General features: G+C 45.1%; 1 long non-coding RNA gene across 1 annotated transcript; it reads right to left on the bottom strand.

Moving 5' to 3' along the window:
- Positions 1 to 30768: 30768 nt before the first annotated feature.
- Positions 30769 to 142077, bottom strand: LOC146817137 (uncharacterized). The gene is made up of 3 exons (XR_014962493.1): positions 141989 to 142077; positions 32818 to 32877; positions 30769 to 31333 (listed from the first exon to the last, which is right to left on the bottom strand). It is a non-coding gene; the product is annotated as an uncharacterized LOC146817137 (long non-coding RNA).
- Between the last annotated feature and the right edge of the window lie 2102 nt (positions 142078 to 144179).

Below are 144179 nucleotides of genomic sequence, written 5' to 3'. Positions count from 1 at the left end.
AATTAATTAAGCGGGGTGGCTCCCGCTCGATCGGAAAAAACGGGGCAAACGCCGGGTGGGCACCGGCTTTCAGCGATACAGCGCTCCTGAGCGCTACAGGCAAATCCAAGCGCTTTGGGGGAAAGAAAAGCGCTTCCAGGCGCTTAGGGGTGCCAGTAAACACCTAAGTCCAGCAAAGTTCTTCCCTGCATGCAGCAGGGCAGGGGTGGGGGGCAAGGCTGGACCCAGAGCCAGCTCACTGGGCCTCCAGGCAGGGAGGTAGTCCAAGTGGCGGTCCTCTGGTCCAGCAGCAGCAGCAGCCCCCCTCAGGTAAGATCCTGGCAGAGAACAGTTTCTGTGGGGACACAGCCCCATTTTTATACAGGCAAACCCTTTGTTCTGGGTTCAGGGTGAGGGGGAAAACCAGTCGCAGCTGGTTGGGGAGCACCCTTGATGTGCTCAGCCCCTCACTCTATTCACTGGCAGGGCTAGGGTCGTCAGTCGCACCACAGGGGGCGGGGCAAGCATTGTGTGTGGAAAACCCTGTCCTATTCAGGACCCAGGTGTACTCCTCCCACCCATCTAGCTGCTGATCTCCCCATTCACCACTGGGTGACTCATCCTGACTCTGGGGAATCCCTAGCCCGTCACATGACATGACCAGCCAATCACGCGACAGACACACTGCACACAGAAGTGCCCACTTCTAGAAGTGGCACTTCCACACTAGGTACATGCACGCCGCACACATCATCGCGCAGCATTCACTCCCACGAGTCCGCACATACCAAACTCGGGCCTGCACACCCCACGCATCAGGAACTACTAGGGACACATACACTCCCCATGCATTCCTATGGGAGGGCAGGCCTATCTCACCACATGCACTCAGAGCACGCACGCACTTTACCCTGGGACACAGGGAAAGTGCGCAGAAACCAAAAAAATTACCACACCAAGTCACCAATAAAAAGCCAAAAAGTCCCGGGGTGAACCTGCCAGAAGGGCCAAGTCCAACACAACCCCCTTCCAGCCAAAACGCAGGGCAGACCAATCACCACCGTGATGGACTTCCCTGCTTGGGGCGATAGAACACGGACGCGGGCCCGCAACTGCAGGGGCACCCTCCGGCTCTACACCACGGTGAACCCATGGAATTCTTTCTAACACCACTGTCTGGACCAACTGGGCTATCCCACTGGTACTCCCAAGCTGTCCGTGGCCAAGACCAGGCCCTAGGCCACCCAGGTGCCACTGGTCTTTGCCTAACCATAGAGTGGGGGGTAGGAACCCCTGGCACATAGCTTCCATTCTCCACTCTTCCTGTCTGCAAGACAGGACTAGATTGCCACTGGTTCTCCAGCCTAGGGTCTACACCCTCAGGCGGACCAGGAGTCTCAGGGAAGGCTCTCCTCCCCCTACCTCTTCTCCTAGGGTTCCTCCTCCTCTGGCGAGGGGTACACCTAGAACGCCATTCCAACCCAGGGTTTAACCCCTCAGGTTGTACCGGGGACAGAGGTGGGCTCTCCCACCCTCTGCACCCCCTTCCAGAACCCTGCTCCCTACCAACTGGGGCGGTACCTCTGGAAGAAGAACTGGTCGGGACGCTGATTACAGACGTCCCACCCTTCAGGTCAGGCTGATCCTGAACCTGGCCTCCCAACCTCCGGCCTAGAACCTTTGGTGGAATAATTGCCTGGCACTCCAGGACTTCTGGGGATTTCCACTCCATCCCCCTGAGGCTATCAAATGACACATATGTCGAGCGACTGTCTGTCTGGCGCTGATCTCCCGTCCCCTGTCCACCTGACAGTGCGCGGAGATCCCCCAGAACAGAAGTGGTGCCACCCTGGTCACTACACGGGATCCTAGCCCAACTGGGTAGTCCCTGACCCACAGGCTCTTCCACTGGGAAACTCATCCCCCAATCACTCACGCTGGACTCCTGTACCCTCCCTACCGGAGCGGTACTGCCAGACTCCAGAACCACAGGAGCCCTGGTTACAGGTGCTCCAGGTCCTCTGCTCACTAAGAGATCTTCCTCAAGTGGAGTAACAGGACAGCCTAGGTCCCCAACTTGGTGTTCCCTCAAGAAACCATCCAAGTCCTGAGGCAGGGTTTCGTGCGTCTGGGGACCCTCGGTCACCCTCTCACTCCTGCTCCACTGAGCCAGGCAGTGAGCCCCTACACCCTCCTCGCTATCCTGGGACCTAGCTGGGCTACACTGAGCCTCTTCCACCACGCTGGGCTGGAAGATACCTGACCCACTACTTTTGGAGTTACTCCCTAGTGACTCTAGAGAACCTCTAGCCCTTTCCCAGCGCTCTGCTTCCTCCGCAAGCTCAAGGGGCTCAGACAATCCACACCCCAACAGGTGTTGGCGCAACCCTGGCACACAACAACTGAGCAGGTGTTCTTTGAGAACCAGATTACACAGTATGTCAAAATCACTGGCTGTGGAAATCCAATCAAACATTGCATCCTCACATCCATCCACAAACTCCTCCCAAGTCTGGTGAGACAGTTTCCTACTGCCCCTGAATTTCAACCTTAACTCCTCCTCCTGGGAAACAGGTACTAGACTGGGGGAACTGGGACTGGGATTTCCTACACTGGAATCTATCTGGCTGCTACCACTGGACTCAACCCTCCCTGGGGAGTCCAGAAAATTAAAACTGCGCGCAGGGGATAGTCTACCCTCCAGAGCTACTTTGCCTCTGGTGGAGGCCCTCTCAGCCTCCTCTACCCTCTCCCGCGCCAAGACCCACTCAGTCTCTCGCTGTTGCTTCCTGGCCTCCAGCTGCGCCATAGCCTGAGCATGCTCTAACCTGAGCTTCTCTAACGCCAGCTGGTGCTCCCTTTCTTTCCTCCTATCTTCCCACTCCTCTGGGGACAGGGAAAGGGATGAGGCGCTGCCTCCTACGCTGGACCCAGCAAGGGACGCCCTACCTATGGGGTCCTCACTCTCTACTGGCGTCCAGGTACTGTCATCTTCTTCCTCCTCTTCTGAATCTTCAGGGCTCCCCACAGACCCACCACCCTCCAGGTGTGAGGCCCGGGCCCTTTCCATACTGTGCTCAAGATCCCATGGACCCTTTTGCCATAGGACCAGGTGGTCCTGAAGTTCGTACAGGGTGTCGGACTCTCCCCCTGTACAGGACCTTTCTAACTCCTGCCTCTGGCGCCAAGCTAGCTCATAGGGATCACAAGCAGGCTCCATTCTGGCGGACGTTATGGTGAAAAGATTATACAGGGAACCTAGGGGTCTGAGCTTAACACAGGGTACACAATTCACAAAAAGATTCAGCAAGCTCTCTAACCCAGAGAACTCACACTCACTTGCCTAGTGCCACACACCATCCATCCACACACACAACCCTCCCCTCGGACTGGTAAGGCAGTTTCTACCACCCCTGATTCCTCAACCTGACCACCACGTGACACAGGTACCAACTCTGGGCGCAGGGCGGGGGACAAATGTACAGGACACTATTACGCTGCCACCACTGGATCCCACCCTCTGGTGAATCCAGAAACACAATGCACTAAGGGGGATGATCTACCCTCCCGAGCTAGGGACACCTAACTCACAGTGCACAAAACCACATTTCCAAAGAAATGACAATTAAAAACAAACTTAGAACAATAATCCCTATACCATGTGATTTATCTAAATGCAGAGTTTTGTAGTGCGGCCAGTTGCTGCTACGGTACAGCGCAAACGCAAGTCCAAATCCCACCGCTGATCACCAATGTTAGAAATGGCGATTTCTGGTTGGCTAGGGCTTGCGCCAAAGCCAGACAGAAACCACCACTCTAGTCAGGGCAAGGAAGTTACACGCCAAAGATAACCCCTGCTCACCCCCTTGGTAGCTTGGCACGAGCAGACAGGCTTATCCCTGAGGCGATGTGTAAAGCGTTTGCGCGCGCACCCAGCAACAACACCCAAGGCCCACCACAAAGGAAACTCCACACAAGGTATTCTATAAAAATAGCCTTTGTATTATACACAACACATTAGATAAAAACACACACTCTACAATGTGCCAACAGGCACGGGCAGAATTTACAAGGGATTATATATACAGGGGACAGGGCCACCTGGACCACTGTCAGGAATTTGCACTTTTTAGAACATAGGAATAATACTGTAGTACAAAATAACATATGTAGCACACAACCAGTAACTACTGGTATCAGGTAAGTACCACCTACGCAACCCTAACCACCTTAGGAAAATATTGCGCAGGGAATCAGGACCTCACTAGCACCACCTGTACTAGGAGAAAGCAAACAACCACCTAAGTATCACAATACCTGTAGGGGTAATAGCACGTTACACATGATGCATGAAAACATTCAGAGGTGTAGAGCAAAGGGAACACATGATGCATGAAAACACATTCAGCGGTGTAAAGCAAAGCACATGACGCATAAACACATTCAGAGGTGCAGGAAAGGAACACTAGCGCAAAACTCACATGAGCCACCACTGTGGCAGTCCCTAGGCCAACTGGCCTTGTCGGGGCTAGGACGCCCGGCGTCCAACAAAGTCAGGGGCGAGGCTGCGCAGGAGGCACAGTCCAAAACTCAGAGTCAGGGCAAGACTGCGCACGCAGTCAGGGCAAAGCGCCATGGGCCCCAACCTAAACGTTGCAGCTGCCCACTAAGTGCTGGGCAGCTGTGGAAAATGAGCGTGGGCACCACTGTGCCTTTTAAATCAATCTGTCGCCCTTGGAGCCTCTCTGGGCCCTAAACAAATGAAATGCCCCCTAGAGCCTGTCAGGGCTCTAAACAACTTTGTGGGGCAAGGGGGGAGCGGCCCGCTGCCACCGGGGGCCGCTCTACCATGGAAGAACTGGTGCCCCGTTCGTTGGAGTCCCGCTCGGGGGACTCGTTAACAAATAATGCCCCCACAAGCGTGGGGGCCTCGTGGGCTCTCAAAACAATGGGCCCCTTCGTTGGAGCCTCTCGAGGGCTCAAGGACTCTGCCCCCTTTGTTGGAGCCTCACTCGGCTCTAGAAGCACTGCCCCCAGACGTCGGAGTCCCACACGGGGGACTCTTTGGGATGCGGGCCTCGTCTTTGGAGCGCACTCGCGCTCCCAGCCAGTGCGCGCACGGAGTCCCACCCCAGCCCTTCCGCACTCACCGGGCTGGGACTTGGTGACTCCCGCGTCGCCTCTGTTCTCTTGGTGCCCTTCTCCTCAGGGCCCCGGGGTGCAGGGTAGGCTCCTGCCGACTCCGGGGCTTTCAATCAAAGCGCCAGTCTTCGGTGGGAGGCGGGGTAGGCTCCCGCCCTTCTACTTCCTGATCCGGTTGTCCCGGCGGCCCGCCTGACTTCCTGGATGTCCCGGGCTGCAGCGGTGATTTTTAAATCTTGGCAATGAGAGGGGTAGGCTCCCTCGTAGATGCGGTATACGGCGGGGTGGGCACCCACCGTAAGAATAAGCAAATAAGCGGGGTGGGCACCCGCAAGCACACCACTATGCGGGGTGGGCACCCGCCAATTAAATAATTAATTAAGCGGGGTGGCTCCCGCTCGATCGGAAAAAACGGGGCAAACGCCGGGTGGGCACCGGCTTTCAGCGATACAGCGCTCCTGAGCGCTACAGGCAAATCCAAGCGCTTTGGGGGAAAGAAAAGCGCTTCCAGGCGCTTAGGGGTGCCAGTAAACACCTAAGTCCAGCAAAGTTCTTCCCTGCATGCAGCAGGGCAGGGGTGGGGGGCAAGGCTGGACCCAGAGCCAGCTCACTGGGCCTCCAGGCAGGGAGGTAGTCCAAGTGGCGGTCCTCTGGTCCAGCAGCAGCAGCAGCCCCCCTCAGGTAAGATCCTGGCAGAGAACAGTTTCTGTGGGGACACAGCCCCATTTTTATACAGGCAAACCCTTTGTTCTGGGTTCAGGGTGAGGGGGAAAACCAGTCGCAGCTGGTTGGGGAGCACCCTTGATGTGCTCAGCCCCTCACTCTATTCACTGGCAGGGCTAGGGTCGTCAGTCGCACCACAGGGGGCGGGGCCAGCATTGTGTGTGGAAAACCCTGTCCTATTCAGGACCCAGGTGTACTCCTCCCACCCATCTAGCTGCTGATCTCCCCATTCACCACTGGGTGACTCATCCTGACTCTGGGGAATCCCTAGCCCGTCACATGACATGACCAGCCAATCACGCGACAGACACACTGCACACAGAAGTGCCCACTTCTAGAAGTGGCACTTCCACACTAGGTACATGCACGCCGCACACATCATCGCGCAGCATTCACTCCCACGAGTCCGCACATACCAAACTCGGGCCTGCACACCCCACGCATCAGGAACTACTAGGGACACATACACTCCCCATGCATTCCTATGGGAGGGCAGGCCTATCTCACCACATGCACTCAGAGCACGCACGCACTTTACCCTGGGACACAGGGAAAGTGCGCAGAAACCAAAAAAATTACCACACCAAGTCACCAATAAAAAGCCAAAAAGTCCCGGGGTGAACCTGCCAGAAGGGCCAAGTCCAACAGTGCTCTAATGCTTCTTTGTGTTGCAGACGGCTAGGTAATTACTTACACATAAGGGTATTAGTGGAGATTAACACTGTATAATCATTACGATGTGGTAACGTTGTTTTGTGTTTCTTTTAATTAAGATGGCCCGTTTTGGCCTAATCCAAGATGGCCACTATTTACAGCCTGCACTCGAGTGACTGAAATTTGACAAGAGGCCTTGCTGAACATGGTTGGAAGTCACCTGACCGCAGCCTCTGTCTGAATTAAAAGTTTCCGTGAGGATAGCAGCTCCAGGCCTGCTGCCAATTGCCCTTGGAAAAGAATAAAACCACAATGAACTCAGATAAATTTGCGGTGGCTTCACTATGGTTCCGAGGAAAAGCATTCATGAATGTATCGTTTTCCTAGCTTGAGTTTCCTTCTTCCGTGTTTTTATTTTTGTGATTTTTCTGAGCGGAGATTTTCTAAATGTTGCCAGTCAACATCCTTTCCTGCTCGCTCTGCTCAGCGGCTCAACGGACGTTTAGAGTTTGTTTGTTACTTTTATTTTGTAAGTTTCGTTATAAATAATGTTAGACTAGAGAGGGTCTAAGGCCACTTCTTCCTGAACCTATGCTCGAGAGGATCGACGCTGATCGAGAGGACGGCGACTCGGGAGACTTTACTGAGAGACCTGTCCTGACCCAAATGACACTTAGCTAGAATAGGTAACTATGAGAATAATGATTTCGCTATTGATTGACTTTCATTTGAACTAATTTAGATAAAAGAGGACTTTTGTTTGAATTTCAGTGTCGGGTGGTTATTTCTTTGTCATTTATTGAGTCTCAAATGTATTTCCTATGTTTTAAATCATGACTCAGGACAATTTCCTTAAGGTCGCATTGACCTCGCTCTAGATGCAGATTGGTTTAGAATCTCTCCTATATATTCAGTGTGGATAGAGTAATAGAATGAATGTTAGTGTAATGGGCCCTAGCGTATGAAGAGTGTATGTGTGTGCGACTGTGGATTTACTCTGTCCGTGGAAGTAGGGAGAATTTATATGCTCCGATCTTCAGCAGTTTCCTGGTAGCAGTATGATGGTTGAGATTATTGTCTTGATCTGATAGATTGCTTGTACATAGGCTTTTTGATTCATTGATTTATTGGTTGATGTTGATACATGTACTAATACTATATGTTGAAATCGTCGTATTGAGTTCTATGTAGTGTGTACGGCTTCTGGAACGTGGGGAGCTGGTGACGGTTTCGTAGTAGGGCAGAGGGAAGTGAGTGCTGCTCTTGGGAAAGACGGGATTGTTGACCCTGTACGTATGCAGGGAAAAACGTGTGACAATTGAAGTTGCGCGTCACATTGTCTGGGTTCGGAATAAGTGACATCGTCGTGTGTTACTACTAGAGACATATTTTCAGTATAAAAGGAGTGTGTATGGTAGCGAAGGTTATCTGTGAAACTCTGGTCTTAAGTCCCAGGGATCCGTAAGGTTTGCCGTTAAATCTTATCGCTGGAGAAGTAATAGGTATTCTCTGAACTTGTCTGAAGGACTGGGCAGAGGTAAGCGCTGCTTGGTTAACGTGTGTTATAATTCTGTAGTGGGACAGACTGTTTGCTGTTCTCGGGAAAGGCAGAATTCTGTGTGTATGTGCTACATTTTCTGGTGTGAAAGTGCGTGAATGTATGAGCATTTAGTTGATTGTGAGACTCTTTGGAGCAGTCCTAGAGGAAACAGTTAATGGATGCATGTTAGAAGGGCAGAGTAGAGGGATGTGCTACTGTGTCAACGAAAGTAATAATTCCGTGGTAGAGCAGAGGCAAGCGCTGTTCTAAAGAGAAGCGGGATTCTTGTGAGAAGAGAGTTTTCTTTACTGTTCTGTGGTTAGCGAAGCAGACAATGGAGATGTTTATATGTTGTAACTAATAGATTTGTAGAATCTGAAACGAAGTCTACTGAGAAGGCTTTGTAAAGGAGGGGTAGACGAGTGACAGGAGACAGAACAGAAGCGTCTGCAGCGACTACTGACGTCATACAGACCGCGCTGTCATTGGGCAGTGGATTGGAATAGTGCTCGCGCTAGGATTGGTGCGTTGGTGTGAGCCGCGCAGGGATTGGAAGGAGTACAGGGTGACGTATACGCTCCAGGATTGGTGCGTTGGTGTGAGTCGCGCTGTTATTGGACAAAAGATCGTACAGTTGCGGAAAGGACTAGAGGGTTGTAGTGAACGCGAAAATGTATGATCAACCGGAGGAAAAGAAAAAGAAATCCTTGTTCGGTAAAATTAAAAGGTGGTTCGACAAGGATAAAAACATAATAACTAGAGAAGGTGAATTGCTACCTCCGACAAGAACTCCTGCATCCTTCATGGTTGCGAAATATGGGTATCATACCTGTATATGGTTAGACAACTGGGCTAAGTACACTAAGGATGATGGTGTTTTAGCGTTGCCGGAACATGGTTCATTTAATTTGGCCGTGTTAAGAAATTTACGGGAAAAAGTGATGTGTCTAGAGCCTAGACCAAGGCCGACACAGTTCGAGGCGTTGGTGGAATGGGAAGATGAGGTGCATGAGCGAGAAAAGCAGAGGAGTGGAGGCAATTATAGGTATATGTTCGGGAGAAAATATGATCGTGAAACTCATCATGATCGAATGAGGAGATGGCGAGATGCTAGTATGTCAGAGGGATTATATCCTATGAGGACAGTTGACGGGAAGGAAGAGAGGAAGGGTACAGAAAGGGTGCCTGATGCAGAACTGAGAAGGTATGGGGCTAATGATTATGAGGATGAGGTCTTGGATGACATGATTTACAAGAGACCACCTCCATATAGACCAGAACCAGAAGAGAGCATGCCAGTTGCTACTCCAATAAGAGATACTTTACGAATTGTTAAAACTGAAGTTGTGACACCTGATCTGAAAAGTGGTAGCTCTTTCACGGAAAGGGAGAGAGAGAGAGAGCGAGAGAGAGAGAATCGAATCAGTGATGAGAAAACAAGAGAATTAGCCAGAACGACATCTGAGCTGACTGAGAAAATTAGAGAACTGATGAAAAATCTAGAAGCTGTTACAGTGCCTGTAACGATTGGTCCGGTCGTGCCTATTTTTGATAAACAAACAATGGGTGAAAATGGTTTGCCAGTTCCCTATGTAGGAAATGGTTTGGTTGGTTCTTGCACTTTGGAGGAATCAAGAATGAGGACGGGAGAAAATAATTTGAGACAGCGGAGACATGACACATGTAGTGGAGGATCAGATGTACAGCCTAATTCAGGATTGAATACTGGTTGTTTGGGAGGAACGATTTTGGAACCACAGAGGATGGCAGAACAAGTGGGTGCAGTGAAAAAGTCTACTGAAATAACAGCTAAAGATTTGAATGATTGGTTGAAAGTTCTTCAAAAGAAAGATAAAGATTCACAGGCCATTGATGTAGCCAGGTTGCGTATAGAATTGGAGGAGCTTATTGCAGGAACAATTCCTACAGAAATATTGAAAAACCATCATGATGGAGAGTTGTTATTTATGTGTAAGAGTATCACCTGGAGGGCTAAGAGTACACATGACAGGTTAAGAGCAATAGCGAGTGAACAAGGAGTTGACATGGATAAGGTAAAAGCTTTGCAGAAACCTTACAGGGTGGATTTCACCGACAAGGACATTGAGAATCTAAATGGTGTTGGTAGAACAGGGCAGATTAAGGAAATGATTGCCTTATTGCGAAAATGGGGTGATGTGGAAAAATGGAAGGATAGATGGTACAAGAAAAGGGAAGATTCAGTGGACAGGACTTACGCAGCTTTTCCTATGAGAGAAAAAGAGAAAACAGTGGATGCTTATCCTATGAGAGAGATTCCTGGAGGAGGATATGTACATGTCCCATGGACTAGACAGGATATTTTGTCATTTACGAATGATTTCCCTCGACTGAGAGAAAAGCCCGTCGAGTGGTATAGGCAGGTAGACAGGTTTGTGAAATTGTCAAAAGTGCTGTGGATTGACCTGAATAGTCTGTTTGATATAATTGTTCCAGCAGACTTGTGGGCAGAGTGTAAAATAGTTGTAGATTGGCCTGCTAAGGAGTATCCAAGAGATCCGAAAACAGGAGCACCAGATCCAGAGGTGATGAAAAAATATGACCAGGTAATTGTGTTCCTGAAAAATAAGGTACCCCCAAAAGAGACAGACTGGGTTAAGATAGATCGAACACATCAGGAAGCGAAAGAATCAGTTCATGCTTTTTACGAAAGGCTGATATTGGCTTTTAAACAGTTTAGTGGAGATGAACACCTGGGTGACAAGGATTTGAGTCATTTTGTATACAGATTTGTATATGGCTTGAGACCTGAAATTAGTGAAAGAATACGTGAGCACACAGTTGATTGGCAGAGTAAAAAGATTGATGAAATCTTGAGACATGCAAAGTACTTCAGTGATGAGATTGAGGCAAAACAGAGAAAGTTGAAAGAGAAAGCAATGTGGGCACAGGTGAAAGTTGCTGAAAGACAAGAAGCACAGATGGTGGAACAAGCGAATAATCCAGGAAATAGACCCAGATATGCAGGAAAAGGGAAGGGGAATCTAGAAGAAGCAAAGAAAAAGTTCCCTTGTCACAACTGTGGACAATTGGGGCATTGGAGATCCGAGTGTACCAATCCACCATTAGTGAGTAATGAGAATAAACCCTTGAATCAACAGGTGCAGAACGAGGGGTGTAATCATCAGCAACAACAGCAGAAGGTTGTCAGACAGCAGAGCCAAGAGCCAAAACCGCCCTTGCCGCAGAATAGAGGGTCCCAAAAGTATAACCAGGACTCAGGATTCTACAATGATGAGCAGGTAAACAAACCGAGACGTTCTAACCTGGTACAGCAGTACTGGTTAAAGAATGAGGGGAGTGAGTCTGAAGGGGACTATTGACGGTGCCGAAGAGAGGAGGAAGAGTGCATACTTGGTGCAACTCTAGAAATAGACCAGGCAGGACCATTTGAAAATGGGAAAATAAATGGGGAAAGTGTTACTTTTTTGGTAGACACAGGAGCGACGAGATCAACTGTCAGGTCAGCAGATATTAGAAATCTTCCTCTCTCGGATGAAGCAATCCAAGTGGTTGGTGTAGCCAATACACAGATTAAGACTCGTCTTACCGAACCAGTAAGGGTAAGAATAGGGAAATTTTCAGACATGCACAGGTTCGTAGTCTGTGACACAAGTCCAGTGAACTTGTTAGGTAGGGACCTATTGTGTAAGATGAATTGTACAATTTTTTGTACTCCAGATGGAATAGCTTTTGAGACACCAGATGAGGATGTCTTGTACAGGATGACTCTAGACAATAGAGAGAGTGAGATTGTTGGTACATATGCTGTGTTTAATCCAGATGATTTGCCTCAGGAGTTGAGACACACAGTAAAAACAGCAGTTTGGGATTTTACTGGAGAAGATGTGGGATTGATGAATAATGTAGATCCGGTGAAGATTTCAGTGAAAGAGGGGATTGTTTATCCTAATATCCCACAGTACAGATTGACACCAGAGATAATTGAGGGAATAACCCCTATAATTGATAAAATGATTCAACAGGGTGTTTTGAGAGAGTTACTGAGTAGCCCGTGTAATTCACCGATCATGGGGCTAAAGAAACCTAATGGAAAGTTCAGGATTGTACAAGATTTGAGAAAGGTTAACAAAATTGTGGTGGCATGTTGTCCCATTGTGCCAAATCCTTCAGTGATTTTGTATCAGATTCCTCATTATGCTGAGTGGTACACGGTAACTGATTTGTGTCATGCTTTCTTTTCAATTCCATTGCATCATGACAGCCAGCCGATTTTTGCATTTCGGTTTGGACAGCGTATTTTAGCATGGTGTCGTATCCCACAGGGGTATACAGAGAGTGCTTCGATATTCAATCAGTTATTGAAGAAATCATTGGAGAGTTTGATCATGCCTGAAAGCTCAGTACTAGTGCAGTACATCGATGACCTACTTGTGGCATCGAAGACACGTGAAGCTTGTGAAGTAGATACCATAGCTTTACTGAATCATCTGGCAGATGGAGGATTAAAGGTATCTCCAGCCAAATTGCAATTTTGCAAGAAAGAGGTGCATTATCTTGGACACAATATTGAAAAAGGTCTGAGAAAGGTGACCGATGACAGGATCAAAATTATCAGAGGAATGAGAGCCCCGATGACCCAGAGAGAGGTGAGGATGTTTCTGGGGATGGTGGGTTATTGTCGTCAGTGGATAAGTAATTTCTCCCTGATAGCAAAGCCACTGATTAAACTGACCAAAAGTGAAGTAAAAGACCCATTGGAATTGGATGCAGAACAAATGGCAGCATTTGAAGAGTTGAAGAGCAGAATGTGTGAAGCTCCTGCTTTGGGAATGCCAGACTATGAGAAGGAGTTTGAGTTGTATTGCAGTGAGAGAAATGGTTGTGCACTTTCAGTGTTAATTCAGAAACATGGACAACTGAGAAGGCCAATTGCGTACTTCTCATCAACACTTGACCCCGTAGCTGTGGGTTTGCCAGGTTGCCTGAAAGCAGTAGCTGCTACATGCAGAAGCTTGGAACAGAGTGAGGGTATAATAATGGGATATCCAGTACGGGTATTCGTACCTCATGATGTGGCAATTCTTTTGACAAGAAGCAGGACTCAATATATGTCACATAGTCGACTGACTAAATATGAGAAAATCATTCTGGGAGCATCAAATGTGACTCTTGAGAGATGTGTGAATGTGAATCCAGCAACTCTGTTGCCAGATGCTGACAATGTGAGTGTGGGAGATGATGTTGATCATGATTGTTTGGATGTGCTTGACTACTGTACAAAACCAAGACCAGACATAAGAGATTTGCCATTACCTGAGAGTGATCATGTGCTGTTTGTGGATGGATCATGTCTGAGAACTGATGATGGTGTGCTGAGTGCAGCATATGCAGTGTGCAAGGTTTCAGAAGTTATGGAAGCTTCGTCTTTGAAAGGAGTAAGATCTGCTCAAGTGGCTGAATTGGTGGCATTGACGAAAGCTTGCAAGATTGGGAAAAATCTGAGGGTGACTGTGATGACTGATAGTCAGTATGGATTTGGAGTGGTTCATGATTTTGGCCAGCTTTGGCTACAGAGAGGTTTCTTGACGTCGAGTGGGACTCCAATAAAGAATGCTGAAGTGATTGGAAAGTTGCTTGAGGCGATACAGCTGCCTACAGAATTAGCAGTTGTGAAGTGTGCTGCTCATGGACAAGGAGATGACTTTGTAACTCTTGGTAATCGTTTTGCCAATGACATAGCACAGTATTGTGCAAAGAACAATAATTCGATTAATCGGGGACGAGAAAGGGAGATGTCTTTTTGTTCTGTGATGTTTACTAATGTCCTAGAAACGTGGGATGAAGTGAAACAGTTGCAGGATGAAGCAGGAGATGAGGAAATGAGAGATTGATCAAGGCAGGTTGTGCCCCAAGAGAGACAGATCATGTTTGGATCTATAGAGATGGAAGACCAGTCATGCCTAATTCGATGCTATCAACAATGGCAAGAATGTATCATGGTCAGGGACATCTGGGGAGGGACACAATGATTAGGTCCTTCAAACAAACCTGGTACAATGCAAAGTTCAGGCTGATTGCAGAGAGCATCTGTCAAAGATGTTTGATTTGTCAGCAGTTCAATACTGGAAAGAAGACAGTGGTGAGCCTAGGAACAATAGGCAGAGAAGGAGGTCCTTTTACCAGAATGCAAATAGATTTCATTGAAATGCCCCAAGTGAATAAATTGAGGTATGTTCTAGTGGTAGTCTGTTTGTTCTCAAGATGGGTGGAGGCCTATCCGACTAGGAGGAATGATGGAATAACAGTGGCAAAGTTACTGTTAAGAGAGTTGATTCCTAGGTACGGGTTCCCAGTGACAATTGAGTCAGACAGAGGTGGACACTTCTACAATGAGCTCATGGGTTTAATTTGTGAAGCATTGAGCATACAGCAGAAGCTACATTGTGCATACAGACCAGAGGCTTCTGGTGTGGTTGAACAGATGAACGGCACAATCAAAAACCGAATTGGTAAGATGTGTTTAGCCACTGGAATGAAATGGCCTGATGTCTTGCCTCTAGTGCTAATGACTATTAGGTCTACTCCAGATAGAACAACAGGGTTGAGTCCACATGAAATATTGATGGAACGTGCGATGAGACATGCATTCGTGCCTGTCAACAAATTGATGACAATAACTGATGACATGATTTTGGATTACTGTAAAGGCCTGGCTGACGCAGTTCATTCTGTGTTTCACCAGGTTGGAGAAGACGCTACCACACTTGAGAAGAAGCAAGCTCATGATCTGAGTCCAGGGGACTGGGTGAGGATTAAGGTGCACAGAAGAAGAAATTGCTTGGTTCCAAGGTGGGGAAGGCCAAGACAAGTCATTCTGACTACGACAACTGCAGTGAAGTGTGCTGGTGTGAAGAACTGGGTTCATGCAAGTCATACTCTGAGAGTTCCAAATCCAAAAGAAGGGACTGGTAAAGAGTATTTTGAAGAGTCAGATTCCAGTGATGATGCGGAGACTGAACCAGTGAGAAGAAAAAAGAATCCTGAAAGGGGGGAAGGAGAAAGAGAGTCAGGTGATTCTTTTTTCTTTCCAAGAGAGGCTTCAAGGGAAACATTGAGAGTCTCAGAGGAGAGATCAGATTCTGTAAGAGTGTCTGAAGTTCCAACGAGCAGTGGAGAAGAAAGAGGAGAAGAGAGCAATTCCACAGAGACTACACCTGAATCAGATGAGGAGGTTGAAAATCCACTTGAGATTACACCTGAAGAAGCAGGGTCAGTAGAAGATAGAGAGGGACAGATTGCGGAAGACCCCCGAGGAGGTGTAGGGAACATTCCTGATAAGCTAGGTGAAGGGACAAGTAGACAGCAAGAAGATTGCGTGTCGGAGACCCGAGGAGGGAAAGAATTAGGGAAATCTCAATCGGTGGTGGAAAAGACTGTGGAGCAAAAGAGAATTGTTGAAGAACAAGAGGCAAATGAAACAGAATCAGATGAAAGTGAAAATGAGAAATCAGAGGGTCGAGTTCTGAGAAAGAGAACTTGGATCGGAGAGAGAAATAATAAAGAAGTGAGACCGAAGAGAAGTGTAAGAGGAGATCTTTGGCCTAACAGGATAAAGAGACTGAGGTACAGACTGACACGAGCAAATTCATCGAAAGCTGAACAGGTGAACGAGGTGTCGAGTCAGAATCAAGCAAAGGGTGATAAACAAAAGGTCTCAAAAGAACCAGAGGAGATCAAGAGAATCAGAAAACCTAACCAGAAGTATAGGTCACCGGAATGGACGTACGTGGCACTGTCTGAAGGTGAAGAGGCAGAGAGTCAAGGAAATCCAGAGGGGACCGTACGAGAAGTGGTTGAGGAGAAAACTGTTGGAATCCTGAAAGTTATCTTGACTGACATTGGAGAAGAGTCGGATGCTCAGGATGTTGTTGAAGATCTGATACAATTTGATGTTGCAGAAGAAGAAGTGAAAAGTGATGAAAATCCAAATTGAGTGAACTAAAGGAGTCACTTGGAGAAAAGTGAAAAGAAGAGAGTCTGAAATTAGCTGTCTGAAATAATCTAGAGTTCTAGAAATTCAGTAGTGGAGTAGTAGAGGCTAAGTCAAAAGACACTGCCAAAGTAGTAAATGGCTAACACAGAAAATAATCAAAGTAGATGTGCCTTCTTGAAAAGATGGTGTAGAATGTGCTGCTGCTGTACGGGATTATTAATGCTGTTATGGGGTGTACTAGCTTTACTAGTTACCTTTAGGGTTACAATAGACACTTTTGGAATACATGCTGATAATGTGACTAACATAGAGAAGAATTCACAGAAAGTAGTTCCGACTAGAATTAGTAACATTTACATACATAAAGATAGGTCAATTAATGATTTTTCTAGCAATGTTTTTCAAAGTTGTTGTACGAATACGTAAAGACAATGGAAGTTAGGGATTGCTACGTTTGTATGCAATTACCTGCATCCGTTTCAGAGGGTGTTACTTATCATCATTTACCAGCTACGTATGGGATTTCATGTAGTGTGCTAAGTAGTGTTTTTTATTTGTTAGGGAAAATAGATTATGAGATGTCTAACAAAGATAACATTTTTGGGCAATTATCTATGGATAAGAAGCTGAATCCAGCTAAAGAAGCTAACATTTTTGGTGAGATTTTTGTTGAGTCAGAAGAATTAACATTAGATTACATTTTTAGAAACAATTTAACTTGCAATTTGAAAGAAGAGGAAAAGGCTGTCCTAGACTTGGTAGAGAAAAGGAGAGTGAGCATGCATGAAAAGGCAGGGAAATATGAAGTGAGTGAGACAATATGGGATATTGAGATGGGAAAAGAGTTGAGGAATGGGGCCAGTCCAACTTTGGCTTTAGATGCACCACAGAAGGGTAAACTATGCATTACCAGAAAGAAATCCCAATATGATAGGTATTTTGTTGGGACTAGTGAGTGTCATGATACATACTTTATTGCAACAGGATGGGGTTTTAAAGGTGGTGAAGATCCAGTTTTCCCGGGAGTGTATTATATTTGTGGGAATAAGGCTTATTACAGGTTGCCTGACCATTGGTATGGCACGTGTTATGTTGGCCTGGTCTTTCCAAAGATTTTCCATATAGATAAGATAGAAGATGTAGAACACATTAATCTACTAACACGTTTTAAGAGAGAAACTTGGTCAGAAATTGTAGGTGATATTTTTGGAGCTTTAATTCCAGCAGTGGGAATTTCATTAAATGCATATGGATTTCGGAAACTGTCAACAGTGGTGGATCGCTTATCGACAAGTACCGCTGGAGGGTTTCTTTTGGTAAATACGGAAATGATTGCCGTACGTGCCATGTCTATGCAAAATCGACTTGCCCTTGATATTTTATTGGCCAAGGAGGGTGGAGTCTGTGGAATGCTAAAGGTTCAACATTGTTGCACTTACATTCCTGATGAAAGCAGAGATCTAAAGGTCTATATCAAACATATTACTGATTTGCATGAAGAATTAGTACCACTGGAAGCTGAAAGTATCTGGACTAAAATAGCTAATAAGCTACTAGCTGTTAAGAGTTTTATTGCTAAGATAGGTAGTACCATTATTGGTAAAATATTATTTCCTTTGACATGTGTAATTGTTGCTTTATTGTTGCTTAGATTAGGGTGTTTGTGTTGTAAAAACAGGGGAGGGAAAAAGAGAATAATTAGAGGAAATTCTGCAAAGAAACAAAAGAGGTCAAAGAGAGATCCACAAGAAATAGAATTAGAAGAATTGAGGGAGAGTGTTTACTTGGAGTCAAAGAGGGATGATGAAAGAGAGTCTGGTGTGTAGTGTCATAATGAAAAAAGACATTTCAATTTCTCCTAAAAATTGGGACTACATTTTTTTTTTTTGGGTTGGTTTTTGTGGTGATATATATCACCAAAGGGGGGATTGCTGGAGCAGAGTTTTCTATTGAAAATTTATTGAGATTTAAACTCCAGTTTATGTTATATGTCATGATTAAAATTACTGATTTATAATCATTAATTGCTAACTTTGTTAGAAGTCTTGACTAATCAACATTACTAATGAGAGAAATTACACGCGGGAATGCATATACGTTGCTTTATTAATACGTGAACTAAATTGGTGAGTAAATTAATAAAATAAGTGTCGCAGAAGTGTTATTTGTTTTGCGTTTGCGCTTTTAAATAACGTGCTCTAATGCTTCTTTGTGTTGCAGACGGCTAGGTAATTACATACACATAAGGGTATTAGTGGGGATTAACACTGTATAATCATTACGATGTGGTAACGTTGTTTTGTGTTTCTTTTAATTAAGATGGCCCGTTTTGGCCTAATCCAAGATGGCCGCTATTTACAGCCTGCACTCGAGTGACTGAAATTTGACAAGAGGCCTTGCAGAACATGGTTGAAAGTCACCTGACCGCAGCCTCTGTCTGAATTAAAAGTTTCCGTGAGGATAGCAGCTCCAGGCCTGCTGCCAATTGCCCTTGGAAAAGAATAAAACCACAATGAACTCAGATAAATTTGCGGTGGCTTCACTATGGTTCCGAGGAAAAGCATTCATGAATGTATCGTTTTCCTAGCTTGAGTTTCCTTCTTACGTGTTTTTATTTTAGTGATTTTTCTGAGCGGAGATTTTCTAAATGTTGCCAGTCAACATCCTTTCCTGCTCGCTCTGCTCAGCGGCTCAACGGACGTTTAGAGTTTGTTTGTTACTTTTATTTTGTAAGTTTCGTTATAAATAATGTTAGACTAGAGAGGGTCTAAGGCCACTTCTTCCTGAACCTATGCTCGAGAGGATCGACGCTGATCGAGAGGACGGCGACTCGGGAGACTTTACTGAGAGACCTGTCCTGACCCAAATGACACTTAGCTAGAATAGGTAACTATGAGAATAATGATTTCGCTATTAATTGACTTTCATTTGAACTAATTTAGATAAAAGATGACTTTTGTATGAATTTCAGTGTCGGGTGGTTATTTCTTTGTCATTTATTGAGTCTCAAATGTATTTCCTATGTTTTAAATCATGACTCAGGACAATTTCCTTAAGGTCGCATTGACCTCGCTCTAGATGCAGATTGGTTTAGAATCTCTCCTATATATTCAGTGTGGATAGAGTAATAGAATGAATGTTAGTGTAATGGGCCCTAGCGTATGAAGAGTGTATGTGCGTGCGACTGTGGAGTTACTCTGTCCGTGGAAGTAGGGAGAATTTATATGCTCCGTTCTGCAGCAGGGCACTAGGCCGACCCGCACAAGTGAGGTACCATTTTTCTCGTAGGACTTTGGGGAACGCGGGGTGGGTGGAAATTTGTGGATCCACGCAGATTCCAGAACTTTCCACCACAGAAATGTGGGGAAAATGTGTTTTTTTTGTCATTTTTTTACGTTTGCAAGGGATTCTGGGTGACAGACCATGGTGGGAGGCAGTCAAGTCACCCCATCCTGGATTCCCCTGGGTGTCTAGTTTTCAAAAATGTATAGGTTTGCTAGGTTTCCCTAGGTGTCGGCAGGGCTAGGGTTCAAAAACTACAGCTAGTCACTTTGCCAAAAAAGGGTCATTTTTCACTGCAAAATTGAGGTGTGACCACGTTGCGTTTTGCACCGTTTCCTGTCGCGGGCACTAGGCCGACCCGCACAAGTTAGGTACCATTTTTCTCGTAGGACTTTGGGGAACGCGGGGTGGGTGGAAATTTGTGGATCCACGCAGATTCCAGAACTTTCCACCACAGAAATGTGGGGAAAATGTGTTTTTTTTGTCATTTTTTTACGTTTGCAAGGGATTCTGGGTGACAGACCATGGTGGGAGGCAGTCAAGTCACCCCATCCTGGATTCCCCTGGGTGTCTAGTTTTCAAAAATGTATAGGTTTGCTAGGTTTCCCTAGGTGCCGGCAGGGCTAGGGTTAAAAAACTACAGCTAGTCACTTTGCCAAAAAGGGGTCATTTTTCACTGCAAAATTGAGGTGTGACCACGTTGCGTTTTGCGCCGTTTCCTGTCGCGGGCACTAGGCCGACCCACACAAGTGAGGTACCATTTTTCTCGTAGGACTTTGGGGAACGCGGGGTGGGTGGAAATTTGTGGATCCACGCAGATTCCAGAACTTTCCATCCCAGAAATGTGGGGAAAATGTGTTTTTTTTGTCATTTTTTTACGTTTGCAAGGGATTCTGGGTATCAGACCATGGTGGGAGGCAGTCAAGTCACCCCATCCTGGATTCCCCTGGGTGTCTAGTTTTTTAAAAAATGTATAGGTTTGCTAGGTTTCCCTAGGTGCCGGCAGGGCTAGGGTTCAAAAACTACAGCTAGTCACTTTGCCAAAAAAGGGTCATTTTTCACTGCAAAATTGAGGTGTGACCACGTTGCGTTTTGCACCGTTTCCTGTCGCGGGCACTAGGCCGACCCGCACAAGTTAGGTACCATTTTTCTCGTAGGACTTTGGGGAACGCGGGGTGGGTGGAAATTTGTGGATCGACGCAGATTCCAGAACTTTCCATCCCAGAAATGTGGGGAAAATGTGTTTTTTTGTCATTTTTTTACGTTTGCAAGGGATTCTGGGTAACAGACCATGGTGGGAGGCAGTCAAGTCACCCCATCCTGGATGCCCCTGGGTGTCTAGTTTTCAAAAATGTATAGGTTTGCTAGGTTTCCCTAGGTGCCGGCAGGGCTAGGGTTAAAAAACTACAGCTAGTCACTTTGCCAAAAAGGGGTCATTTTTCACTGCAAAATTGAGATGTGACCACGTTGCATTTTGCGCCGTTTCCTGTAGCGGGCACTAGGCTGACCCGCACAAGTGAGGTACCATTTTTCTCGTAGGACTTTGGGGAACGCGGGGTGAGTGGAAATTTGTGGATCCACGCAGATTCCAGAACTTTCCATCCCAGAAATGTGGGGAAAATGTGTTTTTTTTGTCATTTTTTTACGTTTGCAAGGGATTCTGGGTAACAGACCATGGTGGGAGGCAGTCAAGTCACCCCATCCTGGATTCCCCTGGGTGTCTAGTTTACAAAAATGTATAGGTTTTCTAGGTTTCCCTAGGTGCCGGCAGGGCTAGGGTTCAAAAACTACAGCTAGACTCTTCGCAAAAAAAGTTCAGTGTGAAAATGTGGTGCGTTCACCTTAGGTTTTGAGCCACTTCCTGTCGTGGGCACTATGCCTACCCACACAAGTGAGGTACCATTTTTATCGAGAGACTTAGGGTAGTTCAGATTTGTAAAGCAACTGTTATTACCTATTGATTTTTGATGCATTTCTCCCTTCCAAATGAAAGACATTGTGTAAAAAAAAAGTCATTTTGAAAAATGACCAATAATTGTCATGCAAGTATGAGTATTCCCAATTTCGAAAATGTGCAAATATGCACTGTTTCTAAACTCTGTAATTTGTTCCCATTTCAGAATTACATAGGTGTCTTTCATACCGATTTTTCCATGTATACATTTTCCCACAATAATTGCTATATACCCGGAACAAAAAAAAAAAACATTACAAAATGCTGGTCAGTTTTTTACTCTGGGTTCGTTGGGCTCTTGGTGAACCTACAAGTCCTATATATCCCCACAACCAGGAAGGTCCACCGGATGTAACGGTACATTGCTTTCAAAGAGATGTCATAATTCGAAGAAGTTACAGGTGAAAACGTTGACTCAAAAGGCTGCTTTTTTCAACAAATTTTTAATTTTTCCTATATTTACCTGTTAGTTTCTATAAAGAAACCTTGATGGATCTACACAAATGACCCCTTGATGAATTCTGAATTTTGTCTACTTTTCAAAAATGTATAGCTTTCCAGGATCCATTATTGCTTTTCTACCCATTTTTACCATTATCTGGAAGGAGGTTCAAAGCACAAAAAATAGCAAAAATAGGGTATGTCCCAGAAAAATGTCAAAACTGTGTAAAAAATGTTGGATTTCTGACAAAAAACTGTCATTCCCTAAAAGCTGGAGAAATTGTGATTTCAGCCCCACAAACCCTTTTTTGATATCATTTGCAGAGAAAAACCCAGACGCTTTCATTTGCAGCCACTTTTCCCCATTTTTCACAAAAAAACCAAAATTTTGCTGTATTTTGACTAATTTCTGGGAACCCTCTAGGAGAATCCACAAACTCTGGGTACCTTTAGAATCCCCATGATGTTGGAAGAAAAGGACGCAAATTTGGCGTGGATACCTAATGTGGTCAAAAAGTTACAGGGGCCTAAACGCGCACTACCCCAAATAGCCCAAAAAAGGCTTAGCACAGGAGGGGAAAAGGCCTAGCAGCGAAGGGGTTAAAGGCATTTTCCTGTTTCTATGGATGCTGAAGAAGTCAACACACATAGGGCCATATTATCAAGGAACGGAGATAACATTATCGCCGCTTTAGCAGCAGGAAACTGCTGCTAAAGCGGCGATAATGAGCTTGATAATATGCTGCAGAGAATTCCCATAGAAGCCCATGTTCTGGTGTCAACATGGGCTTCTATTGGAATTCTCTGCGGCATATTATCAAGCCCATTATCGCCGCTTTAGCAGCAGTTTCCTTCCGCTAAAGCGGCGATAATGTTATCGCCGTTCTTTATAATATGGCCCATAGAGAGAGGAAGTAATGAGGAGAAATATAGATATTTGCCCAGTTTATGGAGGCGCAGCATTTTGGCGCAATCTCATGTTTATTCAAATTAGTAAATGTGGAATTGTATCAAAATCCATGGGTTGATGTATGGGAATGTCCATGCTTCACCCTGACGCAAAGTAATGCAAGGCAATGCTATGCAAAGCATTAGGGGGCAGATTTATGTTCCCTGGCGCATCCCTGCAAATCATCATGGATGCGCCAGGGAAGATGCGTCACGCAATTTCGCCCTTGCGCCACCGTAGATGCGCCGCATCTATAATGCGGCGCATCGTGCCGCAAGGACAAGCAGATACGTGACGCATCTGCCGGCGTAAGGTTGGCGCAGTGCTGAAGTTGCGTCGCAAGCGCGACGCAACTCCAGCACTGTTCCAACCTACCCTGGGGCAGATTTATGAGGGACTTGCGCCCCTTTTACGCCGCCGTTGCATCACTTTTGTGACGCAGCGGCGGCGTAAATCCTGCGCCATGTTGCGCCCGATTTACATCGTGACGCATCTATGGAGATGCGTCACGGTGTAAAGCCCTGCGCCACATGAAACCTGCGTCAGGTTTCATGTGGGCGTTGCTACTCAGGGGGGGCGTTCCGTCGCAGGAACGCCCCTGAAAAGTGACTCAGTGAAATCTATAAGATTTCACTGAGTTACTTTCCCAACGCTGATGCGTCAAAACCCTGCGCCTGCTTGAAGCAGGCGTAAGGCTTGACGCACCATGTTAGGGATAGGGGGTAGGTTGGAACAGTGCTGGAGTTAGCACTGCGCCAACCTTACGCCGGCAGATGCGTCACGGATCTGCTTGTCCTTGCGCCACGATGCGCCGCATTGTAAATGCGCCGCATTGTAAATGCGGCGCATCTGCGGTGGCGCAAGGGCAAACTTGCGTGACGCATCTTCCTTGGCGCATCCATGCTGATTTGCAGGGATGCGCCAGGGAACATAAATCTGCCCCCTATCCCTAACATGGTGCGTCAAGCCTTACGCCTGCTTCAAGCAGGCGCAGGGTTTTGACGCATCAGCGTTGGGAAAGTGACTCTGTGAAATCTTATAGATTTCACTGAGTCACTTTTCAGGGGCGTTCCTGCGACGGAACGCCCCCCCTGAGTAGCAACGCCCACATAAACCCTGACGCAGGTTTCATGTGGCGCAGGGCTTTACACCGTGACGCATCTTCATAGATGCGTCACGATGTAAATGGGGCGCAACATGGCGCAGGGTTTACGCCGCCGCTGCGTCACAAAAGTGACGCAACGGCGGCGTAAAACGGGCGCAAGTCCCTCATAAATCTGCCCCTAGGTACTTTTTAATTACTTAATCACGCCAAGCCATGCAAAGTCGCTTTGCATGGGCTGGTAAATTTCTAAAATTACTTTGCGTCGGGGCTGCACCAGAAAAGTGAAACAACCCTAATGAAAAATCTTTGTAAATCTGCCCCAGAGGGTTTTTACAATTAGGGCTGGGGAGGAGTGAGATACAAATCAAGCACAAGCTTTAAACGTGACAACTCTGACAAAGTCCTACTTGCCTTTCAGAAGGACTGGCATGCAAGTAATTACATTAAATTGACTCCACAGCCTTGCCACCTACTGGCTCTGAGGAGAGGTGCATGCAGCTGACAAGGCCAAGGCACTGCAGGCTGGCACCCTAAACTCAGGCCGAGGCTTGTGATCCACAAAAACAACAGAAAAGCATATGCTGTAAATTTGTCAAGGCCATGATTGTCTGTTTATCATCTCTAGAATGAGCTCAATTACAGCTTCTACACAAACAGTGGTTAGATGCAAACTATGTATTGAAACAAGCATTGGCAAAGCCTTCAGGTCTTGACTGTGGGGAATACTGGCTTTGAAAATGTTTTTAGCAATCCTATACAACATACCCGAAGCTTGGTAACAAGGCTACAAAGGAAACAAAAAAATGCTTTTTTTGTTTCCTCGTTAGTCATGCTACGCAGCATTGGGGATGCCCTACATAATTGCTAAAATCACTGGCAAAGCCAATAAGTTCCAAAGTTACTTGTGGGAGAGAGTTTTTAGTCCAACAGAAGCAGCCTCTCCTGTGACTAACTATAGAAATCACTTAATATTATTAAGGTGTGTTTTTCAGGGTACTGGTGCTTTACAAAACAGGGACTTTCTCCCAGGCTACTGCAAAACAGGCAATGTCCCTAGAAGACTCTACTCACCGCAAAGAGCGCCTGCTGTAGGGTAACACAAGACAGTGGTGTAACACAAAATGTAAATTGCCCTCTACAGAATATTTTAGGAGGCCCTGAGGCTCCCATATGCCACCGATATTGTTTGTCCTAAGGCTTTTTGAAGACCCCCAGCAGGGTAGAGGTAGTGTACAACAGAGGCCGCTAAGGCCCCCATTATGCCCCTGGCACAAGAGGTAGCATAACCTGGTTAACTCCATCTACTTTTACTGCAGCAAATTTTGTAATGCTTGCCAAACACCTGCGTCGACTACAACGCATCCAAAACGCCTCCGCCCGACTGACCCTCAACATCCCCCGCCACAGCCACATCACCCCCCCACCTGGGAGACGTACACTGGCTCCCCGTCGACAAGAGGATCACCTTCAAGCTCCTCACCCACGCACACAAAGCACTCCACAACGTCGGAACAGCCTACCTGAACAGCAGACTCAGCTTCTAAACCCCCACCCGCCAGCTCCGCTCCGCCAGCCTCGCCCTCGCCGCTGTCCCCCGCATCCAACGAACGACCTTCGGCGGCAGATCTTTCTCCTACCTCGCCGCCAAGACCTGGAACACCCTCCCGACCCACCTACGGCAGACCCAAGACCTACTCACCTTCAGAAGACTCCTCAAGACCTGGCTCTTCGAGCAGTAGCGGCAACCCCCTCCCCTCAGCGCCTTGAGACCCTCACGGGTAAGTAGTGCGCTTTACAAGTTCTTTGATTGATTGATTGCCGGAATGCTGACAATTTGATCTAAAAGTTTGTCTGAAATTAAAAAATTCACACTTTGTCGTAATTCCTATCTTCCTTAAGCGATGCACAATTTTAAGAGAGCTTTACTTACAACCACCAGTTGACAATGATAATCAATCGCTGGCTTTCTTAAGACCAGCACATCACTAACCAGCATATCCGGTCAACCACAGGCAGACTTGAACATTTTTGGAGACATCACCACTCAATGACAAAACAAAAAAACAGCACTTGTATGGAAACAGTGATTTCCCTGAGCATTATTTTCATATGTGAGGAGGCAGGGCTTTTAAAGAAAATCTCCTCTGTCTTAATTGCAGGCAATGCAAACATTTGTCTTAATGGAGCATATTTGTTACACGCATGGAAACAATCTTTAAAGAGCACTATCACAAGTGATAACATTATCAAAAAGACACAGAGCTCATGGATTATGATACTCAAAATACGAAATCAACATAATTTGCAGCACAGGTCTTCAATCAGCACGCCCTGCAGTCATTTGAAAAAAAAGCACTGGTTGAGCCAATAGGTCTTGTCTATGCGAGATCTATTGTCTTTGTCAATGAGTTTTTAGACATGATGCACATTAGCGAGAGCTGCTATGCAACATAGCATATAGTCGAGGAAAAAAATTGCCATAACTAGGCCAGCAGTTTTTTTACCCATGATGCACAGCAGCCCGTGCTGCTCTGCCATATATAAAAAAAAGAAGGGTTACAGGTAAAGCACATGTGGATGGCGTGATGGAGGGGGAGAAAGCAGCAATAACGCATAGAGGGAGAAGGGGGGATAGGGAAAGCAAAGCGAGGGAGTTGCGTAGGAGGGAGGGAATACCAGACATTGGCAGGGGAAGTAGGAGGCTGAAAGAAATAGTTGTAGTGGTGTCATGGTTACATGCACGAGATGATCGCAGCGAATGGAGCCTTTAACGAGGCTCTTGCGCACGATCATCTCGTGTGTCAATATGTTGTTGATTAAAATGTGTTCCACGCTCCACGCCGTTCACTGCTTACCGGTTTTCCAAGCATTCTTTATTTCATACTTGCTTCCTGGATCTTCATTTAACAATAGTACCTCAATCACAGGTCGAGCAGTGGACAGGCACTAATTAAGTTGAATCAATCTGTGCTTGGTTCATGCTCCACTGAAAGGAACGGAACTGAAGCTTCGTCTGTGCTGGCCAATTAGAAGGCAGCAAAGAAGAGTGACACCGAAGCCGACTAATGTTAAGCAGTGAGCAGGCTCCAAGCTCTACATTGTAAACAATAGTCTCACAACCGAGAGCACATACAGCACATGCGCTGTCACAGGGTTGACATAAAAAAATTACATAAAAAATCACCCTGTCTCATGCCCATTAAAGCTAGGTGGGTTGTTAAAGTTTGACGATTATAAAAATTGGGTCATGGTTCTAAAAACACATAGAAGTAACAAATAACCATTATTGATTGTTTATGTGCAGGAAGGGACACCTTCCTGCACATAAACAATCACTCCCTGCAACTAAGCAGCTATTTTTAGCGCCAGCACTAGGGAAAACACAGGGGTGTACCGTATTGATGTAAATACAGCGCTTCCCTGTGTTTTGGAAATGGCGGAGCGCGGCGCTGCCTCATTAAGGTGAACAAACAGCTGTTCGCAAAGCCTGCTAGTCTACAATATTTTGTTTGCAAACTCTTACAAACAGTATTTGTGGAGTCTGGCTACTTGATTAAGTGCAGTGGGCTCAAACATGGCACATTGCCAAAGCAGATTAAAGGGAGATGTAAAAACAATTGGTGTTAACATTCATTAAAATGCTGATGGTTCTGGGGAAAGAAACCTAAGACAGAACAAAAAATAGAAACTCAGAAGTCTCTTATCTGAATCAAGAGGGCTAGTATATATTTAGCTGAACAGAAATGGAGCCAAAATAGAGGTGTTTTTCACGTGGTTAGCTTACTAACATCGGGGCATATTATCAAGCACGGCGTTAAAATTATCGCCACTTTAGCCACAGAAAACTGCCGCTAATGGGCTTTACACCAGATCATAGGCTTCTATGGGAATTCTTAAGGGAATATTATCAAGCCCATTATCGCCGCTTTAGCGGCAGTTTTCTGCCGCTAAAGCGGTGATACTTTTAACGCCATTTCTTGATAATAGGCCCAGAATTCCTCCTCCAAACTCCCTTGTCATTTGGAGCACTTTTAACTTCCTATCATCTTCATTATAACTCACCCGCATTTTGTAGGTGGCGCCCTCTTCTGACTTCTATTCATTCACCTGGCAACAAAATGCCTCAATAAACCTTAAGGGGTTTATCACCCTCTAAAGAGTGTTAATTTTCCATTCAACTTCATGAGATAACCCACATAAATGCCGTACTCCGCCTACATTATTGATTCCAGGGGATGATAAGAATTATTTTATTTTGACTCCTACATATAGTGGCAGTGGTCTTCTCTGTTTTTTCCAACTTCAGTACACAATGGCTAATGTTAGCAATGACAATTTCTGTCACAAGCAAAAGAACATCGGGGCATAGTATCAAGCACGGCCTTAAAATTATCTCCGCTTTAGCGGCAGAAAACTGCCGCTAAAGCGGCGATAATGGGCTTGATAATATGCCGCAGAGAATTCCCATAGAAGCCCATGTTGACACCAGAACATAGGCTTCTATTGGAATCCCCAAGGGGTTGTTGGTTGTCATTTTGAAAATAGCTCTGGTGTCAACTGCTACGCTAATGTAGTGCTGAATGTTGTATTTTATCTTGAAAGTTTGCAAGAGCAGATAATACTAAATCATGAAAAAAAGATTTTGTTCTCTGCTGAGTTTCCTTTATGAGAAGTTGAGTAATGATAAAACTAAAATAGAAAGTGCTTCTGATGTTAGAAATCTTTTAGATGTATGTTCTGGATGTACACAGTTTACACAAAATGTCCAGCAAGATGCACAGGAATTCTTAATGTATATGCTTATGGTACTGGAAGATGAAGGGGTAGAAATAGAAAATATGTTTTCGTCTCTCTTATAAATGGGAACATTGTTGTGAAAACTGTATGAACACATGCAGCACTAATGTTGATTCTGAAAGGTTCATACATTTAACATTACCAGAGAGTAAATCAGTGACTTTTAGTAAATTAGTTAAAGATGCAAATCACAACATGGAATGTTCTCAATGTAAATCAGAAATGTTATCAACGTTATTTTTAAAGAAATATGGGCAGTATATCATTTTAATGATGCAACGTTGTAGAGCTGATGGAACAAAATTGGACACTTTAATAAAGAAGTTTGTAGGAAATCAATTATCAATATCAGGAAAGACTTTAGTTGCAGTTGCAATAATTTTCCATGATGGACCTTCTATAAATTCTGGTCATTACACAGTTTATCTAAAATGTGAAAAAGGCTGGACACTGTGTAATGATTCTCAATTGATTTTCAAGCAACGTTTGCCTGCAGAATTACCAAATTCCTACTTAATTTTTCTAAAACCAAAACTTTAGATACAAATTACAGCATCTGAAGAAACCATTATTTCGATTTTATAGGATTACCATTGGATATTTCACCTATAAAGGATTTAAAAATTACCATTTGGCCTCATGGAAAGGTAAATGTTTCTATTGTGGACTTCTTTGACAGATATTATTTTGGTGTATGTGCTTAAGCAACAAGATTTACAGACGTTATTTATTGCAAATAGTTATTGTTATTAGAAGATATTTTTAATATATATGTTACATTTCTATCAAGGTATGTTTTACTGAGGATAGATTCAGGGCTTTTTTAAACGATCTTTCAGATTGTTTATTTTTTTGCCCGCTGTTAAGTGATGAATACAATTGATATCACTATTTTCAGTGAAATTCAATATATTCTGAAAACAGCAAAAAAAGGGCAAAAAATTACTTTGTTAAATATGAAAATATGTGTACTGTATTCTAAAATGTATTGTTAAATATTACTACTTTTTTTCTTTTTTTTCAGATCTAGAAAGAAAATTTGGGAAATTGAATCTATTTTTCTTGTAATTAAAAAAAACATTTATTTCTAATTAAGTTATTTTGTTGGTCAGGTAAGTTTAAAATATCTGTATTTCTCACCCCTTCACTTTCATGCTCCCTTTTCTTCACTTCTCCTCACTCTGCTTTTCTCATTCCCCTTCCCTCTCTCTTCTTCCTTTACCGTTCTTTCGTAACTCCCTCACTCCTTCTCTACTACTCCCCTAGGTTTACTGCCTCCATCACTATTTTTTCAACCATGTTTCTCTCCTTATCTCCATGTGTCTCAGTCATTCTAACTGCCTTACTCCTTCTCAGTTCCTTGCTCTCTGTCTCTGTTTCTGTCTCTCTCCCTTTGTCTGTCTTACCCTTAATTTCCTTAACATCTCTGTTTCTACCACTCCTCCTCTCTCCATCACTCATTTTCCATCTATGTTAATTTTTTTACCTTCTCCGTCATTCTCCTTCCCTCACCTTCCCTAACTGTCACTATCCTTTACTCATAGTCACTCCTATTCTCCTACTTCACTTCCTCCTGTCTGTGTCTCACACCCCTTCATCTTTTCGCATTCTTTCCTTCACTCTCCCTCACTCTCCTTTGCTCATTGAAATCCTGACTCCCTTTCTCTCACTCCAGTTTCCTAAATCCCTCCATTCCCTCACTCCCCATCTCTCACTTTCCCTTACCCCCTTTTCATCCGCTTCATCTGTTACTCCCTTTTCCTATCTCCGTCCCTTACTTCCCTTTTCTCACTCCCCCTCCATCACTCTCCATTACTCACTGCCATTCCCTTACTCATTCACTCTTCTTACCTGTATCCTCTACCCTTAGTCCTTTTGTTGCAGTCAGTCTTTCACTTCCCTTTCATGACTGATCATACTTTCCTTTTCTCACTCATTCTGTCTGTCCTTTCCTCCTCTTCACTCAGTCATTTCAATCATTTCAATCATTCATGTATACACTACACATTAATTCAATAAAATTAGAACACAGTATATTAGGAATATAGCTCTTCTTGGAAAAGTGAAGTGAGTTCTGAAAAGAACTTATTTTTTTGTCTTTTTTGTTTTGTATTTTTTTTTTAGTTTTTTAACAATTTTGTATTTTTTTTTATTTTTTTAGAGCACCAAAAAAAAACTGGTAATGAAAAACTGTTCAACAGGAACAAACACAATAAATGAAAAAAATTATGGGCTGGAGCATGTGTGCTGCTGTATTCTGTTTTCGATCAAGTTAATACTGCTCTCACCGTAGCAAAGAACAGCATTGCACACATTACAATGTATGTGCATCTTCTGGAAAAGTGGGGGGATGTCCAGTGGCCTGGTGCACGGAGAATCTGCGGCCGCAGATGATGTGCCCGGCTGAGCAAGTGGAGAGTTGTCCCTTAGGGCTCTAGTTGACTCTCGAGCATAAAGTACAGGATGCACTGTCTTGAAGTGTCTCAACATTGAATAAATACTAAACAAGTATTTCTTGGTGGGATCTCCTCTGGATAACACACTTCCACAAATAGTGCATGTGCAGGTGCAGGTTGAACTGGCACCTGAGGTCGAGGGCATGTTCTTGCTGCCGGTCAGATCACATTTCGGCAGCGACTTCCAGGTCCCTGCCTTTTTATTGTCCCGATACCTCCTTGCCATGAGACGATACCGCTTGTGGACCTTCTTCAAGTGGAGGTACCGGTCCTTGGCAACCTGGAATGTGTGTTGCTTCTCAGGTGTCATGTTGTCTGTAAAAACAAACTCAATGTCATTTTTCTGTCCCCTACACTATGTAAATGTCCAACATGATATCTGTATTACAAGTTCAAAACAACATTGGAGGCAACACACTCGCTTCACTCTATTAAGTCAAAGACTGCCCTGTTAAACCCAATGTCTAAGCTTGATTCAATGACTACATGCTGTGGAGACTGACATGACAGTGCATGGCATGGGACATGCACTGACACTACTAAAAGCTAATGACACGCTACAAACATGGCACCATTGGACAACCGGGCTGTGGTTGACATGTACAATTGACTTGAGTCGGGAGGCATAACCCCTACGTGCACAGCACCACCCTCTCCTATCCTGTGACCGACAGCTGCATCAAAAGTACATTGCACATGTGCAACCATGTGTGTCCCCCAGGAACTGTGTGCAGTACATCAAGTCAGTGCCAAGACAGGCACTTTTTCACAAGTGTGCAAGGGTGTATGTGTGCAGGTGTGAATATCAACCTATTGTAATATCACACTACATGCACAATAACCTGACTGGGACTGCCCTACTCACACTTTCAATCATGCTGCATCATGCCGCACACATGGAAACATGTTTGGTGTATGAATGCCGACTTAGGCACCTACTCACTCCACCATTACCATGCAATTGGTGATAGTTATCCCCTACGAGAGGGAGACATCATTGAACCACAACAGCCACTCATGCATGTCTTGTAACCACCTCTCCATAGTAGAGATGAACACGCATGCCTCAACTACGCAAACCGTTACAATGGATTACACATTGTAATGGCACCCTGGGGTCATGAGGATTGTGTAATTGTTATGGCTAATGCGTACTCACAGATATTGTTGGCGCAGGCAGGATTGTCAAATCTATGCTACATCAAATGATGCATAGCTAATGCATGCTAAATTAATGAACACATCTATTAAATGTGTTTGTGTAATATGCCATTGACAATTTTGGCTCTGAGCTACACACTGCCCCTTCTGGTTATCTGCTATGCAGCATACCTTAGAAATCACTGTGACAACATGTCTGACCTTGGACGGACATAAATGCACTGCCTCCTTGTGCAGAATGCAACACCCACTGCACGCCCCTTGGACGATGTACACAGCATGAAAGTGGGCCTTCTTGACTAGGCTGCGCAAATGAACATGGGATAAAATGCAAGTGGCCTATTGCCAACACTACTTCAGTGTAAATGTCTAGTTGGCAGCATTAGTTGCTCGAAAATAGGCACATAAATTGACATGTGTATCACTGACTGTTGATGGACAAAGTCACAACTCTGAAAAAGATGCATTATACCCCTTCAAACTACCATTTTGTACACAAATATGATTTGCAGAATATCGCTGCACATCGTAGGCAATTGACATGCGATACACACCCATACTGCTAATCAACAACGTGTTGCATTTGGCACAGACACTCATGACCCCACAACATGCCAATATTTGTTGTCACTACTCACCAGTGGCGTGTGGGTCCCGGAATCTGTCAATGTCCCCCTGGGTGATAGGTTGACGTCCATCTGTGAGAGGACAAATGTAAATATGTGTTGTTAGCAAACTTTAACAAACGTGGCATATTCACAATGTAAATTATTACAGTGACTGACAATGCTACATCCCTGTGGTGTTGACTTCATGTTGGCCACATGACTGGGACTACTTTGAAAGGCATTCACACACGACCTGTGGAAGCAGAGGCTGCCCAGCCAAAACATCACTGCTGGCAGACCTGCACATGAGTTGTGTTACGCAATCTTAAAGCACCTACTCCACACAGACAGAGAAAAAACTGTTGCACTCATCATCCTTGACTTATCGCTGCGGCGTTCACCACTGTCTCTCAAAGCACACCAATATGCAGACTCCATAACGCAGGGATCCAAGACAAGGCCCTCCACTGGATCTGCTCCTTCCTCAATGGACAAAGGCTGTGGGTTGGACTCCCCTCTTTTGTCTTGGAGCCTACAACAACCACCTGTGGAGTCCACCAGGGATCCTCACTAAGCCCTACACTCTTCAACATCTACATGGCTCTGCACGCCACAATCGTGATTAGCTATGGACTCAACATTGTATCATATGCATAGGACTGACAACTCCTCCTCGACACATCCAACTAACACAACTATTGAGAAGCCATGGAAGACCTTGCAAAATGGATGTCAAACAGCTGCATACAAGTAATCAACAACAAAACATAAGTACCCATCATGCTCCAAAACCTCCACGCATGGAATTACACAGGGTCCTCCCACGGCATAGGGAACTCACACCCCACCACGGACAAGGCAGGCAACCTGGAATCCATCTTGGACTCTGATGTCCAAAATAATCGCAAGTTCTAGCCGGTCTCATCATCCTGCTTCTACACACTCTGCCTCCTATTTCAGACCATCAAATGACTCCCACTCAAACACACATAGACAGTCAGTCATGCCCTGTGCGACAGCTCACCCTACTACGGAACTACAGTCCATGCCGGAATTTACATAAACCACATCCGCAAGCTGCAGGACATCTCAAATGCAACCGCAGGGCAAAAATCTGATCACAGCACAATAATACAATGTAAAAATAGGTTTGCACAATGAAGACAGACTACATTTTAGGGATAAATCTGTTTACTGAAAGGAAGAAATATTTGTCAAACACAGCTTGCTGCCTACATCCAGAGGCCGGCCGGGCGAACACTGTGAGCATTTACACAGCGTTTAAGCCACAACCCGGAGGCCGGCCGCATACTTGAAGAGTGAACAAGCCACTAAGAGCGTCTTCCATTTTCCAAAGAATAAACATGTAAAACAGACAAGTGAAACAATCAAGAACAAAGGAGAAAACAAACCCCTCCCCCAATACCCCTCCCACCACCCCACCTTCTGCACCGGTTACAGCCTCCCTAGATGATAGTAAGCATCCACAATATGCGTGGAAGAAAGCCCCCTCCTCACTCCACTGGGGGAGCGACGGCGGATGATTGCTCCATCGGTAGAAGGCGTAAGACCTGCAAGTACTTGGAGCATGTAACTTCCCTCATATCTCGGGGCAGTAAACTCACAAATGGGGCCCCACAGAGTTGCGAAATCTCTCACCCTTCCCTCCGCACCCAGAGACAGACGATCCATAGCTAATAGGTTCCTTAAACGTTGTAACCAGGACAGGAGTTCTGGAACTGCCACTGTACCCCACTGTTCTAGGATAACCTGATTGTCCGCCAGCAATGCTCTGGCTATTTGCCTACCCCTGAGGCATGTTAGTGGGAAAGCCTTAGGATGTGAGAGGCCAAGGAGAGTGTACTCCGGGGCGCGGGGCATTGCAATGTCGAACGCTGTATCTATGTTATCTAAGAACTCACCCCAATATCTTTGCAATTTCGGGCAATGTAAGTGCACGAGGGTACCAGTCATTCTACATCCCCGCCAGCAGCGATCTGGCTTGCTTTTATCCCAGCCATGAAGTCGCGCAGGTGTGCAACACCAATGAGAGCGAACCTTAAAGGAGATTTCAGCCCCTGCTACACTGTGCGCCGTGTGGTTTGCGCAATACAGGATACGTTCCCATTCCTTGGAGGAGAGCAGCCTCCCCAGCTCTATTTCCCACAAAACCTGCGCTTTTGTGCACTGACCACTCAGACTCCTCAAAAGCATGTTGTACAGCTCAGATGAGGGGACGTTTGTCCTCCTTACGCACTAACCACTTCTCATATGACGTAAACAACCTTGACATTCGCGCATAGTTAGTAGGCCCCGTCACTGGCGTAACGAACCTTGAGGGGCCCTGTAGGAGAGTAGGATCTGCACTTATGTTGCCCCCACTTTTCTGATGTATACACTGGTTTCTGACTAGTCTGGCTGGGTCCCTGCTAATCAGGGCCCCAGTCTCACTGATCTCTCTAAAATAACTTGGTGTGCATATTAGATGCACTAGTGATTGGATACTGTGGTACCTTATGAGCCCCTAGTATATGGTACCTTAGGGCATTGGTACTTCACAGGCCTAACAGGGGCTGCAGCATGTATTATGCCACCCCTGGGAAGCATTCACAATCTGACACCACAGGCCTGCTGCTGCAGGCTGTGTGAGGTAGTGTTAGCACTCCTCACTGAGATATAGGTTCCTATATCTCACCATACACACACATAAAAACCTATCAGTCACCCCTCTAGCAGGCCCTAACAATCCTGAAGGCAGGGTGCTTGGTTTACTATGTGAGGGGGTGCTTCTGCCTGAGCAGGACCCATCTGCAGCTAGCAGAGTCTATTCTCTACTGCTGTTTGTGGATGCGGTTAAACCATATACTCTTAAGTGCATTATAACCTCGCGGTAAATGCTAACTTTGGAATGACTGCATCAAAACATGTCGTGTTTGGTGTCAAACAACTTGGAATCATACATCCACACCAGTAACTGGTGTGGGAGTATGATCCCACCCTTCTAGAGGAGACGACATGTACCCACTGTACTAAACGGTAGAAATCTTCTAGAGCCCTGGCATCACAAAATGGATGCCACCGGCACAGACACCGGGCTGCCCTCCTGCTGCTGACCGAAACTCGCAGTGGAGGAAGCCCAACAAAGGGTATCCTGTCACAGGGAGGTGTTACCACCTCCCAGACAGGATTTAGTGTATTGGAGCTGGGTGGGTGCACTGTTAGAGTGCCTTTGAAGTCCTGCACTGTGGGAGCAGTAGGCTCCTCTGTGCATATGCCAGCTCAAACCGGTTCAGGGGCTACCTGCCCCTGCTCTGGCGCGCAACTGGACAAAGGGAAGTGGGTGTAACCATCCACTACCCTGACCCTCCTAGAGGAGTGGTCATAGAGCTAGTCCATCCCCTATCTTCACTATAAGATACCAAGCATTGCCAATGCAATTCAGATTACACCTGGACGACGCTCTACAAAGAAGAATCCTGGCCCTTCGATGTTCCACTATCTCTGGAAGACTGAAGAATCTCCCTTGGAGTCAAGGAGTGACTCCCCTGCTTGGCAGGCACCAGTAACTTGATCAACGGTTGCAAACTTCACCGCTCCCGCCGGAGTCCGAAGTCCCTGCATCCCCTGAAGCAGATTTCCTGACCTCTCGACAGCCATTTTGAGTCCCCAGCAAAGCTGTGGCGTCTGAACCCCACGAGTGACGAGGAGCAGCAATACCAGGGAACCAAGCACTGATTTCGAGTGCAAACCCTAAACAACGTTCTACGAACTTGTGCTTTGGACCATCTGTAGTCCAAGTCCATAGCAGGTCTGGTACTGAAAATCAGCGGCCTACCCCGTCCCGAGTGACCGTGGGTTCCTGTGGAACTTTTCCTACAAAGGCGTCTTCGCGGTTGCTTGCCCATTGGCTAGTGACTCACCCGAAGACTTTCTCATCAACTTCAAGGGCTCTCCTGGTTGCTCCGGGCCTGCCCTCACTTACCCTTGTGGGGTAAGTCCATCAGACCTTGCTGGTCTGCCCCATCTTCAATCTTCATTCCACACGAGACTTGCAGTTGCCAAGGCTTGTTGGCTCCAATCCGGTTGCCGACACCGTCATCAGCTGCAGACGTTGTGGGCCCCTCCGAATCCAGCTGCTGGTTACCATCGATCTCTCCTGGACCTCGTGAGCGAAGAGACAAATCACCATCGACGACCTGAAGCGACGCAACATCAGTGGTCATCCATCCTGCTGGCCACCGGTCACTGGCAAGTGACTTTGAACTCTGTCCCCTCAATTTTCAGGTCCTCTTCAACTTCAATCCATCTTCGGATTCCAGCGGACACCTCTCCAGTCGTCACAAGCAGCAAGTCTTCAGTGATCTCCATTGAAAACAGCATCGCGATCCGACACCAAAAGACACCTATGCACCCGGCTTCCGTGGGTGAGGTAACTCGTGCACTCTGGTGCCCAAGTGTGTGTTGGCCCTCGAAATACTTACCCTGTAAGTGGCTTGCTTGTTGACTTCTCCGAAGTGCCCTAAAACTTTAAATTACAAACCGCGACTTGTGCCATTGAAACCAATAGGAAACCCGCGGCTGTGTTTAGACACTGCACGCGTCTGCCGTGGGCTGATTACTTACCTGCTAACACTGCAGAAGTGCAGCCCCAGTGATTCCCAAGGCCCTAGGCCTTTTCATTTTGCAAGTCGAGTTTGTTAAACCATTTTCTTAGTATATGGCCTGGTACGCCCCTAGGGCTACAGCCATATTTGTGCTTAATTTATTGAGAAGTGTTGACATTTGAATGTGTATCTGGGTTCTAATCTCATAAAGAGATTAGTAGAGTGTATCTAAGAATAAATACATATATATTTGATATATATACCTGTGTGGTGTCCTTTTCATTTGGTAATTCAAGAGATTATAAGGTAAAACAAGCTGCTTTACATTCCTCAGAGACTTAGCCTGAAGGCTGCTCTCCACAGCTACCACTAGGATAGCTTTCTTTAAAAGGTTGTCTTAAACCTATCTACCAAGAGTCGAATTGGACTGGTGCAAGGTGGCCACTATAACTAGTGACCACCATATGCCAGGCCAACTTCTCACATTGGTGGGCAGCGTGTGGGATTCCAGCTTGCCATTGTTTTACCAGAAAATCTCTATTTGAATTACTAACTGAAAACCACTAAAGGTACTCAAAGTACATATAAAAGTCAAGCTAGCATCAATAAGTTCTACTGAACTTAGAGCTGTTTGTGAAGGGATAAGCACACCCTTGCCACAGCTCAAGCTAGGTCCAGTAGGCCTTAACTAGTGTAGGTAGTACAACACTGCACAACACTAGCATGTCTCACCAAGGTGGAGCCAGTGGGTCCACCCCATCTCAGTACAAAGATATAGCCTACACTGAACTGAAGGCCTTATGCTTTGAAAGACAACTGAGGGTGGGCAGGAGTCCCTCATCACAACACCTGATAGATCTGTTAGTAGCAGATGACCTGAAACAAGCTCTAGGAGCAAGTGGGTCTGCATCAGGGAGTGGGTCAGCCATAGGCTCTGGGTCTGATGGTGAAAATCAAGATGACCTGGAGTCTGTGATTGAAGGGCCAGGCCCAGAAGGGTCTGAAAAGAACAGAGGAATTCTCCCTAAGAGAACTGACAAAGTGGGAGAAAGGCCTAGGTCCCTCTCAAGGGACTCTGACCATTCATACCACTCTGGAAGAGAATCTGTTCACCAGAGGAACTCCACCTATCCCAGGGAGTCCTCCTCTGAAAGAAGGTTCAAGATGCTCCAGTATGAGGAAGCGAGGCTTGCCCTCAGAACCAAGCAATTGGCCTTAGATAGGGAAGCCTTCGAGCTCCAAAGAACTTCTAAGAAGGAGGGGTTAGATACCCCTGGTGGCAGCAACAGTGTACCTAGAGGCAGAGATTACATTCCAGACCATAGGAACCTGTCCAAGGTTGTTCCTCCCTACCAGAGTGGGGATGATATCCACAAATGGATAACTGCTATGGAGAGGGCCTGTAAATTTCAACAGGTCCCCCAGACACAGTGGGCAGCAATCTTGTGGCTCTCCTTTTCAGATAAAGGTAGAGACAAGCTCTTCACTGTTAGAGAAGAAGATGCTAATGATTATGAAGCCCTGAAGAGTGCTTTGATTAATGGGTTTGGCTTAACCACTGAACAGTACAGGTTGAAGTTCAGAGACACACAGAAAGCACAGACTCAGGATTGGACTGACTTTGTTGATTGTGCAACCAAGGCTCTAGAAGGTTGGCTGGTTGGTAGTAGAGTAACTGACTTTAAGGGATTGTATAATCTTATAATGTGAGAACAGATCCTTAATAATTGCCAGAACCAGTTGTTGCATCAGTACCTGGTGGACTCTGATCTGACCTCTCCCCAAGAATTGGGAAAGAAGGCAGACAAATGGGTCAGAACCAGGGTGAGGCAGAAAAACCAGAACCAAGGTGGTGACACTAAGAAGCAAGATCCTAAAGGCTCAGAGAAAGGTGGGGATAAATCTAAAGATCAGAAGTCTTCACAAGGGCCCCAAAAATCTGCAACTGGTGGGGAGTCACAATCTGCAAAGGGAAAAGGCCAAAAGAAGCCCTGGTGCAAATTCTGTAAACAGAAAGGGCACTGGACGTCTGACTGTACAAAGTCTAAAGACCAAACCACCACCACTCCAGCCCCTAAGGCAACTGTTCCCCCTAGTGCAGTCATTGGTGGAGGTAATACTCAGAATAAGGGTGTAGTAGGGTTGACCCTGGGTTCTGATGTGGACTCTGGCCTAGTCAGAGTACCAACACAGGCATTGCTAGTTTGTGAGGGAGACCTTGAGACCTTCCTAGTGAGCCCCAGTAATCTGGGCAAATACAAACAGCAGCCTATTATAAATGGCAAACAGGCTTTGGCATTTAGGGACACAGGTGCTAGTGTCACCATGGTGGCAGAGGACCTACTGGACCCTACACAGATCATCCTAGGTGAAATGTACCACGTAACCAATGCAAGAAACACCAGGACCAACCATAGCCTGGCAGTTGTGAATTTCTCCTGGGGAGGGGTAACTGGCCTCACAAAGGTAGTAGTCAGTGCAGACCTCCCTGTCAAATGTTTGTTGGGCAATGATCTGGAGACTTCAGCCTGGTCTGAAGTAGAATTATGGACTCATGCTGAGATGTTGGGCATACCTGCAGAGGTATTTGCTGTGACCAGGTCACAAGCCAAAATGCATAAAGCTGAACCAGCTCTGGATCCTGAAACTATGGACCAGGTGCTACCCAAGAGGAGGAGCAGTAGGGTTAAGGCTGGGCCTTCCCCTCTGTCTCAGTTCTCAGATTCCCCTCCTGAGGGAGGAGAAGCAGAGCCTGAAGAAGGAACTGCCCCAGAGGAACTTGAGCCTGGTCAGGTTGAGTTCTTGGGGGCAGGGGGACCTTCCAGGGAAGATCTGAGCAAAGAGCAACAGTGCTGCCCGGCTCTTGAACCCCTCAGACAGCTGGCTGCTGCTGAGGCTGCTGGGAGTGCTAGTGGGTCCCATAAGGTTTTTTTGGGATGAGGGGCTCCTATATGCTGAGGCTAGAGATCCTACCCCTGGAGCCACCAGGAGGTTGGTAATTCCTCAGAAGTTTAGGGGGTTCCTCTTGACCCTAGCACACAATATCCCATTGGCAGGACACTTGGGCCAAAACAAGACCTGGGACAGGCTTGTACCACATTTTCATTGGCCACACATGTCTGAAGACACAAAGGAGTTTTGTCGCTCCTGTGTCACTTGTCAAGCCAGTGGCAAGACAGGTGGCACCACAAAGGTCCCCCTGATACCACTACCTGTGGTGGGGGTAGGGATTGACATTTTTGGTCCCCTTGACCCACCAACAGCATCTGGGCACAGATTTATACTGGTGGTAGTGGATCATGCCACCAGGTATCCAGAAGCTATACCCCTATACCCCTAAGGACTACCACAGCTCCTGTGGTAGCAAGAGCCCTCATTGGAGTCTTCTCCAGAGTGGGTTTCCCTATGGAGGTCATCTCTGACAGAGGTTCTAACTTTATGTCAGGATATCTAACTGCAATGTGGAAGGAGTGTGGTGTAAACTACAAATTCACTACTCCCTATCACCCACAATGCAATGGGTTAGTTGAGAGATTCAACAAAACCCTAAAGGGAATGATTAAAGGACTCCCAGAGAAGCTTAGGCGAAAATGGGACATTTTACTTCCCTGCCTTCTGTTTGCATACAGGGAGGTTCCTCAGAAGGGGGTTGGCTACAGCCCTTTTGAACTTCTGTTTGGGCACCCTGTTAGAGGACCATTATGTCTGGTGAAGGAGGGATGGGAGTTACCTCTCAAACCTCCCAAACAAGATGTAGTGGACTATGTACTTGGTCTCCGCTCCAGGATGGCAGAGTATATGAAGAAGGCCACAATAAACCTTGAGGCAAGCCAATAACTCCAAAAAGCTTGGCATGACCAAAAGGCTGTCCTGACTGTTTACCAGTCAGGCCAGAAAGTGTGGGTGTTGGAGCCTGTGGCCCCAGCAGCTCTCCAGGACAAATGGAGTGGCCCCCATACAATTGTTGAAAAGAAGGGAGAGGTCACCTACTTGGTAGATCTTGGCACTCCCAGGAGCCCACTTAGGGTGCTCCATGTCAACAGACTTAAGGCATATGTGGACAGGGCTGACATGAGCTTGCTCATGGCAACTGATGAGGACCAGGAGGAGGAGAGTGACCCTCTCCCTGACCTGCTCTCACAGAACCCTGATGATGGGTCAGTTGATGGTGTTGCTTTGGCAAGCAGCCTCACTGAGCATCAACAAACTGAATGTAGACAAGTGCTACATCAGTTTAGTCATATGTTTAACCTGACCCCAAGTCAGACTTCCTGGTGCACCCATGAGGTGGACACTGGAGACAGTCTGTCTGTAAACAGTAAAATCTACAGGCAACCTGACCATGTCAGGGACTGTATCAGGACTGAAGTCGAGAAAATGTTGGAGCTAGGTGTTATTGAGCCCTCAGATAGCCCTTGGGCTAGCCCAGTAGTCCTTGTCCCAAAACCTCACACCCAGGGTGGTAAGAAAGAGATGAGGTTTTGTGTTGACTACAGGGGCCTCAATGCAGTCACCAGGACTGATGCCTACCCAATACCAAGGGCAGATGAACTAATAGACACTTTGGCCTCAGCCAAGTATCTCAGTACATTTGACCTTACAGCAGGCTATTGGCAAATCAAGTTAGCTGATGATGCCAAGGCTAAAACAGCATTTTCGACCCCTGGTGGGCACTATCACTTTGTGGTAATGCCCTTTGGTTTGAAGAATGCACCTGCCACATTTCAGAGGTTGGTGAATAAAGTTCTGGCTGGTATGGAAACCTATTTCTCAGCTTATCTTGATGATATTGCTGTCTTTAGTTCCACCTGGCAGGATCACCTGGTCCACCTCAGGAATGTACTGGAGGCCCTGCAGAAAGTAGGCCTCACTATCAAGGCCACTAAGTGCCAGATAGGGCAGAGCCAGGTTGTGTATCTGGGCCACCTTGTAGGTGGAGGCCAGGTTCAACCATTGCAGAGCAAGATCCAGACCATAATGGACTGGGTAGCTCCAACCACCCAGACACAGGTGAGAGCCTTCTTGGGCCTGACTGGGTATTACAGGAGGTTTGTTAAGGGATATGGATCTATAGTGACCCCCTTAAATGATCTGACCCCCAAGAAAATGCCAAAAAAGGTTCAGTGGACAGCTAGCTGTCAAAAGGCATTTGATGACCTCAAGCAGGCAATGTGCACTGCCCCCATCTTACAGAGTCCAGATTACAAAAAGAAGTTCATTGTCCAAACAGATGCTTCAGAGCTGGGTGTGGGAGCTGTAATGTCTCAACTTAATGATGAAGGTCAAGACCAGCCAGTAGCTTTCATAAGCAGAAGGCTGACCCCTAGAGAGAAACGTTGGTCAGCTATTGAGAGGGAGGCCTTTGCTGTGGTGTGGGCCCTGAAGAAGGTGAGCCCATAGTTGTTTGGCACTCACTTCATAGTTCAGACTGACCATAACCCCCTCCTATGTCTCAAACAGATGAAAGGTGAAAATCCTAAACTGCTCAGGTGGTCCATTTCCCTACAGGGGATGGACTATACAGTGGAACCTAGACCTGGGACCCAACATGCCAATGCAGATGGACTCTCGAGGTATTTCCACTTAGAACATGAAGACTCAACTGGTCAAGGTTAGTTTAATGTCCCTGCGTTTGGAGGGGGGCGTTGTGTAGAAGAGTAGGATCTGCACTTATGTTGCCCCCACTTTTTTTCTGATGTATACACTGGTTTCTGACTATAGTCTGGCTGGGTCCCTGCTAATCAGGGTCCCAGTCTCACTGATCTCTCTAAAACAACTTGGTGTGCATATTAGATGCACTAGTGATTGGATACTGTGGTACCTTATGAGCCCCTAGTATATGGTGCCTTAGGTACCTAGGGCATTGGTACTTCACAGGCCTACCAGGGGCTGCAGCATGTATTATGCCACCCCTGGGAAGCATTCACAATCTGACACCACAGGCCTGCTGCTGCAGCCTGTGTGAGGTAGTGTTAGCACTCCTCACCGAGGTATAGGATCCTATATCTCACCATACACACACATATAAACCTATCAGTCACCCCTCTAGCAGGCCCTAACAATCCTGAGGGCAGGGTGCTTGGTTTCCTATGTGAGGGGGTGCTTCTGCCTGAGCAGGACCCCTCTGCAGCTAGCAGAGTCTATTCTCTACTGCTGTTTGTGGATGCGGTTAAACCATATACTCTTAAGTGCATTATAACCTCGCGGTAAATGCTAACTTTGGAATGACTGCATCAAAACATGTCGTGTTTGGTGTCAAACAACTTGGAATCATACACCCACACCAGTAACCGGTGTGGGAGTATGATCCCACCCTTCTAGAGGGGACGACATGTACCCACTGTACTAAACGGTAGACATCTTCAAGAGCCCTGGCGTCACAAAATGGATGCCACCAGCACAGACACCGGGCTGCCCTCCTGCTGCTGACCGAAACTTGCAGTGGAGGAAGCCCAACAAAGGGTATCCTGTCACAGGGAGGTGTTACCACCTCCCAGATAGGATTTAGTGTATTGGAGCTGGGTGGGTGCACACTTAGAGTGCCATTGAAGTCCTGCACTGGGGGAGCAGTAGGCTCCTCTGTGCATATGCCAGCTCAAACCGGTTCAGGGGCTACCTGCCCCTGCTCTGGCGCGAAACTGGACAAAGGGAAGTGGGTGTAACTACCCACTACAATGACCCTCCTAGAGAAGTGGTCATAGAGCTAGTCCCACCCCTATCTTCACTGTAAGATACCAAGCATTGCCAATGCAATTCAGACTACACCTGGACGACGCTCTACAAAGAAGAATCCTGGCCCTTCGACGTTCCACTATCTCTGGAAGACTGAAGAATCTCCCTTGGAGTCAAGGAGTGACTCCCCTGCTTGGCAGGCACCAGTAACTTGATCAACGGTTGCAAACTTCACCGCTCCCGCCGGAGTCCGAAGTCCCTGCGTCCCCTGAAGCGGATTTCCTGACCTCTCGACGGCCATTTTGAGTCCCCAGCGAAGCTGTGGCATCTGGACCCCACGAGTGACGAGGAGCAGCAATACCAGGGAACCGTGCACTCATTTCGAGTGCAAACCCTAAACAACGTTCTACGAACTTGTGCTTTGGACCATCTGTAGTCCAAGTCCCTAGCAGGTCTGGTACCGAAATTCAGCGGTCTACCCCGTCCCGAGTGACAGTGGGCTCCTGTGGAACTTTTACTGCAAAGGTGTCTTCACGGTTGCTTGCCCGTTGGCTAGTGACTCACCCGAAGACTTTCTCATCAACTTCAAGGGCGCTCTTGGTTGCTCCGGGCCTGGCCTCACTTACCCTTGCGGGGTAAGTCCATCAGACCTTGCTGGTCTGCCCAATCTTTAATCTTCATTCCACACTAGACTTGCAGTTGCCAATGCTTGTTGGCTCCAATCCGGTTGCCGACACCGTCATCAGCTGCAGACGTTGTGGGACCCTCCGAATCCAGCTGCTGGTCATCATCGATCTCTCCTGGACCTCGTGAGCGAAGAGACAAATCACCATCGACGACCTGAAGCGACGCGACATCAGTGGTCATCCATCCTGCTGGCCACCGGTCACTGGCAAGTGACTTTGAACTCTGTCCCCTCAATTTTCAGGTCCTCTTCAACTTCAATCCATCTTCGGATTCCAGCGGACACCTCTCCAGTCGTCACAAGCAGCAAGTCTTCAGTGATCTCCATTGAAAACAGCATCGCGACCCGACACCAAAAGACACCTATGCACCCGGCTTCCATGGGTGAGGTAACTCGTGCACTCCGGTGGCCAAGTGTGTGTTGGCCCTCGAAATACTTACCCTGTAAGTGGCTTGCTTGTTGACTTCTCCGAAGTGCCCTAAAACTTTAAATTACAAACCACGACTTGTGCCATTGAAACCAATAGGAAACCCGCAGCTGTGTTTAGACACTGCACGCGTCTCCTGTGGGCTGATTACATACCTGCTAACACTGCAGAAGTGAAGCCCCAGCGATTCCCAAGGCCCTAGGCCTTTTCATTTTGCAAGTCGAGTTTGTTAAACCATTTTCTTAGTATATGGTCTGGTACGCCCCTAGGGCTACAGCCATATTTGTGCTTAATTTATTGAGAAGTGTTGACATTTGAATGTGTATCTGGGTTCTAATCTCATAAAGAGATTAGTAGAGTGTATCTAAGAATAAATACATATATATTTGTTATATATACCTGTGTGGTGTCGTTTTCATTTGGTAATTCAAGAGATTATAAGGTAAAACAAGCTGCTTTACATTCCTCAGAGACTTAGCCTGAAGGCTGCTCTCCACAGCTACCACTAGGATAGCTTTCTTTAAAAGGTTGTCTTAAACCTATCTACCAAGAGTCGAATTGGACTGGTGCAAGGTGGCCACTATAACTAGTGACCAGCATATGCCAGGCCAATTTCTCACAGGCCCTCCCTGCAAGGCACCTGGGGGGCCCCCTCCGGGCTCAATCAGGAGCCCTGCAGCCAGAGCGCTGTGCTGAGGGGGGCCCCTGATAGCTTGGGGCCTCCCCACACCACGGGGGCTGCGGAGGCCTGTGTTACACCCCTGGGCCCCGTGACCCAGTGTGTTAGTTGGCGGCATGAATATACATCAGCAGCGGGCAAATCATTATCCTGTAGGAGCCGCGGAAATGGCACCAGCCCTTCTAGATCAAAGAGAGACCCTGTGCGCTTGCAGCCCTGTTCTCGCCAGCGATGGAATATCGCTGAGTCCTGACCCAGGGGGAAGTCCGGGTTATCCACGCTGGGGATTCATCGGCGAGGGAAAAGAGGTCCAGCCCTTCCGTACTGCCACCCTGTCCCAAACCTTGAGTGTGGGCGCAGTAACCGGCGAAGAGTACAAGCCCCAGGCCCAGTGCTTACGGGGTAGCCACAGTTCTCTCCAGATGTTTTTGCCAGCACAGACTGGTACATAAAGTTCCAGTGCTTCTCCAATAGCAGCCTATTCCATTTCACTATATAGCGAAGGCATGTGGCTTGGTAGTAGCCACCAATATGGGGCAATCCCAGGCCACCTAGCATTTTCGGGCGTGTAAGCTGCGCAAGTGAAAGGCGCGGCCGCTTGCCCTCCCCGACAGACTTATAACGAGGGCTTGCAATTGTGTGAGTGCACGGTGCGGGGGCACCGTGGGTATAATTTGAAATACATAGAGAATGCGTGGAAGAATCGACATTTTCACTCCTGCTATGCGTCCAAACCATGCGAGGCGCAGTTTTGACCAGGCATCCAGCGCCTTAGCCATCTCATCCAACAGTGTTGAATAGTTGAGCTTCACTGTACGGGCAAGAGTCAGAGCCAGTTGGAGACCCTGGTACTGTATATCCCCCTGCACCCAAGGAAATGGGAATTTTTGTTCCATAGCCAACACTTCCTCAAGGGGTATACCCAGACTACCTTTTATGTAACATGACTCCTCCGCACCTCAATTGCTGATTTCACTAACATTCATTCAATAAAAGATGTGAATAGTAAGGGCACTACTCACCTGGGGTGGTCTATAGGTGATGAGTATGTGCGCAGATCAATCCGACAATAAGGGTGGCCATGATGTGTCCTACTCACACGTGAGGCTCACAAGTCGCTGGGGAGAAAGGGAGTGCAGCTCCGTCTCAGCCAAATTGAAGGCTTGAAGGCCCATAGGAATGAATGGGAAGACATTCTCAATTTGCGATTCCCAGTTAGAGAATCGGAAATTGAGAATGCAATTTCAAGGGTGCCAATGGGACACCCTGTTGCACCCCTGAAATAAGCATGTGTGCACATGTGGCGGGCATACATGCCCGTGCGCTACATGGCACTTTGAAAAATGCTAAAAAGTGCTTTTTCCAAAGAAATCGCAAGTTACCACCAACCTGAAGTTGGTGGTAATTTGTGATTCCTTAAGCCAAAATCGCACAACTTGGGTGCTTCCTACATTGCATTTAAGGAATCGCAATTTGCAATTCCTTATATGCATTTGCAAAATAGGGAATCGCAAATTTTGCAATTCCTTATTTTGCGAGTGAGTTTTTGTGTGCTACATTTCACACTGCCTAAACTGCGATCGCAAACGCTGAAATTCTGTGTATTTCAGCGTTTGCAATCCAATTTGGCTTCATACATATGGCCCCTAGACTTTGACAGCTCGCGAATGAATGTGCCCACTATAATATTCTATGGCCAGCAGTGAAGGTGCAGTTCCACAGGCCGTTACTAGATGTCCCCGTAGGGCTTTGCAGCGACACCTTGCCACAGCCTGCGGTACTTCATCCATTTGGCTCAACAGAGCATTGCATTTTCTCTGGAGCTTCTTTTAATTCTAAACTTTTATCCCCTGCCTGTTCCTACTTTGCCTCACGTCATCAGACCAGAACTGACTCAATATTTGCGCTCGCGGGCTTCCAAAGGGGTCTCATGTCGTACGATACCTAGGGGACCAAACACCTACACACCTGCTGAAGTGCCTGGATTCCCTCTCGGGTGATTAGTGCACTATACAAATGAACATAACATAACCTAAGCCTGTAATGCTCCCCCTACACCGGTTCTGCTACTTCCAGCAAATTAATAAACAAGTTTGTTTTTTAAATGCGCCCTCAGCCTAACACTTTACCGATCTTTAACTAGTACTTGCATATTGGTATAAAATCACCCAAGTTCTCGCGGGTAGGTTTCTTGTAATAGCTTTGACTGTAGCGAGTACCGTACTGGAAACCAAGCTAACAAGCTGGTCAATAACTTTCTGGTTGATCAAGAGTGCACCCTCCTAGGAATGGTGCAGTTCTCAGTGATTTGTTTTCTAACAGCAGCGATTGGTTTAACTTCCGAGTCAGAAGCAGCGGAAGTGTCAACCAAGTTTGTGCACAGGGACTTCCTGTCCTAGAGAAAAAACATGCTGCGTTGTGCCAAAGGGATATAGTACCGCAGGCCGCTACTAGATGTACCTGTTAGTTTCACCATGTGAATCTAAACACTGCCTTTAGTAAAGCACTACCACTTCTGAAGATACAATACAATAATACTTTATTGGCAAGTTTGATCTTATACACAGAAAAATCCTGGTTATTTACAATTTTTAGTTTGCATATTTGTATACTGGTGAACAATAGAAACTGGCCAACAAATTGGAGCAAAAAGGAGCTCCTCAGAGGCCCAGATCGTGTATTTCTTGGCTCTTGCAATCTCCCTTCTTAGTTCAATGTCAATGTACTGTAGGCGCCAGTTGTAATTCACAATATATTTTATGAGCCTTTTTTTTGGTGACAGAAAATACTGGACTGTTTGTGGTATATAGAGACATCAGGCCTCTGCAGAGTTTTCTGATTTATAGAACAAGTTAGAGTCTATTTTCATTCATGGCAACCTCACCCCTTTTTTCCTTTACTAAATGTAAATTTTAAGTAATACAGCTATCAAAACCAACATTAAGCTTTAAGCACCACCAGTTTTGCCAGGTAACATAGGCAATGGAAAATAAGTGGTTTGCTCAAAGTTCTAATGGTAGAAGGCACAATAAAAATGCTGATAACATATAACCCAATGTATGTTTTGGACAGCATTGATCTAGAAATGAGGCTGTAGACTCCGGCTTTGTAAGTGTGGGACCGTATTCTTCTTACATATTAAACACATTATCAAATAAGCTTACAGTTATAGATTGTGTTTACACTGTCCTTCATCTTGCACCGACGTCACAATATATTACGTGTTGCTGCTTGGGTTCATACTAATAAACAGACAGTGTTCCCAGAGACTTTCTCTTACTGTACCTAACCAAGGGCATTTCAAATGTCCCATAATATTGCTATACAATGTATCCTTTGAATTGGTAGAGGAAACTGTGAGAATGACTAAAATCCAATGTATTATTACCATGAAGGAATCTTCAAATGTATTCTGTAGTAAAATGTTTTTTCTTGTTCCTTTTCTATTGGTGCATGTTCCGAGAAACATGCATTCATGCCGAATGTATGACTGTCTTCATTTTAAGTCCTATAAAATGACATGAATACTTCTGTATAAAGGAGTCCCCAAGTCTTGACCTTTAGACGGCAAATCTATGCCTAATTTCACTTAGAACAGTACGGAATTCTTTGTGCGTATTATCTGTGTATTTTGCTGCTAACTTCACTTATGGCATGTTTCATGTAATTGCCTATTAATTGTTTATATAAAACTTTGAATGACAACCCTTGTCGGTTATTCTTCCAAGAATGGTTCAGTCTTTGTCATTGTATTTAATCCAAAGGATTTAGTGACAGCTCCAGTCAGAGAGCACCAAAGTCTGTATGGGGACTATTCAGCTCCCGGCCGTAGCTGTTGAGGTGCTCATCAGCTGGAATTAAGGATAGGGTTGCACGGCAACAGATCTGGTACCAGAGATGATAGTTTTGACTGGAGCCGACCCATAATTGACAGATTAATTGGCCACAGAACTGAGTACTGCACCTTCATGGTCTAGGCGGTTCTCCCCCAAATTCTAAATTAATCCAGTCCCAAACTAATCCTGCTTCCGGAGAGACAAGTAGCCAAAGAAGGAGAACAACGAAATGAGTATCAATAGGGATCACATGATGCAAAAATACAGTTGCGAAGCAGTGCATATCGGGAGTTGTAGTAGGCGCATTGTAGCAGAATGCAGTGGATGAATTTCGAGAGTAATTACTAAGTGGCCTTGATTGTTGGATTTGCTGTAGCAATAATATAGTTCTTTTGATGATATTCTTGGACTTTTGATGAAGGGTACCTCCAGTTAGAACGTTGAACTGTTGAACGTGCCTGCTAAGTGAGGTACACTGTGAGGTACTATCAGTTACACCACGATAGAGACATAATTTTCTTGCACAAGTGCACCAATTGAGCTCAGTGGCAGTTCGTACTTCAGTGCACAGGGAGTGGACACACTGAGTATAGTAACTTTCGCAAGTTGAAGGCACACTTGTACGAGAGAAGGTAACATTCATATTGTTATAGAAACCCTTTGTTTAGTCGAAGCAGGCAAATGGTGAAACGTTTGTAAAGCAATTCAGAAGAGGCCCAGTGGTATTGGAGTGTCTCGTCAATCAGGTGCCACACTGGGATTGGCTGGCAGAATGCGTAGCCGTACTGTGATAGGGTGACCTTTGACAGAGACGTGCTAGTATGGGCAGATGGATCAAGAGCTTATTGGTGTGGAGTAACAGAGATTAAACCAGGGAGTGAATGAGAACTTGCTAAAATTAAGAATTCATTGTCAAAGAAGGAGAAGGACATAAATAAGGAGAAGTTTGCTCCTGAGGTACTCCAGCAAGGGAGATGGTGGCAAAGAAAGGGTTACACATGTGTGGTGGCTTAGCCAATGGCCCAAGTACACCTCCAAAGTTGGGGAACTTCGGTTCCCATTGAGTGGGACTTTCCACATCCCTTAAATTGGAGAAGAATGTATGACTTAGAAAAACAAACCTGGCCCACAACATTTGAAAAGTCAAATCTTTGGCAACAAAATGTCAAGTGAAAAGAAAAGAAAGGAATTTGAATTGAAAATCTGTAGTAGGGCTCATTCCTGAAGAAGCATGCAGTAAGAGGAGAGGCAGAGAAAATGGAGTACGGAAGTCATTCAGAATGTTGGGGTTTATCCCTGACAGAAGGTGAAGAAAAAAAGGAACTAAAGAGGGAAACAGACCTGGATAGAGAGGAAGATGCCTTCGTAGATGAGCTCCTTAGCTCATATAATGAGGCAAGCTGATACACCAAGTGCTACCGCCCCGGTAACAACCGAGACAGGAACAGTTGCAGAATCCTCTACCAGAGCCTGTGCACCCCCGAAGTTATACAGAAACTGCTGTCGCATCCTTTTCTCAGATGCCCGCACCAGTAGTTGTTGGCGCCCTGCCGTTGTCAAGTAATGAAATAATTTCCACAGCCGAGGCACATGTTAGTACCCTCCAGAGTCAACCTATCTCAAGTACGCCTCAGAACTGAGGCTTGGAAGGATGGCAATAACACCCCCACAAGGAGGAAGTGCCGGCTGTGGCGGGATAGGAGGTCAGATTAATAGTACAGACTTGTCAGTTAACTCACTGAGTATAGGGTAAACCCCACCACAAATCAACCTCACCCAGCTGAAAATAGAATTTGAGGAAATTGTTAAGAGCTATGTGGGAATAGATTACCTTGGGCATTATGGGGAGAATGAGTTGCTCTACATAAGCAAGGAGGTACGAGAGTGCTAAAGAGGTGCATGCAAGGATAGAAAGTGTGGCGGATGAATGCAGAATGATACAAACCAGAGAAAGAAGTTGCAGAAGAATGATAGGATGGAAATGGGTGAGACGGAGCTAAGAATGTTAAAACTGAGGGGATTGAGGACACATGTGAGGGAATTAATCGAAAATATTAGGGACTGGTGAGATACTGAAAGATTTAGATAGTGGTCACCCAAGAGAGCCAACATGAAACAACAGTGAGAGGGAACAAAGGTAGGTGAGGAAGCACCCTTTGAATGAGGTGAGGTAAGGGAGTATCCCTTGAGGTAAGTCCAGGGAGGAGCATATGTACACGTCCTATGATCACAAACAGAGATGTATCCTTTTACTAACACCCTTCCAAAGCTTAGAGAAAATCCCCATAAATGGTATACCCAGATGTAAGAAATTGTGACCATCTCTAAAGTCTTGTGGTAGGACTTGGATGTGTTATTTGAAGTGGCTTTCCCACAAGACCAGTGGTCTGAGTGTAGACGATTGGCCAGCACAAAAACTGCCTCAGTGATATGGACGAATGGTTTTAAGAGGCGCAGACAATGTATTTCACGTAGGAGCTTTATTGAAGATAAAAGGTACAAACCCTAGACACGTCCTGTCTCAGCAACTGTCTCCTCCCTTACTGGTCCAGCTCCAGAATCCTCACATGTTGGTTACCAAGGGAAGAATGCTTGACAGGTATCTGAGATACATTGCTAGGATACAACACATCTCCTTCCTTTAATAATAATAAATACAATAAAGGATGTAAAGATGTGACAGTAATGAATGGGAAATAATATATACATATGACTAACACAATAAGGTTTAGATTAACCTTATGTATGACACTGAAAGTATTGATAAAGAATAACACTTGGTACACAATGGGTCACATAGTCACTGTGCCATTATGGAACCTTCCTAACACACTTGTCATCTCTCACACCATCACCGGTTTTCACCATTTGATTGTCACACGTCACAAACAAGCATGTCGTTCCACTTCGTTGCACATAGTGACACTTCGAATATTCCACACTTTGCCATCACTTAACCAGACACTGTTACCCACCACTTTGGTTATGCGCTTGGGCACTGACCATTTAGACAGACCTTTTTTTTTTTTAATGCCTACACATTATGTACTCACCCAATCTCCAACTGTAAATACACGTTTGCCCCTTTTTAATCTGTCATTGTACCTGCACACATACTTCTCCTGGTGCTTCTTGACTCTACATTCTAGACTTGTGTTGCACACAGGCCGTGAATGGCCCTTAAACATCCATCCAGGAGCAACCCTTGTCCCTGGTTGCCTGCCCTTGAGGAGTCTGAATGGGGACTCATTAGTGACTGAATGCGGTGTGGTGCGTAAACTCCACAACATTTCCTTCACCTCCTCCTTGCAATCTCTACCACTCCCTTGAGACAGTTGGACACACTCCTTCAATACTCTGTAGAATCTCTCAACTAGACCGTTCTCCCTGGGATTATAGACAGCGGTATTGCGGTGGATAATGCCCATTTTGGTAAGGTATGTTTTGAATTCCTCTGCTATAAATTGGGGTCCATTATCCATGATCAACATGTCCGGACATCCTTCTCCACGGAATATTTGATTGCAAAATTCAATAATATTAGAAACTTTAATGTCTCCAGTGAATGCCACTTCCGGCCATTTGGAATGATAGTCAATTAGTACTAAGGCATACTTATTGACAATTCCCTTGGCCGAAAATGGACCACAAATATCCATGGCCACTTTTTTCCATGGTCTGGTAGGAAAATTAGAGGAGGAAATAAGAGATTCTTCTACCCGATGGGTTTTGTCACTGCACATGCACTTTAAACATCCATGTACATGCTCCTCTATGTTCCTGTCCATCCCTGGCCACCAAAATGTCTCTCTGGCCTTTCTCTTCATTCCGGACATACCATGGTGTCCTTCATGAAGTAACCTTAGTAGTCTAGACTGCAAGCTAGCCGGAACCACCAGTCTTTCACTTCTACGCATCACACCATTTACCACTGAAAGTTCTGTACATACTGTCCAAAATTCTCCAAATTGAGGACAAAATTTGGACCAAAAGCATTGGACAATTCGCTCACAAGCTCCCTGAGGGTGGGATCCTTAGTTACAGCATCTTTCCACTCATCCATGGATAGAGCACCCTCACAAGATCCAGATACACTCGCTACCACACAATCATCATTGTAGTCAATGTCGTCGTCATCGTATTCTAAAGGTAAACGAGAAAGACAATCAGCATTGACATTGCGAATGCTCGGAACATATTGTAATGAGAAATCATACCCTTAGAGCCTGTACAGCCATTTGGCGATCCTGGGTGTAGCTTTTGCAGGTCCCCTGGTGGTGAACAGTTCTATGAGAGGTTAGTGGTCAGATCTGATTTCAAAGTGAATCCCCCAGATGTAAGTTTTGAAGTAATTCACTCCCCACCAGCATGCAAGTGCCTCTTTTTCAATGACAGAGTATGTAGCCTCCGCACCCTTGAGGGTGCGAGATGCAAAGGCTACCACACATTCATGTCTCAAATGTTTTTGCATGAGCACTGCACCTAGACCATATGCACTGGCATCCACAACAATTATGCTATGATGTGAAGGGTTGAATGGTTTCAAGGCAACAGCTTTGACAATTTGTTCTTTGATAGAAATGAAGACTTTTTGACATTCATCTGTCCATTCGAACTTGACACCTTTTTTCATTCAAGTTCTCAGAATGTGTACTTTGTCAGCAATATGCTGAACAAACTTGGAATAAAATTCCGCGAGGCCTAAAAATGAGCGTAATTGCTCCTTGTCGTGAGGTGAAGGTGAATTAGTGATGTTATGTTATGTTATGTTAACGATTCTTATAAAGCGCATGGTTACACTTAGAGCAGTGTGTCCCCGTGCTGCGATGAGACGGCAGGAGCAGGTACTAAGGTCTATTCAGGAGGGAAACAGGAGAGTCTTTAGTTTCTTCCTAAAAATGCCTTCGACGGGTTCCAATCGAAGGCATACTGGTAGTTTGTTCCAGGATTGGGCTGCCAAAAACCGAAAGGAGCGGCCCCCCATCCTGGCTCTCTTCACCATCGGGGTACAGACTAAACCCAGCCCCTCAGACCTGAGGCGGCGGGTGGGAGTGTAGGGGGTAAGAAGGTTCCGCAGATAAGCTGGAGAGATCCCATGCATAATGCGGTGGCATACACATAATGCCTTAAAACGAACACGTTCCCGGATAGGGAGCCAGTGTAAGGAAGTAAGAGCCAGTTTGGAGGGTGCTCTCCTTGGACGCTTCAGGACTAGACGGGCCGCTGCGTTCTGTACGCATTGGAGTCTCTGTATGCACCTTTCTGTAGCACCTAGAAAGAGGACATTTCCATAATCAAGACGGGAGGTCACAAGTGCATGAATCATGGTCTTTCTGGCCGCTGCGGGCAATATGTCCAGGGTTTTCCTAGGTTTTTTAAAAACTCCGTAACATGTGCCCGCAACCCGTCTGGTGTGATAATCAAACGAGAGGTGGGTGTCTATCCAGACCCCAAGGTTTTTTGCCTGGGCACAAGGAACAGGAGTAGGGCCCAAGTCCTGTGGCCACCACGCAGACGACCAACCAGACGGAGCTTTTCCCACTACCAACACCTCGGTCTCATTGCCATTAAGTTTTAAACAGTTTAAGTCCATCCAGGCTGCAAGTTCTTGGAGGCACGCCGCCAAGTTGGGAGCTGCTGATTGTTGATCCTGAGTCAGAGACACAACCAACTGGGTGTCATCTGCATAGGATACCACTCCAATCCCAAAGCCTTCAGCAATTTCAGCCAAGGGAGCCACATAAAGATTAAAAAGGGTGGGGCTTAAGATCGAGCCCTGAGGGACTCCCTGCTGCAGTGCCATCACTTTCAAATAGAACTTACCCTGCCTCACCTGGAAGCTACGATTGTTCAGAAAAGAGGTGAGCCAGCCCAAAGCCCTCCCAGACACACCTCCCCTCTTCAGACGGTCGACCAATATCTTATGGGCCACCGTATCAAAGGCCGCACTTAGATCAAGCAGGATCAGGGCCGCTGTATGACCCGCATCCACATAATGCCGAATGGTCTCAGTGGCCAGGAGAAGGGCGGACTCCATTGAATGACATGCACGGAAGCCCGACTGGGTGGGGTGAAGAAGATGGAATTTCCCAATATGAGCCGTGAGCTGCTGTTTGACCACTTTCTCTGCAATCTTGGCGAAGTAGGGAAGCAGAGAGATGGGTCTCAGATTATCTAGGCGTTCAAGGCCTAGGTGTGGTTTTTTAGGGAGGGGGAGAACAACAGCCTCCTTCCAGCAGTTAGGAACTGTGCTGGTCTCAAATGAGACCTCTAGGAGATACCTGATGAAGGGTTCCAGCGCTTCTAGGCACCCCTCAAGTCTTCTCGGGGAGGCCGGGTCTTTGGGATAGCATCCAATAACTTTTTTTTTGGTTTTATCCCATCTCTGGATAATGTGTGCCCTAGGTAATCAATTTGCTTAACGCCAAACTCGCATTTCTTGATACCCACGGATTAGGCCTGCGTTTTGCAACCTGTCTAATGATTGTGTCAGTATCGAGTCGTGTTCAACACGATTAGTCCCCCACACTAGTACACCATCTTGGAAAACTAACATCTTGGGTAAATCAGCCAATACTTTACAAACTACTCTTTGGAAAACCGCTGAGGCGGAGGCCAGGCTGACGGGCATTCTTATAAACTGGAAGGCTCCTTCAGGTGTAATAAATGATGAGAGATGCCTTGAAGTGGGATGCAGTTTGATCTGATGGTATGCATTGGACAGGTCAATTAGTGAAAAATAGGTTGCATCTGTTACAGAGGACACCATTTCATTTATGTGAGGCAAAGAATATCAGTCAACTAGAATGTTGCGATTGAGGTCTCTCAAGTCAATGCACATGTGCAGGTTGCCATAAGGTTTGGTGCTAAAAAAACTGGACTAAGCCATTCCGATGATTCAATTGGCTCGATAACCTGCACATTGCATAACCTTTGCAAACTCCAATTTTATTTTTTCTCTAAGAGTAAAAGGTACACTTCTCGCCTTATGTACACACGGAATATTGTTGCACTTTAGTACAATGCAGGATTCAAATTTTTCTAAACACCCTAACTTTTCCCAAAATAATTTTGTAAATCTTGCGCTCCATTTATTTTTTTACGTATCTTCAGTGCCTAAAACTTGTTGTGGGTGGTTGGGGTCCAATGTGATACCCAACATCTTTTGTTCGCACCACCCCAGCAATGCTTTCCCTTTTTCCACCACATATACCTTGCTAGTGGCTACCTTACCCGTGTGAGACAATGTACATTTGAAAAAAAACAAAGTAAGCTTAACGCCACAGTACCCTACTGGTTCAACATCTGGGGGTTCAACTAATGACGTCCTACCTTCTCCCATGTATTCTTATCAATAATAGTATAAGGAATACAAGAGTCTTCCCAAACAGTTATTTTGGTTGGTCCCATTGATGCCTAAATCACACTTAGGCGGGTTATAGCATTAATTACATTGTCACATATAACCAAAACTTCAACTTCCCCTTCATTGTCAGAATTGTCATCCTCATGAGTTTTCTCTAATGGCATTCACAGAACGCTTCCATTTCGAGGAGGATAAGGATCGACACTTACACATGCGTGCTAAGTGACCAATCCTTTTGCATTTAAAACATTTCTCCTTAACTGCAAAACATTTGTCAGAATCCGCGGTGTGTCTTGTACTGCCACACCTGTAACACACTCTGTTGTTTTTGGGAATAGTGGAAGTGGTGATTTTGGATTTACTTTCTTTTTAAATGGAATTTTCTCTACAGCACACACCTTAGCAGTATTGGTCTTCTCCGAGCTTAGGGGCATATCATCAAGGAGGCGATATAAAATGATCGCCGCTTTTGCGTCCGTTTTCGGAAGAAAAGCGGCTATAATTTTATCACCTTATCAGCAAGGTCACACTATCGCGTGAATCCTTGCATTAGCGCCTGTTTTCTGAACGCCCAGCTTTGCATCTCTAATGAGATGCAAAGTGGGCGTTCCTGCCCTGACATAACTGGAGAAATGCCACTAAGCGACATTTCTCCAATTATTATTGGGCACGCTAACCTGCAGAGCGACAAGCAAAGTAGCGATAACCTCTGTTATCGCTATTTTCCTTATGCCTGCTTCAAGACTGACTTAGCCATGATTTCCTAGGTAAGGTGGATAGCATGGCTAAGTATGCCTTGCCCTATCATCAAGCTATCGCCAAACTTTGTGAGATTATCGCTGGATTTCTAGCGATCATCTCACATTTGGCAGTTAGCGCTTGGAATTTTATCGCTTTTGAGATAAGCGTTGCTAATAGCGATAAAATTCCACGTTACCCAGCGATAATTATCCTAGCGCTAAGTGTGATTAGCGATAATTATCGCCGGTCCTTGATGATATGCCCCCAAGTTTCTTTACATACTTAGTATTTTCGACTCGCCTTGCCACTTCAATAGTTTTCTGCAGGGAAGGATCTTTCGTATCTAGTAATCTTTCTTGAATTTTAATATTGTTTGTCCTATTTATGAATTGATCTCTTAAGATCTCTTCATGTAGATCTTTGAATTTGCAAGTAGACGCATGGGTTCTCAATATAGATATGTATTGCTCAACAGACTCCCCAGGTAGTTGGGATCATGAGTAAAATGTATGTCGTTCTACTACTATGCTAATCTTTTTACCATAGTTTTCTTCTAGTGCGTTAATTACCTCAACATACTCATCATTGTAAACTACCTCTTCATAATATAGACTTACTTCCTCACTTTTTCCTTCATTCTCGCCTTCACTTTCTACTTTATTCTCATTTTTGCCAGCTCTCGCTCTTATAATTACCTGTTTTTTTATCAGTACCAATGGGTAAGGTTTTTAATACCTTCCTGCCCTCTATTCCCAAATTGTGTTTAAGTAATGCCACCTTCCGGGAAGCTATAAAATCCTCTCCACCAATAGCCTCTAAATAAGTTTTGAAAGACTCTATCCAGTCTTCCCACGGTAATGTAGGTTCACCAGGGTTTTGTAAAAATGTAGGCGGAGCTATTATGGATGACATGTCCATATTGATGAGTTTTTCTTAGTTATAACCCCTTCGCCGCGAATTTCGCCGCGGCGCGGGGGGGGCTAGGGGGTGAGCGCGGCGCTGCGGTGCTCGTGACGGAACCACGCCGTCATGAGTCTGCACAGGTGGGGAATTAATGCTGCATGGGTGGAGCGGCAGCCGCATGACAGAACCACGCCGTCCTGAGCACACGCCACCCGTGACTCATGATTGCATGGTTCCGTCATAAGCATGCAAGGGGATAATACAATGTTGTTGTGCCTAGAAAGTATCCCCAGAATGGTATGTACTAAGTATTATGATGAAACAATATTGATAAACACGATACTAACAGTCACTAGCGTAGAACAACAGAAAACATAAGATGGAAAGAAAAAAAAAACTAACAAAATTAATGCCGTCACCGTAGTCCACGTGCTGACACTTTGCCGCAATGTTGAAAAATACAGTCTCCTTGTACTGTAGATGATCTGTGTCTGTTGACAGTTTTAGCCTTTGTTTCCTGTTTCCTCTTTTTTTTTAAATAATCTTGTTCTACTTTTTTCCGATTGTGTTGCTATTACCCTTGAAAATATGCCAGTTCAGTCTATACGATCGCGTTGCAGCCTTGGACTAGGTTGTCATGGCAACCCTTGGCTGATTCCAGGTGAACGTAGATCACGTTGCTCGTCACAACGCAGTGCGATTTCCACAATGCCGAGCACGCTTGTGATGTGTAGAATTCCTGAGATTGGGTTATATGTCTCTCACAATGATGCACAATAACAAGAGGTCTTCGAACTGAGGCATTTGCAGGCACAAGCAATAACCGGTGAGAGAGTTTAAAGTAAAACAGAATTACAAATGATGCACTTGATCTTCCGATCTCAACTGTATGTCGGTTGCACTCACCCAAACGGCGGTCAACAACTTGACATGCAATCCAATCCAATTGCTTCCGCTCCAATCCAATGCCCACTATATTCTCCAGCATCAAGGATACACTGAGCTTGGCCAAGCTGTTTTTTCCTTTTTTTTTTCCCAACACAGTGCATGTTACACACCAACACAGTCAAACCTCACAGGGATCAGCATTTACCCTGCATGTACATTTGAGTCAAGACAGGACTCACAACTCTTACCCGAGTCTTGCGTGGATCGATGCTTACTCGGTAAATATCTTGAGTTTTGGCAAAATTCCTGCACTGATACCAATGTGAGGTCGCTTCTGCATGGCAATGCTTACTTGTGCACTAGTACTTCGTTGAATATCCGATATAATGTCAACAGCGCGTTGAGAGGCTCCTTCTGACAAAGAAAATAATGATCTAGGGGTTTCAACCTGCAGGTTATACAACCAGTCTGCCCTCATGGAATATTATGCCATGCTCGTCGCCACTTTTAAGAGGCGCAGACAATGTATTTCACGTAGGAGCTTTATTGAAGATAAAAGGTACAACCCCTAGACATGTCCTGTCTCAACAACTGTCTCCTTCCTTACTGGTCCAGCTCCAGAATCCTCACATGCTGGTTACCAAGGGAAGAATGCTTGACAGGTATGTAAGATACATTGCTAGGATACAACAAATGGCATTTCACCCATCGTCAAAATTAAATATGACAGTTAAAAGGCTTCTAAAGACATGGGTCCCCAAACAGAAATGAATGGGCCAACATTTTCTGAACTTCCCAAGAGCCAAAAGAGTCAGTGCACGCTTACTTTGAGAGATTGATGCAGGTGTATAGGGAGCACAGAGGGATGAACGACCCGCTAGGAGATAACATGGGATGGTTTCTAGCATCCTTTGTAAATGGGCTAAGGCCATAGATTAGCAATCAGATAATCCAAGGTGTCCTTTGTTGGCAGAGTAAACTGGTTGGACGAGATCTTACAGTATGCAAAATACTGCAGTGATATGCTAGAGGTGAGGCGGAAGGGGCTTAAGGGGAAGTACATGGTGGCCCAAACTCAGCTGGCACAGAATGGAGGGGCTAAGGATCTTAAAGTTCTGCTCCAAGGACCCGAGTTAGCCCTCAGTTTAAGAATGGCAATGCAAGGAGTCTTCCTGAACTACAATGGGAATGTCTCAGGAATGGGGAGGTATTCCAAATCCCCAACCAGGCTACAGGGTACCCAAAAATCTGATGATGTCACAATGAGGTCCATTTCCCATGATGTTCAAGACTTCCATAGATTTCAGTTAGGACCAATGACAGTGCCTCAGGAAGGAGAAGGAGTGCATACTTGGAGTAGTCCTAGTAGTGCATCACAGTGGACCATATATGGACAGAGAGGTTAACAGACATAGCCCATCCAGAGATGTGATTGCCTAACAGTCGCTAAACTATAGTTGCAGGAGTTGATATGGTGATTCGGGATATAAAACACACAAAAGGTGATGGGAGGAAAGCTTGCAATTTGTATACCACAGGCGATCGCTCGGAGTAGCATCCCAACTCATCGTTCTTTTGCTCACCATGTCACCTCAGTTTGGACCCAGCCATATACAAAACAGTTGGGGAGCAGGACCAAGACTGTTTTGCATATGGCTGGGTCCAAACTGGGGTGACGTGGCAAGCAAAATGATGATGGATGAAGCACAAATCTGTGACAAGGGGTGAGTGTTTGAAAAGTTTCAACACTCAGTCCATCATTTTATTTTGTGTTGTTGCTATGTGCACCCTGAGTAGCTAAGGGAATGCCCACATCGTGGGTCTCTTGCTCGCTGTGCCACTGGATTCAAGAAAGCATGGCTAGTGAGGGTACCTGAAACCGGTCCCAGGATACTTGTTTCCAGTCCAGAGAGGGCCTGGTCTGGCAGGTCGGGCTGAACTGTTCCCAGGGGGAGCTGGGTCAAGGCTGATTTGCATATGGCAGGGTCCAAACTGAGGTAACGTGGAGAGCAAAATGACGATGGATTAAACCCAAATCTGTGACTGGTGGTGAGTGTTATGAAAATTTTCAACACTCCGTCCATCATTTTCTTTTGTGATGTTATTACAGCGATTTGGGATGAAAGTTCTTCTTGAATCGGGTCAAGGAACTCACTTCAAGAGAAATGTGATGCAGGTATTGAGTACAGCTTTAGGTATTGGCGAGAAATTCCACTGTAGCTACAGGTCTGAATGGGGCAATCTAAGCTAAACTGGCTAGAGCCTGTGCCTCCACTCTACTCAAATGGCCTGATGATCTTCCTTTGGTGCCAATGAATATCCAAAGTACCACCTGTAAAACAACTGGACTGTCACCTCATGAGGTGCAAATTACTTCTGTCCCAGCTGCTGCTCTTTGTGACATCACAAATTATGTGGTCCTCGAGTACTGCATGGGATTGTCTGATGTGGTACGTTCTGTCTCTTATAAGGTCGACGCTGCTACCTCAGCTGTCCCAGGATCCCAAGGACATGACCTGAACCCTGGCGATTGGATTCACAAGTCAAAGCACTTCCGCAAGTCTTGCTTGGAGGCGCGCTGGAGAGGACCCTACCAGGTGAACCTGGTTACCAACACTGCTGTCAAGTGTGCTGCTCTGCCGAATTGGATGCACGCCTCGCACATCAAGAGAGCAAAGCAAGAAGAGGAAGAAGCGGAGCCAACAGCCACACATTTCTAGAGTCACCCCAGGTTTGAGGTGTCTGAAGCTTCAGAAGAGGGGGAAGACCAGACAGAGGGCCCACAGTCTCCATCAGACAAGCACCATCCAAATCCAGAGGCTGATGTGAGTGCCATTGTTCCAGCAACCACTGTAATACTGACCACTGAATTGAGAACACGCATTCGCAGCACAGTGAAAACCCAAGGAAAGCTGAAAAGTATCTGCTGCAGAAAATCCATCGAGAAGTTGAGGTTGGTGTGGGACAAAGAAATCAAACCACGATGGATGATGAAGCTTCTTCAGAGCACAAGATTTCAAGTACCTCTAAGAATCGCCATCCAGCTGAGGAAGGTTAGCCCAAAACTACACCTGCCAGAAAAAGATTGTTGCCGGCTAAGAGGAGACCAAAGATTGTTAGGGAAGACTGTCAGTTAGAGGAGCAAAAACAGGTTGACTCAACTAACACTGTGGACGAGAGCCTGGATTTGATCAGTACCAAATGACCCAAAAAAGAAAGAAAGATCAACCGGACGTATTCAGGTTCAGACTGGACGTAGCTTGCAAAAATCTAATTTGACTCTGAAGACAGCTTGACTGACATCAACGACCCTTCCGGAGACAAAGACATAATAAGACAAGAGTCTATTCACACTGACCTGTGACAAAAATCAAAAGGTGAGTCAGACATTTAGGGTAATGGTCAGAGGACGATACTTCTTTTAGGCCTCCTGTTGATACAAAATAAAAATCCCGGTAGATTTCAAGATAAGGTAGAGACGATAGGATAGTACCTAGAAGACAAACTTCTTTATTAGAGATTTCCTTGATCTCATTCAAGTTAACATGGCACAGCAACGCTGCAGAATTTTGTTTGTAATTCTGGTAGTTGCACTTGCCATTCCTATGTTTGGACAGCTGTTGGATGTTTATTTGTTGGGAGGAGATAATATTCATGTTCTGACAAACTCTACTCTTGAACCTGTAGTTAGATCTCCTCTACCCAGGAGAAAACTCTCAAATGTTCCACAGCATTCAATAGTGTATACTTATATATCGGCATTGCACCACAAAACCCTGAGATACCTTGCGGAGAAACTAGTACTATCAGGTGGCAACAGATCTACTAGGAGTTCTGATAATCTTCTACTTAAACCACAAAGTTTTTCCAAGAAGAAAACATACAATCGTACCTTCTCAGGAATGGCTCCCAGGATTTGGAACGCCTTGCCCCCAGAAACGAGCCTTAATCCGTCCGCTGCTTTTTAAAAAAAAGAAGTGAAATCGATTCTCTTGTCCAAATTCACCTGAACCTTCTTATACACTCTTGTAGATATGTGCTAGTCTCTAATAGTTACCAGCACTGTATTCACATAATTCATTGTATTTATATGTATATGTCAATCACCTGTATTTACCCTGTAAAGCGCTCTGATACCCGCAAGGGTCTTGTTTGCGCTATACAAAACCGTCAAAATAAAAAAACAAAATAAAACATAATGTGTATTATCAAATGCCGGCTGAGTGTGTTAAGGTTATGGAAGTAGAAGATTGCTCTGTTTGTTCCTATCTTCCAGCTTTTGCAGTCGAGGGAGCAGCATACTTTCACCTATCCCTGTCCTGCTCCTTTTTCTGGGGGTGAGTGCTTGCAATGTTCAACACTCCGTCCATCATTTTCTTTGGTTTTTGCTGTGTTCGCCATAAGTTGGCAGGGTATGCTCAGACGTGAGTCCCTTGCTCACTTTGCCACTGGATTCAAGCAAGCCTGGCTGAAGACGGCTGAAATGCCAGAAACTGCTCCTAGGAAGCTTGTTTCCGGTCCAGGGAAGACATGGCTTGGCAGTTCGGGCTGCACTGTTCCCATGAGGCACAGGGTCAGACTGATTTGCATATGGCCATGTCTGAACTGGGGTGGCAGAGTGGGCTAAATAACGGTGATGGATTAAACCCAGATCAGTTGACTGGGGGTGAGTGCTTGCAATGTTCAACACTCCGTCCATCATTTCCTTTGGTTTTTGCTGTGTTCGCCATAAGTTGGCAGGGTATGCTCAGACGTGAGTCCCTTGCTCACTTTGCCACTGGATTCAAGCAAGCCTGGCTGAAGACGGCTGAAATGCCAGAAACTGGTCCTAGGAAGCTTGTTTCCGGTCCAGGGAAGATATGGCTTGGCAGTTCGGGCTGCACTGTTCCCATGAGGCACAGGGTCAGACTGATTTGTATATGGCCATGTCTGAACTGGGGTGGCAGAGTGGGCTAAATAACGGTGATGGATTAAACCCAGATCAGTTGACTGGGGGTGAGTGCTTGCAATATTCAACACTCCGTCCATCATTTCCTTTGGTTTTTGCTGTGTTCGCCATAAGTTGGCAGGGTATGCTCAGACGTGAGTCCCTTGCTCACTTTGCCACTGGATTCAAGCAAGCCTGGCTAAAGACGGCTGAAATGCCAGAAACTGGTCCTAGGAAGCTTGTTTCTGGTCCAGGGAAGACATGGTTTGGCAGTTCGAGCTGCACTGTTCCCATGAGGCACAGGGTCAGACTGATTTGCATATGGCCATGTCTGAACTGGGGTGGCAGAGTGGGCTAAATAACGGTGATGGATTAAACCCAGATCAGTTGACTGGGGGTGAGTGCTTGCAATGTTCAACACTCCGTCCATCATTTCCTTTGGTTTTTGCTGTGTTCGCCATAAGTTGGCAGGGTATGCTCAGACGTGAGTCCCTTGCTCACTTTGCCATTGGATTCAAGCAAGCCTGGCTGAAGATGGCTGAAATGCCAGAAACTGGTCCTAGGAAGCTTGTTTCCGGTCCAGGGAAGACATGGCTTGGCAGTTCGGGCTGCACTGTTCCCATGAGGCACAGGGTCAGACTGATGGCACAGGGTCAGACTGATTTGCATATGGCCATGTCTGAACTGGGGTGGCAGAGTGGGCTAAATAACGGTGATGGATTATACCCAGATCAGTTGACTGGGGGTGAGTGCTTGCAATATTCAACACTCCGTCCATCATTTCCTTTGGTTTTTGCTGTGTTCGCCATAAGTTGGCAGGGTATGCTCAGACGTGAGTCCCTTGCTCACTTTGCCACTGGATTCAAGCAAGCCTGGCTGAAGACGGCTGAAATGTCAGAAACTGGTCCTAGGAAGCTTGTTTCCGGTCCAGGGAAGACATGGCTTGGCAGTTCGGGCTGCACTGTTCCCATGAGGCACAGGGTCAGACTGATTTGCATATGGCCATGTCTGAACTGGGGTGGCAGAGTGGGCTAAATAACGGTGATGGATTAAACCCAGATCAGTTGACTGGGGGTGAGTGCTTGCAATGTTCAACACTCTGTCCATCATTTCCTTTGGTTTTTGCTGTGTTCGCCATAAGTTGGCAGGGTATGCTCAGACGGGAGTCCCTTGCTCACTTTGCCACTGGATTCAAGCAAGCCTGGCTGAAGACGGCTGAAATGCTAGAAACTGGTCCTAGGAAGCTTGTTTCCGGTCCAGGGAAGACATGGCTTGGCAGTTCGGGCTGCACTGTTCCCATGAGGCACAGGGTCAGACTGATTTGCATATGGCCATGTCTGAACTGGGGTGGCAGAGTGGGCTAAATAACGGTGATGGATTAAACCCAGATCAGTTGACTGGGGGTGAGTGCTTGCAATGTTCAACACTCCGTCCATCATTTCCTTTGGTTTTTGCTGTGTTCGCCATAAGTTGGCAGGGTATGCTCAGACGTGAGTCCCTTGCTCACTTTGCCACTGGATTCAAGCAAGCCTGGCTGAAGACGGCTGAAATGCCAGAAACTGGTCCTAGGAAGCTTGTTTCCGGTCCAAGGAAGATATGGCTTGGCAGTTCGGGCTGCACTGTTCCCATGAGGCACAGGGTCAGACTGATTTGCATATGGCCATGTCTGAACTGGGGTGGCAGAGTGGGCTAAATAACGGTGATGGATTAAACCCAGATCAGTTGACTGGGGGTGAGTGCTTGCAATGTTCAACACTCCGTCCATCATTTCCTTTGGTTTTTGCTGTGTTCGCCATAAGTTGGCAGGGTATGCTCAGACGTGAGTCCCTTGCTCACTTTGCCACTGGATTCAAGCAAGCCTGGCTGAAGACGGCTGAAATGCCAGAAACTGGTCCTAGGAAGCTTGTTTCCGGTCCAGGGAAGACATGGCTTGGCAGTTCGGGCTGCACTGTTCCCATGAGGCAGAGGGTCAGACTGATTTGCATATGGCCATGTCTGAACTGGGGTAGCAGAGTGGGCTAAATAACGGTGATGGATTAAACCCAGATCAGTTGACTGGGGGTGAGTGCTTGCAATGTTCAACACTCCGTCCATCATTTCCTTGGGTTTTTGCTGTGTTCGCCATAAGTTGGCAGGGTATGCTCAGACGTGAGTCCCTTGCTCACTTTGCCACTGGATTCAAGCAAGCCTGGCTGAAGACGGCTGAAATGCCAGAAACTGGTCCTAGGAAGCTTGTTTCCAGTCCAGGGAAGACTTGGCTTGGCAGTTCGGGCTGCACGGTTCCCATGAGGCACAGGGTCAGACTGATTTGCATATGGCCTTGTCTGAACTGGGGTGGCAGAGTGGGCTAAATAACGGTGATGGATTAAACCCAGATCAGTTGACTGGGGGTGAGTGCTTGCAATGTTCAACACTCCGTCCATCATTTCCTTTGGTTTTTGCTGTGTTCGCCATAAGTTGGCAGGGTATGCTCAGACGTGAGTCCCTTGCTCACTTTGCCACTGGATTCAAGCAAGCCTGGGTGAAGACGGCTGAAATGCCAGAAACTGGTCCTAGGAAGCTTGTTTCCGGTCCAGGGAAGACATGGCTTGGCAGTTCGGGCTGCACTGTTCCCATGATGCACAGGGTCAGACTGATTTGCATATGGCCATGTCTGAACTGGGGTGGCAGAGTGGGCTAAATAACGGTGATGGATTAAACCCAGATCAGTTGACTGGGGGTGAGTGCTTGCAATGTTCAACACTCCGTCCATCATTTCCTTTGGTTTTTGCTGTGTTCGCCATAAGTTGGCAGGGTATGCTCAGACGTGAATCCCTTGCTCACTTTGCCACTGGATTCAAGCAAGCCTGGCTGAAGACGGCTGAAATGCCAGAAACTGGTCCTAGGAAGCTTGTTTCCGGTCCAGGGAAGACATGGCTTGGCAGTTCGGGCTGCACTGTTCCCATGAGGCACAGGGTCAGACTGATTTGCATATGGCCATGTCTGAACTGGGGTGGCAGAGTGGGCTAAATAACGGTGATGGATTAAACCCAGATCAGTTGACTGGGGGTGAGTGCTTGCAATGTTCAACACTCCGTCCATCATTTCCTTTGGTTTTTGCTGTGTTCGCCATAAGTTGGCAGGGTATGCTCAGACGTGAGTCCCTTGCTCACTTTGCCACTGGATTCAAGCAAGCCTGGCTGAAGACGGCTGAAATGCCAGAAACTGGTCCTAGGAAGCTTGTTTCCGGTCCAGGGAAGACATGGCTTGGCAGTTCGGGCTGCACTGTTCCCATGAGGCACAGGGTCAGACTGATTTGCATATGGCCATGTCTGAACTGGGGTGGCAGAGTGGGCTAAATAACGGTGATGGATTAAACCCAGATCAGTTGACTGGGGGTGAGTGCTTGCAATGTTCAACACTCCGTCCATCATTTCCTTTGGTTTTTGCTGCTCCTTTTTCTGTTCCATTTTCTTAAATCGTTTCTATCAACAAGATTCGATTGAACTGTATTATTCAGGTTTTGATGACCCTTAGAAAACGTGCCGATTATCAGTGGAGAAAATCAGTATGTATGCACTAATAAACACATTTCTCCCTATTTCAAAGGGTTTAAATCAAGGGATCGATGAAAGTGTATGATGAAATTCTTTACACCAGTAACTAACATGGCATTACTAATCAGAGCATGCATGATGTAATCTATAAAATTAATGAAGACAAGAGGGTATTTGTAGATTCATTCAATGAGAGGATAGGAATCGATTAAGAAAACAGAAAAGACAGATGCCAAAAATATCATTGGGAAAGGCCGTCCAAGATGGGATCTTTATGTATAATACAGCAGCCAGAGGGAAATAAAACACTCGAGAAATTGGAATGGAGTGAGTGCAAGAATAGTAGTTTAGTTAAAAGGGAAAAACGTTTTCAAATTTAGAGGAGAGCATAAATAGTGTCTATGTGTGAGGTAGTCAGCTAATTTCCAGCTACCACATAATTGGACAGGTAGTTGTTAGACAGCCTTTGATTTTCCTAGGATTTATCACACAAACAAGCTAGATTTTCCTCTTGATCAGTATACAAGGGAAAGTAAACAAAGCTTTAAACAGATTCTTAGTGATATATTTGGAGCACTTATACCTTCCATAGGAGTGGCATTAAATGATGTAAAGATAAGGAGGTTATCCACCCTAGTTGATCCGCTTTCTACTAACACAGCAGGTGCTTTGATGGTGATAAATAAAGAATTGCTTGCAATGAGAGCCATGATCATGCAAAATTGCCTTGTGTTGGAATTACTCTGCAAAGGAAGGTTGAGTTTTCAGGGTCATTCATGCTCAGGAATGATGTGCTTACATACCACACACACAGACAAGCAGCTTAATGGGTATATTATTAAAATTACGAACATAAAGCATGAACTAACTGATCTGAAAGATTCAGGTGCCTGGGAAGGGTAAGGATCTATATTCTGATCCATTGGAAAGGGATTAGCTAAGATAGGAGAATGGCTTGGTATAGGTGGAGGAATGCTGAAATTGCTTTTAACCTTTCTCTTGATTATATTAAGTGGCATTGCATGAATGCTTGTTCCCTTGAAGTTTAGCAAAGGAATTTCATCAGGGAAAGGTATGGATTGTGGGTATATGAGACTGTCAGCAAGGACAGAAAGAGGCTTGACATCAAGGTTGGAGAAGTGCAAAGTGAACTCTATGACACCTAGAAGGATTTGGTAAAATCCACACAAAAAAAGAAGTTAAAGTACTATGTTGTATAATAAAGACATTTTGTGATGATTTAGAAATAATCGGGTGGTAGGAGTCATATTCTTCTATCATATTAAACACACTGAATAAACTTACGCTAACCTAGATTGTGTTTACACTGTGCTCCATCTAGTGCTGTCACGATATATCAAGGTTTGCTGCAAGGGTTCACACTAAAAAACAAAGGGGTAAATGTACAAGGTTATTGTGCCACCTTTACCGATATTCCGGTGGCGCAATGCCCTGCTCCATCTTTACAAAGTGGTGTTAAGCCATTTTTTGTGGCTCAATGCCGCTTTGTAAATATGGTACCTTCACGCAGGAATCTGCGTGAAAGGGGCGTGCAATGGGTGTTGCTGTTGGCGCTCCACCGCAACACCCATTGCTTTTTGATGCTGCCCCAGATTTACGAGGATTTGTGTTTCAATTTTTTATTGAAATTTATATATTAAAAAAGAAATATCTAAATACATATATTATAATTAGTGTATGCATTGTTATACAATAAATATAGAATTCAATTGTTATATATAAGCATATAGTAAAACTTTCTGAATAATTAATCACACTATATAATTTAATAAATACATAAACATACAGCTGCAAAAACAAATATTTGGATTGATATTGAGGCCATAAAATATGGAATTAAGGGAAGGGAGGAAGAAAAAGGGAAAGAAAGAAGGGATCACAAAAGAAAGCGATAAGAGAAAATGTACAAATATGAAGCAAAATGCAATATGAGTATGTTCCAAGGAAAAGAAGAAGACACACATAACAAAGTAATTATGCTGATTCAGAGAAAGATAAAAATAAAAAGTAATATTCTTTGATAGAGACAAAATTAAATAAATTACATTACAATATACTACGGGTATATGAATATATTGTTACAGAGCCAAGGGAGATGAAGTAGGAATAGGTATTACGAAATAAGAATAGAGAAAGAAGATTAAATGGATAATATAGAGAAATGTGCAAACAGTAAATGAAAACAATAGGTATATTGTGCAGAATAAAAGGGTAAGCAGAGGAACACACATGTATAATTATATATATATATATATATATTCAAAGATGCAGAATTACATGTAAATGCTCTGGTGAGTAGCTATGAAATACAACAACAAATAGTAGATAAATAGGAAATGTATTAGGATTTATAACCACCAATAATGAATAATGAGTGAGAGTAAGAGGAAATAGAAATTAAATTACTGCGTAGATGGGTTATTAACATTAGTATCGGTATTTGAAGTTAGAAAAGGTGACCATACTCGAAGAAAGAGATCAGATTGATCCTGTATGTTGTATATAATACGTTCATAGGAAGCTGTTTGGATCATGGCCACCATCCATGTTTCTTGTGATGGTGGTTGGAGCGATTTCCATTGGCGTAATATACAAATTTTGGCTGTAGCTAAGGCTGTGTGTAAAAGTCGGACTTGTGGTTTAGAAAGTGATTGTGACTGACGTGTATCATGCAGAAGAATAGTAGCATGCGAAAGTGGAATTTCTAGAGGCATCGTGGAACATAAGGTTTTACCTATATAATTCCAAAAGTGTTGGATCACTGGACATCCACAGATGATATGAGAAATGTTACAAGACGTACTATCACATCTCCAGCATTTAGAATGGGGAAGCAGGCCAGCTTTGTGCAGTTTTGTTGGTGACCAATGCCAATCATGTAAAATCTTGAATAAGCAAAATTTCAATCGTGCTTCACGTGCACCCTTATTGACATTGCTAAGAATGTCAGACCATTCATCATCGGTATAAGAGACTGATAATAAGGTTTGCCATTTAGTACGTAAAGTTTGTGATAAGGGTTGAGAAAAGAGATGCATAGTAAGCGTTTGATAGAAGCCAGATGTAGCTCCTTTCATCTTACCCCAAGTGTGAAGATATGTCACAATTAGTGAGTCGGTTAAGAGCCATGGTGGAGGTCCTAGACTTCTCTGTAAGGATTGTCGTAACTGGTTGTATTTTGAGAGTTGTACATCAGGCAGATGAAATTCTTCCTGCAGTTGGACAAATAATTTAATATCACCGTTTGAAAAAAGTTGATCTAGGGTGGAAACACCTGCTGTTTCCCAAATAGGCCAAACTATTGATTTTCTATTAATACGAATTGCAGAATTATTCCATAATGGTGCTTTCCTATGAAGACGAGGATGTGAGCCCAATAAACAGTGTGCCCTTTGCCAAGCAGCGCGCATAGCAAACAAAATAGGATTAGTGGAGTCTCGGGGACAAGATTCCGAGCCGTATAAAACAGAAAGACCTGCTTTTGTTAATGAAAGGTAGTGTTCAAGATGTACCCACTGTGGCGCATCCGATGAATGTGAAAGCAGATATGACATTTGAGAAAGCTGTAATGCCAAAGAATAATGCTCCACTGAGGGCAGACCTATTCCTCCATAGGAACGATGAGCCTTTAGTTTTGAAGTAGAGAGACGGGGTTTGACAGAGTTCCATATAAAAGATTTTATCTTAGAGTCAATTGAGCGTAACGTGGTTAAAGGGACCTGAATAGGGAGCATGCTGAGGACATAAAGAAAACGAGAGAGAGTGACCATTTTCACGGCTTGAACCCTGCCCCACATTGAGAGACCCAATGCCTTCCATTTTTCAAAATCACGTTGCATTTGAGCAATGAGGGGATTGAGATTATCCATAACCATACCCTCTAGACCTTTGTTTACAAGTATGCCCAAATATTTGAGATGAGAAGATTTCCATTGAAAGGGAAAACCTTGAATAGCCGCTATTGTGGTCCCGTTCGAGATGGGCAGTGCTTCGCTTTTGTTCCAATTAATTTTGTACCCGGAAAGGGAGGAGAAGTCGTCTATTGTTTTTAACACAGATGGTAAAGAGGTGGAGAGATCTGTGAGTGTAAGAAGAATATCATCTGCGTAGAGGTAGATTTTGGATTCACCTGTCGGAAGAGAAATGCCCTTAATAGAAGTAGATTGTCTTAAGGAGGCAGCTAACGGTTCCATGGCTAGAAGAAAGAGTAACGGAGAGAGGGGGCAACCCTGACGGGTACCTCGGTTGATAGAGAATAGATCTGAGATAAAGCCCCCACAATTTACCTGTGCCGAAGGATTTTTGTACAACAAGTGTATTTTGTTTATGAATTGAACTCCCAGGCCGAATTTTTGTAACACCCTAAAAAGATAATCCCATTCAATCCGATCAAACGCCTTTTCCGCGTCAAGCGACAAGGCCAAAGCGTCATCAGGAAGATTCTTGGCATACCATAATGTGTGGGCAAGAGTGCGAAGATGGTTCCTAGAGGAACGCCCCGGAACAAATCCTACTTGGGTACAGTGTATGAGAGATGGGATAAACTTACGCAAGTGAGAGGCCAGAATGCTAGCTAGAATTTTGATATCGCAATTCAATAAAGATATTGGACGATAGCTGCTACATAATAAAGGATCTTTACCAGGTTTAGGTAACACAGCAATAATAGCTTTATTAGATATAAGGCCCAAGGAGGCCTCACATTCTGCCTCTTGGAATGCGAGTAAAAGAGAGTCAAGCACATCCACTCCTGCCCAACGATAAAACTCTGCAGGAAAGCCATCTTCTCCTGGGGCCTTATGATATGGCAAGCCAGCAATTGCAAGCGATATTTCTTCCCTGGTAATTTCACCATCCAATAAGATTCTACCTTCATCTGACAAACAGGGTAGGTTTACATTTGTAAGGAAAGAATCCAACTTGTCAGTGTCAAGTTGAATTTCAGCAGGTTAAAGAGATTGATAGTACTGGGCAAATTCGTTAACAATATCTTGGGGTTTAGTTAGAGTAACACCGTTCATTGACTTAATGGCCGGTATAGCCATAGCTGCTTGCTGCTGACGTAGCTGGGCTGCTAATAATCTTCCCGATTTTTCCCCCTGCTCATAATGTCTCCCTTTCATTCTATGTAGGGCGTATTCTGCCTTAGAGGTAAAAAGGTTATTTAAAGCCATACGAGCTTTTTCCAATAACTTACGATGTGGTATCGTTGGATTAAGTGTATATAATCGAGTATAAGATGCAATATCTTGCTCCAATTCTTTTTGCCTTCTAGCATTTTGTTTATTAAACTGCGCTGCATCTCTCATAAGCTGTGATGTAATTTGAGATGTCATCAGTGATGTCATGAGTGATGTCACTGACCATGTCATGAGTGATGTAATATGTGACGTCATCAGCAGTGCATTGCGGGCGCGCGAGTTATAGTTAGCTGAACTAACTATAAAGGGGGAATTTCATTGGTTTTTTACGAGTGAAAAGTCCAGCTAACTATAACACCCCTGAAACCTATGGTTTTTTCAGTGAATTTCTGAGGTTTTTTAAATGCTAATTCCTAACTATAACGTGCCTGAAACCTATGGTTTTTTCTGTGAATTTCAAAGGTTTTTTAAATGCTAATTTCTAACTATGCCTACAGAGATAGGACATGTGAAGAAAGAAGAAAAAATGCACAGAAAGAAAAAAAAGAAGTGCAGAAAGAAGCAACAGAAGTCCTCAAAGACGAAGAAAAGTGCAGGAAGAAGGATAACGTGCAGAAAGAACAAAAAGAAGAGCAGAAAGAATCCTTGTTGCAAAATCATCCTGTACCCTCAACTTTTTCAGACGGATACTGGTGGTAACTGAGTCTGACTAACTAGTCCTAGAGCCAGTGCTATGTTAAAAGACACTTAGAATACAGTGAAAACACCTACATACACTAGGGAACATTATCCGTTGGGGTCCCCCTGTGATTAGCATGACCTCCTCTGTAAGCCCCTAGTATATAATAGGGCAGGGGGGTTAAAACTACCTCTTAAAACAGGCCACAGGGCGTTTTTGCACACGTTAAGTCAGGCCCCGTCCCCTCCCTTCACCACTGTGTAAACACGCCCTGTATCCGTTTTTAGTTGGGAGATTAAGTTCATTTGAATCCTGAGGGTCCCTAGGGTCCAACTAGCCCACTAGGTACCTCCAGTAAGTGCCACAGAGCTGCGTTGCAGAGAGGTGTAAAAAGTGGCACGGCCTGGACCACCTCTCTGCAATGCAGCTCAGTGGCGCTTACTGGAAGCACTTAGTGGGCTAGTTAGCCCCCAGGGGCACTCAGTTTTGAAGGGAAATTATATCCCCCATTTAAAACGTGCCATAGTGCGTGTTTGCACACGTCACCTCAGGCCCCGTCCCCTCCCTTCACCACTGTGTAAACACGCCCTGTGGCTGTTCTAAGTTGAGAGATAAAGTCCCCTTGAATCCTAAGGGTCCCTAGGGTCCAACTAGACCACTAGGTACCTCCAGTAAGCGTCACAGAGCTGCGTTGCAGAGAGGTGTAAAAAGGGGCTTGGCCTCAGAACACCTGTCTGCAGCGCAGCTCCCTGGCGCATACTGGAGATGCCTGTTGGGCTAGTTGGCCCTCAGGGACCTCAGTATTGAAGAGGAATTAATTCCCCAACTTACAACTCGCCAGGGGGCGCGTTTGTAGAGTGCTGCAAGGAGGGGGCGTGGCCTCCGGCACGATGCCAGTATTTTATTTATTTTAATTTTTTAAGAAGGGGGGCTCTGTGGTTCCCCTTCTTATTCTAATTTATTGGCCCTGATGACCCCATTCCCCAGGGCCTGTCTCCTAATTATATTTTTTTGACCCCAATCCCCAGGGCAGGCCACTGTTTTTTATTATTTTAAAAAAATATATATTTATAGACACACCTAGGACATGCTGGACAAACCGTACGTACCTATCACCATGACGATTTGCGTGATATTCATTAAAAGGCGACTATGCATACAATGAATCCACGTGGAATGTATTTACACCACTAGTGAAGCTCTGACATGTCTGATGCCCTACCGTGCCTAATCCCGGTAGACACCCTTGTCGTTTATTTATACAAACATGGGTAGCTATTGACGGGCACATTTAATACACATGCACACCAAGCCATTCAAAGGGGATTCGACAAAAATTCGACCAAAACAATGCAAGAAACCCCCCTCACGGTTAATAAAACACACATCCACTGCCGGATGTGTAATACTTTTTATTTTACTCTCTGTGTTAAACGGTAGCGGCAGTTTCAGTCGATAACCTTTCAAGTATTGCCCGGCGGTAATCGCCTCTTATACCATTCGATAATTTACTAATGAAAGAGGCAGGCGCCGGAGACTGGAAGGCAGGAAACAAAGTTTTATTCCGTCGGAGCAGAACACATCAGATCAGACAGCAAGGTATCGTCACGAGGTGCTCTAACTGCATCTCTGAGACCTGGTCTCTTATACACACGTTTATGACTTTATTGCAGGGTTATCATACATGGCACATTCTTGAGATCACTTTGATGTATGAAAGAACATCCTCGGAATCCCCACTTCGAGCTCGTTCCCACACATATCTACAGTGGAAGTCCTCACCCCACCCACAGTAGGAGATGGCTATCACACAGCTGGACATTCCGCCAATTCCCGGGGGTGTGTGCAACCGGTCGGGTCTCAGGGGGTGAGGGCCTTGATCTGCTGTGATCCCTCTGATGTGGGGTGTTTTCCTTACAGCAGGGGCAATAAACTGCATCCGTAGGGCTAGGTGATGGCCTGGGATCGGTTCGGACAATCGGGCGCGGAGGATGGGGGTTATCAGGAAGGATGTATGACCATGTATGGGACGAAAGGAGGTGTTGGTCAGGCACGGGGTGTGATTCCATGGCAGGGTCGCACAGAAGGAGAGGGTTTATGGCCCGTGTATGAGAGAGCGGGGGTGGCCGGCGCGCGGGGGATGCTTGCAGCGCCAGGGGAACGCGCTGGCGATCGAAAATGAGCGGGGGAGAGAGTGGGGTGCCTAAAATGGCGGCCGTGCGTTCGCTGTGCGTGGCGCTGGGGAGAGGCAAGATGGCGCAGATAATGTTCAGTTACAAGCTAAATTTCCACAGTCCTCCCTTTTAACATATCTCGCCAGCTTGCCTGGCCGACATTCACCTTTGTTAACCCTTTAGCTATAATACCGTGAATGTTTTTCATGCATTCCTTAAAAGTACAGAGTTTTTAGGACAGGCAGGAGCAATCTGACATATTTGTACATAGTTACATACAGTTGATAAAGTAGGCGAGGAGGTAGTACATACAAAATTACATCAGCTGTGCCGCATGTCAGGCCCAGGGATAGGAGGAGGGGAGCTTGTTCGAGCACAAACATGATACCGTAAAGCAAACACACAAAAAAAAAAATGTTTCTGGCAAAACAAGGGATATTTCGTACATTACTTAAGGCCCAGACTTCGTGTGGATCAAAAATAGTCAGTATAGTCGTGTGCATGGCTGGTGTTGTATGAATGTCACTATACAAAGTTAGATTTTCTTAACTTCTCAGTGTACAGTCGGAAGTGACTGACGCAGCATCATGAAAACTCGATAGGAAGATAGTTAATATAAAAAGGTGGTTGGGAGAGGAATTCAACTTAACATGAGTTCTTCTTTCCAGTGTCCTATTATAAAGAGCCATCACTGGTAAGCTCTTATTGTTGTTCTTCTTTTGTTGGCACTGTTGAGCACCGGCGGTGGAGCTAAGGTCCAGCTCAAATCCAATTTCTCACGTGGCAGGGTGTGACCATTCGCTGTTCTCCGATCACAGTCCTGTTCCCTAACACAGTTCATCATAGGTACTTTTGAGACGGGTACCCGCTTTTTGTTCTTCTGTAGTTAAGTCAAATTCAAAATCCATATAAAAGAGAGAGAGAGAGAAGGGGTGCGGTGTGCTTCGGGATGCCGAGGGAAGAGGGGGTGGAGTGGGGTCGGATCAAAAAGCGGACCAAGGAGAGCAGAATCTTCCAGCACTGGGCCCATCAATCGGGCCCGACGGGTTGGGACTTCAGGCACGCTGGTCAGTGAGCAGGGGGCCTCGATATAGCCCTTCGTTCTATCGCTTATCATCCTGATAATGGTGCCTCGTCTCACGCCCTTTTTGCTTCGTTGCTTCCCCCTTGGTCGATGCCATAGATGTTCCATGGTCCGCAGCCAGGCTGTGCGTCACGTCCGACCCCTCTCTTCCGATTGGCCGCAGGTTATCTTTGAATGAGTACAAGAAACAAAATCTTAGAGAGTTGGCAGGGAAGACATTTACACACTTCATCCTCTCTCCCAACCACCGAGTAGTTGGGGAAATGCTTTTATCGGTTGTTGTATGATTGGTGTTTATTAACTGTTATGTCAGTGTGTGTTACTAATTTATTAATCATTGCTGTGGTGCAGGTTTCTGTGGGTGTTCCTGTCCATTGTCTGGCCTGCTAGGTGTCGATTCCTGTGCCCTATAATCGTTGCAGGAAGCCTGACATCTGTCAACCTTCTGGTCTATTAAAAATTCGAACCGGCTTCTCCGGTAGAGACTCGTTCATCTCAACACAAGTTCTGTTAATACACATTTTCCTCCGAGGACTGCTAAGTTTATGAAAAAGTGCGAGGTGCTACTGTCATGGGTTCACAGGTATCTATTTCGGGGAGGGACATAAGCTAAACATTTTTTCTTGCTGGAGACAATAGGCAACCCCTATCAGCTTAGGTGATGTATCTTTAGAGGACAAGGTCATCAGCTGTTTCGTTTGAAATACTCTGAGACGGCTAGTACAGGGCTGGGGTTATTTTGGGAGAACGGGGTGCTTAGATATTCTAGTTCGGGGTAATTGGGCGGGGGCAACTCTGGGCGGTGGAGATGGTGTTGTAAAAGCTCTAAAAACGAAAAACCACTGACATATAGTCCCCGTGATGGGGGCCAAATTGGGAGACATCAGTCGTCTTACCTGTCCTTTCTTTCTCAGCCAATTAAGTTCAACATTTGCAGAAAGGAGAGGTAGTAACGTGGTGAAGTACGGTTGTTTTTGTTTCTATCAATTTGTTCGAACACCGCCGTGTTTCAGGCCAATTATACACTTACCGAAGAGGTATATGTCGTTAATTTATTTTTAAAAAAGAAAGAGGGCAAGAAAGCCTTCAGCGGGGGAGGGAGAGAGTGTAAGAGAGAGAGAGATAGAGAGAGAGAGAGAGAGAGAGAGAGAGAGAGAGAGAGAGAGAGAGAGAGAGAGAGAGAGAGAGAGAGAGAGAGAGAAGAGAGAGAGAGGGAGAGAAAGAGTGAGAGAGAGAAGGAGAGAGAGAGAGACGTGCGCATCAAGTAGGCTATTTGGCATACGTACGACACAAAACGAGAGAGAGAGACATGGGTAAGATAATAGGCCACTTGGTGCACACACAACATGGAGTGGCATGGGTCTGTTCTATGTAAGAAAACACAAGCGGGGAAAAGACATAAATTCGGTGATCACGTACGCACAAATACCGGATAGAGCGTGACAGTACATACATCAAGCGCAGAAACTTAAGTCGGAGACACAGGGTTACGTTGAGTATGGGGACCTCTCCTTTCCTGTCCTCTTTCCTATGCATGCTGCGTATTTTCAGTATTTTGTAGTTTATCTTGGGGGGGGGGGGTGTTGGACCTTTTACTCCCCTCCCTTTGATGGATGGACGACCACTTCAATCATACGATGACGCTCTCTTTATGCGACCCAAGCATGAAATACATACACATTCATACCGCATAATCGTAGCACACACGCATAATCATACCATACAGTTTTTCATGTTCCCAATGGTGGTCTGCACTTTGTGCATTATCCCACAACGTTTGTCTATGTTTTTCCCTATATTGAACACGGTGCGGTCCATGTCCACTCCATTCTTCAGTCGGAACTTCGTCGTGACCTATAGAGAGGGAAAAGAGGGGAGGGGATGTGCAGTATTCAAAGTACCTTAGCGCGTGTAGACTCGAAAAAGTTCTACTTACCACGTACCAGGCTAGCCGCAGGAGTGGGTAATACCACAGACCTATTATTCTTTTCTTCCGGGGCAAAGATGCTCTATTTCATTCATCTCCTAAATTCGGCTTCCCTGGTCGCACATGTATTTCTCAATCGGTCGTATATTATGGGGCAAGATACCATACCTTGCATTCGGCATATACCTTAAGCTATAGTCGACCATTTTCTAACAACTCTTGGAAGAGACAGGGGTGACGGGCACAAATTCCGTTAATCAAAAAGATTCAGGTAAATGGGGTCTGCATTATCTGTTTTCTATTGATTGGGAGTAACAATCATTTATTCAAAAAAAACCTTTACCAACCTAGATGATTTGTCATGACACTGATTCCGTAATTCCTTTAAGAAGCCCTTTATTTAAAACAATGTCAGTATACAAAATACGGGCCTACAACCGTTCAGGCCGGCCACGGTGTGAGAGGCGTCTCGACGCCATTTTGGGGCGAGGTCGGGTGGGTCCAGTGCACAGTCTAAGTCTTTCCACTAACTAGCTGCTGGACCAGAATCCCTTTCGGTAGTTCAAGAACTTTTGTTAGCGTCAGCTTACGTCAGCATGACGTCACTACGATCTCGCAGCGATGCTGTGATCCATACTCAGGGCGGGACAGCAGGCAGGTCTCGCTGTCGCCGCCTTGAATCAGTCTCTTTCATAGCATCCGGCGGAGGCAAGGTGGTTGTCGCCCGGGGCAAAGAACAATGGCGGCGGCTGGCCCTCACCGGAAGTCCACGGGAGTCGAGTGCCAATGACTCCCGCAGACTCTGCAAAGCTGAGGGGGCGTTTTGTCAAGGGTGGGGCCCACGCCCAAGCAGACAAGCTTCCGAGTCCAGAACCGTCTCACGGTGGGCTAGGCCTGGATCCGAAGAACCGACCGCCGGAGTCCAAAGGCAGCAGCAGCAGCAGCTCTTCGTTACAGCCACCGGGGTGGGTCCCTGATCATTCTGCTGCGGGGACCCACCTCACGAATCAAACGCTAATGGCAATCTTAGTGGATCTGCGCCTGAGCGGCTACCCGGCAGGCAAGACTTGAACGGCTGTCCCGTTGCAGCCGGTCGGTGAGTGCAGGGGCGCCCACTCATCCGGGCGGCGAGTGAGATGGCTGGGGGTGACTCAGCTGGCCGGTGAAAGAAACGGTTGGGGTGCAACTCAGCTGGCCGGCGAGTAAAATGGCAGGGTGCAACTCAGCTGGTCGGTGAAAGAGACGGTCGGGGTGCCCTCATCTGCTGGTGAGCCTCCACCTGGGGAGGCGGGGGAGGCCCGTCCGCATCGCTTCCCCCCGCCAGGGCACCCTCCGTTATTGAAGGAAGAAGAGAATGGGAAGATCCGCACGGCGTGGCAGGCCCCACCTCGGCGTTGCCAGGGTCTTGGCGCCGTATGTAGCTTCCGGCCTATTCGCACAGTTGTCCGCCACTGATGTCGATGGATTTTTGCATGGCTTTTATAGCCCAAAGCCGACTAAAAGGACCGCCCAAAACAGGCCAATGTTGCAACTTCGAGGTAGGAGAGGCGAGGATGGTGTCACGCGGACGTAAATGCTTTGGGATGCAGGTCGCAGCAGATTTGTCATGTAAATAGTTGTTCAAAACGTGTTTTAACTTGTTCACCTTGTCGGAATGTTGTTATACCTATAAGTTATTAAAATGTTTTAATCATATTACTTTGTTGGAGTGTTGTACATATTTGCAATCTAGTTACAGTGTAATCGAAAAATGGCATAGTCCAATTGTGCGTGATCCTAGTCAAGTTCGGTGACGTCGATGGTGGGTATCAACAGGCTTCCGGTTGTGTGGGATTTCGGTCGTGTTTACTGAGCGGGGTGGGTGGTAGGGCAGACATGTTTAGGCAGCGAGAGCGATGGAGCCAGGCTACCTCGTGGCCGTCTTGACCGTGAGCTTGGCTCCTTCCCCTAGTTTCATATAACCCCCAAAGGGCTATATCCTAGCGTTTCTTTTAGTTTTGTAGGGTCAAAAAGGATCCTACCAGTGGCCACTGACTCTCGGGGTCCCCCTTTTGTATATTTTATGCCATAGCTTGCTACAAACTATGGCGATTAGTTCGTATTTAGTGAACATGTCCTTATTAGGGGTGCCCTCCAGTGGAGCCGGATGGTTCACCTCTAATAAGCGGTCCGGGCAGAACCAACTACCAATCAGTGGGGAGAAGATAGGCATGACGGGTTTCAACGGGGACAAAAGTCAGCACTACCTATCTTTTCACTGCTTGCAAAGACTAGACAGAATATCTCTATTCCTCGTTATTTGTAAGCAGAGAATACCTCCAAAGAACCAATATCGAACAGCTAGTGTTCGGACAATCAATCAATCAATGGGGAGATAAAGATAGGCACGACGGGTTACAATGGGGACAAAAGTCTGCGTTACCTACCCTTCACTATTTGCAAAGACTAGACAGAATATTTCTATTCTACGTTATTTGCAAACAGAGAATATCTCAAAGAGCACTATTCTTCAAAACAATCAATGTTCGGACAATCAATCAGTGGGGAGATAAAGATAGGCACAACGGGTTGCAACGGGGACAAAAGTCTGCGTTACCTACCCTTCACTATCTGCAAAGGGAGAGAGAGAGAGTTTCTACTCCTCCCCGTTTGCAGACAGCGTATATCTCAAAGAGAACAATCAATAAGCAATACTAGTATTTCAATCAATCAATCAATCGTTTCGCAATTTGTCGTGTTTCACGACCTTACCCGGACCGCGTGGACAGTTTCTCGTCTTCCGCCTCCAGCGCCCGATCGTCCTCTACTCTCCGTATTTGCCGCGGCACTCCTGATGGTTCCCAGTCAGGACCGTAGATCACTCGAGAGAGGTCTGCTCGGAACCAGTGAAGTTCGGATGATCGGCTGCCAGACGAGGGTCTATCGGGCAGGAGCTCTCCCGATCGTTGCAGTCGTTCACTCTGTCGTCAGTACCTCTCCCACTGGATCCACGTGTCGCTGATGGGCCCCACGCTTGGGACGCCAATTGTTAAACGGTAGCGGCAGTTTCAGTCGATAACCTTTCAAGTATTGCCCGGCGGTAATCGCCTCTTATACCATTCGATAATTTACCAATGAAAGAGGCAGGCGCCGGAGACTGGAAGGCAGGAAACAAAGTTTTATTCCGTCGGAGCAGAACACATCAGATCAGACTGCAAGGTATCGTCACAAGGTGCTCTAACTGCATCTCTGAGACCTGGTCTCTTATACACACGTTTATGACTTTATTGCAGGGTTATCATACATGGCACATTCTTGAGATCACTTTGATGTATGAAAGAACATCCTCGGAATCCCCACTTCGAGCTCGTTCCCACACATATCTACAGTGGAAGTCCTCACCCCACCCACAGTAGGAGATGGCTATCACACAGCTGGACATTCCGCCAATTCCCGGGGGTGTGTGCAACCGGTCGGGTCTCAGGGGGTGAGGGCCTTGATCTGCTGTGATCCCTCTGATGTGGGGTGTTTTCCTTACAGCAGGGGCAATAAACTGCATCCGTAGGGCTAGGTGATGGCCTGGGATCGGTTCGGACAATCGGGCGCGGAGGATGGGGGTTATCAGGAAGGATGTATGACCATGTATGGGACGAAAGGAGGTGTTGGTCAGGCACAGGGTGTGATTCCATGGCAGGGTCGCGCAGAAGGAGAGGGTTTATGGCCCGTGTATGAGAGAGCGGGGGTGGCCGGCGCGCGGGGGATGCTTGCAGCGCCAGGGGAACGCGCTGGCGATCGAAAATGAGCGGGGGAGAGAGTGGGGTGCCTAAAATGGCGGCCGTGCGTTCGCTGTGCGTGGCGCTGGGGAGAGGCAAGATGGCGCAGATAATGTTCAGTTACAAGCTAAATTTCCACATCTGGAAAGGGGACGAACATCACTTGAGAGTCACAGCGCGCTCCTGGCAGAGCCCAATGCTGTGTTACACCCACCATTGCCTGCCGAGTGCCACACACCTCTGTGTTGTATTCCACCAGCTAGTGCATATGCTATGACACTCTCTAGCCCATGTGCACTGTAACACCACCCCGTGAATATGTCATGCCACACTTGTCTTCGCACGGGTTATATTGCCCCATCTAACATGCCTTCCTCGATGCCTATGTTATAACGCACAGTGCTATGCCATACATATTACAATCTGGGATCCATATGTTTGTCACAGTGCATATGCAACGTTACACTCCCCAGCACATATTTTATATTACAACTTTAGAGACTAGTTAGGTTACACAACACTGCCCTGTGCATATTACACTCCAAGGCGCATATCGCATAGCCCGCGCTAGTGCCTGTGCTATCTTGCGCTCTCCAATGAATCTGTCATTGCGCACAATGTATTGCATATTATATTTCACGCCCGGTTCATCTTATATCACACTTTTTGGTGCATAGTTTATACCATACACTATATCTAGTTTTCATTTTCAATCGTGCTCTCAGGACTATGTTCTATATAACACTGTGTTCACCTACCCTTTTCACGGGCATTACATTTTGCGATAGGGGGTGGAGGGTCAGGGGGTGTTTCTGCCAAGTGAGCCCGGAGTCACAGTCACAAACGTCCTCTTCTTCCTGAATAAAAGTGAGATTATGCTGCATACTTGTTCATATTTTAAGTAGTTCGCACAGACACACGTTTTAAAAACAATAAAGTTCCTAATACCCGCCTTCTCTGAACAGTTAGCTTGCTGCCCCATCCCCCTCCTCCCTATCCTCTGTTGTGTGAATCCATGGACTAGCCTCCTCCCTCCTGCCATGCATGGTCTGATGTGCTGCCACTGCCCTCAATTTAGTATGATGTACCAGTCCACTCCTCCTGCCCTCCATTGCCCAATTCTATGCCCCATCATTGACCTCCTGCTTAAACTCTGTGCTTAGCTTGCTGCCCCTATTCTCCTTCCCCCTGCCCTCCGATGTCTTTGTGCATGCCTCTGCTCCATCCTTTTTGCCCACCATGTTCCATGGACCTGCCACTCCTATCTACTCTGAGTGTTCTGTTGAGCTGCCACTCCCCTCCCACCTGCCTAGCATTGTCAGATGACTGTAACCTGTCCCTGCCACCTCCACCCTGCCTGTCCACATGCCATGCTCCTATCCTCTTCCTCCTGTCCTACATGGTCCATTGTACTGCCACACCCTTCTGCCCTCCCTGGTCTGTTGTGCTGCAACTGCTCCTCCTGCCTGCCCCGTGCGGTCTGTTGTGAGGCCCCTTCCCCTGAACTTTCTTGTCTGTGCACAGGTCCTGACCCTCCCTTCTATCCTCCATCGTCCTTTGTGCATGCCCCTGCACCCTCCTTCTTGCCCATCATAGCCATTGTGCTGCCACTAACCCTCCCACTTGCCATGCATGGTCTTCTGTGCTGCCATGGCCCCTCCCACCTTCCCTGTGTGGTCAGTTAGCTGCCCCTGACCCCCTCCCACCTTCCCTACATGGTCTGTGTGTATGCCATCACAGTCTCACTGTTGCTCTTCATGGTGTGTCTTGCTTCTAGTGCCCATCCTGCCTGACCTCCATGGCTATCTTGCTGCTCCTGCCCTGCCCCCTTGCCCCCAGCCCTCTGTTTACATGTGCAGACCCCTAATCCCTCCCTCCTGGCTTGTCTGTTCCATTGTAATGCCCCTGGTCCGTCCCTCCTGCCCTTTATGGTCTGTTATGCTGCAGCTTTCTCTCCTGTCTGTCCATTATGGGCAGCTAGCTACCATTGCCTCTTGCCCCTCTGTTCTCTGTTGTCCATGTGCATGGTCCTGTCCCCTCCCTCTTGCTTTCTATGGATTGTTGTGCTGCACTCCCGTCCCGCATGCCCTGTGTGGTGTATTGTGCTGCTGCAAACCCTGATGCCTGCCCTGCAGGGTCAGTTTGGTGCACCTCTCCATGTCCCTCCTGTCCTCTGTTATCCAAGTCCATGTCCCTACCCCATTTCCTTCCATGATCCAATGTACCATACTTGCGAACATTTTGAGCTTGGTAAGAGGGAGATTTTGAAAAAAAACAGGGGTATTGATTTTCCCCTTTGAGTTACATTGAAAAAGAGGAGATTGTAGACAGGAGACAGATCAAATAAAGCCCATTTGAGCTTAAAAACATTGGACGTTTCCTGGCTGAATCGGGTCTGTTGGCATGTATGGTTGTACTACCATTGCCTCTTCCTTCTGCCCACAATGGTCTATTACATTGCCACAGCCTCTCTTGCAAGTCCTGTATTGTTGGTTTGTTGCCCCTGCCCCCCTTTCCACTGCCCTCCATAATCTGTTGTGCTGCCACGACCCTTCCTGCCTTCTCAGTGTGGTTAAATTGTTGCCTTTGCACCCTCCTACCTGCCTTCAATTTTCAGAGTCTGTGCCCCTGGCCTCTGCCTCTCAACAGTATCCTAATGAACAACTAGATTGCTAACATTCTATATTTATTACAAAAGTATGGAACGCCTGACGTCATCTTGATGTAATCAAAACTGTAATACCAAGAGCATTTCCTTTAGAAATTACATATATGAGAGGGTCTTATTGGCATCAAAATTATGGTTAGTGCTCTAAAAGACTAAAATAAGGACATATTTTCTGAGTTTTCAAATAGCGACAAAGCACTTTTAAATTATTTGTTATCTTTATGTTTTTTTATCGAGTTGACCACTTGATTAAATGTTGCACTTAGGGGAGAGGATGTGGTGTTACTTCCAGAACTGCAGACTTTGCAACTGGGGAACCAGGTTGGAGTTTCTGCTTCAGCTCGACATTCTGTGATTCTGGTCAAATCACTTAGTCTCCCCATGTCTACAACCAAAATGAATTTGTTCTTGTGTGATGTAACCAATGCTCATGTAAAGCACTCCAATACCTGACAAGTCTGCACTATATAACACTGCAAAAACACAAAATAATAAGGGGCAGATTTATAATAACTGGCGCATCCCTGCAGATCAGCAGGGATGCGCCAGTTATTGTGCGCCACAGCTCCGCCACCATGGATGCGCCGCATTTACAATGCGGCGCACCATGGGGCAAAAACGGCCCAGATGCGTGACGCATCTGTGCCGTAAAAGTGGCGCATTGCTGGAGTTGCGCCGCCAGGGCGACGCAGCTCCAGCAATGCTTTGGGGGGACCTATCTACACAATGCTGCGTCAATCCTTACGCCTGCTTCAAGCAGGCGCAGGGTTTTGACGCAGCATGGGCTCAAAAGTGACTGAGTGAAATCTTGGAGATTTCACTCAGCCACTTTTAAGAGGCGTTCCTGCGACGGAACGCCCCCCCCCCTGCGCAGGAACGCCTACTTCTGGTGCAGGGCTTTACAACGTGACGCATCTCCCAGATGCGTCACGTTGTAAATACCCCGCAGCCTGGCGCTGGTTTTGCGCCGCCGCTGCGTCACAAAAGTGACGCAACGGCAGCGTAAAAGAGGAGCAAGGGGCTTGTAAATCTGCCCCTAAGTGTTTTGCACACTTCTGTCATTGGGCTATATTTGGGCTACATCTGGGTGATTTTGGGCTACATTTGGGCTCTTTTGTCTCCGGTGGCCATCTTGGGAGATTTATTTGTAATGAAGTTTCCTAATTTCCTCATGTACTGCAGTCTCCTCAGTAGGAAATGCTTTCAGTTTTTTACTTTGATTCCATCATGAAGGTATTCAGATATGTCACACATTTGCCATAAATTCTGAAAGTTAGCACTCTAGTTGCTCATTAGATCACTGTAGTAAAACTACTGTTTACCATGGAAGTCTGCTCCTGGTATTAAAAGTGCATGTTTCAGTCTGCATGTCAGAATTTTTTAATGAAATAGAAGAGGATTTGAGAAGTCACTCAAAATGTGCCCTAACTTTTCTTTCTGCAGCACTAATCATACTTTTTATGGAAAAATGAACCCCCTCATTTTGTTCCTTTTTAAATTAAATGTTTTAAGAGTTACCAGTTTATTCCAATCAAGATGGCTTCGGGTGTGCCATACTTTTGTCATAATGAAGACAGTAAGCGCTCTAGTTGTTTTGAAGAACACTCTGGGACATTCTGTCATTGGGCTATACTTGGGCTACATCTGGGTGCTATTTGGGCTACATTTGGGCTCTTTTGTCTCTGGTGGCCATCTTGGGAGACTTATTTGTTATGAAGTTTCCTAATTTCCTTATTTACTGCATCTCCTCAGTAGGAAATACTTTCAGTTTTTTACTTTGATTACACCAAGAAGGCATTCAGATGTGTCACACATTTGCCATAAATTCAGAATGTTAGCACTCTTTTTGCTCATTAGATCACTGTAGTAAAGCTACTGCTCACCAGGGAAAACTGCTGCTGGTATTGAAAGTGCATGTTTCAGTCTGCATGTCAGAATTTTTTAATGAAATAGAAGAGGATTTGAGAAGTCACTCAAAATGTGCCCTAACTTTTCTTTCTGCAGCACTAATCATACTTTTTATGGAAAAATGAACCCCCTCATTTTGTTCCTTTTTAAATTAAATGTTTTAAGAGTTACCACTTTAATCCAACCAAGATGGCTTCAGGTGTGCCATACGTTTAACATAAGTAGGACTGTTAGCGCTCTAGTTGTTCTTTGGAACACTCTGGGAAGCTGCAGTAGAACACAAAGGAATCAACTGACAGTCTCTGCCCTTGTTGGATGTACATGTTTTACTGAGAATGTCAGACTTCATTCTCACATGACTGAGAAAGATAATGTGAATTTACAGAAAATAAGCTCTCAGTTTAGCTTATAGATCACCTTCCAAACCTCTGTGGGAAAAGCATGAGAAAATATTTTTCTCTCAATCATGATATCCCAGCAGAAGGCTTTTTCACATGGTGAAATCACCTTAGAACATACCACAATTCCTAAAATGAGTATGGTACCATCAACAAATGATTTATAATGTAACTAAAGTCTTAAAACCTTCTATTAACTGCAATGCTTTTTAATGAGGTGCTATCATGTATATTGGTCCCAAGATGGCTGCCAACACTTCTTGGATGAAGTGCTGACAGCCAATGAGATCTCAGGATGAGATGTGTGGTTAGGCTCCGCCCACATATATATATGATTTTACTTTTGATGTTCTCAGGAACTACTGAACAGATTGACACCAGACCTGCAAAAGGCACTTCCCTGAGCTGAGGACTACCTCTCTGCCAAATTTCAAGTAATTCTGTTCAGACGTTCGGGCTGTACCTTGGACTAAAGGTCCCTATGGAAATTTGCATGGGGAAAACGCGTTTTGGGACCCCCCTTTTTTCTCAGCCCTCACTTGACGAATCCCCCCGAGACTTTCAGGGTAGGAGCGGAGCGCCCCACCTATTTTGAAAATTTCGTGAGGATTCGTCAACCGGCGCCAAAGTTATTCCAAATAGAATGTTGCGGATTTCCTATGGAAACACGGTCCTAACTATAACTATCTACTGGCGACCGCCAGTAGATAATATATATATATATATATATATTCACTGAAAAAACCATGGGTTTCACACACGTTATAGTTAGGAATTAGCATTTAAAAAACCTTGCAAATTCAGTGAAAAAACCATAGGTTTCACAGACGTTATAGTTAGCTGGACATTTCACTCGGAAAAAACCAATGAAATTCCCCCGTTATAGTTAGTTAAGCTAACTATAACTCGCGCACCCGCAATCCACTGCTGATGACGTCACATATAACATCACTCATGACATGGTCACTGACATCACTCATGACATCACTGATGACATCTCAAATGACATCACTGATGACATCACTGATGACATCATCCAGTGAATGTGTTTTTCTGAAAATTACATATGTTTTAAATATGTATATCTGAAGGTCGATGGAAGAATAAATGGGTATATAAGTGTCTAAATGGATGATTTTTTTTGAAAAATTTATTTTGTAACTGACTGATAAAGTGTATCAAAGTGAATACATGGCTTAGTGAGTAATGTTTTAATATGTAAATATCTGTATCAGTCTCTCACTTTGTGTATAAGTGGCTGCATGGGTTGGTGAGTAGCTACATGGGTGTCTATATAGGTTATTAGTTGGTTTTTTGAGTATCAGTCTGAGTGTCTGCATGGTTTGGTGGGGGGTATTACGTAGTGCATAGGTGCATGAATGATTGACTCACTGTATGTGTTGAAGACAGCATGTGTGCAGGACTGTATGGGTGGATGAGTGTGTGTATGGGTGTGTTAGTGAGTGAATGACTGTCTCAATAGTGTCTCCATGAGTAACTACTTATGTTTTAAACTAGTATATGTGACTATTGGTGTATATAAGTGAGTATATGTGATAGTGAGAGATTGGAAGAGTTCCTGTATCAATAAGTATGTGTTTCTATAAGTGATTGTTTAAAAGACTAAGTATGTGTAAGTTTCCGTAGAAGTAAGTGTGGTGGTGTGTGTATAACTGTATATGCAGGTAAATGGATGTTTGATTCTTTATTAGCAGGAGTGACTATGTGTGTGAGTAACTCTATGGATGAGTGGCGTTGTGTAACAGGATGTACAGGTGTATGAGTACATATGAGTGAGTACATGTATGAGTGACTGTATAGGACTGTTGGTGAATGAGTGGATGTGTATGTGGATCTTAGAATTACAGAAGAGATTGTTGAAACTGGTATTGGAATTTCCATTATTTTTTTATTTTGTAGTCTCTATTTTTGAATGTGTGTATCAAAGGTTATATTAGGGTGAGAGGAGGTCTGCCACTCTATCACAAGGATGATGTCATCAGTGATGTCATCAGTGATGTCATTTGAGATGTAATCAGTGATGTCATGAGTGATGTCAGTGACCATGTCATGAGTGATGTTATATGTGACGTCATCAGCAGTGGATTGCGGGTGCGCGAGTTATAGTTAGCTTAACTAACTATAACGGGGGAATTTCATTGGTTTTTTACGAGTGAAATGTCCAGCTAACTATAACGTCTGTGAAACCTATGGTTTTTTCACTGAATTTGCAAGGTTTTTTAAATGCTAATTTCTAACTATAACGTGTGTGAAACCCATGGTTTTTTCAGTGAATTTGTATGGTTTTTTAAATGCTAATTCTTATATTTAACGTGTGTGAGACATTTTTATTTTTTTATCTTTGCAAGGTTTTTTACATCTTTTTTTTTTACTTTATATTCCCTTTAAACACTATGGTAAAATTTAATAAATTCTGCAATATATAATTTTTCACCTTTTTTTAACCAAACAGGTAAGATATAGTAGTATAACATAGTGAATCTTTTTTACAAATTTTTTTTTTTTTTTTCCGTGCGCGTACGGTAAGCTTACCGTAAGCGCACGTTTTGCTTTATGTACGTAATATTTCTACTCTGTTTGCGTATGGTTACGCAATTTGCGTAGACGTCCGTACTGTGTACGCGACGCGTAAGTGCATACGTTACACGCGTACGCGCGCGCACGTTACGCGGAAGTGTTGGAGCGTGCCTGTTATGCGCATGCGCGCGTGCGCGTGTCTTTTATACGCGCATGCGTACTTTTACCGTAAGCGCTCCGTAAGCGTAACGTAAGCGTAACGTACGCGCACGGTGGGTCATGTGATCAAGAAACAACACTTTTGATTGGTTTAAACTACTTTCAGTTCTAGAACCTTCCTACACCACACCCATTCCCCTCATTTCTGCTTGTGATCCCTTAGGAGAAGGAGCTGAGTTGTCTTTGTGATACGATGGCAGAACAGCAGTCCTCTTCTGAGAGTGAGCCTGGTAGCAGCATCATCAGAGAGAGAAGGAGGAAACAAAAGACTTCTTTTGTATGGGAATATTTCACCTATCCAGAGGGGCAGAAAAAGGTAAATGCTCCTTTAGTCACCTGCTAACTTTGTGAGCGTGTCTTATCTAGAGGGAATCCAAGGAAGAAGTATTCCTTTGGAAATCACTCTATGGTTAGACACATTAAGGATAAACATCCCAGGACTTATGCTACACATACTGGAGAAACATCTCCGGTAAGTCACCCAAGCACACCTACAGAAGCTCAGCCGAGTACATCTTCGGCAGCTCAGCTGAGCCCTTCCTCTGCGGTGGGAGCATCACCCTTTTCTGGTCCTCTGGATATAAACCCTCGTTTTGGGAGGGTAACAATGAGGTGCACAAGATGTCATGGCCTTATTGTTCATGCGGAGACCAGTGTTTCCCTCATAAACAATAGGATAGACCAGCACATCTGTGGTCCTTGTTAGTATTCCCATTCTTTCTTTCCTCTTTCCCTTTATGAACACAACGGTTCTTTTAAGAGCCAACCTTACCTCTTAACTTTTTTAAAAAAAATTTAAATGACTTTTTTTTTTTTTTTAAACCCCAAAAAATTTAATCAACCTACAAGGTCCATGAGGGACTACTACAGAAATGAGAAAAGCATAGAGAAGAGTAGTGAAAAAAAGTGTGCATTAAAGTAAATGTGTGATAATTCCAGAAATTTCACACTTACCTGACAATGAAAATAACTTAAAGAAAAATAAGTGATTTATTTAACTTTCTATAAAGAAGTTTATTTTATTTTTTTCTTTCTCAATCTGTAAAAAAAGAAAAAGTTATTAATATTTAACAATACATTTTAGAATACAGTGCACATATTTTCATATTTGAACAAACATATTTTTGCCCTTTTTTTGCTGTTTTCAGAATATATTGCATTTTACTGTAAATCGTAAAAGCAATTGCATTCATCACTTAACAGCGGGCAAAAAAAAAACAATCAGAAAGATTGTTTAAAAAAAGCCCAGAATCTCTTCTCACTAAAACATACCGTAATAGAAATGAAACATTTGCAATATAAATCTCAAGTAAGAACAATAACTAATTTCAGTAAATATCGTCTGAAAATTCTGTTGCTTAAGCATAATCACCAAAATAATTTGTGTCAAAGAAGTCCACAATGCAAATTATTACCTTTCCGTAAGGCCAAATGGTCATTTTTATAATAATTTTTGATGACATTTCCGATGGTAATCCAATTAAATTGTAATAATGTTTTCTACAGATGTTGCAATTTCTTTCTAAAATTTTGGTTTCAGAAAAATTAAATAGGAATTTGCTAACTCAAAAGGCAAACGTTGCTTGAAAACCCAATTCAGAATCATTACACAGTGTCCAGCCTTTTTCACATTTAAGAAAAACTGTGTAATGACCAGAAGTTACAAAAGGCCCATCATGGAAAATTATTGCAACTGTTACAAAAGTTTTTCCAGAAATTGATAATTGCTGTCCTGTAAAATTCTTTATTAAAGTGTCCAATTTTGTTCCATCAGCTCTACAACGTTGCATCATTAAAATTACATACTGTCCATATTTCTTTAAAAATAACGTTGAAAACATGTCTGATTTACATTTAGAACATTCCATGTTGTGATTGGCATCTTTAACTAATTTACTAAAAGTCACTGATTTAGTCTCTGGCAATGTTAAATAGATAAACCTTTCAGGATCAACATTAGAGCTGCATGTGTAGAAACAGTTTTCACAACTATGTTCCCATTTATAAGAGAGACCAAACATATTTTCTATTTCTACCCCTTCATCTTCAAGTACCAAAAGGATGTACATCAAGAATTCCTGTGCATCTTGCTGGACATTTTGAGAAAACTGTGTTCGTCCTGAACAAACATCTAATAGATTTCTAATTTCATTCGCACTTTCTATTTTAGCTTTATCAACACTCAGTTTTTCATAAAGAAGACTTAGCACAGAACAGAATCTTTTTTCATGATTTTCTTTTATCTGCTCTTGCAAACTTTCAAGATAAAATACAACATTCAGCACTACATTTGCGTAGCAGTTGACACCAGAGCTATTTTCAAAATGGCAACCAACAACCTGTTCAACATTGTCCTTTTTCTTTTTGCTTGCAATCACATCACTGTCTTTTTGTTTTCTCTTCTCTACATCCTCATTACAGATATTCTCAAATCTCCTTTTCCGACAAACAACACGTTTCTCCAACACAGGATACTGACCAAAATGAGGAGCATAGGTTCTTCCTAATCTATTCTACTCCTTAACACAATTTGCATCAGCACTAACTTTTGAGTCATCAAAGTCTATCATGAATAAACCAGATAATGTTTTCACTCGTGACAAAGCAACATATGCCATACCTTCTTTGAACACAGTAGATCCAATGTTTACAAATGCACTATCAACAGTTAATCCTTGACACTTGTGAATAGTTACAGCATATGCTAGAGAAAATGGAAACTGCTTCCTACGTACATATAAGTCTTTCACAAGCAAAAAACGGACTGAACAACGACTAATGTCTTTTACCTCTTCAAATTGGTCCAATTTTATTTTTAAAAACTCAATTCCTTCTTTTTTCTGGTAGTTAACAAAACCCAAAACTTTACCCATAGCTCCATTCACTAAACCTTTTTCAACATCCAAATTTCTCCTTAGAAATACTCGACAGTTCATGCAAAGATATAGATTTTTTTCTAATCCAGCTGTTTTCGAAATGTTCTTCTCTAGAGAATCCAATTTATTTTTCAGTTCGCCTGTTAATGTAATAGTAATTCTTTCATGTTGGATTTTGTCCACTGCTTCCATTTTCTTAATCTCTTCCTTTTCCAATTTCAAAAGTTCCTCATTGAATATCGAGCATTCACGTAGTGTTGGCATTAAGCAGATTACAGTATTTTTTTCTGCAATGTTCTTGTATATTTTCTCTGCAACTATTTCTTCACTTGGAAATAAATTATGTAGCAACCGACTCTGTAATGCTTTTCTGCCTACTTCTGTGAGTAGTCCAATTCTGATATATTTCAGAATACTTCCATATTCTTCATCATTTGCTTGCCTCATATTGGTAGTGAGTTCTTTGTACTCAAAGAATGACCAAATATTCGCATTACCAATGCTTCCTAATGACTTCTTCGTGTCCTCATGTGTCACAGTATTAAACACTGGTTGTCCTTTAACTGGAGTGAGCTGCAGTAGATCCCCAAAAACTATAACATGTTTTCCACCAAATAGCACGTCATAGTCTCTTTTTAGAATTTGCTGCATTCTTAAATGCACAAAGGCAAGCATTAAGTTTGATACCATGCTTATCTCATCAATAATGAGAACTTGCATCTTCTTCAACACTCTTGAAACTTCGAAACATGCTTCGCCAGTTAGCTTGTGATATTCTATTTTGTTCTCATGCTCCACTGGTAACATTAGCAAGCGATGGAGAGTAATTCCTTTTATATTATATGCTGCTAACCCAGTTGGAGCAGTAACAACACAAGATAAAGTTGAAACAGTTTTTTGCTGTAGGTAGCTTCTGATGACTTTAATTAAGAAACTTTTCCCAGTTCCAGCTTGTCCACTCACATACATCCTAATTGGTTCAAATGCAGTGTATGTGCACTCTTTATTTTCATGTAGTAATCCGTGATCAATTTTTTTTCTGACTTCTTCATAAATTTGTCGTTGTTCTTCATTCAGTTGTTGTTCCAAATCTGGTAATTCTATTAAATCTTCCTTTGCTTGATTCATAGCCGTTTCCACTTCAGTCATGGCTATTGCAGCTTCATTTTCTACGATTGGTGTCCTAGGGGATCTTGACTGAGCGTTCCAGAACTTTGGCTGTCTTGAGAACTGTCTCTAGCTACTTCAGCTGCAATTGTAGCTTCCTGTTCAATTTCTTCGTTTAACATTTGGACATAATTCCTGAAAATACTGCATTCAATGGTATCTTTACATGCATTAAATGAATCCTCATAGCTTTGAAATTCTCCAAGTAGTTCGTCCTCTGAACGCCATGGTTTAAACAACTGTAAAAGTGCCATGTAGTAAAATTCCTTTTTGTCAGTAGTGTCACAACTCAGCTTCCTGTGATTATTCAAACTTCCTTTTGTTTGCTTCACTAAACATCCTTTCTCACCAATGACTTTATATTTTCCATTGTTGATGTCTTCTGTGGCTTTCCGTGAAAAAATGTAGTTCTGCAGCACTTCATAGAGACACATGTTCTCAAGATGATGACTTCTTTTTGGGTAATATGTGTCCAACATGTTTGTTTTCAAAATATCTGTACTTTCTGGGTCGTTCTCGGCCAAATATTCAATTTCTCCAACAGATTTCAGTACCCGATTCCGCATTCCTGCAAGGCCTAAACTGACTCAAATTATTCTTCTTGATTTCGAGTATAGACTTGCAAATAATAACCTATCTGAACATTCGTAGGATCCAATTTCTCGATGCGATAACATCTTTAAACTGAAACTGTACAGCTTCTTACTGACAGTCTTCTCGTGAGAAATCTCTTCCCACATTTCCTTCAATTCCGTTTTCTCAGATTTAGTGATGTAAGATGTGACATACCGAGCAACAGCAATAGAATTGTCTGCCACATATTGAATATCCATGTTAGCATTCCACATGGATAAAATGACTGGGTTGTAGTCATTTATATATTTTGACTCTTCTTTTCTTCTTAGGTTGTACGTATTTTTGGGAGATTTTCTTGTAATAGTATGTCGCACAGCTGACATAAAACTGTTGACTCTTCCTTTTGAAAGAACAGGTCTAGGAAATCCAAATCGACATTTTGTGTAGAATTTATCTTTGGTCTTGTACTTCCGTCGACAGTATTTTCCACAGCGATGACTTTGGAAACGTAAAACTTGCTCTTTCAACTTTTTCTCTTCTGTGCTTTTAGGTATAGCACATGTTGCATATTCTTCAATGAAAGATAACATTGCTTCATCAGCATCTGTTCCATATTTTGGAGCATCCTTGATCCACAACAGCATATGAATGTGAGGAGCACCTCTTGCTTGGTACTCTTTTCTCCAAAAGAAATCCACAACTTCTCCAAGTGGTGGATTTTTTTTATTGCAGATAAAGGACATCATAGCCTCAAATCTATGATTGAAATATCTGCAAACATTAACCGGATCCAATGAGCACAATTCTCCTGCTGTCTTGTATTCGATGTTTTTAATGTTTGAATTTGCCTCTCGTAGAAAATCCAGTAAATCATCCCAAGCGTACTCAGCACAGCTTAGGGTTAGGAACCATGTTGGAGTTCCTAAATTCCGTAACATACATTTCAATTCTCCATGGCGTCGGTACCAATATTCATTCGTCCCACGCTGACAAGCCATCAGATTGATCAATTGTGATTCCAAATGATCATCTCGCTGCTGCACTTTGTTCATAAAATCCTTAGCAGACACATTATGTAGATGTGTTCCACTTTTTAAAATGTGGTTTACTGCATAAGATAGTGCAGACAAGTCACTTTCAAATAACAGATGGAACAAATAAGGAATACTTTGACGAAATCTGAGATCTTCTGCATATAATCTTGTAGTCCGATACTCAGAAGCAGGAATCTGTACTGGACGTTCATCATATCGTCCACCTTCTCCTGTAGGAAACAGCTGGGGAAAACAACGAGCTTCCAAACTCTCCTCCCATACACTCACGGGAGTTCCTTGTGCTTTTTTCATTTGAAACAGATCAATGGTGTTTGCCATTACTTCTTTTGAATGAAGAGGATGTATGCTGAAATGTTCATAAATTTCTTCTTCTTTTGACTTGTCTACTTTTTCAATTTGCCCAGTTGGTGTGTCTGTGTCTCCTACTAAATCTTCTTCTTCTTCATCTATATAAATTGATTCATACCATTTATTATTCCTTTTCAAATATAAATTTGCTCTTTGTACTTTCCGTACATCTACCAGCTCCTGCCAAATTTTCTTACTCTTTGTAGGTACACCATTAACCAGAATAACTAACGGTTCAGTTTCCAAAGTATCTGTATCAATAGTTTCCATATTTTTTTTCAAATCCAACGGCAAATAGACAACTCTTCCTTTTAAACCTCTCTGTAAATCTGAAGGAGGTAATTTGCCTGTTTTTGGCTCCATACGTACTATGGTCTGGAACGGATGAACACATTGAATGAGTATAGACTCATACGTATTTAAATCAGAAAGTTCTGCAGGAACTTCAACCAATTCTAAATTATTATGTACAGCTCTAGCTGGCATTTTATTTTCTTCCAACTTGTTGTAACAGTATTTACAAATACGATGATCTTCACCCAAATCAAAACAATTTTCAAGAAATATATATGTTGCAAAATCCTTCCACTTATAATTATCTTCTTCTTCACTTTTTTTGTAGAGATCAACATTCCTAGTTTGGATTTTGTAATGGCTTCTCCGGCAACAAATACAAGTAATATTTGGTCTTTCATTAGAGATGATAGCAAATTTTGTAATTTGATCTTCAAATTTCTTATTTACAGAGGGTTCTACATTCTCTTCCACATTTTCCTCAATAACTGTGTCATTCCCTGCACTTTCTTGTTCTGGACCAAAGTAACAAAACTGAATCTCATCAGTATCCTTCTCAACATCTGATACAGATCCACGAAACAGAGCCTTATTCAACTCATTTAACTTTAGTGCTGGACTTTTAGCAAAATACAATCTTCTCACAAATTTCCTAATTTCAGTATGATGAACTGCCAGCATCCTAAAATGGTGAAAAACACTTTGACAAACTTTCCTAGATAAACAAGCCAGAGAGTGTCCTTGCAAACCAGTATTCTCTCTCACTCTGCATGGATCTAGTCCTTGAAGCACCTTAATCTTCTGTTTAACACTCTTTTTACTATATTCTCTTAAAAACTCACGTAATTTATCAATAGATTCCTGTCTACAATTTCAAGTATACACTGGGGCTTTAGGACGTCTCCCCATAACCTCATCTGCAATCACTCCTTCCTCATTTCTTGGAACCATTTTCTCCTTTTTCATTACACAACCATCCTTAACTTCATATGCTCGACCACTGGTGTCAACTGCATGCAGCAAACTATTACTTTGAAGATAACTCTCTTCATTAAAAAATGGTTCAGTACTTGAACTATGCATCCATTCTCCTAAAAACACTTTACAAAAGTTATTTCTTTTTACTACTCTTTTCTTTTTGCTTTGTGACTTCATTACATTAACTATTTTTTCTAATGTACGCATCCTGTTCAAAATTAAAATGAATAGTTTTCTTTTTAAATCTAAAGCCTTAGCTACAAGGGCTTCAATATCTTTTTTTCTCTTTAAAAATTTAGCTCTTTTCTTATATTTTTTCACATCCTTTAGCAAATTGGACATCACTCTTCTCTGAAACATTTTCCTACGGATCTCTTTAAATGCTGATTTTCTTTTCAAGTTAATTTTTATATCTTCTGCTTGTACATTAGCATTTATTAAATTCTCACTATTCTCCTGTTGTTTTCTACTTGAAACAGTTTTTCCAATGGGGGCATTTTTAAAAAATTTCCTTTTTTTGAATATATTTTTAAAGAATTCCTTTGTCTGCTTACCAGAAGACTTTTTCTTTTTCCCAACATGAGCATCTTCAACTAACTTGGGTCCTCCAGTTGTCTTCAAATAAACATTTTTTTTCTGTTGTTTTCTCTGTCTTGATTTTATAGGCATCTTATATTTCCTTCACTGCTCTGGAGCAATACCTGAAAGAAACTAAAAAAAAATACCTTTTTGTAATTTAAATATATTACTATATTTGTTATGATCTTTTCTTTTCTTATAACACTATCTATCCCTTTCCTACAAGTGAAAAACACAAGAAAACCAACACGAATTTAATCTCTAAGATCAATTCCTGTGTGCACACAGACTCTTGGTGTAATTCTAGGCAGAACACTATATTTCATTTGCAATTCAAAAGCACACTTTTTTTTGTGCAATTGTTAATTACTCTAACAGTCTGACACATTTTCTTTATAGTTTACAGAGGCAGAAAAGAGCACATGTGCAATCTGCTTTTTTAGAGCATGTACATGTGTAACCTGGCTGACTGACTGCACTCCTGCAAAGATAATGATCCTTGGTAAAGTTGAATGCATTAGCGTTTGTCAGGGGGTCCAAGAAGGCCATAAAAGACTCATGCTGTGATTTTACGCAGAAAATGAAATTTGCTTGCCAATTTCAAAGCACACTTACTACTGTTTTCTGTGTTTTTAGGCAGAAAATGAAATTTGCTTGCTAATTTCTAAGCACACTTACTACTGTTTTTTCCTGCAAGTGTTAATTACTCTAACAGTAGCATACATTTTCATTACAGTTTTCAGATACAGAAAACAGCACATGTGCAAACAGCTTTTTCAGACCATGAACATGTGTGACCTTGGTGACTGACTACACTCCAGCAAAAGAAATCAGCCTTAGTGATGTTGAATGTATTAGCGTTACTCACTGCTACCTGAAACACCAGTCACTTGTGAATACTCAGCATGATTCTACAGGATAAACTGCTGGGTGTGTGCTAACAGTCTGCTTATGCAGACTGTGTATTTTCAGTTGCAAGAGACATATGCATGGTTACTTCCAAAAAGAACCAGAGAGACACGAAATACATCTCTAACAGCAATTCCTCTGTGCTCACAGACTCATGCTGTGATTTTACGCAGAAAATGAAATTTGCTTGCCAATTTCAAAGCACACTTACTACTGTTTTCTCTGTTTTTAGGCAGAAAATGAAATTTGTTTGCCAATTTCTAAGCACACTTACTACTGTTTTTTCCTGCAAGCGTTAATTACTCTAACAGTCGCATACATTTTCATTACAGTTTTCAGACACAGAAAACAGCACATGTGCAAACAGCTTTTTCACACCATGAACATGTGTGACCTTGGTGACTGACTACACTCCAGCAAAAGAAATCAGCCTTAGTGATGTTGAATGTATTAGCGTTACTCACTACTTCCATGAAACACCAGTCACTTGTGAATACTCAGCATGATTTTACAGGATAAACTACTGGGTGTGTGCTAACAGTCTGCTTATGCAGACTGTGTATTTTCAGTTGCAAGAGACATATGCATGGTTACTTCCCAAAAGAACCAGAGACACGAAATACATCTCTGACAGCAATTCCTCTATGCTCACAGACTCATGCTGTGATTTTACGCAGAAAATGAAATTTGCTTGCCAATTTCAAAGCACACTTACTACTGTTTTCTGTGTTTTTAGGCAGAAAATGAAATTTGCTTGCCAATTTCTAAGCACACTTACTACTGTTTTTTCCTGCAAGCGTTAATTACTCTAACAGTCGCATACATTTTCATTACAGTTTTCAGACACAGAAAACAGCACATGTGCAAACAGCTTTTTCAGACCATGAACATGTGTGACCTTGGTGACTGACTACACTCCAGCAAAAGAAATCAGCCTTAGTGATGTTGAATGTATTAGCGTTACTCACTGCTTCCATGAAACACCAGTCACTTGTGAATACTCAGCATGATTCTACAGGATAAACTGCTGGGTGTGTGCTAACAGTCTGCTTATGCAGACTGTGTATTTTCAGTTGCAAGAGACATATGCATGGTTACTTCTCAAAAGAACCGGAGAGACACGAAATACATCTCTGACAGCAATTCCTCTGTGCTCACAGACTCATGCAAAAATCACCACATACATCCCCTCTCAAACTCATAACTCACCTTTAAAATTAGTTAGTTGAGAAAGAAATGTGGCACTCAAACAGCAGACTATCAGAGTCAGAATATCAGAGCTGTACACCTCTCTCCTCTGAGCAGAACCAATTAATGGCAATGTTTCCCTCTTTTTTCACACATATACATGTTAATTACAAATCTCTGTGCTTCCAACTTTTTTTCAAATGAAATCATACATTTCTATTGGTTGAAAACTTCAACACTTTTCCAAATGTACCCTTCCCCCAACTTGACTTCTACCTGCTACCATAGCAACAGCTCATGGAACACTGCTGTGAGGAGAGAGGTCAGAAGTTCACCACACAATGTTTCAAATGGAAAGACCAAGAGTGCTTCACCTGTCCAACCTAACAGCAAATCCAAACTATTCTTCTGTGGGAACACAATTTTCTGAACCAATACAAAACATGCTTCTAAAAATGTACACATACAGCCTAGTTTTTAGTGTAGAATGGTGTGAAACAGCCAATGAGTTCTTTTTATTTTAAAAAAATATGAATGCCTCCATTTTCAAACTGTCTTTCATTTCATATTGCCATTCTACTGAAAGACACCTTCAGAGTGCATCCAGATCTCCTTGAAAGATGTTCACAGTGTGGATTGTAGGTCACAGCTATGTCTTCTGGAGTGAAAAATTTGCAGAAAAAAGAGGTATGGTGAGAGACCTTGCTTTGCCAAATGTAGACATTAAATGGATTGGTCAGAGAGGGTTAAAGTGGCACCAATTAATGCCTTTGGTGAAAACCTTTCTACATCTCCCACAGCCTAACCTTATTATTGTGCACTGTGGTGGAAATGACCTAGGCACTTTAACTGGTGTAGGTCTGGAAATGCTTATTAAGGACACCTTTGTGCAATTGATGTCGCTTTTTCCTCAATCTGCCTTTGTATACTCTAACATATGCCAAAGGCAAAAGTGGAACTGGTCCAACCAATTTTGTCCGCAGATTGACAAAGCAAGAAAGCACGTCAACAAATCTGTTTCTGCTTTCCTCAGAGACTATGGTATGGGTTCTATATACCACAACAACTTGCGTTACAACATGCAAGACATTTATAGAGGAGACGGTGTACATTTCAATGATGAAGGGAACAGAGTCTTCCTCTTGAACTTTAGACTCTGCATCGGTACTTACTTGTAGGTAACAAAAAACACTCAATGAACACAACGGCTCTTTTTAGAGCTCCCTAATTTCTTAACACTTAAATTTGTTTTTTTCTTCTTTTTTTTTTATTTTCTACCGTACGCGTACGGTAAGCTTAACGTACGCGCACCCCGCGATTTAAAAAAAAAAAATGTATTTTTCATACTTTTATGGCCTTCTTGGACCCCCTGACAAACGCTAGGGGGTCTGCAACTCTCTTCGTTTCCCCCTTTCCACGTTCTCCTCCTTTTTTTATCAGTGTGAGACACACAAAATGGAGGCCGACACTTCCTGATTTCGACCGATTCGAATGTTTACAGTCATGTAACCACCAATCAGAATTGAGCTCGCGCATGGCAGCGTGCGCGTACGGTAAGCTTACCGTAAGCACTCGGAGCGCGCCTATAGATATATATATTGATTTAAATGCTATTTTCTCAGCAAAAACTGAACACATTTACACCAGACCTACAAAAGGCACATCCCTGACCTGAGGACTACCTCTTTGCCAAATTTCAAGTAATTCTGTTCAGCCGTTCGGGCTGTAGCTTGGACTAAAGGTCCTATGGAAAAATGCATGGGGAAAACGCGTTTTGGGACCCCCCTTTTTCTCGGCCCCCGCTTGACGAATCCCCCCCGAGACTTTCAGGAAAGGAGCGGAGCGGAGCGCCCCACCTATTTTGAAAATTTTGCCAGGATTCGTCAATCTGCGCCAAAGTTATTCCAAATAGAATGTTGCGGATTTCCTATGGAAACACGGTCCTAACTATAACTACCTACTGGCGACCGCCAGTAGGTAATATACATACATATACATACATAGATATATACATATGCACACATACACATGCACACACATACACACATACATACATACACACATACATATACATACACACATACACAATAATTAAGTATTGCTATGTCAAGGAACTAGCATATCATAAATATTCAAAAATGTATTGTGAGTGAATAACAGAACAATTAAATATTGAAATATTGAAACAATTAATTAACAACTTATCAACTGAATAATTAACGAAGTATAGAAGAAATTAGAAGAGAAAAAACACACAAAAAATAATTCAAATTCATAACAGGAGTAAAGACTGAGAAAATTTAAAAGGGTCAAATAGAAAGTAGTAGTGAAATTTGAGAAGAGAAAGTAGGAAGACTAATAATAAAATCAAAGAGAAAAGAAGTAAGGAAAGACAGTGTCATCAAATATACTATATAGCCATTAAATAGATTTAGAGAATATTAACTAGATAGGAAGATGGTGAGTCAATGAAAAAGGGAGTAGAAGAAAAGAGATGTGAAGAGAAGAAAACATCAGAATGAAATATCTTATATTAATGTAATTCATAATATTCGTACTATATGGGAAATAAGAGAAAGAAAAAGAAGAGATAGGAGAACTGTAATCCTTAACTGTTAAGGAGATATAGGCCAGCAGAGTTATACAGAGTAAAGAAAAGGAAAAGTAAGAAAGAATTGTTGTTTTTAAAATTAAATAGTTATACTTATCGATTTTTGTTTAAGAGAGAGGGGAACAGTTTAAAGTTTAGGATTTAATATTTACAAATACTAACTCTAAGTGCATAATAGTTCTAATTAATCGCCATATTGGAAAGTTATAACTACATTCTTATAAAAAATAAAAATCTAAGCATTCATCTGATAATCATATGAATATTATTACTGTAAATGTCGAATGGGTGAAACTTCCATTGTTTCATGGATGTGAGAAAATAACCCACAGATTATGGTTCAGGAAACATCCTTTTCTTTTGAAGCAGGCTTCAAGGGGGAGCGAGATGTGTCTCTGTCTCTGTCTCTTTCCTTCGTAAGGGTGGCAACTGCTTGAAGGGCGTGCGCTCGATCCCCCAAGGAATGTACAGGTCGGTCTAGGTCTCTTCCTCTGCTTTGGGAACTATCTGAATTATGTCGAGTTTCGCTGGAAGATAACGAAGATTTCAAGGGTATAGGGTAAGAGATGGGATCTGGAATTAATTCTGAACACTCCATATTTTGAGGAGAAATATTGTCTAGAAAATGACAAAGGTCTCCTGGATCAAAGAAGTCTTTGGAAATCCCATCTTTGGTGACCCGCAGACGTGCAGGTTCAAAAAGTCCATACTTTATGTTGAGTAGGCGAAGACGGGGTCTAAGAGACAGAAAAGCTGTGCGACGTTCGTTAGTTTCTTTTGAGAAGTCTGCAGCTATTCTTATCTCATGACCTTCGAATGTATATGGACCAATGAAGCAATGAGTTGACGGGCCTGGTCATGTCGTAAGAAGCAGGCTATGAGTGGACGAGGTCTACTATATTTTCCGATATTGGGTGGTCCAATACGATGGGCTCTCTGCATCTCCAACAGCGGATCAAAAGTGAGACCTGTGATTTTTGGGAGAATTTCTCTGAGAAAGGATCTAGCATCTGCTCCTTCTATTTTTTCAGTAAGAAAATCGTCTCAGGCGAATGTTGGCAAATCTCATGACTTGAAAGAGCCAACCACTTATGCAAGAAAATCGCCTCAGATGCTTTAGCAGGCAGGAAGTGTATACAACATACATATCAGGGGAAAAAAAAAAGAAGCCGATTGCAGAGCATAAAAAGCTGTTGCTGTATTTATAATGGCCGTATATTCGCCGCATTAATTATGAAGTAGGAGGCGTGCACCATGCAGACAGAGTATATCAAAGGCAGTCAAAGAATTTCTGTCAATATTCCAGTTTTCTTACTGCACATAGCTTAAAGAACAGGCTATTTGGATATAATGTTGTAGACTGTTAATATTTTCTACAGAATTTCCTCAGAGACAGGCAGCACATTTCTTCAGTTAAATTGTGTGCTAATAGACACTACAGTTCAGTTCCATAGGGCAGTCTTCCCAACAACACCTACATTTCACAATTCTTTATTGTAGTTAAGTTGAAACTCTAAAGGGCTTTATGTGGCATTTTCCAAACAGCACATTAGTTTGTCCAGCTTCTGTTACCTCCCATCTGGGACTGTGCACCTTGATGAAGACATGCTATCTCTCTCTTTCACTAAGGAATTCCTGTCCACATACCAGGCTCCCCACAGCAGAAAAGAACAGGCCTCGATATCTGTTTTAATTACTTACATTTTCCTTATGAAAGGTTAAAACATTTGTTCAGCTTGAGTGCGTAGCCCAACTCAGCAGCACAGCCATATGGAATCTTTCAAACAGGATGCAGACTTCACATTAGTGATTGCAGCTGCTCCGGCTTCGTGAGGTAATTATTGAAGACAGTAGGTGAACTCTAAATGAACTTTACAGACCTTGGGGCAGATTTATGTTGCACTTGCGCCTCATTTACGCCGCCGTTGCGTCACTTTTGTGACGCAGCAGCGGCGCAAATCCTACGCCATGGTGCGGGGTATTTACAAACGTGACGCATCTCCCAGATGCGTCACGTTGTAAAGCCCTGCGCCACATGTAGGCGTTCCAGGGCAGGTGGGGGCGTTCCGGCGCAGGAACGCCTCCTAAAAGTGGCTGAGTGAAATCTACAAGATTTCACTCAGTCACTTTTAGGCTCATGCTGCGTCAAAACCCTGCGCCTGCTTGAAGCAGGCGTAAGGATTGACGCAGCATTGTTCAGATAGGGGCCCCCCAGATCATTGCTGGAGCTGCGTCGCGCTTGCGACGCAACTCCAGCAATGCGCCACTTTTCAACACAGATGCGTCACGCATCTGTGCCGTTTTTGCCCCATGGTGCGCCGCATTATAAATGCGGCGCATCCATGGTGACGCAGCTGTGGCGCATAATAACTGGCGCATCCCTGCTGATATGCAGGGATGCGCCAGTCGTCATAAATCTGCCCCCTTGGTTGTAGCTGGAGTCATGTGTCACAATGAAAAAAACGCCACTGTCTTTCCCTCAATCCCTTCGCAGTCATCACTCCTTGCATTTTTGTGGTGAAATGTCTGGAAAGTCTGGTGCACTCGGAAGCTGCTCACCGCATTCCTGAGAGGTGCGAACACCTGTCAGCTGTGCTCTGGGAGATTTGCGTGCGTCACAGCTCGTGACAAAAACTGCCTCGTATTTCATGAAGGAGCCACCCCAGAGCCTCGAAAACTTCACAGCAGGAAGACCGACTATTCCGAAGCTGCATTTTCCATGAAAAATGTGTGACTAATGAACCGAAGGGCAATTCACGATCGTCTGGGGCTCCCCTCAGCACAGAGCCTCAGCATCAAGCGGCCATCTTCATCGTGGCCAGACCACGCCCCCATTTACGAGGATTTGTAAATCTGAGGCAGTGCCTAAAACCAACACCATGCAAAAGCAGGTGTTAGATTGGCACGACAAGGAGTTATAATTTTAGATCTCTTTGGGGCAGATTTATGATCCCCTTGCGCCACTTTTGCGTCACTTATCCCATGTTAAAAGTGACGCAAAAGTGGCGCAAGGGGCTCATAAATCTGCCCCTTTGTATTTAGCTTTTTCTATGTGTGCTGCATTCTGCAGCACACATCGAAAGAGCAAAATGCCATTCATTATTGTTTTTGTGCATTAAGGTGTTTTTGTGCATGAAGGTGTCCCTTCATACACAAAACAAACATTAAATAATTGCGATTTGCTACTTCTATGTGTGCTGTAGAATGCAGCACACATAGAATAGCACATCACCATTATTGATTGTTTATGTGCAGGAAGCACATAAACAATCATCCCTGCAACGCAAGCACCCTTGCACTATGAAGCAAGGGTGCCTGTGTTGGCGCTAGGTAGCTATTTATAGTTCTAGCCATTGGGAAGACACAGGGGTGCGCCATATTCTTGTAAATACGGTGCAGCCCTGTGTTTTTGAAATGGTGCGGTGCTGTCAAATTTGCCGCAGTGTCACGCTGCCCCATTTCCTTGTAGATGTGCCAAAGAGACTATTCCCAGATACTTTCTCTCAGCGTACCAAACCAAGGACATTTCAACTGTCCCTAGCTATTGCTATACAATGTAGCAATTGAATTGGTTGAGTAAACTGTTAGAATGACTAAGAATGACTAAAATAAAATGTACAGCTACTGTGAGAGAATCTTTTAAATGTAGTTTGTAGTAAAATGTTTTTTCTTGCTCATTTTCTATTGAAACATATCCTGGGAATCATGTTTTAATGCAGAATGTATGAATGTCTTTGGTTGAAGTTCTATAAAGGACATAAAGACTTCTGTATGAAGGAGGCCCTAATTCTCGACCTTTAGAAGGCGAATCTATGCCAGATTTCACTTAGAACTGAACAGAGTTTTTTATACCTATAATCTGTGTATTTTGCTGCTAACTTTAACTGATGGCATGTTTCATATATTTGCTAATTAATTCTTTATATAAAACTTTGAATAACAACCCTTGTCAGTCATTCTTACAAGAATGGTTCAGCCTTTGCCATTGAATTTATTCCAAAGGATATAGTGACGGCTACAGTCGGGGAGTAACAATGTCCATATTAGTACTACTCCGCTCCCGATGCTACCCATTGGCGTGTTCATCAGCTGAAATTTAGAATAGGGTTGCGCACCAACATCTGTATCCCTACCACCTACCAATTTAATCCTTCTGTCCAACCAAATTTCATATTCTCAGACACGACGATCAATTCCAGTCAAGGTGCAGTGAAAATGCACACCGCACATGCAGTCTAACCCAGGCTGTCTGAAAGGTCTGCAAAGAACAACCCTTGCAGCCAATGAAGGGTCATGTTCGTGGGGTCTTGAGCGGTCTCCAGTTTCTACGAGAACTTTGTTAGCTTGTACCAGTGAGTGTTGCTGCAATCATGCCAGGGACTGAGGCTCCTGCAAGAAAGAGCCTCCTGTAAGGTAAGCTTTTTCACTGGTAATGTCTTTTTTTATGTGGGCAGTGAGATGCTCTCTAAATAGTTTTTCCAATGGCTTCAGACACCACCCGCAGCCAGGAAGGGTGCCGTAAACTAAAGGGTCTGTGGCTGCAGGAGCAGATCATATGAGGTTTAAGTTTAACATCAGACTGTTAAACTGTGGCAATTCCGTGGTGCTCTGAAGTGTATTCTTGTGAAAGGACTTTGAAGTGAGTGCGCATGCAGGAGATTCTTATGGATCAGGCGATACGGCACAGAAAAAACTCAACCCAGAAAAAACTCAATTCAAGTGCAAAACATTGCTTTAATAGAACAGGTTTTAAGTATATACACATAAATCCTAAGCATACGCCTTACACACTATCCCAAATGTGCTCAATAATACAATGAACGGTACCTAACGTTACCATTCTTAAGCACCCCCATAACCTGCTCTGAACATTCAAATATAAACAACTTTAACATTATAATAATTTAAAATCATGATTGCTAACTAACAGAAACTGGAGTATAATTTGGTGTGGGCAACTGCCTTCTTCAATGAATAATCACAGCCTTTTTCATGGTGAACCCTCAAAATCGCTAAATTAATCTCAGCTCATCCCTAAGGTAGCTATGTAACAGAGCAGATAGGCTTAATTTAGAGCAATGTGTAAAGTATTTATGCAGTACCAAAACAGTACAAAAGTCAAAGTACAAACCAAAACAAAATCCCCACCCAAATTAGAAAAATACGGTAAACTTTAATAGGCAAAATTACACCAAAAATGAGAAAATTCCAATAAGGGGATTTGGAGATATGAGTTTTCAATGATTTAAGGGTGTGAAGAAGTGGAGTATATTATATGGTGTTGTTGTGTGACCTCACTGTGTAATACACTTACTAACCCCTTAAGATCCAGTATGTTTTGTCTGTAAAACCCTCAGCTCAACCCTGGGTAGCTGTGCGTCTGAGCAGCAAGGCTTACACAGAGGAACAAGTGTTAGGCATATAAACAGCACCAAATAAATTTAAAAACCAATTTATAAAAATAGGTCGTATTTTTATAAGAATTTAGACATGAGAATGAGAAAAGATTCACCAGAGGGTTCTGGAGATATAGATTTTACAAGCAATAATAAATCTGTGCAATTTCACTCAAGCGCAAACAGGCCTTGGCAAAATCAACGAATTGGACACTTAAAAATGTTTTCAAAGAAAGCCTAGGGAAGGATCAATGTGATCAGATAGAAGAACTTGGGGCAACCCACTCCGGCAGGGAGTTATTCAGAGGGACCAGCAAGGTCCTCAAGAAATGATATCTTCACAGGTGAGGCAGTCCTTCAAGAGTTCCAGGCACGTTGCGATGGGTTCATATGGAATGGTCCTGATGCAAGTGATGATGGATGCTGTAGATGCTCCAACGATGCTGTGAATGCAACGCAGTTGACTGGGGTCTTCATGCAGGGATTCTTCGATCCACAAAGAAGGTGAAGGGGTCCTGTTTGCAGGGTAAACGTCTCACTAAGTCCCCTCTAGTCCGGGCAGTGACCATTCACATCTGGACTACCAGTCGTCCGTTGTCACAGTCACAGGCCAATCCTTCCTGAGTCGATAACTCTCCTTCTGAGGGTTCCAGCAACTCTCCAACAGCACTCTCAGGTTCAGGAAACTTGGGTGCAACTCTGTGCTGCAGCTCTTGGTACTTGGTGCTGCACAGCGGCGGTGGAAGCGGTTTGAAGACTTTGAGCTACCAACTTGCCCCAGCAGGCTTCTTCAGCTGTTGTGTCCCTGTGCTGCAAAAAGGAGGAAAGTTTGCTGACCCTTGGAGTCGCTTGGCTTGACATGGCTCTGGAGACAAACTCCTTATTTGAGCAGGACAAGGCAGGAACATTCCCTCTCTTCGTTAGTCACCAGGTGCAGTCTCCTGGTGTGCAGACCTCCCTAACCCACCGCCGGGGTGTGACTATCCCAAGGCTACATACCCCTGGGGAAACCGGTTTTGAAAATGGTTTCCCCTCTCTGCGCTAGCCTACCTACCTCAACAATGGGGAAGCCCTCCCCTGGTATAGGGCTAATAGCTAAGTGGCTTCCTACAGGGGGGGGGGTGGTGTGTGTGGTGTGTGGTGTGTGGTGTGTGGTGTGTGTGGTGTGTGGTGTGTGGTGTGTGGTGTGTGTGTGTGTGTGTCCCCACACCAAAACCAGACGCCAGAGGAATCATTCAGGTTAGCCTACTGTTTGCTCATGAAGCCATTTAAAACCTATTCAAAGTTGAGCACTGGCTGCAAGCTGGCGGAGGCTCATGCCAATTAACTATCAGTTCAGCTGCTGATAAATCCACGTCAAGAGAATCCAAGCTTGACCCTGTAGGTTAAGACCAATAAAAGACAATTATTCACTCCAAGGTTTGTGGTACGTTTTGCACCACTTTGTAGGTAACTACAAGGGTAGAGTTATTTCCCTTCAGTGAGAAAGACTGGAGGTTTGTGTTGACTTGTTTCAGACCCTAGCCTCCTACATGGTGGTAACCGATGCTAAACTGTCAAAATAAAATCAGACATCTAGGCCCAGGAGGAGCTGCAAAGTAACTCCTGAATTAGCACCTACGCCTCTAGCTTCAGCTTTCCTGGCATCAGGTCAGGGTCCTTCCAACACATCTGTTAGCCTTCTGGGATGTGAAAGTGGCCATCTAAGGAGGGTACCGTGCTATCCTCATGCAGGGCTTCAGGAGCCTAGCATCAGAAAAGCATGCGGCTTTAACTCTGCCTCAAACCAAGGCAGCATTGCTGATTGTCCCCTAGAATGTAATGTACCAGGAGATATAAAAATCAAAAAGAAGTCATCACTAACTTTTAAACACTCCTTTTAAAACTCAAAATCAAGTACCAAAAGTTGGCACAGCTTTGCGATTGAGTGCAACAATAAGCTAGCTATGGCAATAACATACATCACGAGGGAGCCCTTGAAACATCAAATTGCAAAACGGATGAATGGCTTTGGATTCACATGTAAGCGACTTGTCAGAGCCACCAAGGACCCAACTTTTTGCAGCTATTGTACTCCTTCTCATTCCACATTCGCTCCCTTGCACGTGATTCTGTTTTCTTGTATCTTGGATTTTTTTTCCAATTCTTCTTATGCCCGGTTTTGTGAATGTGGCACATGTATACATTCCAAACTGCTTTTGTCTGTGAAAATTATTTACTAAGGGACAAACATTAATTATGGCACAAAGCAAAGAAGAAACCAATGTTACAGCATCACTAAAGCAAAAAAATGCAGTGCAGAGCCATGTTTATAAAAAATTGCATGCTGCTGCTGTCATTCCTTGAACGGGTGCCCAAACAAGCTGCCTAGTGTCATGCATAACCTTTGCATCATGGCGCAAAGGGGTGTGCTTGTTATATCTAGCTTAGGGTTTGTAAGAGAAGCATACGCTTCCAGTTCAAAATTCTATGCATAGACACAAATTAAATGTCTACTGAACAGTACAGTAACCAGACAGTGATTTTTTAGAGAATAAAAACACTTCTCTAAGTTAGCGCCTGCTTCAAGGGGGCAAAACTCAATATGCGAAATCTTCGTAGATTGGACTTTTTGTCAAAAAGTATAGGTGGTTGCAATGTCTGCCCAAGTTACATCCTTCTAAAGCCCCCAGCAAAGCAGCGAGCACCCTTACATTGCAAAGTAACTTTTGCTCTGCAAAGCAGATACTTTGCACCACTTGTGTAACTTTGCACAGTCTTGGTAATTCTACCCCTGCATGTCTTACTTTCAGTGCACAGATGTTCCTTAGTGTAATTTTGCCTGATGCACCAAAGGCCACATCAGCCAAATCCTGCTTTACAATCACCTTTCATTTTAACAAAGGCTATATCTTGCAGGATAATTATTAGAAATAAAATATTAAAGCAGATAGTATTTGACAAATACAAGCCTAGCAACCACAGATGAAATGAAAACAGAAAGAGACGGAAAGATCAAATCTGTACACAATGAAATATCGATAGCTTTAAAAATGAAACCCCCTTCCTTTTTCACGCTGGGGAGCATCACTAATGGGGAGAGTGTGATTTCTCTATTGAAAAAAAGCTTGGGGTTTTCAAAATTAAGGGGTGAGCTACAGTTTTGAATCCGGCTGGCACAAAAACACGAAAAGACAGGGAGAGTTGCGGAACAGTCAGAGCCTGCACAGACCAGCGCGGAACATAGACAAGAGTATAAACCTAAAACTCGACAAAGAACTGGCGCCTTTCCCTCCCTATTTCATGTATCAAAGATAACACACAAAAGAAAAATACTGCAAACTATCAGGCTTTGACAGCTCGGGAATGAATCGTTCACCATTGAGTCGGCAGTGAAGGTGCAGTTCCACAGGCCGTCACTAGATGTCCCCGTAGGGCTCCGCAGGGACACCTTGCCACAGCCTGCGGTACTTCACCCATTTGCCTCCACATTGCATTCTGTTTTCTCCGGGGCTTCTGTTCAATTCTAAACTTTTGTAGTTTCTACTTTGCCTCCGGTTGTAAGAACGGAACAGAAATAACTCCATGTCCGTGCTCGCAGAGCTTCCAACGGTGTTTCATGTCGTATGACCTAAGCCTGTAATGCTTCCACGAATCCAGCTCTGCGGTTTCCTGCGAACGTACAAACTGCTCTGTTAATTGAACGCGCCCACGGCTTAACACGCTACTTAACCATAACTAGATCTTGCATAGAGGTACAAAATCACCCAAACTCTCGGGGGCCGGTATCGACCCAACGAGCTGTTCATTAACTTTCTGATTATGTGAAGCGAGCCCTCCCCCACGTAGCAATTATGCACTTCCGGGTGGTTTGTTTCCGAAAAGTAGTATCGATTTAACTTCCGAGTTCAAGAGCGGCGGAAATGTGAACCATGTGTGTGGGTGGGGGACTTCCTGTCTTGGGGGGAAAACCCTGTTCCATTCTGCAAGAGGGATGCAGTACCGCAGGCTGCTAATAGAGGTCCCCGTGGGGCTCGCTAGGTCAATCAATATAGTGCCAGTAGTGATGCACTACCGCTGCTGAAGATGTTACACAATAATGCATTATTGGCAAGAATGATCATACACTGATTCGAATCCTGCTTGTTTAATTTTTTTGTGTGAACATCTATATAATCTAAACTATTAGATAGTGGCCAACAGAGGAACTAAAGCAGGCTCAATTAAATAGAACAAATAAAGATCTTTCGTCTTAGTTTAATGTCCTTGTACTGTAGGTGCCAGCCGTGATTTATAATAAATGTCAATTGCCTTTTTTTTTTCTACAAAAGTTATTATTTGTGGAACAGACAATAAAATAAGCTCTGCAGTTATTGCTAATCAAAATTTATTGAAGTAGGTAGCATCTTATTTTCATGCACAATATGCTCCTCGCCTCCCTTTACTAAATGTAAAAGTTAAGGTCTATAGTTCCTAATACGAATATTTGGCCCAAAGCAGGTACATTATTTAAAAGAGGCCTGCGCTGCTGGACCATCACTTTCTTGATGCTCCAGTGGTGCAGGCCACTATATCATATCTATGAGGAGACGTAAAGCCAGCCTGCGCAGCTTTGCATGGCCTCACAGATATGGGGTAAAGCAAGGCAGTGCAAAGTGCTGCATTGTCTTACTCTGCGTCAAGGAGGTATTCCATGGGAATTGATGTGTGTTACCGCGCAACACCCATGGATTTTAACACTGGCCCTGATTTGTAAAATCACATAAACCTAGGGCAGTGTCAAAACCGAACGCCTCCCTAGAGCAGGTGTAACAAGGAGAAATGTTTTAATTTCTCCTCATTCTTTCCTCTTTCCAAAGATGCTGCATTCTGCAGCACACATAGAACTAGGAAAACACCTCTCTTGGATTGTTTTTGTGCAGGAAGGTGCCCCTTCCTGCACAAAAACAATCCTGCCTGCCACAAAGCACCTTTGCATCATGGTGCAAGTGTGCCTATGTTGGCACTAGGCAGCAAATTGTGTGCCAGCTATGGGGGAAAGGACAGAAATGCACCATATTTCATAAATAAAGTCCATTGCTGCCCTTTCACATTGGGGTAGGGCAGCATAGTGCAGCAAGAAGAATTGCGGTGCTGCCCTGCACCAATTCCTTTATAAATGAGGCCCTTAGTCTTTTAAATGCCCATCAACCACAGGAGTACACTTCTAAAGCCCCCCAGAATCTCAGGGGAGTCATTTAGAGACTCACAGGGTGTCAGGCACAGGCCAACATCAGGGTCAAGGCCAGGTAAAGTTGGCTCTGGTCAGCTGGGTACTTCCAAGAAAAGGGCTCTTGCAGCTCGATGTCTCCCTTTGGCCACACAGGAGATAAGTCAACTGGGTCCACTTGGAGCTCACATCTTTGTCCTTTATACAAGAGGGAGAAGATCCAGTATGTCAGAGGTCCTCTCAGGTCACAGACAGCAGGTCCAGTACTCTACTGAACTTCTGCAGATCCAGACAGGGTTCTGAAATGGGTGCCTAGAGATTTCACATTTATACCTGACATGAACTAGTGGACGGGGTAATTCCTTGCCCATTCCTAACCAATGGGGTAAAAGTTACCAAGTGCTGATCGTCCTACTTTTGCAGAAGTTCCTGATTACCTTACTGCAAACAGTCTAACAATGCAGTGGGTCAGGGCAAAACCAATATGGTAAAAGTCTTTGATAACACTCAACTTGGGCACTGTGAGCTGGGAGTGTGTGTGGGGAGTATAATATGATAATTCTGGTGTCTTCACACATCGAACACAAAACTCCAGTTTGAAGCAGGCACTGTACCCACGCAAAACCAAGAGACAGAAGTTTAGGATGACAAAAGCAGGGTGCTTTTGCAACCAGACAGGGGACCCACAAGAATTGACTTGGCATCCTGTTCTCTCCCTTTCAAGAATGCCCCAGGTGGTACATGTGGCTCATCAAACCTGTCGAGCAGGATTTGACACAGATATTCTGTGGAGTTTAGAGAAATTATCTCTACCATTCAGGTCAGCCTATTGTTTGCTCAAGGAAGCCATTTAACACTTAGTCAAACTGAGCACAGGCTGTGAGCTGGCAGAGGCTCTTGCTAATTAACTATCAGTTCAGCGCCTTGAGACCCTCACGGGTGAGTAGCCGTGCTTTACAACCTCCTGATTGATTGATTATAAATCCAGCTAAGGAAACTGCATATCAAGGTCTTGACAATCCAAGTTTAACCCTTTATTTTAAGATCAATAAAAGACAATTAATCATCCCAAGGGTTGGTGAAATGTATACACCACTTTTGCAAGTAACAACAAATGTTGGGTTCTTTCACTTCAGTGAGAAAGATTGGAGGTTTGTGTTGACTTTTTTCAGAGCCTAGCCTCCCACATGGTGGTTACCGATGCTAAACTGTCAAAATTAAATCCAGCAAAGGAAACTGCATATCAAGGGCAAGAAAATCCAAGCTTAACACTTTAGGTTAAGAGCCATAAAAGATAAATATTCACTTCAAAGCCTGGGGTCAACAACAAGGGTAGGGTTCTTTCACTTCAGTGAGAAAGATTGGAGGATTGTGTTGACTTGTTTTCAGACCCTAGCTTCCTACATGGGAGTCACTGATGCTAAACAGTCAAAATTAAATCAGATATCTGGGCCCAGGAGGATCTGCAAAGTGTGTTCTGAAATTGCTGCTAGTCCTCTAGCGTCAGCTTTCCTGACAGAGTCAAAATTCTTGGAAAACATATGTTAGCCCTTTGGGATGAGATGAGTGGCCATCTAAGGAGAGAGCCGTGCTATCTTCATGTTGGGCTTCAGGAGCCTAGCATGAGAAAACAATGCAGCTTTAACTCTGCCTCAAACCAATATAGCATTGCTGATTGTCCCCTAGAATTTAATGTACCTGGAGATAAAAATAAAATCCCTAATCCTTAAAGACTCCTTTTAAAACTCAAAAACCTGTAGCCAAAGGTGGTACAGCTTTGTGATTAGTCCAACAATAAGGTAAAGCTTTGCCAATACCGTACAACAAGAGGGAGCCTCTAAAACATATAATTGCAAAACAGATGAATGACTTTGGATTCACATGTAAGCTACTTGTCAGAGCCACCAAGGGTCCAGCTTTGTGAAGCTATTGTACTCCTTCACATTCGCTCCCTTGCACATGATTCTGTTTTCTTGTACCTTGGCTTTTTTTCCAATTCTTCTTATGCCCTGTTTTGTGAATGTGGCACATGTATACATTCCAAACTGCTTTTGTCTGTGAAAATTATTTACTAAGGGACAAACATTAATTATGGCACAAAGTAAATCAGAAACCAATGTTACACCATCACTAAAGGGGAAAAATGCAGTGCAGAGCCATATTTATTAAAAATTGCATGCTGCTGCTATCATTCCTTGAACCGGTGCCCAAACAAGCTGCCTAGTGTCATGCATAACCTTTTCACCATGGCGCAAAGGGGGGTGCGTGTGATGTCTAGCTTGGGATTTGTACTAGACACATACGGGGGAGGATGTAGCCTTACGGCTAGAGCAGTTGACCCCGGTCCTGGGGAACCACGCTCAACATCCTGGGATTCTGGACACATTTCTTAATCTCTCCGTGCCTAACAAAAAAAAATGTATGTGTTCATCTGTAACGAAACTGGTGCTCATGTAAAGCGCTCTGATACCCGATGTCTTGGGTCTGATTCACGCTATATAAAACTCTAAAAATAAATAAATATGCTCCCAGTTTAAAATTCTATGCATTGACACAAATGAAATGTCTGCTGTACAGTTCAGTACACATCCAAAGATTGCATTTTTAGAGAAATAAAAACACTTCTCTAAGTTAGCGCCTGCTTCAAGGTGGCAAAGCTCAATATGTGAAATCTTCGTAGATTGGACTTTTGTCAAAAAGTATAGGTGTTTGCAATGTCTGCCCAAGCTACATCCTTATAAAGCCCTCAGCAAAGCAGCGAGCAGAGCTATTTGCATGAGAAAAGGGCACCCCTACATTGCAAAATAACTTTAGCTCTGCAAAGCAGATACCACTTGCGTAACTGCACAATTTTAGTAAATCTACTCCTGCATTATTTACATCAGTGCACAGATGTTTCTTAATGTAATTTTGCCTGATGCACCAAAGGCCATATCAGCCAGAGCCTGCTTTACAATCACAATTCATTTAAAAAGAGGCTATACCTCGCAGGATAATTATTTGAAATAAAACATTAAAGCACAGTATTTGACTAATACAAGCTTAGCAGCCACAGCTGAAACAAAAACAGACACAGAAGGATAACATCTAATCACTATGAAATATCGATAGCTTTACAAATGAAACTCCCTTCTCCAGGCCGGGAAGCATCAACATTGGGGAAGAGTGTGATTTCTTTATACAAATCTTTTCAAAACTAAGCGGTGAGCTGCAGTTTTGAAACCTGCTAGCACAAAAGCACAAAGAGACAGGGAAAGTTGAGGAAAGTAAGGGCCTGCACTGACCAGCGCAGTGTATATTGAGAGTACAGACCTGAAACTCGACAGAGAACTGGCGCCTTTCCCTCCCTATTTTAATGTATCTAAGATAACACAAAAGAAAAATACTGCAAACTTGACAGCTCGGGAATGAATCGTGCACCATTGTATACCATAGTCGGCAGTGAAGGTGCAGTTCCACAGGCCGTCACTAGATGTCCCCGTACGGCTCTGCAGGAACACCTTGCCACAGCCTGCGGTACTTCACCCATTTGCCTCCACATTGCATTTTGTTTTCTCCGGGGCTTCTGTTCAATTCAAAACTTTTGTAGTTTCTACTTTGCCTCCGGTTGTAAGACCGGAACAGAAATAACTCCATGTCCGTGCTCGCAGAACTTCGAGAGGTGTTTTATGTCGTATGACCTAAGCCTGTAATGCTTCCACGAATCCAGCTCTGCGGTTTCCTGCGAACGTACAAACTGCTCTGTTAATTGAATGCGCCCACGGCTTAACACGCTACTTAACCATAACCAGATCTTGCATAGATGTACAAAATCACCCCAACTCTCGGGGGCCGGTAAGGAACCAACGAGCTGTTCAATAACTTTCTGATTATGTGAAGCGAGCCCTCCCCCACGTAGCAATTGTGCACTTCCGGGTGGTTTGTTTCCGAAAAGTAGTATCGATTTAACTTCCGAGTTCAGGAGCGGCGGAAATGTGAACCATGTGTGTGGGTGGGGGACTTCCTGTCTTGGGGGGAAAACCTGTTCCATTCTGCAAGAGGGATGCAGTACCGCAGGCTGCTATTAGAGGTCCCCGTGGGGCTCGCTAGGTCAATCAATATAGTGCCAGTAGTGATGCACTACCGCTGATGAAGATGTTACACAATAATGCATTATTGGCGAGAATGATCATACACTGATTCGAATCCTGCTTGTTTAATTTTTTTGTGTGAACATCTATATTATCTAGAATATTAGATAGTGGCCAACAGAGGAACTAAAGCAGGCTCAATTAAAAAGAACAAATAAAGAGCTTTCGTCTTAGTTTAATGTCCTTGTACTGTAGGTGCCAGCCGTGATTTATAATAAATGTCAATTGCCTTTTTTTTCTACAAAAGTTATTATTTGTGGAACAGACAATAAAATAAGCCTCTGCAGTTATTGCTAATCAAAGTTTATTGAACTAGGTAGCATCTTATTTTCATGCACAATATGCTCCTCGCCTCCCTTTACTAAATGTAAAAGTTAAGGTCTATAGTTCCTAATACAAATATTTGGCCCAAAGCAGGTACATTATTTAAAAGAGGCCTGCGCTGCTGGACCATCACTTTCTTGATGCTCCAGTGGTGCAGGCCACTATATCATATCTATGAGGAGACGTAAAGCCAGCCTGCGCAGATTTGCATGGCCTCACAGATATGGGGTAAAGCAAGGCAGTGCAAAGCGTTGCATTGTCTTACTCTGCATCAAGGAGGTATTCCATGGGAATTGATGTGTGTTACCGCGCAAAACCCATGGATTTTAACACTGGCCCTGATTTGTAAAATCACATAAACCTAGGGCAGTGTCAAAACCGAACGCCTCCCTAGAGCAGGTGTAACAAGGAGAAATGTTTTAATTTCTCCTCATTCTTTCCTCTTTCCAAAGATGCTGCATTCTGCAGCACACATAGAACGAGGAAAACACCTCTCTTGGATTGTTTTTGTGCAGGAAGGTGCCCCTTCCTGCACAAAAACAATCATGCCTGCCACAAAGCACCTTTGCATCATGGTGCAAGTGTGCCTATGTTGGCACTAGGCAGCAAATTGTGTGCCAGCTATGGGGGAAAGGACAGAAATGCACCATATTTCATAAATACAGTCCATTGCTGCCCTTTCACATTGGGGTAGGGCAGCATAGTGCAGCAAGAAGAATTGCGGTGCTGCCCTGCACCAATTCCTTTATAAATGAGGCCCTTAGTCTTTTAAATGCCCATCAACCACAGGAGTACACTTCTAAAGCCCCCCAGAATCTCAGGGGAGTCATTTAGAGACTCACAGGGTGTCAGGCACAGGCCAACATCAGGGTCAAGGCCAGGTAAAGTTGGCTCTGGTCAGCTGGGTACTTCCAAGAAAAGGGCTCTTGCAGCTCGATGTCTCCCTTTGGCCACACAGGAGATAAGCCAACTGGGTCCACTTGGAGCTCACATCTTTGTCCTTTATACAAGAGGGAGAAGATCCAGTATGTCAGAGGTCCTCTCAGGTCACAGACAGCAGGTCCAGTACTCTACTGAAATTCTGCAGATCCAGACAGGGTTCTGAAATGGGTGCCTAGAGATTTCACATTTATACCTGACATGAACTAGTGGATGGGGTAATTCCGTGCCCATTCCTAACCAATCGGGTAAAAGTTACCAGGTGCTGATCGTCCTACTTTTGCAGAAGTTCCTGATTACCTTACTGCAAACAGGCTAACAATGCAGTGGGTCAGGGCAAAACCAATATGGTAAAAGTCTTTGATAACACTCAACTTGGGCACTGTGAGCTGGGAGTGTGTGTGGGGAGTATAATATGATAATTCTGGTGTCTTCACACATCGAACACTAAAATCCAGTTTGAAGCAGGCACTGTACCCACGCAAAACCAAGAGACAGAAGTTTAGGATGACAAAAACAGGGTGCTTTTGCAACCAGACAGGGGACCCACAAGAATTGACTTGGTATCCTGTTCTCTCCCTTTCAAGAATGCCTCAGGTGGTACAGGTGGCTCATCAAACCCGTCGAGCAGGATTTGACACAGATATTCTGTGGAGTTTAGAGAAATTATCTCTACCATTCAGGTCAGCCTATTGTTTGCTCAAGGAAGCCATTTAACACTTAGTCAAACTGAGCACAGGCTGTGAGCTGGCAGAGGCTCTTGCTAATTAACTATCAGTTCAGCGCCTTGAGACCCTCACGGGTGAGTAGCCGTGTTTTACAACCTCCTGATTGATTGATTATAAATCCAGCTAAGGAAACTGCATATCAAGGTCTTGACAATCCAAGCGTAACCCTTTATTTTAAGATCAATAAAAGACAATTAATCATCCCAAGGGTTGGGGTAATTTATACACCACTTTTGCAAGTAACAACAAATGTTGGGTTCTTTCACTTCAGTGAGAAAGATTGGAGGTTTGTGTTGACTTTTTTCAGAGCCTAGCCTCCCACATGATGGTTACCGATGCTAAACTGTCAAAATTAAATACAGAAAAGGAAACTGCATATCAAGGGCAAGAAAATCCAAGCTTAACACTTTAGGTTAAGAGCCATAAAAGACAAATATTCACTTCAAAGCCTGGGGTCAACAACAAGGGTAGGGTTCTTTCACTTCAGTGAGAAAGATTGGAGGATTGCGTTGACTTGTTTTCAGACCCTAGCCTCCTACATGGGAGTCACTGATGCTAAACAGTCAAAATTAAATCAGATATCTGGGCCCAGGAGGATCTGCAAAGTGTGTTCTGAAATTGCTGCTAGTCCTCTAGCATCAGCTTTCCTGACAGAGTCAAAATTCTTTGAAAAAATATGTTAGCCCTTTGGGATGAGATGAGTGGTCATCTAAGGAGAGAGCCGTGCTATCTTCATGTTGGGCTTCAGGAGCCTAGCATGAGAAAATAATGCAGCTTTAACTCTGCCTCAAACCAATATAGCATTGCTGATTGTCCCCTAGAATTTAATGTACCTGGAGATAAAAAAAAAATCCCTAATCCTTAAAGACTCCTTTTAAAACTCAAAAACCTGTAGCCAAAGTTGGTACAGCTTTGTGATTAGTCCAACAATAAGGTAAAGCTTTGCCAATACCGTACAACAAGAGGGAGCCTCTAAAACATCTAATTGCAAAACAGATCAATGACTTTGGATTCACATTTAAGCTACTTGTCAGAGCCACCAAGGGTCCAGCTTTGTGAAGCTATTGTACTCCTTCACATTCCTCATTCGTTTCCTTGCACATGATTCTGTTATCTTGTACCTTGGCTGTTTTTTCCAATTCTTCTTATGCCCTGTTTTGTGAATGTGGCACATGTATACATTCTAAACTGCTTTTGTCTGTGAAAATATTTACTAAGGGACAAACATTAATTATGGCACAAAGTAAATCAGAAACCAATGTTACAGCATCACTGTGGAAATTTAGCTTGCAAACTGAACATTATCTGCGCCATCTTGCCACTCCCCAGCGCCACGCACAGCGAATGCACGGCCGCCATTTTAAGCACCCCACTCTCTCCCCGCTCATTCTCGATCGCCAGCGCTTTCCCCTGGCGCTGCGAGCATCCCCCGCGCGCCGGCCGCCCCCGCTCTCTCATACACGGGCCATAAACCCTCTCATTCAGCACGACCCTGCCATGGAACCACATCCCACACCTGACCGACATCCCATACATGGTCATGCCTCTCTTTGATAAACCCCCCCTTCCTCTGCGCCCCATTGTCCGAACCGATCCCAGGCCATCACCTAGCCCTGCGGATGCAGTTTATTGCTCCTACTGTAAGGGAAACACCCCACATCAAAGGGATTACGGTGGATCAAAAGCCCCTACCCCCTGAGACCCGGCCGGTTGCACACACCCCCGGGAATTGGCGGAATATCCAACTGCGTGATAGCCATCTCCTACTGTGGGTGGGGTGGGGACTTCTACTGTAGAAATGTGTGGGAACGAGCTTGAAGTGGGGGTTCCAAGGAATGTCTTCCCGTACATCAAAGCCTCAACAAGAATGTACCATATGTAATAAAGCAATAAACCTGTGTATAAGAGACCAGGTCTCAGAGATGCAGTTAGAGCACCTCGTGACGATACCTTGCTGTCTGATCTGATGTGTTCTGCTCCGACGGAATAAAACTTTGTTTCCTGCCTTCCAGTCTCCGGCGCCTGCCTCTTTCATTGGTAAATTATCGAGTGGTATGAGAGGCGATTACCGCCGGGCAAATACTTGAAAGGTTATCGATTGAAACTGCTGCTACCATTTTAACAATTGGCGTCCCAAACGTGGGGCCCATCAGCGACACGTGGATCCAGTGGGAGAGGTCCCGACGACAGAGTGAACGACTGCAACAATCGGGAGAGCTCCTGCCCAATAGACCCTCGTCTGGCAGCCGATCATCCGAACTTCACTGGTTCCGAGCAGACCTCTCTCGAGTGATCTACGGTCCTGACTGGGAACCATCAGGAGTGCCGCGGCAAATACGGAGAGTAGAGGATGATCGGGCGCTGGAGGCGGAAGACGAGAAACTGTCCACGCGGTCCGGGTAAGGTCGTGATACACGACAAATTGCGAAATAATTGATTGATTGTTTGAAGTTTTGGAAATACTAGTATTGCTCATTGATTGTTCTCTTTGAGATATTCGCTGTCTACAAACGGGGAGGAATAGAAATATTCTCTCTCCCTTTGCAGATAGTGAAGGGTAGGTAACGCAGACTTTTGTCCCCGTTGTAACCCGTCGTGCCTATCTTTATCTCCCCACTGATTGATTGTCCGAACATTGATTGTTTTGAAGAATAGTGCTCTTTGAGATATTCTCTGTTTGCAAATAACGTAGAATAGAAATATTCTGTCTAGTCTTTGCAAATAGTGAAGGGTAGGTAACGCAGACTTTTGTCCCCGTTGAAACCCGTCGTGCCTATCTTTATCTCCCCATTGATTGATTGATTGATTGTCCGAACACTAGTTGTTCGATATTGGTTCTCCGGAGGTATTCTCTGCTTACAAATAACGAGGAATAGAGATATTCTGTCTAGTCTTTGCAAGCAGTGAAAAGATAGGTAGTGCTGACTTTTGTCCCCGTTGAAACCCGTCATGCCTATCTTCTCCCCACTGATTGGTAGTTGGTTCTGCCCGGACCGCTTATTAGAGGTGAACCATCCGGCTCCACTGGAGGGCACCCCTAATAAGGACATGTTCACTAAATATGGACTAGTCGCTGTAGCTTATAGCAAGCTGTGGCATAAATATACCAAGAAGGACCCCGAGAGTCAGTGGCCACTGATGGGATCCTTCGACGACCATAAGATAGAAGTGCTAGAAATAGCTCTGCGTAGCAATAAGACGACGCCTACTATGCTTGACAGTATCGGCATGTGGCGCAAAGAAGCAACACAACGGAAAAAGAGGGAAGAAGTAAAAGCAGAAAAGGAATTACGAAAAGCAGCTCACCTTGCCGCTAGAAAGTTAGAAGAAGAAATAAAGGAGAGAAGGGAAACTAAACTAAGGCAGGAGCCCGAAACATCAAGCCAGTACGCTGTTAGGACCCCTTCTTTGCTCTACCCTGAGTTGTCCTCCAAGCAGCGAACGAATGACGAATTACTGTTAGGTCCCCCGATCATTTACATGCCCCCTCCATACGCACCCTCCCAATCAATAGTGCAACACCCACAACCCCCAAACACGAACGAAAGCAGTACAGGGGCCTCGGTCCTCACGGCCTCCGCGCCGGCCGAGCCTCCTGTACTGAACACAACGTCGGCAATAACGTTGGATGACCCTGAGATGAGAAAGAAAGATTCCACCAGAATTAATCGACTAACGAAGGATGAACGAACAGGAATCGACAAAATAGTAAAGGCACTGGTGGGATCCTTTTTGACCTTACAAAAACTAAAGTAACGCTAGGAGTTAGCCCTTTGTGGGACATATGAAACCAAGGGAAGGAGCCAAGCTCACGGTCGAGACGGCCACGAGGTAGCCCGACTCCATTACTCTCGCTACCTAAACATGTCTGCCCTACTGCCCATCCCGCCCAATAAGCATGACCAAATCCTGCACAAACGGAAGCCTGCTGACACCCACCATCGACGTCACCAAACTAGGGCTAGATCGCGCACAATTGGGCTATGTTATTTTTCAGATTGCACAGTAACCTCCTTGTGCTCGTCATCAGATTGCAAATATGTACAAACACTCCAACGAAGTAGTATAGTTATAACATTTTAATAACTTATAAGATATAACAAACACACCAACAGGGTAAACAGGTTAAAACACGTTTTAAAACAACTATTTACATGACAGTCTGCTGCGACCTGCATCCCAAAGCATTTACGTCCACGTGACACCGTCCTCGCCTCTCCTTCCTCGAAGTTGCAACATTGGCCTGTTTTGGGCGGTCCTTTTTAGTTGACTTTGGGCTATAAAAGCCATGCAAAAATCCATTGACATCAGTGGCGGACGACTGTGCGAATAGGCCGGAGGCTATACGAAGCGCCGAAGTTCTGGCAACACCAAGGCGGAGTCCGCCACGCTGTGCGGACCTCCCGTTTTCTTTCTTCTTTCTTCAATAACGGCTGATGCCCTGACGGGGGGAGGCGACGCGGACGGGCCTCCCCCACCTCCCCAGGTGGAGGCTCGCCAGCAGATGAGGGCACCCAAAACGTCTTTGACTCACCGGCCAGCTGAGCTGCACCCTGCCGCTGCACGCGACCACCGGACGACCGCCCAAGCACGGGTTCACCAGGATCGCCACTAGCGCCCGACGCGAGGAGTGGGCCCCCGCAGCCAAGTAATCGGGGACCCACCCCGGTGGCGATACCATCCAAACTGCTGTCGTCGCTGCTACTGGAATCACCCCGGTGGCAGTACCATCCGAACTGCCGTTGTTACTGCTGTTGGCTCCTCTCCGGTGGCTGTACCGAAGAGCTGCTGCTACTGCTGCCCTTGAACTCCGGCGGTCGGCTCCTCCGGATCCAGGCCTAAAGCCCACCGTGAGACAATTCTGGACTCGAAAGCTTGTCTGCTTGGGCGTGGGCCCCACCCTTGACAAAATGCTCCCCTCAGCCTTGCAGAATCGGCTGGAGTCATTTGACACTCGACTCCCGCGGACTTCCGGTAAGGACAAACCGCTGCCACTGCTCTTTGCCCCGGACGGCAGCCACCTTGCCTCCGCTTGGTGCAGTGAGAAAGACTGGTTCGAAGCGTCGGCGGAAGAACCCGCCTGCTGCCCCGCCCCAAGAACGAACCATGGCATTTCTACGGGGTCGCAGTGACGCCATGCTGACGCAAAGTTGACGCTAACGAAAGTTCTCGAACTACTGAAAGGAATTCTGGTCCAACAGCTAATTCATGGAAAGACTTAGACTGTACTCTGGCCCGATCTCGCCCCAAGATGGCGCCGATGTAGGAGAGGCCTACAAACCCTTGTGGCGTCCCAGTCACGTGACATTTGTGTTAAAAAGAGATATATATATATATATATATGCGATGCTTCCACACATGATGGTCGGGGAGGGGCGGGAAGGGAACCGATTTTATGCCGTAGTAGCGTTGCTCATGACACTCGACGCCTCCCACCCCGTGGCCGGCCTGAACGGTTGTAGGCCCGTATCTTGTATACTGACATTGTTTTAAATAAAGGGCCTCTTGAAAGAATTACGGAATCAGTGTCATGACTAATCACATAGGTTGATAAAGATTTCTTCTTTTGAATAAATGATTGTTACTCCCAAGCAATAGAAAACAGATAATGCAGTCCCCATTTGCCTGAATCTTTTTTGATTAACGGAATTTGTACCCATCACACCTATCTTTTTCCAAGAGTTGTTAAACAATGGTCAACCATAGCTCAGGGTATATGCCGAACGCAAGGTATGGTATCTTGCACCTTAATACACGACCGATTGAGAAATGCATGTATGACAAGGGAACCCGAATTTAGGAAATGAAATAAATTAGAGCATCTTTGTCTCGGACAAAAAGAATAATAGGTCTGTGGTATCACCCATTCCTGCGACTAGCCTGGTACGTGGTAAGTAGAACTTTTTCGTGTCTGCGCGCGCTAGGGTACTTTGAATACTGCACATCCCCTCCCCTCTTTTTCCCCTCTATAGGTCACGACGAAGCTCCGACTGAAGAATGAAGTGGACATGGACCGCACCGAGTTCAATATCAGGGAAAATTTAGACAAACGTTGTGAGATAGTGCGTGAAGTGCAGACCACCATTGAGAACATGAGAAACTGTATGGCATGATTGTGCGTGTGTGCTATGATTACACGGTATGAATGTGTGTGCATCTCATGCTTAGGTCACTTGAAGAGAGCGTCACTGTATGATTGAAGTGCTCGCCCATCGATCAAAGGGAGGAGAATAAAGGGTCCGACACCCCCTAGGATAAACTACAAAATACTGAAAGTACGCAGCATGCATAGGAAAGGAGGACAGGAAAGGATGTGGAAATTTAGCGTGCAAACTGAACATTATCTGCGCCATCTTGCCTCTCCCCAGCGCCACGCATAGCAAATGCACGGTCGCCATTTTAGGCACCCCACTCTCTCTCCCCGCTCACTCTCGATTGCCAGCGCTTTCCCCCGGCGCTGCGAGCATCCCCCGCGCGCCGGCCACCCCCGCTCTCTCATACAGGCCATAAACCCTCTCCTTCTGCGCGACCCTGCTACGGAACCACTTCCGACCGACAACCCATACATGGTCATGCCTCTCCTTTGATAACCCCCTTCCTCTGCGCCCCATTGTCTGAACTGGTCCCAGGCCATCACCTAGCCCTGCGGATGCAGTTTATTGCCCCTACTGTAAGAGAAACACCCCACATCAAAGGGATTACAGTAGATCAAAGCCCCTACTCCCTGAGACCCGACCGGTCACACACCAGGAATTGGCGGAATACCCTGCTGCGCAATAGCCATCTCCTACTGTGGATGGGGTGGGAACTTCTACTGTATCTATGTGTGGGATCGGATCTGAACCGGGGCTTCAGGGGATATTTCCCCCGCACATCAAGGGAATCTCAAGAATGTACTATGTATAATAAAGCAATAAACCAGTGTATAAGAGACCAGGTCTCAGAGATGCAGTTAGAGCACCTCGTGACGATACCTTGCTGTCTGATCTGATGTGTTCTGCTCCGACGGAATAAAACTTTGTTTCCTGCCTTCCAGTCTCCGGCGCCTGCCTCTTTCATTGGTAAATTATCGAGTGGTATAAGAGGCGATTACCGCCGGGCAAATACTTGAAAGGTTATCGACTGAAACTGCCGCTACCATTTAACAATTGGCGTCCCAAACGTGGGGCCCATCAGCGACACGTGGATCCAGTGGGAGAGGTCCCGACGACAGAGTGAACGACTGCAACGATCGGGAGAGCTCCTGCCCAATAGACCCTCGTCTGGCAGCCGATCATCCGAACTTCACTGGTTCCGAGCAGACCTCTCTCGAGTGATCTACGGTCCTGACTGGGAACCATCAGGAGTGCCGCGGCAAATACGGAGAGTAGAGGACGATCGGGCGCTGGAGGCGGAAGACGAGAAACTGTCCACGCGGTCCGGGTAAGGTCGTGATACACGACAAATTGAGAAATAATTGATTGATTGTTTGACGCTTTGGAAATACTAGTATTGCTCATTGATTGTTCTTTTTGAGATATTCGCTGTCTACAAACGGGGAGGAGTAGAAATACTCTCTCTCTCTCCCTTTGCAGATAGTGAAGGGTAGGTAACGCAGACTTTTGTCCCCGTTGAAACCCGTCGTGCCTATCTTTATCTCCCCATTGATTGATTGTCCGAACATTGATTGTTTTGAAGAATAGTGCTTTTTGAGATATTCTCTGTTTGCAAATAACGTAGAATAGGAATATTCTGTCTAGTCTTTGCAAATAGTGAAGGGTAGGTAACGCAGACTTTTGTCCCCGTTGAAACCCGTCGTGCCTATCTTTATCTCCCCATTGATTGATTGATTGATTGTCCGAACACTAGTTGTTCGATATTGGTTCTTTGGAGGTATTCTCTGCTTACAAATAACGAAGAATAGAGATATTCTGTCTAGTCTTTGCAAGCAGTGAAAAGATAGGTAGTGCTGACTTTTGTCCCCGTTGAAACCCGTCATGCCTATCTTCTCCCCACTGATTGGTAGTTGGTTCTGCCCGGACCGCTTATTAGAGGTGAACCACCCGGCTCCACTGGAAGGCACCCCTAATAAGGACATGTTCACTAAATATGGACTAGTCGCCGTAGCTTATAGCAAGCTGTGGCATAAATATACCAAGAAGGACCCCGAAAGTCAGTGGCCACTGATGGGATCCTTCGACGACCATAAGATAGAAGCGCTAGAAATAGCTCTGCGTAGCAATAAGACGACGCCTACTATGCTTGACAGTATCGGCATGTGGCGCAAAGAAGCGACGCAACGGAAAAAGAGGGAAGAAGTAAAAGCAGAAAAGGAATTACGAAAGGCAGCTCACCTTGCCGCTAGAAAGTTAGAAGAAGACATAAAGGAGAGAAGGGAAACTAAACTAAGACAGGAGCCCGAAACCTCAGGCCAGTACGCTGTTAGGACCCCTTCTTTGCTCTACCCTGAGTTGTCCTCCAAGCAGCGAACGAATGACGAATTACTGTTAGGTCCCCCGATTATTTACATGCCCCCTCCGTATGCACCCTCCCAATCAATAGTGCAACACCCACAACCCCCGAACACGAGCGAATGCAGTACAGGGGCCTCGGCCCTCACGGCCTCCGCGCCGGCTGAGCCTCTTGTGCCGAACCCAACGTCGACTACAACGCCAGACGACCATGAGATAGGAAAGAAAGAGTCCACCAGAATGAATCGATTAACTAAGGATGAACGAGCAGGAATTGACAAGATAGTAGGGACGCTGGTGGAACGAAAAGAAAGTGAGGAGTATATAACAGACGTGTATAACTCATATGCCGACAGCCGCAGACGACACTTCGTCGTACGGCTCTGTTATCACGCCCTGAATGCATATGAGGATAGGTACCACGATAAAGGTCCCGAAGGCTTAGCGGCCCTATATAGGAAGGTAGACATTGGGGAAGAAAGAGAGGGCGATGTAACGAACCTCTTCACTCGTACACTCGAGGTCTACCGACACCTTAAAGAACATGGACAGACCACCAAAACAGAAACCCCCATAGCAACTAATCCCCAGGGAGGAAGGGCCGATGCCATGATGCCCATTAAAGAAGCTGCCCCCTACTGGGTCCCCCCACGGGGTCAGGGAACACACGACGACATCAACAACCCAGATGCGAAGGGAAGGGTTGTATATAACTGGGTCTATCAGCCGTGGGACCGGCAAGATATTTTGACTTTTAGAAAGACTCTACCCGACTTAAGAAAGAACCCGACTGCCTTCTACACGGAATTGGGTACAGCCTTAGGCTCAACGATAATGACGTTAGCAGATATCGACTTGTTCTTTGGGCTATGTCTGCCGGCTGATGTGTGGAAACAAATCCGGAAAGTTGACCACGCTGAGCCGTTCGGATATACCTGGGTACAACTCGATACCATAGATAAACAGCGAGAGCCAGGACAGAAACCCCCGAAAGCCATCTTAGAGCTCCCAGACAAGATTGTACAAAAGCTGAAGACTCTAATCCCAGAAAGAAAGGTAGACTGGTCGATAGTGACGGCTTGCCGTCAGAAACCCCAGGAAGATGTGTCTGAATACTTCTCCCGATTCGAGACTGTGTTTTCCGATTACAGTGGCCAAGACATGACCACCGCAACCGGACACCACCTCTTTGTCCAGAATTATGTAAAGGGTCTGTCACAAGAAGTTTCCCAGAAGCTACAGACCAGCGAGAGTAGTTGGGCAGCCTCCAAACCCGCAGCAATTCTCCAGATGGCCCAATACTACGAAAACCAGAAGAACGAGAACGATAGGGCGTCAGAGAAGAAGAAAAAGGAATTAAAGGAGAGGGTGATGATAGCACAGTTGCAAGGGGTGACCATAGGAAGAGAACCTCCAAAAGAGAATTACCAACCAACCGCCCCTAGAAAGCTACCCCCTAGAGACCATACACCTGCACCCTACAACGGACGGAGAGACTTAGATGGGAATCAATGCGCGTTCTGTAGAGGGTTCGGACACTGGAAATCCCAGTGCCCGGTCCTTCTGGAAATGAACAAGAATAGGGACCCCAGAGACACAGCATATGACCCCAGAAATAGAGGACAGGGACGAGGGCACACGAACAACACCATCAACGACAGGCCAGGCAGACCAAACACCTTTGATCGCCCCCGACAAAACCAGTGTCAGCAGTCCGACTATGAAAGCACCCATGACTTCGCATAGGACCGCCAGGGGCAAGGGAGGGATCCAGTCGAACTCCGTGTTGACCAGCAAGGCCCTTACGTCACTGCTAAGGTCTTGGGCACAAAATCCCCATTCCTGGTAGACACTGGGGCGACACGTAGTGCGTTATCCAAACGACTGATCCCTAGGGCACCCTTGTCTGGCTCACATGTAACCTCAATAGGCTTCGATGGAACGCCCTCCACTAACCCCTTATCAGCACCAATCTCCTTTGACTTAGAAGATAACACCACTGACACGACCTTTCTGCTCTCCTCCAACACCCCCGATGCTATTATGGGACTTGATTTGCTAAAACATTTTCGAGCTACCATCAGATGCTCCCCAGACGGAGTTCGAGTCATCCTACACGATAACCCAGATCTGTCCAGACCCTGTCACACACGGTGTATGCTCTCTATAACCGATGCTGATATGTCCCTACTCGACACATTACCTTCACATCTATGGGCTAAAACCGACTCAGATGTAGGGCGCATGGTGATCGACCCGGTACACATAACCGTCCGACCGGACGCAGTGCTCCCAAAGCTTCCGCAGTATCGGATATCACCCGAAGGCGAGAAGGCATTGGTGGAAATCATCGAGTCCCTGGTCGAGGCAGGAGTGGTAGAAGAAGTAGTCAGTAATGTTTGCAACAGCCCTATCCTACCCATTGTAAAGAAGCAAGGCGAGGGGGATGAGAAAGCCTACCGTTTCATTGTTGACTTGCGAGAGGTTAACAAAGTAGTCATACCCCAGTACCCCATAGTCTCAGACATCACCACCATCCTTACCCTGATTCCATCCACTGCCACCATCTTTACTGTTATTGACCTCAAGAACGCATTCTTTTCCATCCCCATCCACCCAGACAGCCGCTACCTGTTCGGCTTCACTTTAAAAGCCCGTTCGTACAGATTCTGCAGGGCACCCCAAGGCTACACTGAGAGTCCCAGTATTTACAGCCAAGCCCTCAAGAGGCAACTGGATGCAGTCCAACTACCCGATGGAGTGGTGTTGATACAGTACGTTGATGACATTCTTTTGGCGGCCGACACCACTCCTCTTGCCGTCACAGCCACCATTCACCTCCTCCGCTTCCTTGCGGAGAACGGTCACAAGGTCTCCAGAAAGAAATTGCAATTCTGCCAGCCCCAAGTAACGTATCTAGGCCACCTACTATCCAAAGACGGGAGGAAACTTACCCCTGACCGAATTCAAACCATTCTAGAAACCCCTGTTCCCAAAACTCAGAAGCAAGTGCGGTCCCTAGTGGGCCTCACCTCCTTTTGTCGACAGTGGTTGCCAAATTTCAGTCTTATCGTAAAACCTCTGCTTTCCCTGCTGGCTAAAGATACCCCCTTCCCCCTCCCCTGGACACCCGAATGCCAATCCTCCTTCAAAGAATTACGAGACGCCCTCTGCTCGGCCCCAGTTCTAGGAACCCCAGACTACACTAAACCTTTCTCCCTCTACACCCACGAAAGGGAGGGATGTGCGTTGTCTGTCCTAACCCAGTCCATAGGCCCTAAGCAACGCCCTTGTGCCTACTTCTCTGCCACTCTTGACCCCGTAGCCAGAGCTTTGCCCGCCTGCCTTCGAGCAGTAGCCGCCGCTGCTGTCTCTATCCGGCAAAGTGAGGGGATCGTGCTCTCGAACCCCCTCACCGTGCTAGTACCCCATGCTGTTGATACCCTCCTGAACCAAACCAAGACTCAACACCTGACTAGCGCACGACTGACTGGTTATGAACTGACTCTGCTTGCACCCCATATCACATTGAAACGATGCACCACTCTGAATCCAGCTACTCTACTACCTCTCCCTGACGCTGACCCCAATGCATCCCCTATACATGATTGCGTGACCCTCACCGACGAACAAACCAAGAGTAGGGTTGACCTCCGGGATACTGCCTTCCCGGACCCTGACGGAGAACTGTGGGTGGATGGCTCATGCATCAAGCTCCCTGATGGCACCACCTCAGCTGCCTATGCAGTCACCACAGCTCGAACAGTTGTTGAGACAGCCCGCATCACACAGCGATCCGCACAGGCGGCTGAACTAATTGCCCTCACACGAGCCTGCATCCTGGCAGCAGGGACAACCGCAAACATTTACACAGACAGTCAGTATGCCTTTGGGGTAGTTCACCACTTCGGGCTCTTATGGAAAGAGAGGGGATTCTTGACTTCTCATGGCACACCCATCCTGCATGGAGATCTAGTCTCTGCCCTGACCGAAGCAGTCCTCCTCCCCACACGGTTAGCTGTGATCAAATGCCAGGCACACAAGAAGGTGACAGACATTATAGGACAGGGAAATGCACTGGCTGACATTACTGCCCGAACCACAGCCGAAAATAGGTCCACGACCCGTATGTACGTGACCAGGTCACAAACTGAGAAATGGAAGGATGCTAGGGAAACAATTAGGGATATCCAACTAGCCAGCACACCACACGAGTTAACTGAATGGGCCCGGGTGGGATTGAAGGACGATGACGGTTGCTGGCGAACCAAAGACTTGAACAAATGGTTGTTACCAGATTCATACTTGATCCCCATGCTGACCATGGCACACTCCCCCGCACACATAGGGTCTGCCCCCATGATCGAACTCATCTCCAAAGTCTGGCACAACGACAGAATACCAGACTCAGCCAAACGTCTGGTCCAACAATGCCTAGTATGCCTCCAACACAACCCTGGGAAAGGAACTGCTGTACCCCGGGGAGGGTTTGGGGTCCCCAATCACCCCTTTGAAGTCCTACAAATGGACTATGTCCAGCTAGAAAGGTGCCAAGGTTTAAAGTATGTACTTGTCGTTGTGTGTGCCTTCAGCAAGTGGGTGGAAGCCTACCCAACCCATGACAACACCGCTATGACTACCGCAAAAGTACTGCTGAAGGAATTCTTCCCCCGATACGGCCTTTGTCGAATTTTGTGGAGCGACAATGGCCCCCACTTCGTAGCCGAAGTTATCCAACTCATCTTAAAAGGGTTGGGTGTAAAACAGAAGTTCCATGCGGTCTTCCATCCCCAATCTGCAGGCCTGGTTGAGCGACACAATGCCACATTGAAGCTTAAGATAGCAAAAATAGTCGCCACCACAGGGCTAAGATGGCCAGACGCTCTCCCACTAGCATTGCTATCAATGCGTTCCACCCCCACCAAACACCACTTAACCCCCTACGAGGTCGTCTTCGGGCGGCCCATGAACCTTTGGACTGCACCAAAACCGACATCCATCCACGACGTCCCGGACGTCCTCATGTCTGATTATCTGTACAATCTAACTAAAACGTTGTCTATCATCCATCAGCAGGTGCTGCACGCCATTCCCGATGTTTCCAGGGGCCCCGGGCACGACATCCAACCTGGTGACTTCGTCTTAGTGCGTAACTTCCAGCGCACCAAGAGTCTGGAGCCCCGGTGGACGGGCCCCCTGCAAGTCCTGATCACCACCCGAACAGCTCTTCGAGTGGAGGGGAAACGCAATTGGCTGCATGCACACCACTGCAAGAAGGTATCACCGACCCTGACAACCACGGACAACGTCACCGCCCAAGAGGAACTTCTGGACAAAGACCGACCATCCCTGAGCCGCCGCCCGGATACAGAGACACTTGAATTGATTGAATATCCCGATCCCACTGTGCCATCCAAAGAAGGGTATAACTTGCGACGAAAGGAGAGGACTTCGGCTAAGCAGACCACAGGCTAAGTGGAAATCTCAGAGCGGTAGCCTAGTCATCTCAAAGGCCACCAGGAGAGAAACTAAGCAAAGTCCGTGGTTCTGCCCGCTACCGAGTCTCTCGAAGGTGATGGAAGCGCCCGACATGAAGGTGATGGAAGCAACCGGACGTCCGAAGATCCCCTACAGAAACCCAAAGACTGACCGAATGCACAGCTTTAAGACTATAACACTTTTTATTACCCTTCTCTTTTGCCTTCTCCTCATGGTCACCTTCTGGATCATGGAGGAGAACACACCCGCTCATAAGACATTGCTGACTACCGTTCAACCTACCACCACGAAGGAGCACCATCTGATCTCACTTTCACCCCAACTCCGAGAAAGGCGTAAGGAGTTCTGGAATAACTCTTTTGTGCAGTTGCTCCACCAACACAATCTTGCCACCAACGCCACTAACTGCTGGATCTGTGGATTGCTACCACATGCCACTGGGCACTCAATCCCTTTCATCCCTTCACCTTTTTCTGTCCATGGTTCCTGCCTCGCCTGGCTGATCCTTCTGCAGGAGAGCTACAAGGACAATGCCACTTCCGGCAGAACCATGTCACACTTCTACCATGGGTTCTGGATGAACAAAACTGGTAGAACTTCCGCCCTCTTCTGCCCTCTGAGATCGAACACTTCCTTTCACATGGACATCCCCGCCAAAGAACGAATTGAAATGCAAGTGTTCAACAATCCAGCCAGACCCACCTTCTCTTACCTCCGAAAACGGACAGCCGCCACCCTAACAGTGGCCCTGTCCGTCATCAACATCACTGGATCTGTATGCCTCGAAGGCCTGGGGACGCAGCTGGTGGGCCACAGCTCCTGCCTCATCACCCGAACATTGGACTCAGTTGACCCACCCTCCTTTGTTGCCTCCCCGAATATGTACTTCGTCTGTGGTACTAAGGCCTACACCTGGCTCCCGAAAGGTTGGGGAGGCACCTGCTACATCGCCTTTGTCCTTCCTCTGACGTATGTGGCTCCAGCAAACCATCACCGACAGAAACGGGCCAAAGACATTGTGCAGGCCGACTCCACCGGAGCACAGTTCATGGACGCAGTCAAAGGCCTTGTTCCACTCTGGGGCCCAATGGCAAACAGCCATGCCATCCGCCACTTAACCCAGGCAGTCGAAACGGCAATGAACATTACGGCTGGCGCCCTCACCAACAACACCGCCGAGCTCCAGGCCGTCCGCTTAGTGGCCCTTCAGAACCGCCTCGTTCTAGATGTGGTTCTGGCTGATCGTGGAGGAGCATGCCGCATCATTGGGTCCAGCTGTTGCACCTACGTACCAGACAACTCACCCTCAGTCTACAAAGCAATTGAACACCTCCACAGACTGTCCACAGAGGTCCATCAAGAGCAAGAAGAATGGTCGCTGGGGAGTTGGTTTTGGGACGCTATTAAAAGTTGGGGATGGAGGCTGTTTTCATTTATCCTAATACCGATTGTGATACTATGTGGATGTTGCTTGGGGATTCAGTGTCTGCCACCTTTATGTTCGCTTTTTATGAACTGCATCTGCCCTAAGACTTTGAACTTTGAAACAGAGCGGATGAAAGCCCTTTATGAGGTGGAGGTCCGTAGTATTATGGGGATAGATCCAAACTAGGCAAGCTGGCGAGACATGTTAAAAGGGAGGACTGTGGAAATTTAGCGTGCAAACTGAACATTATCTGCGCCATCTTGCCTCTCCCCAGCGCCACGCATAGCAAATGCACGGTCGCCATTTTAGGCACCCCACTCTCTCTCCCCGCTCACTCTCGATTGCCAGCGCTTTCCCCCGGCGCTGCGAGCATCCCCCGCGCGCCGGCCACCCCCGCTCTCTCATACAGGCCATAAACCCTCTCCTTCTGCGCGACCCTGCTACGGAACCACTTCCGACCGACAACCCATACATGGTCATGCCTCTCCTTTGATAACCCCCTTCCTCTGCGCCCCATTGTCTGAACTGGTCCCAGGCCATCACCTAGCCCTGCGGATGCAGTTTATTGCCCCTACTGTAAGAGAAACACCCCACATCAAAGGGATTACAGTAGATCAAAGCCCCTACTCCCTGAGACCCGACCGGTCACACACCCCCCAGGAATTGGCGGAATACCCTGCTGCGCAATAGCCATCTCCTACTGTGGATGGGGTGGGAACTTCTACTGTATCTATGTGTGGGATCGGATCTGAACCGGGGCTTCAGGGGATATTTCCCCCGCACATCAAGGGAATCTCAAGAATGTACTATGTATAATAAAGCAATAAACCAGTGTATAAGAGACCAGGTCTCAGAGATGCAGTTAGAGCACCTCGTGACGATACCTTGCTGTCTGATCTGATGTGTTCTGCTCCGACGGAATAAAACTTTGTTTCCTGCCTTCCAGTCTCCGGCGCCTGCCTCTTTCATTGGTAAATTATCGAGTGGTATAAGAGGCGATTACCGCCGGGCAAATACTTGAAAGGTTATCGACTGAAACTGCCGCTACCATTTAACAAGGAGAGGTCCCGATACTCAACGTAGCCCTGAGTCTCCGTCTTAAGTTTCTGCGCTTGATGCATGTACTGTCACACCCTATCCGGCATTTGTGTGTACGTGATCACTGAATTTATGTCTTTTCCCCGCTTGTGTTTTCTTACATGGAACAGACCCATGCTACTCCATGTTGTGTGTGCACCAAGTGGCCTATTATCTTACCCATGTCTCTCTCGTTTTGTGTCGTATGTATGCCAAATAGCCTACTTGATGCACACACCTCTCTCTCTCTCTCTCTCTCTCTCTCTCTCTCTCTCTCTCTCCCTCTCTCTCTCTCTCTCTCTTTCTCTCTCTCTCTCTCTCTCTCTCTCTCTCTCTCTCTCTCTCTCTCACTCCCTCCCTCACTAAAAAGCCTTCTTACCCTCTTTTCTTTTTGAATAAATTAATGACACATACCTCCTCGGTAAGTGTATAATTGGCCTGGAGCACGGTGGTGTTCGAACAAATTGACTGAAACAAAACGACCGTACTCTGCCACGTTACTACCTCTCCTTTCTACAAATATTGAGCTTAATTGGCTGAGAAAAGAAAGGACAGGTAAGACGACTGATGTCTCCCAATTTGGCCCTCATCACGGGGACTATATGTCAGTGGTTTCCGTTTTTCAGAGCTTTAACAACACCATCTCCACCGCCCAGAATTACCCCCGCCCAATTACCCCGAAATAGAATGTCTAAAGCACCCCGTTCTCCCAAGATAACCCCAGCCCTATACTAGCCGCCTCAGAGTATTTCGAACGAAACAGCTGATGACCTTATTCACTAATAATACATCGCCTAAACTGATAAAGGGTTACCTATTGTCGCCAGCAAAAATAATGCTTAGCTTATGTTCCTCCCCGAAATGGATACTCGTGAACCCGTGACAGTAGCACCTCGCACTTTCTTTTCATAAACTTAGCAGTCCTCGGAAGGAAATATGTATTAACAAAACTTGTGTTGAGACGAACGAGCCTCTGCCGGAGAAGCCGGTTCGAATTTTTAATAGACTAGAAGGTTGACAGATGTCAGGCTTCCTGCAACCAGTATCGGGCGCAGGAATCGGCACCTAGAGGGCCAGACGATGGGCAGGGACACCCACAGAAACTTGCACCACAGCAATGATTAATAGATTAGTAACGCACACACTAACATCAGAGTTAATAGACACCAATCATACAGCAACCGATAAAAGCATGTCCGCAACCACTCGGTGGTTGGGAGAGAGGATGAAGTATGTAAATGTCTTCCCTGCCAACTCTCTAAGATTTTTGTTTCTTGTACCCATTTAAAGATAACGTGCTGCCATCGGAAGGGAGGGGTCGGACGTGACGCACAGCCTGGCTGCAGACCATGGAACATCTATGACATCGACCAAGGGGGAAGCTACGAAGCAAAAAGGGCGTGAGACGAGACACCATTTTCAGGATGATAAGCGCGAAGGGCTACATCGAGGCCCCCCTGCTCACTGACCAGCGTGCCTGAAGTCTCAACCCGTCGGGCCCGATTGATGGGCCCAGTGCTGGAAGATTCTGCTCCCCTTGGTCCACATTCTTTGATCCGATCCCACTCCACCCCCTCTTCCCTCGGCATCCCGAAGCGCGTCACACCCTTCTCTCTCTCACCCTCTTTTATATGGATTATGAATCTGACTTACCTACAGAAGAACAAAAAGCAGGTACCCTGTCTCAAAGTACCTATGGTGAGCTGTGTTAAGGAACGGGGCTGTGATCGGAGAACAGTGAATGGTCACACCCTGCAACGTGAGAAATTGGATTTGAGCTGGACCTTAGCTCCACCGCCGGTGCTCAACAGTGCCAACGAAAGAAGAACAACAATAAGAGCTTACCAGTGATGGCTCTTTATAAAAAAAAAGGACACTGGAAAGAAGAACCCATGTCAAAGTTGAAAATCCTCTCCCAACCACCTTTTTATATTAACTATCTTCCTATCAAGTTTTCATGATGTTGCATCAATCACTTCCGACTGTACACTGAGAAGTTAAGAAAATGTAACTTTGTATAGTGACATTCATACAACACCAGCCATGTACACGACTATACTGACTATTTTCGATCCACACAAAGTCTGGGCCTTAAGTAATGTATGAAATATCCCTTGTTTTGCCAGAAACATCCTGTTTGCTTTACAGTATCCTATTTGTGCTCAAACAAACTCCCCTCCTCCTGTCCCTGGGCCTGACATGCGGCACAGCTGATGTAACTCTGTATGTACTACCTCCTCGCCTACTTTATCACCTGTATGTAACTATAAGCAAATGTGTCAGATTACTCCTGCCTGCCCTAAAAACTCTGTATCTTTAAGGAATGTACGAAAGACATTAACGATATTATAGCTGAAGGTTAACGAAGATAAATGACGGCCAGGCAAGCTGGCGAGATATGTTAAAAGGGAGGACTGTGGAAATTTAGCTTGCAAACTGAACATTATCTGCGCCATCTTGCCACTCCCCAGCGCCACGCACAGCGAATGCACCGCCGCCATTTTAAGCACCCCACTCTCTCCCCGCTCATTCTCGATCGCCAGCGCTTTCCCCTGGCGCTGCGAGCATCCCCCGTGCGCCGGCCGCCCCCGCTCTCTCATACACGGGCCATAAACCCTCTCATTCAGCACGACCCTGCCATGGAACCACATCCCACACCTGACCGACATCCCATACATGGTCATGCCTCTCTTTGATAAACCCCCCCTTCCTCTGCGCCCCATTGTCCGAACCGATCCCAGGCCATCACCTAGCCCTGCGGATGCAGTTTATTGCTCCTACTGTAAGGGAAACACCCCACATCAAAGGGATTACGGTGGATCAAAAGCCCCTACCCCCTGAGACCCGGCCGGTTGCACACACCCCCGGGAATTGGCGGAATATCCAACTGCGTGATAGCCATCTCCTACTGTGGGTGGGGTGGGGACTTCTACTGTAGATATGTGTGGGAACGAGCTTGAAGTGGGGGTTCCAAGGAATGTCTTCCCGTACATCAAAGCCTCAACAAGAATGTACCATATGTAATAAAGCAATAAACCTGTGTATAAGAGACCAGGTCTCAGAGATGCAGTTAGAGCACCTCGTGACGATACCTTGCTGTCTGATCTGATGTGTTCTGCTCCGACGGAATAAAACTTTGTTTCCTGCCTTCCAGTCTCCGGCGCCTGCCTCTTTCATTGGTAAATTATCGAGTGGTATGAGAGGCGATTACCGCCGGGCAAATACTTGAAAGGTTATCGATTGAAACTGCTGCTACCATTTTAACATCACTCAAGGGGAAAAATGCAGTTCAGAGACATATTTATTAAAAATTGCATGCTGCTGCTGTCATTCCTTGAACCGGTGCCCAAACAAGCTGCCTAGTGTCATGCATAACCTGTGCACCATGGCGCAAAGGGGGGTGCGTGTGATGTCTAGCTTGGGATTTGTACTAGAAACATACGGGGAGGATGTAGCCTTACAGCTAGAGCAGTCGACCCCGGTCCTGGGGAACCACGCTCAACATCCTGGGATTCTGGACACATTTCTTAATCTCTCCGTGCCTAACAAAAAAAAATGTATGTGTTCATCTGTAACGAAACTGGTGCTCATGTAAAGCGCTCTGATACCCGATGTCTTGGGTCTGGTTCACGCTATATAAAACTCTAAAAATAAATAAATACGCTCCCAGTTTAAAATTCTATGCATTGACACAAATGAAATGTCTGCTGTACAGTTCAGTACACATCCAAAGATTGCATTTTTAGAGAAATAAAAACACTTCTCTAAGTTAGCGCCTGCTTCAAGGTGGCAAAGCTCAATATGTGAAATCTTCGTAGATTGGACTTTTGTCAAAAAGTATAGGTGTTTGCAATGTCTGCCCAAGCTACATCCTTATAAAGCCCCCAGCAAAGCAGCGAGCAGAGCTATTTGCATGAGAAAAGGGCACCCCTACATTGGAAAATAACTTTAGCTCTGCAAAGCAGATACCACTTGCGTAACTGCACAATCTTAGTAAATCTACTCCTGCATTATTTACTTCAGTGCACAGATGTTTCTTAGTGTAATTTTGCCCGATGCACCAAAGGCCATATCAGCCGGAGCCTGCTTTACAATCACCTTTCATTTAAAAAGAGGCTATACCTCACAGGATAATTATTTGAAATAAAACATTAAAGCACAGTATTTGACTAATACAAGCTTAGCAGCCACAGCTGAAACAAAAACAGACACAGAAGGATAACATCTATACACAATGAAATATCTATAGCTTTACAAATGAAACTTCCTTCTCCAGGCCGGGAAGCATCAACAATGGGGAGAGTGCGATTTCTTTATACAAATCTTTTCACAACTAAGCGGTGAGCTGCAGTTTTGAATCCCGCTAGCAGAAAAGCACGAAGAGACAGGGAAAGTTGAGGAAAGGGCCCGCACTGACCAGCGCAGTGTATATTGAGAGTACAGACCTGAATCTCGACAAAGAACTGGCACCTTTCCCTCCCTATTTTAATGTATTAAAGATAACACAAAAGAAAAATACTGCAAACTATCAGGCGTTGACAGCTCGTGAATGAATCGTGCACCATTGTATTCCATCGTCGGCAGTGAAGGTGCAGTTCCACAGGCCGTCACTAGATGTCCCCGTAGGGCTCCGCAGGGACACCTTGCCACAGCCTTTGGTACTTCACCCATTTGCCTCCACATTGCTTTTTGTTTTCAATTCTAAACTTTTGTTGTTTCTACTTTGCCTCATGTCGTAAGACGGAACAGACATGACCCAGTGTCCGTGCTCGCAGAGCTTCCAGAGGGGCCCCATGTCGTATGATCTAAGCCTGGAATGCTTCAACGAAACCGCTTCTTCTGCTTCCTGCGAATGTACAAACTGGTCTGTTTATTGAATGCGCCCTCAGATTAACACTCTACTTGACCCTAACCTTGACTGGACCTTCCATAGAGGTATAAAATCACCCAAAATCTCAAGGGCAGGTATTGGACTGACAAGCTGGCCAATAACTTTCTGGTTATATGAAGCGTGCCCGCCTCCCATAGCAGTTTTACTGCCATTCCGCAGTCCACCGTCACTGCTGCTTTATATACAGGATGCTAGAGCCATGCCCCTAACACATCCGGGCGCGCTCGTGCATACTACGGCAGCATCTATTGCTATTCCGCTTACCGCCGCGACCTCCGCTGTTTTTTTAAATTTATTTATTTCATGTTTTTTTTTTTTTTTTTAAATGCCGGCAATTAGTGAATCCTGAACGGGGCGTCCCCTGAGCACCGCAAAGGCCAGCGCACAACCAAAGCGGATCTGCCTGCACACCGCAGCAAGATACAAATCGAGGGAAGGCAGTAAGGGCCACGCCCCCACCGACCTGAAGACGGGCCCCTCCACACTGCGGCAGCCTCACAGCTGTTCTGCTCACCGCCGCACAACACCCCCGCACCCCGAGGCCCGCACCCGGCGAAGACGACGCTCCACACTGGAGCCAGGCCCCAGAAGCGGCTGTTCCGCACTTCGCTTTCTGACGCTGCCCCGGCCACGCATTGCCCCTTCCCATATAGCGCTAACACAAACATGAAAACCAATTGTTCATGACATATAAAATATATAATGAAACATTATCATACCTAATACGAATATTTTAAATAAAAGCACAAAAGCAAACTGTATGAGGAATCAAACCCACAAACTTAACTCTGGGTCCTACCGGATTAGTTAGCTGAGCTAACCGCTTACTGCAAAAAAAAACGCTACGGTCAGGCCTCCCTGACCGTCAGGCTTCCCAGGGATCCAAGGAGACAAAGAGGACGAGAGCTCTTGGACAACGCCTTAAATAACTTCATGTTCAGTTTCAGTTTCCTTTATGTATTGGAGACACCCCCAATGATTTCCTTCCTTCTACCAGGCCCCCGGAAGAGGCTCCGTGGACCGACTAAGGGCGCCGCTCCCCCTAAGGTAGGGTGACCAGACGTCCCCGTTTTCCCAGGACGGTCCCCGTTTTTGGGGAAGTGTCCCCGTGTCCCGACACTTTTCTCCAAGTGACTCAAATGTCCCTGTTTTCAAACAGTGTCCCCGTTAAACACTGAAATGTCCCTGTTTTTCATTGTTCCGGTTGAGCATGCGCGCGCATTCTCTCTTTGCACTGTTTACAGCATGTGTCGTCACTGAGGTGAGCGCTGTAGCAAGAAGGGAAATCCTTTGAAGAGAGACATTTTACACGCAGCGCCACCTACGTCATCGTGCCAGCCAAAGTTTCTACTTTGGATAAAACAATATTTCTTCATCCTGTAGCTTGTATTCATAGTCATACAAACTTTTCAGTAGCCCTTATGCATACCGTGCAAGGATTAATGCATTGCTCATTGCATGTTTTATTCATAACCAATTGATGCATGCTTTGTGTTCTCCATATCAAAGCTATGACTTGACCTTTTGACTGACCTTTCAGATCACGGCAAACTGTTTAGCTGGAAAGGAGCAGGGTTAACGCCTGTGGGAGAGGCGAGCAGCGCTGCTCGAGCTTTTTGCTCAGGTCTTCACACTATTGCACTATGAGATGATACCAATGGCTAGAGTGCACTATACATACCCAAGTAAGGTAACATGACATCTCAGCAGTGACTACGCAAATGTGGGAGGACAGTGTGGTCGGCCAACCTTTGCCACCCTTAAGACCCTAAGGCAGTAATACCGGGAGAGAAGTTTTTTTTTTGTACATTGGTCCATGGCTGCCATTTGGCAATTTAGCATTCCGCAGTTTACCTCCCATGCTTTTCTGTCATGAGCAACTAAGCAACATTGGTGAGTTGTACTTTATGTGGTGCTGACGTGCAGCTATAGAAACGAGCATTGATAAAGCTAGTAAATCTGGCGTTTGCTAGCCTGTGATATTTTATTGATTTTTGGCAAATATATGCTAAAAGTGTAAATGTAAGAAAAAGTACTAATGCTGCTGTGTGAAGGAGAAGGTTGCCAATAAAAGACCGCGGATTTGTTGTCTGTAATGCTTCATCTCGGTCTGTGGAGGGAGCTGTAATTGTAGCCCTTTTTCTATGTCTATGACAGCTGTCAAATAGTCCTACTTTTATGTCGATGGTTACTGCACACCGTAGTCCTACTTCTATGTCTATGACCTGTCCCTGTTTTTTGTTTTGAGAATCTGGTCACCCTACCCTAAGGGGGTGTGTGGGTTCAATTGTTCAATTTTTTTTGTGTGACTATTCATATAATCTCGATCATTAGAAACTGGCCAACAGATGAACTGAAGCAGGCTCAATTAAAAAGAGCAAATAAAGAGCTCCTCATAGGCCCGGGTCATACATTTCCTAGCTCCTGCCATCTCCCTTCTTAGTTTAATGTCTGTGTACTGTAGGTGCCAGCCATGAGTCACAATAATTGTTATGAGAATTTTTCCCCCAGAAATTATTAATTGTGAACAGACAATAGGCCTCTGCAGTTATTGCTAATCAAAGTTTTCTCAGCTATAGAACTAGGTAGAGTCTTATTTTCATCCACATTATGCTCCTCGTATCCCTCTACTAAATGTAAAAGTTAAGTCCTGTAGTTCCCAATACCAATAATTAGCCCAATGCACTCCTAGTTTTGCCAAGTACATTATTTACAAGAGGCCTGCGCCAGAGTGTCACTTTCTTGATGCTCCGGGGGCACAGGCCTCTCAATCATATCCATGAGGCGACGCAAAGCCAGCCTGCGCGGCTGTGCATGGCCTCACAAATATGGGGTAAAGCAAGGCAGTGCAAAGCGCTACATTGCCTTACTCTGCGTTAAGGAGGGATTCCATGGGCATTGTAGTGGGTGTTCCCACACAGGACCCATGGATTTTGACACTTGCCAGCTTTACAAAATCACTTAAACCAAGGACAGCGCCAAAACCGAAC

The sequence above is a fragment of the Triturus cristatus genome, chromosome 6 (assembly GCF_964204655.1).
Source record: "Triturus cristatus chromosome 6, aTriCri1.1, whole genome shotgun sequence".
Taxonomy (NCBI): domain Eukaryota; kingdom Metazoa; phylum Chordata; class Amphibia; order Caudata; family Salamandridae; genus Triturus; species Triturus cristatus.
This window is presented reverse-complemented; position numbering and strand designations above follow the sequence as displayed.